Source organism: Bufo bufo, chromosome 2 (assembly GCF_905171765.1).
Source record: "Bufo bufo chromosome 2, aBufBuf1.1, whole genome shotgun sequence".
NCBI lineage: Eukaryota > Metazoa > Chordata > Amphibia > Anura > Bufonidae > Bufo > Bufo bufo.
In genome coordinates this window covers 786,069,073-786,210,855 of record NC_053390.1, presented here as the reverse complement: position 1 = coordinate 786,210,855, position 141,783 = coordinate 786,069,073, and the positions used below count along the sequence as shown (strand labels likewise).

The window sequence follows — 141,783 nt, the reverse complement described above, 5'->3', positions numbered from 1 at the left end:
GTAAGCGATATCTGTTGGAATGAAATTAGTGAACACTAGATCGATTTAGATCTAACAGAAAACTGTTACGTGTATGATCAGTTTAACTTCTTCCCCATGTCTGCCATACATGTCGGGTTCTTTAAAGATGGCGTCCACTTCGGAGCAAGCGGCATAGCCACTAGGCTCCTGCTGTTTCATCCAGCAGACATCCGCGGCTAATGTCCAACTGCTGACATTTAACCCCTCAGATGGCGAGGTTATATGTGACCACTGAGTCTGAGAGGGCTAAAACTTGGAAGTGCTTGTTTTCGGGGAAAGTGTTCTATGCTGGTAATGAGCCTGAGCCTGTACTATTACAGGTCAGGCTCATTACCTGTATATTACAGGTCAGGCCAGCAGGTGGCAGCACTGAACTGTAATATACCTATTCCTAGAATGGAGCAAATTCCATTATTCTATACACCGTGTTCCAAATGATATTTTTCTCATCTGATTTTCCTGAATGTTCAATGCAAATGACAGTATAATTTGCAAGTCATCAACAGTTATAATAAATAATAGAGTAAATCAAATTTTGTTGCACAAACCTCCCAATGATAACAGTATTTTTTTCTGAAATTAAAAAACTCAAAATGCACTGTTTCAAATTATTATGCACAAAAGAGTTTCAAAACATTTTATAGGTTGTAAAGAACTGAAAATGGTCTTTTGTTGAATTTGCAGCATTAAGAGGTCACATTTGCTGAAATCAAAAGTTATTTCACTCAAAAACAGAGGTCTCAGGGCTCTTTCACACGAGCGGATCCCGTGCGTGGAGTCCGCTGCGTGAAAGAGAGCCAAGCCGCGCTCCGGACAGCAGAGACACGGAGCAGTAACATGACTGATAACGCTCTTTGCCTCTCTGTGATCATTTTACTACAAAATCATGGTGACAACTTTATCTCACTGTGATTTTGTAGTAAAAAGGTCACAGAGAGGCACGGAGCGTTATCAGTCATGTTACTGCTCCGTGTCTCTGCTGTCCGGAGCGCGGCTTGGCTCTCATTCACACAGCAGATTACCCGCACGGCATCCGCTCGTGTGAAAGAGCCCTTAACCAGATGAATTTATCTGGCAGAAACCCGTCTGTGCTCTAAATCAGCCACAAATCTCTTCACAGTACGATGATCACGCTTAAGTTTTCGTGAAATGTCTAATGTTTTCATACCCTGCCCAAGGCATTTCATTATTTGATGCTTTTCGGCAGCAGAGAGATCCTTTTTCTTTCCCATATTGCATGAAACCTGTGGCCTGCTTAAAGGAGTTATCCAAGACTACAAAAATGTCCCCCATATGCCAGGCCGCTTACAATGAATATACTTACCTGGCTCCCGCACTGCCGCTTTTCCCCGTGCGCAGATGAAAACATCCGATGTCGGGGGGGGGGGGGGGGGGCGGGGACGGTGACGAGCCTCCCATGTTTTCATCCGTGCGCGGGGAGAAGCTGCAGCGCCGTTTGGGGACCAGGAGCAGCGTGGGGAGCAGGGAGCTAGGTAAGTATATTCATTGTGAGGGGCCCGGCGTATGGGGGACATTTTTATAGTCTTGGATAACCCCTTTAATAATGTAGAACGTTCTTCTTAGGCTGGGTTCACACGAGCGTGTCCGGATTAGTTCCGGATGCGTCCCGGTGTGTTGCGGCAAACCCGCGCGAGTAGGAATGCAATTGCAGTCAGTTTTGACTGCGATTGCGTTCCGATGTTCAGTTTTTATCGTGCGTGTGCAATGTGTTTTGCACGCGCGTGATAAAAAACCGACTGTGGTACCCAGACCCGAACTTCTTCACAGAAGTTCAGGTTTGGGTTCGGTGTTCTGTAGATGTTATTATTTTCCCTTATAACATGGTTATAAGGGAAAATAATAGCATTCTGAAAACAGAATGCATAGTAAGTGATCAGTTGAGGGTTAAAAAAAATAAAAAAAAATTAACTCACCTTCTCCGTTTGTTCGCGTAAGTCCCGGTCTCTTCTTTACTTCTCAAAAGATGACCTATGGGCTAAAGGACCTTTGGTGACGTCAGATCACATGCTCCAATCACAGGGTCCATCACCGCGGTGATGGACCCTGTGATTGGAGCATGTGATCTGACGTCACCAAAGGTCCTTTAGCCCATAGGTCATCTTTTTAAAGAACTAAAGACCGGGAGAACTACGCGAACAAGAGGACAAGGTGAGTTAATTTTTTTTATTTTTTAACCCTCAATTGATCACTTACTATGCATTCTGTATTCAGAATGCTATTATTTTCCCTTATAACCATGTTATAAGGGAAAATAATACAGTGTATAGACAGTCACCTAGCAACCGTGCGTGAAAATCGCACCGCATCCGCACTTGCTTGCGGATGCATGCGATTTTCACGCAACCCCATTCACTTCTATGGGGCCTGCGTTGCGTGAAAAACGCAGAATATAGAGCATGCTGCGATTTTCACGCAACGCATAAGTGATGCGTGAAAATCATCGCTCATCTGAACAGCCCCATTGAAATGAATGGGTCCAGATTCAGTGCGGGTGCAATGCGTTCACCTACCGCATTGCACCCGCGCGGAAATCTCGCCCGTGTGAACGCAGCCTTAAGTAGTTTTCCATTAATTGGGCTCACCTGGCAAACTAATCATCACAGGTGTTTGAGATTGATTTCAGGGATCCAAAGAGCCCTGAGACACACTACCATCCATGAATTTAGCTGAAAACAAAAAGGTTGCATCTTTATGACACTTAAATTCAATTTGCATAATAATTTGGAACACGGTGTACAAATTGCAGTCTGATGATTGCAAGTTGGAGTCCAAAGTTTGCAAAAATATTTAAAAAATATAAAAATTCAAATCACAACCATTTCCCCAAAATCAAAATAATATTTTTTTTTAAATAACATCAAACTCGTTGCGAAAGTGCCCATGCTATTAAAATATTTAAAAAAATATAAATATATGGCCAATTCGCCATTTTTCATCACTGTACTTCCCCAAAAAATGAAAAAAAAGTGATCAAGAAGTCATACACCCCCCAAAATTCTCCAAAGACATAACCATAAAAAAGTTATGGGGGTCAGAATATGGCGATCATTAGAAAAAAATGTATTACATTTTTTTTTCAGCATTAAAACACTTTAAAGAGCTGATCAACAAGGTTGGAGAGGTGGCCCCGCCGATCTGATATTGAGCACAAGAAAAACAGCTGACCCTTTTAACAAGGCAGATTGACAAAACGTTGCTGTCTATATTAGTTTAATTAGAGCCCACTGCGACCTTTTGGCCACATGGTACTCGACCGCACTGTGGCCATGTGGCAACCGCAACATGACCGCACCGTGTGATCGTACCCTATGGGCTGTTTCACACGAGTGAGTCCATTGCGAGACTCGCGCTCCGTGAGTGAGCGTGATCCTCCGTTCTGGAGGATCCTTCCGGGAGCGCGCGGCATTATACTGATTTGTAATGATGTGTGCCTGTGCTTGACCTTATTTCCACAGGATCATAGAGACAGCTTTATGTCACCATGATCCTGTAGAAGTAAGGTCAAGCAGAGACACACAGCATTAAGCCTCTTGCACAGGGCCGTGTGTCCCCCGTGGCCGTATTGCGGACCGCATACGGCGGGTCCGCAATACACGGGGCACTGGCCATTTGCATTCCGCATCACGGATGCGTACCCATTCACTTGAGTGGGTCCGCAAATCCAGAGATGCAGTGCGGAAGCACGGATTGGAAGCCCACGTAAGCGCTATGGAGTGCTTTCGTGGGGTTCCGTTCCGCAAAAAATATAAAACTTGTCCTAACTTTTTGCGGAACGGGCGGATCACGGACCCCATTCAAGGACCGCAATTTGCGGTTCGCAGCCTGGGCACGGCCAGCACACGTTCGTATGCAAGAGACCTTATAAATCAGTATAATGCCGTGTGCTCTTGCAAGTCCAGGCGGACACACAGAGCTTGATTCCTGCAATGGACTCGCTCAAGTGAAACAGCCCTAAGAGCTTTCACCGATCTCATTCACAGTTGCTCACCATGAAATGTGAGTACACATTTTAGACCAATCTGCTATGAGCAGATGCAGAGGCAGCTCCTTAATTACTTATTCTGAAAGGACTCCACAGGAGCAAATGTATTATAAAGGCTTATCCCAATATTTAAAAAAATGTAAATCTGGAGTAATGGACACCATTATTTTAACTATATGACTGGAGCCAGAATGAAGCTGCAGAGAGCTATATTTTAATAGCTACATCACACTATGCAAAGAGTTATCTCCTAGAAAAAGAGAACCCTCTCGCTAGTGATGTCCTATAGGTGCAGGTCCCACCTCTGGGAATCGCTCCTATCTAAACAATGGGGCCCTAAAGTAAATGGAGAGCAAGCTGTGCATGCACGGCCACTCCTCCATTCACTGCTACTGGACTTCTGAAAACAACCAGCTGGCACGTGCAGCTAACTCTCCATTTACTGCTATGAGCCGTTCAAAATTAGCAGAGCATGCTTACTCAGCAATTTTCAGAAGTCCCATAGGAGTGAATGGAGAGGATGCCATGCATGTGTAGCATATTCTCCATTCATGGCTGGACCCTGTTCTTGAGATAGGAGCAGGTGCCAAAGGTGGGACCCACACCTATCGGAAATGTATTGCATATCTGATTGATATGGGACAACCCCTTTAAGGAGAGCTAGTACATCCCCTAAGCTGCTTATCTATTTCAAATTGGTATGAATGTTACTAATGATAAGAGGCAAGATTTACCAACATTCCCTGGAGTCTCTGAGGGCTGCGTTACATGATAGGATAATGGGGCAATCAATTGTCCCTTACTCCAACAATATAAAAGCTTTACTATATGACAGGAATTATTAATATGAGGCAAAGGTGCAGCGGACGAGACTTTGTGTAGCATCACCAGACTTGGGACAACGGGGATAGACTGGTTAGGTAAAGGACTTATCCCCCCCATTTTCACCCAGGCATTTCATGCTCAAATGCTCTCCTTTGCCCTGCTCTGAATCGCGCAGGCTTTTTTAGGAGATCCAGTGAATTACCAGGCTCTCCATGGGGAAAGCTAGGCGGAGGAGGAGATCTCGCAGTGTTGCCGTTGACATCACTGTAAAACGGCTAGGGCAGTGCTAAAGCCCACCCATCAGAGTCGGTGACATCACCGGGAACACTGCTAGGTGGAAGCCTCTGCCTAGTAGTGTTAAAAACATAAAAAAAACAGCCCTTGCCCTGCGTTGTACAGCTCAGGGCAAAGGAGAGCATTGGAACATGAAATGCTCCGATGCTCATATCAGGGGGGGCTGCCTGGGTGAAAATGGGCCTGCCATGTACGGCAGCTTATGAGGCCCAGCATGGGGGCTGGCGATCACAGGCAACTGTCAGTGTGAAACTCAATGCAGTACAATACAGCATGTACTGCACTGTACTGAAACAGGGATCAGACCCTCACAAGTTGAAGATCCATAGAGAGACTAAAATACAAAGTAAAAAAAAAAAAGTGGCTTATAAAAATAAGTAGATAAAAAACTCCAGTGACGTTATACTTGATTAGTGAATTTTAATCGTTATGCGGCTTAGACGCGACGTTTCGGCCAACAAGGCCTTTTTTCAAACTAAAGTACAAACATAGAAAAATATATACAGTGAGTAGCAGTTCAATACATCACAACGGACATGGTGTACAGTAGTTTGGTACGAGGCAAGAGGTATATAATTCAGATCCGTGGCAGAGTCTGCGGAGGTCCAAGCATTTCTAATACATGCGGTTGGTGGTATGTACATAAAATAAGGCAGTTGGTGTAACATGGCGGAGATCAATTACAGCCAAAAAAAGTACATTCATATGGAGGCCGAGGTCCACAGTAAATAAACAATGGGTTGCGTGCTTGCAGTGGAAAGGACGTGACTACAGCTGTCACGAAACAAAATACTGTATAATCATAGTTAAGGTAGCTTAGTAGGGACACCATAGAAGGGCTGGGGCAACAAGGACATTGAAGAAGGGGGAGGGGGAGCAGATCATGTATACCTTGTAGGGGTGAATAACGTAAATAAAGACATATGGACTATTGGCCTACTTGGTGCCGGTCTGTAGGAAGAGTAGAACATAAGATATCTGAGCGATGGCTGAAGCAGGAGGTGTGCTGTTGCACTGCAAGAGGAAGCCATCTGTGCCGGTCTGACCGGCGTCTTATGAAGCGTGTGCGCCAAATTGTAGCCATCATGTGCGCATGCGTCGGGCGTTTGCGTTCCACTATTCGTGTCAAGCCTCGATTTGAGGTCTGTAGTGTGGAGGACATATCGCCGGAGCTGTAGTCTCGCGAGACTACGCTGCATATCAGGCGGTGCAGAATGATCGGGATGGCAATAGTAGGGGAAGATACTAACGGAAACAAGAATAGGACATGTTCTATCTTTTGCGGAGCTGCAGACCTGAAGATCGGGGCCGCGCTCCGCAAATGCGGATGCTGACAGCACACTGTGCGCTGTCCGCATACATTCCGTCCCCATAGAAAATGAATGGGTCCGCACCCGTTCCGCAAAATTGCGGAACGAATGCGGACCCATTTGCGGACGTGTGAATGGAGCATAAGATAGATGAGACAGATGAGACATATTGTCCAGACAGTACAAGAAAGTCAAATAGTGTGCTAATGTAAAAATAAAGAAATTAAATAAAAAGTAAAGAACAAAAAGGAAAAAAACATGCAGGGGGAAAAAAGGAAATGGTAAAAGATATGGAAAAAGGGGTATCAAAAAAATTGGTGGTAGAATTTAAAAAATATGAAAATAATATGATAACAAAGGGGGATGGACACGAAAAAAAGGGAGAGAACAAAAAGGGGGGGAGTAGGTGAGAAGGAAAATTGAAACAAAATGAAAAAATAGAGGAAAATGAAGCACGGATAAATAGTGAAAAAAGGTTGAGGTAAAAAGGAAAAAAAGAAAAAATGGGGGAAAAAAAAAGAAGAAAACGAAGGCGGGGAACTAAAGGTGGCAATGAGGGAAGGGAAGAGGAATACAATGTAGATAAGAGTAAAAGGGAGGGATAGAGGTGATAGTGGAGTAGTACCCAAAGGATACAGGATCTATGGTGGCACCAGGATTACAGCCATTCTACGTTATCTGTAATAGAAAAGAACCAACTAGTATTAGGTGAAGGCAACACTTTCTGACAATAACTACAGCAAAACGGAATCACCAATGTATTAAGTGAGATTCTGGATCTCGTATCCTCTATTCATCCCCTTAGGTCCTAGGCTATCTAATCTATGTATCCAGAATGCCTCCCGACGCATGCGCACATGATGGCTACAATTTGGCGCGCACGCTTTATAAGACGCCGGTCAGACCGGCACAGATGGCTTCCTCTTGTAGTGCAACAGCACACCTCCTGCTTCAGCCATCGCTCAGATATCTCACGTTCTACTCTTCCTACAGAGCGGCACCAGGTAGGCCAATAGTCCATGGGTCTTTATTTACGACAAGGTATACATGATCTGCTCCCCCTATGTCCTTGTTGCCCCAGCCCTTCTATGGTGTCCCTACTAAGCTACCTTAACTATGATTATACAGTATTTTGTTTCGTGACAGCTGTAGTCACGTCCTTTCCACTGCAAGCACGCAACCCATTGTTTATTTACTGTGGACCTCGGCCTCCATATGAATGTAAATTCTTTGGCTGTAATTGATCTCCGCCATGTTACACCAACTGCCTTATTTTATGTACATACCACCAACCGCATGTATTAGAAATACTTGGACCTCCGCAGACTCTGCCACGGATCTGAATTATATACCTCTTGCCTCGTACCAAACTACTGCACACCATGTCCGTTCTGATGTATTGAACTGCTACTCACTGTACACTGCGTGCAGAATTATTAGGCAAATGAGTATTTTGACCACATCATCCTCTTTATGCATGTTGTCTTACTCCAAGCTGTATAGGCTCGAAAGCCTACTACCAATTAAGCATATTAGGTGATGTGCATCTCTGTAATTAGAAGGGGTGTGGTCTAATGACATCAACACCCTATATTAGGTGTGCATAATTATTAGGCAACTTCCTTTCCTTTGGCAAAATGGGTCAAAAGAAGGACTTGACAGGCTCAGAAAAGTCAAAAATAGTGAGATATCTTGCAGAGGGATGCAGCACTCTTAAAATTGCAAAGCTTCTGAAGCGTGATCATCGAACAATCAAGCGTTTCATTCAAAATAGTCAACAGGGTCACAAGAAGCGTGTGGAAAAACCAAGGCGCAAAATAACTGCCCATGAACTGAGAAAAGTCAAGCGTGCAGCTGCCAAGATGCCACTTGCCACCAGTTTGGCCATATTTCAGAGCTGCAACATCACTGGAGTGCCCAAAAGCACAAGGTGTGCAATACTCAGAGACATGGCCAAGGTAAGAAAGGCTGAAAGACGACCACCACTGAACAAGACACACAAGCTGAAACGTCAAGACTGGGCCAAGAAATATCTCAAGACTGATTTTTCTAAGGTTTTATGGACTGATGAAATGAGAGTAAGTCTTGATGGGCCAGATGGATTGGCCCGTGGCTGGATTGGTAAAGGGCAGAGAGCTCCAGTCCGACTCAGAAAGGTGGAGGTGGAGTACTGGTTTGGGCTGGTATCATCAAAGATGAGCTTGTGGGGCCTTTTCGGGTTGAGGATGGAGTCAAGCTCAACTCCCAGTCCTACTGCCAGTTTCTGGAAGACACCTTCTTCAAGCAGTGGTACAGGAAGAAGTCTGCATCCTTCAAGAAAAACATGATTTTCATGCAGGACAATGCTCCATCACACGCGTCCAAGTACTACACAGCGTGGCTGGCAAGAAAGGGTATAAAAGAAGAAAATCTAATGACATGGCCTCCTTGTTCACCTGATCTGAACCCCATTGAGAACCTGTGGTCCATCATCAAATGTGATATTTACAAGGAGGGAAAACAGTACACCTCTCTGAACAGTGTCTGGGAGGCTGTGGTTGCTGCTGCACGCAATGTTGATGGTGAACAGATCAAAACACTGACAGAATCCATGGATGGCAGGCTTTTGAGTGTCCTTGCAAAGAAAGGTGGCTATATTGGTCACTGATTTGTTTTTGTTTTGTTTTTGAATGTCAGAAATGTATATTTGTGAATGTTGAGATGTTATATTGGTTTCACTGGTAAAAATAAATAATTGAAATGGGTATATATTTGTTTTTTGTTAAGTTGCCTAATAATTATGCACAGTAATAGTCACCTGCACACACAGATATCCCCCTAAAATAGCTAAAACTAAAAACAAACTAAAAACTACTTCCAAAAATATTCAGCTTTGATATTAATGAGTTTTTTGGGTTCATTGAGAACATGGTTGTTGTTCAATAATAAAATTAATCCTCAAAAATACAACTTGCCTAATAATTCTGCACTCCCTGTATATATTTCTCTATGTTTGAAAAAAGCCTTGTTGGCCTAAACGTCACGTCTAAGCTGCATAACGATTAAAATTCACTAATCAAGTATAACGTCACTGGAGTTTTTTATCTACATTTGACGGGGTAGGAACCCTACTTCCAGCGACGAAGCTCAGCAAAACTGCTGCCTGCATCCAAGCCATTGTTTACATTATAAAAATAAGTTTCAGGTGTAAACACAAGCAGCACTTCCTTTAACCACTTAAGGACCACAGGTTTATACCCCCCTAGTGACCAGGCCCTTTTTTACAAATCGGCACTCCACAACTTTAACGGTTTATTGCTCGATCATGCAACTTGGCACCCAAATTAATTTTACCTCCTTTTCTTCTCACAAATACAGCTTTCTTTTGGTGGTATTTGATTGCTGCTGAGATTTTTCGTTTTTCAGATTTTAATCAAAAAAGACCGCAATGTTCTAAAAAAAAGTGTTTTTTCAACTTTTTTGGTAAAATTGTTCAAATATAATTACATTTTTATACAAGTTTGTCAGAATTTATTGTGCTACATGTCTTTGATAAAATAAAAAAAATCCAATAAGTGTATATTTATTGGTTTGCGCAAAAGTTATAGCGTTTACAAACTATGGTACAAAAATGTGAATTTCCGCATTTTGAAGCAGCTCTGACTTTCTGAGCACCTGTTATGTTTCTTGAGGTGCTAGAATGCCAGGATAGTATAAATACCCCCCAAATTACCACATTTTAGAAAGAAGACACCCCAAAGTATTCGCGGAGGGGCATGGTGAGTTCATGTATGATTGGATTTTTTTTTCACAAGTTAGCGGAAAATGACACTTTCTGAGGAAAAAAATAAAAAAATTAAGTTTCCATTTCTGCTAACTTCTGGCAAAAAAAAAATCTCCCACGGACTCACTATGCCCCTCAGTGAATACCTTGGGGTGTCTTCTTTCCAAAATGGGTCACTTGTGGGGTATTTATACTGCCCTGGCATTTTAGGGGCCCTAAAGCGTGAGAAGTAGTTTGGAATTCAAATGCGTAAAAATGCCCCTTTTTTGACATTTTGGGCTAACTAAATTTAGGGGGTATTCCTCTGAGACTATCCAGGAAAAAGAGCACACCTGCTTAGTAAAAAGGAGTGCTTGCGAAGTAAAGCTGCGATCGTTAATAAAGATCCAAAAAGCTCAAAAGTGATCTTTATAGCGCCGCAGCGATTTTACTGTGTTTTTGCAGTGATCAGAAAAAAAAAATTCTGTCACTGCGGTGGGGCGGACTGAACGCAAGTGTGCGCACAAGATCAGGCCTGATTGGGCGAACACTCCGTTTTTTGTAGAGCCTAAGGTGACCCTAATGTACTGATATAGATCTGATTGCGATCAGTCTTGATTACTTACAGATACTATATAGTACTAGTGCTGATTAGCGACAGCGATGACGCTAATCAGCGACTAATCAGTGACTGCGGTGCGGTGGGCGCTAACTACCTAACAAGTGGCTAACTAACTGGCGGTGATAAGGGACCCTTACAGGGGAGTGATCAATGACAGGGGGGTGATCAGGGAGTCTATATGGGGTAATCAGGGGTTAGTAAATGACAAGGGGGGTGTGTGTGTAATGTGTGTGTGGTGCTTGGTGCTACTTACAGAGCTGCCTGTGTCCTCTGGTGGTCGATCCAAGCAAAAGGGACCACCAGAGGAGCAGGTATATCAGATGCTATTTACAAAATAGCGTCTGATATACCTATTTGATTGGTTATTTTAAAAATCTACAGCCTGCTAGCCAATGATCAGCGCTGGCAGGCTGTAGTTAAATTTGTATTCTGCGTAATCCTGTGAGCCAATAGGCGTCACTGAGACCTGAGAGCGCTGCCGTCCGGACGCCTATCGGCGTTACCCTGACGGCAAGTGGTTAATCACGCCATTTACAATTGTAAAAAAAAACTAAAACTCAAAACAACATATATATCTAGGTATCACCGTGTCCATAACAGCCTGCCCTATAAAATTGTCACGTGATCTATCTTGTCAAGTAAAATGTCAGAACAGGCACTTTTTGGTCACCTTGCGCCCCCAATAATCCTAATATTAAGCGATCAAAACGGTATTAATAAAAATGTCACTTCATCTTTAAAAAAATGATCCCTCAAACAAGACCCGGCCTGGGCTCATACTCCAACCTCTGCCCAGGTTTGCCTCGTTGGTGCTCCTTGCTCCTCCTGGCCATTAGGGAGGGTAAATCTTGCCCACTAAACCAATTATAATCCTTTTGACATTTCATTTTTTTATATAGACTGAGCAGTTTTTAAATATTTCTGTAATGTTAAATTACCTTCATAATCATAATGGAGATAAAGGCTTTAATATGAGCTAATAACAGTGGTAAATGTCAGATATTTGCTGAGAAAAATGACTAGATTAAAAACTATTTTTAATACTGAAATTGAATGGAAGAGAATATATTGAAAAGAAAAATGATAAGCTGAAAACTATATCTGAGTGAAATAGACATAAAACTGAAATTCCCTTAGGGCTCACGGGCTGATCCGCAAAACACTGATACCGGTCGTGTGCCTTCTGCATTTTGCAGAACAGTCCTATCCTTGTCCATAATATGGACAATAGGACATGTTCTATATGTTTTCGGACAAATGGATGTGGACAGTAGACAATGTGCTCTCCGCAACTTTTGAGGCTCCATTGAAGTGAATGGGTCTGCATCCGACCCGCAAAAAATGCATACACGTCCGTGTGCATGAGCCCTAAATCTGATAATTCAGAAAGTCTGCTAATTTGGTGCTTTTCTTCTAGCACAGAACTGCGATATCTCATGAAAGACTAGACTGAGCAGAGAAAACTGACTTCAAATGTCCTGCTATACAGAGACATATTGGGAGAATTTATCATGAGGGGGCTTTGTGTCGCTTCACAAGGTATATTTCATTTAATGTTTCTGTGTGTCGTTAAAAGATATCGACAGTATCCCCCATAACAGTGACCTCTACAATACCCCGCACCCTTAACAATAAACTCCACAGCCCCTCACCCCTTAACACTGACCCTCCCACAGTGTCCCGCCTTCTTAAAATGGGACCTACACAGCAGCCCATCCCCTTAACTTTGACCTTCACAAGAACCCGCCCCTTTAACAATGAGTTTCACATCACCCCACTCCCTTGACATTAACCTCCTCAGGGGCCCGCCCCCTTAATAGTGACATATACAGCACCCCGCCCCTTAACACTGACCTCCATAGGGGACCATCCCCTTATCTGTGACCTCCACTGTTCCCTGCCCCCTTAACAGAGACCTTCACAGCACCCTTCCCTTTAACAGTGACTGCCACAGTACCCCGTTCCCTTAACAGTGACCTCCACAGTACCCCACTCACTTAACAGTGATCTCACAGTACGCTGCTGACTTAACAGTGACCTCCACAGCAGCTGCCCCTTTAATAGTGGCCCCTGCCCCCTTAACAGTGACCTCCACAGTGCCCGCTCCTTTTAACAGTGACCATCCACAGTGGCCTGCCCCTTTAACAGAAACATCCACAGTGAACGCCCCTTTAATAGTTACCTCCACGGTGCCCACCCGTAAACAGTGACCTCCACAGCAGCTGCCCCTTTAATAGTGGCCCCTGCCCCTTAACAATGACCTCCACATCGCCATGCCCCTTTAAGGCTAGGGTACATGACATGTGTCACGCGACATTTTGTCGTACAAATGTCGCACAACAATTTTTATAATGATCGGCTATGGTGTCGCACTGTGACACGACAGTCGCAAAAAATCCATCCAAGATGGATGCATGTAGTAGTGTATTTGTGCCCTATGTGTCGTGCGATTTATTGTCATCGTGTAGCCCTAGCCTAAAGCTGACTTACAGCAGTGAAGAAAAATGGCTGGTTTGTTATGGAAACATGGAGTAAAACTGTGTGTATGTGGAGACTAAGGGCCTGCGAGCTTCTATTGGCTGATAAGGGACATGTGACCGTGTGCATGGCAGTTGAGATATGAAGAGAAAGACTTGCAGGCTTGTATTGGCTAATGCAGGTCATTTTTTGGGAATATCTCAGGAACGGTAAGTCCTAAAGAGCTGAGACCCAGTTAAAACCTTCCCGGACACCTGATGTACCTGTGTGCCAAATTTGGTGAAGATCGGCCCAGCCGTTTGGTCATGCATAAAGAACAGACAGACAGAAACATATTTATATATATACACTGCTCAAAAAATAAAGGGAACACTTAAACAACACAATGTAACTCCAAGTCAATCACACTTCTGTGAAATCAAACTGTCCACTTAGGAAGCAACACTGAGTGACAATCAATTTCACATGCTGTTGTGCAAATGGGATAGACAACAGGTGGAAATTATAGGCAATTAGCAAGACACCCCCAATAAAGGAGTGGTTCTGCAGGTGGTGACCTCAGACTACTTCTCAGTTCCTATGCTTCCTGGCTGATGTTTTAGTCACTTTTGAATGCTGCCGGTGCTTTCACTCTAGTGGTAGCATGAGACGGAGTCTACAACCCACACAAGTGGCTCAGGTAGTGCAGCTTATCCAGGATGGCACATCAATGCGAGCTGTGGCAAGAAGGTTTGCTGTGTCTGTCAGCGTAGTGTCCAGAGCATGGAGGCGCTACCAGGAGACAGGGCAGTACTACAGGAGACGTGGAGGAGGCCGTAGGAGGGCAAAAACCCAGCAGCAGGACCGCTACCTCTGCCTTTGTGCAAGGAGGAACAGGAGGAGCACTGCCAGAGCCCTGCAAAATGACCTCCAGCAGGCCACAAATGTGCATGTGTCTGCTCAAACGGTCAGAAACAGACTCCATGAGGGTGATATGAGGGCCCGACGTCCACAGGTGGGGGTTGTGCTTACAGCCCAACACCGTGCAGGACGTTTGGCATTTGCCAGAGAACACCAAGATTGGCAAATTCGCCACTGGCGCCCTGTGCTCTTCACAGATGAAAGCAGGTTCACACTGAGCACATGTGACAGACGTGACAGAGTCTTGAGAGGCCATGGAGAACGTTCTGCTGCCTGCAACATCCTCCAGCATGACCGATTTGGCATTGGGTCAGTAATGGTGTGGGGTGCAATTTCTTTGGAGGGCCGCACAGCCCTCCATATGCTCGCCAGAGGTAGCCTGACTGCCATTAGGTACCGAGATGAGATCCTCAGACCCCTTGTGAGACCATATGCTGGTGCGGTTGGCCCTGGGTTCCTCCTAATGCAAGACAATGCTAGACCTCATGTGGCTGGAGTGTGTCAGCAGTTCCTGCAAGACGAAGGCATTGATGCCAATTGAGCACATCTGGGACATCATGTCTCGCTCTATCCACCAACGTGACGTTGCACCACAGACTGTCCAGGAGTTTGCAGGTGCTTTAGTCCAGGTCTGGGAGGAGATCCCTCAGGAAACCGTCCGCCACCTCATCAGGAGCATGCACAGGCGTTGTAGGGAGGTCACACAGGCACGTGGAGGCCACACACACTACTGAGCCTCATTTTGACTTGTTTTAAGGACATTACATCAAAGTTGGATCAGCCTGTAGTGTGTTTTTCCACTTTAATTTTGAGTGTGACTCCAAATCCAGACCTCCATGGGTTGAAAAATTTGATTTCCATTTTTTTATTTTTGTGTGATTTTGTTGTCAGCACATTCAACTATGTAAAGAACAAAGTATTTCAGAAGAATATTTAATTAACTCAGATCTAGGATGTGTTATTTTTGTGTTCCCTTTATTTTTTGAGCAGTGTATATATATATATATATATATATATATATGAGACAAGAGATGTATAACTTATACCAGCTGTACATATATAATTATATACTGGAGATACCTAGGTTATACCAGCATGGTCCATATCACTATACACTCACCTAAAGAATTATTAGGAACACCATACTAATACGGTGTTGGACCCACTTTTGCCTTCAGAACTGCCTTAATTCTACGTGGCATTGATTCAACAAGGTGCTGATAGCATTCTTTAGAAATGTTGGCCCATATTGATAGGATAGCATCTTGCAGTTGATGGAGATTTGAGGGATGCACATCCAGGGCACGAAGCTCCCGTTCCACCACATCCCAAAGATGCTCTATTGGGTTGAGATCTGGTGACTGTGGGGCCATTTTAGTACAGTGAACTCATTGTCATGTTTAAGAAACCAATTTGAAATGATTCGAGCTTTGTGACATGGTGCATTATCCTGCTGGAAGTAGCCATCAGAGGATGAATACATGTTCTCATTCTGTTTACGCCAAATTCGGACTCTACCATTTGAATGTCTCAACAGAAATCGAGACTCATCAGACCAGGCAACATTTTTCCAGTCTTCAACAGTCCAATGTTGGTGAGCTCGTGCAAATTGTAGCCTCTTTTTCCTATTTGTAGTGGAGATGAGTGGTACCCGGTGGGGTCTTCTGCTGTTGTAGCCCATCCGCCTCAAGGTTGTGCATGTTGTGGCTTCACAAATGCTTTGCTGCAGACCTCGGTTGTAACGAGTGGTTATTTCAGTCAACGTTGCTCTTCTATCAGCTTGAATCAGTCGGCCCATTCTCCTCTGACCTCTAGCATCCACAAGGCATTTTTGCCCACAGGACTGCCGCATACTGGATGTTTTTCCCTTTTCACACCATTCTTTGTAAACCCTAGAAATGGTTGTGCGTGAAAATCCCAGTAACTGAGCAGATTGTGAAATACTCAGACAGGCCCGTCTGGCACCAACAACCATGCCACGCTCAAAATTGCTTAAATCACCTTTCTTTCCCATTCTGACATTCAGTTTGGAGTTCAGGAGATTGTCTTGACCAGGAGCACCCCCCTAAATGCATTGAAGCAACTGCCATGTGATTGGTTGACTAGATAATTGCATTAATGAGAAATAGAACAGGTGTTCCTAATAATTCTTTAGGTGAGTGTATATCACTACATATAACTCTGTGTAAACTGAATCTATAGAATATATGAGCGATCACTCTGTGTGTAATGAAACTATAGAATATATGAGATCACTCTGTATAATTAATCTATAGATTATATGAGATCAATCTGTGTATAATAAATGTATAGAATATATGAGATCACTATGTGTAATGATGAATCTATAGAATATATGAGAGATCACTTTGTGTATAATGAATTTAGATTATATGAGAGATCAATCTGTGTATAATAAATGTATAAAATATGAGAGATCACTCTGTGTAATGAATCTATAGAATATATGAGAGATCACTCGGTGTATAATGAATCTATAGAATATATGAGAGATCGCTGTGTGTACTGAATCTACTGTATAGAATATATGAGAGATCACTCTGTGTATAATGAATGTATAGAATTATGTGAGAGATCACTTTGTATAATGAATCTTCAGAATACTATCAGAAGGACCCGACTTACCACTGGTATATTTCATCTATTTCATTTAATGTTTGTGTGTATCGTAAAAAGATATCGACAGTATCCCCCATAACAGTGACCTCCACAGCGCCCTGCCCCTTTCACACGGGTGAGTTTTCCACACGGGTGCAATGCGTGAGGTGAACGCATTGCACCCGCACTGAATCCGGACACATTCATTTCTATGGGGCTGTGCACATGAGCGGTGATTTTCACACATCACTTGTGTGTTGCTTGAAAATCGCAGCATGCTCTATATTGTGAGTTTTTCACGCAACGCAGGCCCCATAGAAGTGAATAGGGGTGCGTGAAAATCGCAAGCAAGTGCGGATGCGGTGCGATTTTCACGCATGGTTGCTAGGATGAAAGTCTATTCACTGTATTATTTTCCCTTATAACATGGTTATAAGGGAAAATAATAGCATTCTTTAACACAGAATGCTTAGTAGAAGGTTAAGGGTTAAAAAAATAAAATAAAAATGAACTCACCTCCTCCAATTGATCGCGTAGCTGTTGGTCTCCTGTTCATTCTTCAGGACCTGTGGTGACATCATGGTGATGGACTATATGATGAACTCAGTGACATCACCACAGGTCCTTTGACAGGTCCTGAAGAATGAACAGCATACCGGCAGCTACGCGATCAATTGGAGGAGGTGAGTTCATTTTTTTTTAACCCTTAATTAACCTTCTACTAAGCATTCTGTATTAAAGAATGCTATTATTTTCCCTTATAACCATGTTATAATGGAAAATAATAAAATTTACAGAATACTGAACCCAAACCCGAACTTCTGTGAAGTAGTCCGGGTTCGGGTACCAAACATGCCGATTTTTCTCACGCGCACTTTGCACTCGCGGGTAAAAAGCCCACATGTTCCCGCAATGCACCCACATCTTTTCCCGCAATGTCCATGTGAACCCAGCCTAACAGTGACCTCCACAGCGCTGCCTCTTTAACAGTGACCTCCACAGTGCCCTGCCCCTTTAATGCTAGGGCTACACGACGACATGTCGCGCAACATTTTGTCTCAACAATTTTTATAATGATAGGCTATGGTGTCGCACTGCGACATGTGACATACTGCGACAGTATGTCACAGAGAAAGACTTGCAGGCTTGTATTGGCTATATTCAAATTTTTTTTTGCGAATATCTCAGGAACGGTACGTCCTAGAGAGCCGAGACCCGGTCTAAAACCTTTCCGGACACCTGATGTACCTATGTGCTAAATTTGGTAAAGATCGGTCCAGTTGTTTGGTCGCGCATAAAGAACAGACAGATGTCCAGACAGACAGAAACTCATTTTTATATATCTAAGAGACTAGCAGAAGGACGGGTATATTTCATTTACTGTTAAAGATATCAACAGTATCCCCGATAACAGTAACCTCTACAGCACCCAGCCCCACTGTCTGCTGAGCTATGTATCTAATCCTATCCTGTGTGATACTGTCCGCTGAGCTGTGTATCTAATTCTATCCTGTGTGATACTGTCTGTTGAGCTTTGTATCTAATCCTATACTGTGTGATACTGTCTGCTGAGCTTTGTATCGAATCCTATCCTGTGTGATACTGTCTGCTGAGCTGTGTATCTAATCCTTTACTGTGTGATACTGTCTGCTGAGCTGTGTATCTAATCCTATCCTGTGTGATACTGTCTGCTGAGCTGTGTATCTAATCCTATCCTGTGTGATACTGTCTGCTGAGCTGTGTATTTAATCCTATCCTGTGTGGTACTGTCTGATGAGCTGTGTATCTAATCCTATCCTGTGTGATACTGTCTGCTGAGCTGTGTATCTAATCCTATCCTGTGTGATACTGTCTGCTGAGCTGTGTATCTAATCCTATCCTGTGTGATACTGTCCGCTGAGCTGTGTATCTAATCCTATCCTGTGTGATACTGTCTGTTGAGCTTTGTATCTAACCCTATACTGTGTGATACTGTCTGCTGAGCTTTGTATCTAATCCTATACTGTGTGATACTGTCTGCTGAGCTTTGTATCTAATCCTATCCTGTGTGATACTGTCTGCTGAGCTGTGTATCTAATCCTTTACTGTGTGATACTGTCTGCTGAGCTGTGTATCTAATCCTATCCTGTGTGATACTGTCTGCTGAGCTGTGTATCTAATCCTATCCTGTGTGATACTGTCTGCTGAGCTGTGTATTTAATCCTATCCTGTGTGATACTGTCTGATGAGCTGTGTATCTAATCCTATCCTGTGTGATACTGTCTGCTGAGCTGTGTATCTAATCCTATCCTGTGTGATACTGTCTGCTGAGCTGTGTATCTAATCCTATCCTGTGTGATACTGTCCGCTGAGCTGTGTATCTAATCCTATCCTGTGTGATACTGTCTGTTGAGCTTTGTATCTAACCCTATACTGTGTGATACTGTCTGCTGAGCTTTGTATCTAATCCTATACTGTGTGATACTGTCTGCTGAGCTTTGTATCTAATCCTATCCTGTGTGATACTGTCTGCTGAGCTGTGTATCTAATCCTTTACTGTGTGATACTGTCTGCTGAGCTGTGTATCTAATCCTATCCTGTGTGATACTGTCTGCTGAGCTGTGTATCTAATCCTATCCTGTGTGATACTGTCTGCTGAGCTGTGTATTTAATCCTATCCTGTGTGATACTGTCTGATGAGCTGTGTATCTAATCCTATCCTGTGTGATACTGTCTGCTGAGCTGTGTATCTAATCCTATCCTGTGTGATACTGTCTGCTGAGCTGTGTATCTAATCCTATCCTGTGTGATACTGTCTGTTGAGCTGTGTATCTAATCCTATCCTGTGTGATACTGTCTGTTGAGCTTTGTATCTAATCCTATACTGTGTGATACTGTCTGCTGAGCTGTGTATCTAATCCTATCCTGTGTGATACTGTCTGCTGAGCTTTGTATGTAATCCTATCCTGTGTGATACTGTCTGCTGAGCTGTGTATCTAATCCTATCCTGTGTGATACTGTCTGTTGAGCTTTGTATCTAACCCTATACTGTGTGATACTGTCTGCTGAGCTTTGTATCTAATCCTATACTGTGTGATACTGTCTGCTGAGCTGTGTATCTAATCCTATCCTGTGTGATACTGTCTGCTGAGCTGTGTATCTAATCCTATCCTGTGTGATACTGTCTGATGAGCTGTGTATCTAATCCTATCCTGTGTGATACTGTCTGCTGAGCTGTGTATCTAATCCTATCCTGTGTGATACTGTCTGCTGAGCTGTGTATCTAATCCTATCCTGTGTGATACTGTCTGTTGAGCTGTGTATCTAATCCTATCCTGTGTGATACTGTCTGTTGAGCTGTGTATCTAATCCTATCCTGTGTGATACTGTCTGTTGAGCTTTGTATCTAATCCTATACTGTGTGATACTGTCTGCTGAGTTTTGTATATAATCCTATCCTGTGTGATACTGTCTGCTGAGCGGTGTATCTAATCCTATCCTGTGTGATACTGTCTGCTGAGCTGTGTATTTAATCCTATCCTTTGTGATACTGTCTGCCAAGCTGTGTATCTAATCCTATCCTGTGTGATACTGTCTGCTGAGCTGTGTATCAAATCCTATCCTTTGTGATACTGTCTGCTGTGTATCTAAATCTATTGTGTGATATTGTCTGCTGAGCTGTGTATCTAATCCTATCCTGTGTGATACTGTCTGCTGTGTATCTAAATCTATTGTGTGATATTGTCTGCTGAGCTGTGCAGGTCGTCGTGTAGCCCTAGCCTAAGGCCTCTTTCACACTGGCGTGTGCGGCCCGCAATGCACGAGCACAGTCCGTGGGCCAGCCGCAGCGGACCCATTCACTTGAATGGGTCTGCGATCCGGCCGTTGCGCAAAAAGATAGGACATGTTCTATCTTTTTGCGGAACGGAAGTACGGGACGAAACCCCACGGAAGCACTCCGTAGTGCTTCTGTAGGGTTCCGTTCCGCATCTCCGGACCCATTCAAGTGAATGGGTCCACATCCGTGATGCAGAATGCCCACGGAACGGCGCCCAGTATATTGCGGCCCGCATTTTGCGGGATGCAATACGGCAACAGGTCGCACACGCCAGTGTGAAAGAGGCCTAAAGCTGACTTACTGCAGTGGAGAAAAATGGCTGGGTTGTCATGGAAACCTGGAGTAAAACTGTGTGTATGTGGAGACCAAGAGCCTGCGAGCTTCTATTGGCTGATAAAGGACATGTGACCGTGTGTATGGCAGTTGGGGACTTGTATTGGCTAATGCTAATGCAATTTTTTGGGAATATCTCAGGAACAGTACGTCCTAGAGAGCGGAGACCCGGTCTAAAACCTTTCCAGACACTTGATGTACCTGGGTGCCAAATTTGGTTAAAGATTGGTCTAGTCGTTTGGTTGCGTATAAAGAACAGATATAAAGATTAGTTTCTGTCTAATATAAGAGATAATCTTGTACTTGCACTACTCACAAAAAGTTAGGGATATTTGGGTTTCGGGTGAAATTTATGGAAAAGGTAAAAAGTTCCCACTCCAGTGATATTATATCATGAGAGTCAGGCATTTAAGTAGAAATGGTGATTTCCTCATCTCAAACAATTTATTGAAACAAAAGCCAACCCCAGTGCTGGGTATACCCCCACAAAAATGTCAGTGTCTCAAGAACTTGTCACGTGGCCTTCAGCATAAATTACAGCTTGACAACGACGTCTCCTGCTGTTCACAAGTCGACTTATAGTCTGCTGAGGCATGGCATCCCACTCTTCTTGAAGGGCGGCCCACAGGTCATTGAGGTTCTGGGGTACAGAGTTATGAGCCTCTACACGGCGACTCAGCTGATCCCATAGGTTATCAATTGGAACCAGGTCAGAAGAAAGTGCAGGCCCCTCCATTTGAGGTACCCCAGTCTCCAGCAGCCATTCCCTAATGACATGACCCTGATGAGCTGGAGCATTGTCGTCCATGAAGAAGAAATTAGGCCTGCGTTGTTCTTGCAGAGGCACAATGACTGGATTAATGATGTTATTTAATTAGTATGGGCTTGTCCCATAAATTAAATTGCCAAAGTTTTAAAAGGAATATCAGGAAGTATTACTTTACTGAGAGAGTTGTGGATGCATGGAATAGCCTTCCTGCAGAAGTGGTAGCTGCAAATACAGTGAAGGAGTTTAAGCATGCATGGGATAGGCATAAGGCCATCCTTCATATAAGATAGGGCCAGGGGCTATTCATAGTATTCAGTATATTGGACAGACTAGATGGGCCAAATGGTTCTCATCTGCCAACCTATTCTATGTCACTGCACCATTCACAAAGTGTAGGGTAGTTCTGTATTGACTAGACACACCTGCCCACACTGTACCACCACCAAAGGCTCGTCTGGTGACAACAGTGGCTCATGCATAGCTCTCTCCTTGACGTCTCCAACATCATTGGCACCATCATTTCTGCTAAGCATGAATTGATTTTCATCAGTGAACGGCACTGAGGACCAATAATCCCTCATTCAGCGTCGACACTCCCTGGCCCATCCAAGATGATGACGCCTGTGCCTGGTGGTGTGGTCAAGTACCCTTGCAGGTCGTCTACCAGGCAGACCATGCTGATGTAAATGGTTTCAAACACTTGTGAATTTTGCCGTTAAGCTCCTTGTTAGAGAACAGCAAGTTGTGCAAAAAGTACTGAAGCACTTAACAGTTGGACGTGTGCATTCTAAAGTTTAGAGAAGGTCACATCAAAGGGGTTATCCAATTTCTCAAACAGCCATGTACCAGGCCCCTCACAGGTAATATACTTACCCCGCTCCTGGTCCCTGCACTGCTGCTGCTACTTCTCCTTGTACCTGTGAGGGGCCCGAAGCATGGCTGTTTGAGAAATTGGATAACCCCTTTAAGTTCACCTGGAAAGGTTAAAGTGCATTTTAGGCCTCATGCACACGACAGTTGTTTGGGTCCGCAAAAGATGCGGACAGCACTGAGTGTGCTGTCTGCATCCGTGGCTCCGTTCCGCGGCCCCGCTAAAAAAATATAACATGTCCTATTCTTGTCCGCGCTTTGCAGACAATAATAAGCATTTATATTGCAGTCGCCCGTTCCGTTCCACAAATTGCGGAAGGCAACATGGTCGGCTTCCGTTTTTTGCGGATCTGCGCTTTGCGGACCGCAAAAAACAGCACGGTCGTGTGCATGAGGGCTTAGGCTGATCCTGAAATTTCATCACAAGCCAAATATCCTTAACTTTTTATGAGTAGTGTATGCTTTATGCACTTCATTGTGTGAATAAATCACAAACTTTGCATTCTGAACTATACTGAGTGTGGAATCTATCGCTAAGGGGATCCACCCCAATACCTACAGTACCTTACACATACCAGGAGTGCTCATGATGGTACATTCGCATCTGTAGCATGCCTGATCCGGCACAAATGCCAACTGTTACTTGGACAAAAACAATCACACGCAAGTTTTTTTTTCAGGCTGAAACCCGGAATTTATACCAGAAACAAGCCAGATCACTAATGGATCCCATTACTTAAAGGGGTTATCCCATCTTAGACAATGGGGGCATATCGCTCGGATAGGCCCTTATTGTCTGATAGGTGCGGGTCCCACCTCTGGGATCCGCACCTACAAGGAGAACGTAGCTGAGAAAGTTGGAGGGCGCACTATGCATGCGCAGCCACCCTCCATTCATTTCTCTACAGCCGCCGAAAATAGCGAGAGCGCTGGCTCGGCTTATCCGTCGGCCCCGTAGAAATGAATGGGAGCGTGGCCACGCTTGCGCGGTGCACTCCTATTCACTCCAATGGGAGAGACAGGGAGCTACTCCTGGTGGTGGACGGACCCCAGGGTCCTCCAGCCACAACTCTCCCCGGCTCCGTTCTCCTTGTAAGTGCGGGTACCAGTAACCATGTTATAAGGGAAAATAATAATGATCGGGTCCCGATCATCTCCCAGCAACCATGCGTGAAAATCGCACCGCATCCGCACTTGCTTGCGATTTTCACGCAGCCCCATTTACTTCTATGGGGCCTGCGTTGCGTGAAAAACGCACAAAATAGAGCATGCTGCGATTTTCACGCAACGCACAAGTGATGCGTGAAAATTACCGCTCATGTGCACAGCCCCATAAAAATAAACGGGTCCGGATTCAGTGCGGGTGCATGCGGAAATCTCGCCCGTGTGAAAGGGGCCTAAAGCTACTTTCACACTAGCGTTTTTTGCTGGATCCGGCAGGTTTCAGCAAAAACGCTTCCATTACTGATAATACAACCATCTGCATCCGTTATGAACGGATCTGGTTCTATCATCTGTAGATGGATCCATCATGAGCTCCATTGAAAGTCAATGTATGCGTTTTCTATTGTGTCAGAGAAAACGGATCCATCCCCATTGACTTGCATTGCGGGTCATGCCGCATCCGTCTTGCTCCGCATCCCATGATGGAAAGTAAACCACAGCATGCTGCGGTTTGCTCTCCGGTATGGGAACGCAACCAAACGGAACTGAATCAATTTTGGAACATTCCGTTCTGTTCATTTTTTCCCCCATTGTCAATGAATGGGGACAAAACGGAAGCGTTTTTTTCCGGTAGTCAGCCCCTATGAAGCATCTCAATACCGGAAAACTTACCAGTAAAATCTATTTCTCGCTCTTCATTGGGGGACACAGAAACCATGGGTATAGCTATGTCCTCTAGGAGGCGTCGACATTAGGCAGAAGTTGTTAGCCCCTCCCACTGCAGCTATACCCCCTCCAGCCCGGAGAAGAGCTTCAGTTTGTCTACAAGCAGTAGGAGAAGCAAGTTAGCATTGAAATAAACGTGGAACACCAACAATGCCAAAAGGACCCAACGGGGTTCTAACAAGCAACTGCCGCCGAATAACAACACTGGGTGGGTGCTGTGTCCCCCAATGAAGAGCGAGAAAGATTTTACTGGTAAGTTTTACAAAAATCTTGTTTTCTCGCCCATATTCACTGGGGGACACAAACAGTGGGACGTCCAAAGCAGTCCACAGGGAGGGAAAAACCACAGACCCATGGAAGCAAGCGTCCCTGCAGGCATCTAAGAAACTGCCGCCTGCAAGATCATGCGGCCCAAGGCAGCGTCCGCTGATGCATAAGTATGCACCTGGTAAAATTTTGTGAATGTGTGTAAGGAGGACCAAGTAGCTGCCTTGCACAACTGCGTGGCCGAAGCGCGATTCCTCCGAGCCCAAGATGCGCCCACCGCTCTGGTGGAGCGAGCCATGATACCAAAGGGCGGAACCCTGCCCCGGGCGTGGTATGCTTCAGCAATTGCAGACCAAATCGAAAGTGCGATTGCCACCTTGGAGGCCGCCAATCCCTTGCAAATACCCTCAGGGATGACAAAAAGGGAGTCTGTACGCCGGAAGGAACTGGAGGCTGCTAAATAAATCTTCAGAGCCCTGACAACATCCAAATGGTGTAACTCCCTTTCCTTAGGGTGTGAAGGAGAGGGACACAGTGAGGGAAGGACAATTTCTTGATGATATGGAAGTCAGAGACCATCTACGGGAGAAAGGAAGGAATGGGCCGGAGAACCGCTTTATCCTTATGAAGAACCAGGAAGGGTTCTCTACAAGAGAGCGCCGCCAACTCAGACACCCGTCTGATGGATGTGATAGCCACAAGAAAAACTACCTTCCAGGACAGGATTCGGAGTAAAATCTCCCGCAAGGGCTCAAAGGGAGAAGCCTGGAGAGCTGAGAGGACTAAATTCAAATCCCAAGGCGGTAAAGGAGGACAGTACAGAGGAACCGTATGTGCCACTCCCTGAAGGAACGTTTCTATGGGCCCCAGAGGGCGCTGGAAAAAGCTAGAAAGCGCCGACACCTGCCCCTTTAAAAAACTAAGGGCTAGACCAAGGTCCAACCCCGATTGTAGAAAGGATAGGACCGTGGGGAGAGAAAAATGAAGTGGGGGGTATGTTCCGGCTTTCACAGAAGCCCAGGAAGGACCTCCAGGTCCTGTAATAAATCCTGGACGACGCAGGCTTCCTGGCCTGAATCATAGTGAGGATGACATCCGCCGAAAACCCTTTTTGCGTCAGAATGGCGGTTTCAATAGCCACGCCGTCAAATGAAGAGACCTTAAATGCAGAAGGAAGACCGGACCCTGCAAAAGAAGGTCGTCTCCGAGTGGCAGTGACCAAGGGACGTCTCCTAGAAGGAGAACGAGGTCAGCGTACTACGCGCGACAGGGCCAATCTGAGGCAACTAGGATTCTCGGAATGCCCTCCATCCTGATCTTCCGTAGAACCCTGGGTAGGAGGGGACAACACGTAAAGGAGGGAGAACCCCTGCTAAGGAGAGATCAGGGCGTCCATGCCACAAGCTTCCGGATCTCTTGCTCAGGAGAGAAAGGTGGGAAGCTTCTGATTGAGTCTCGAGGCCATCAAGTCCATGTCCGGGTGACCCCAACGCAGACCGATCGCCTCGAACACCTCCGGCTGCAGGGACCACTCGCCTGGATCTATTGTCATCCTGATGAGAAAGTCCGCAGTCCAGTTCTCCACACCCGGGATGTAGATTGCTGAAAATGCCAGTACGTGGGCCTCCGCCCACCGCAAGATCTTGGCAGATTCCTGCATCACCGCAAAGCTGTGCGTTCCCCCCCTGGTGGTTGATGTACGCCACCGCCGTTGTCGGACTGAACTCTGACCGGACCGACCCCTTAGGAGATGGGTCCAGTGCCGGAGGGATAGAAGAATCGCCCTGAGCTCCAGGACATTGATCGGAAGCTTGGACCCCGACCGACACCATGTGCCTTGGACTGTCCTGGGAGGGAAAACTCCTCCCCAACCTTGCAGACTGGCTTTGGTGGTAACAACTGTTGTAGAAATATTATCTGTTGTAGAAATATTAATATTAGAAATCTGCTCTCCAATGTCTGTGTAGGGAAAGCTAAAAATCTCAACCGCAGTCAGCCAAAGGTGCTCAGTCTGTTCACTTTTATTTACTCACAAAAAGGTGTAAAAGGGGCTGGTCCATAACAAGGATGCAGGAAGTGATGACATACAGGAAGTGATGACATAGGAAGACAAGACAGCATCCTTTAGAATACCCTAGCCAACAAACACATGTATGCAATAATCTACCATTACCACTGGAGCTAATTTTATCCAGCCTTGCTCAGTGATCAATGCCAGATAAAATTACTATGATCCTCATGCATGTTTATTTACAGGACAACGTCATTATCTCCAGCGGCTGATCAGGCACACTAGAGACAACAAACGCACGTTCCTTTCATATATTGTTCTCTTAACAAATGCATCCACGCCAAGCCAATAAATCTGCATCTTGCGCGGGGGCCCTAGCCAGCGTCCATACATCAGCCAACAAAACACTGCTCTGCTGAACACATCAGTCTCCCCCGGCCCACAGTCCAGTGCTTAGCACATGGACCATTCGCCGACGGAGACCTCTGCGACCAGCAGCTGTGACAGGACATACACGGGAAGATATCCACTCCAATGGTTTACCCTGACACAGAGACATGGTGACAATACACAATATATTAAATACACATCCTAATAAAATTTCCACAACACAACCGTCCAGGACATTGGAAGGAAGGACCTTTCCAGAACTGTAACCGACAGCCACCAACATAGGGACGACCTCACCTGAGGAGAGGGGCGGATGGGACAGTCCAGACTCTCGGACGATTTGTCACAGGAGGACAGGATCGCTCTCTGGAACGTGAGAGAGTGGAACTAGGCAAAGGGAATCGCCACGAGACAGATGACCATCTTCCCTAAGGTCTTCATGCAGAGGCGAACGGATGGGAGCCTGCAGTTGAGAAGAAATCTCACTGAGCGGTGTAAAGCCAGGCGCTTGTCCGGGGGAAGGCAAACCTGTGCCACTTCCGTGTCCAGAAGCACGCCCAGAAACACAAGTTGTCTGGAGGAAGTCAGACGATTTCTGAGGATTGACCAGCCATCCGAAGCGTGCAAGGGTTTCCAGCGTGATCTTCACGCTGCTCGATGCTTGGGCGAAGGAGGGAGCCTTGATGAGGATGTCGTCCAGATAAGGCATAAAGGAAGATGCCTCTGGAACAGAGCAGGGCGAGAAGGGGGGCCAGTATCTTTGTGAAGACCCGAGGCGCAGTCGCCAGTCCGAATGGAAGGGCGACAAATTGGTAATGACAGTCTCCAATTGCAAACCTCAGGAAGCGCTGGCGGCTCCGCGCGATAGGGACGTGAAGATATGCGCCCTGGATATCTACAGCCAAAAGGATTTCTCCCCCCCGTTCCAGAGAAGCAATTACGGAATGAAGGAATTCCATCCGAAACCGCTGGAGGCGGAGGAACCTGTTGAGCAGTTTGGGGTCCAGGATTGGGCACAAAGAGCCCTCCTTTTTGGGGACCACAAAAAGGTTTGAGTAGAACCCCTTGAACCTCTCTGCTGGGGGAACAGGAGAGATGACTCCTTGGTCCAGGAGGGACTGAACGGCCTGGGAGAAGGCGGCCGCCCACTCAGGGTCCCGTGGAGGACGGATTGGAAAAACCTGTCTGGGGGGAGGGACGAGAATTTTGAGTGCCCAAGCGTCGGAGACGTGGGTCTGCCAGACGTCCTGGAAGAGGAGGAGGCGGCCCCCCACCCTGTTGGGTGGGGGCGCACCTTCAGGCTGAGGATTGCTTAGCCGCGGAAGGTCGAGCAGCCTGAGCTCTAGGACACCAGGATGGCTACGCCCGAAAAGACGGCTTCTTGCGCCGATCCTGGGAAGTAAAACTGCCCCCCCCCTGCGGAAGAGCTCGCCGTAGGGCGGGAACTAGCAAATCGATGAAAGGGCCTACCACAGGAGGAACCTGACGTGTGAAGCACGCTTCGCTCTAGGTTGTGGGAGATGGGTGCTCTTACCTCCCGTGGCCTCGGAAATCATTTTGTCCAGCCGGGTCCCAAAGAGACAGGCCCCGGCGAAGGGAAGTCTGGTTAGGGAACGCTTGGAAGTCGCGTCTGCTGCCCACACCTTTAGCCAGAGCTCACGGCGTAAGGTGACTGCAAGCGCTGAAGAGCGCGCAATGAGGGCTCCTGCGTCCAAGGACGCCTCGCAGAGGAACTTCTCCGCCTGGGTGATCAGCTGTGCCAAGGACCAGAGGTCCTGACCAGGGACTTCAGATACCAGGTCCTGGTCCAGCTGGTTGCCCCACTCAGAGATCGCCTTTGCCACCCATGCGGAGGCGAAAACGGGCCTAAGGGCTGACCCTGTAGTTGCAAAGAGGGATTTCGTCAAGGATTCCATCCGACGGTCTTCAGGGAGGATCCATCGGTTACAGGAATAGCCGTATTTTTGGCTAGCCGTGCCACTGGTGGGTTGACCTTGGGAGGGGATGCCCACGTGGACACACAATCCGCTGGGAATGGATATAATACATCCAGCTTCTTAGGGGTGGAAAAGCGCATGTCTGGGTGATCCCAAGCCTTAGAAACCACCGCAGAAAAATCATTAGGGCGAGGAAACACCTTTGAGGCCTGTTTTGGACAGAAAAAAATATACTCCCTGTTGGTCAGTGAAGGGGATGGGGGGGGGGGGGGAATCATCCTGCATCTGGAAGGTGTCACAGATGGCAGTAATGAGGCTATCTACAGTGGAGGCCAATTTGGAAGGCTGCTCCGTATTCATGTCCAAATCAGAATTCTCTACCTCCCCCTCAGACGGCAGGTCCCCAGGGGAAGAAAAACCTGAGTGAGATCTTACACGGGGTGGAGGGAGATGCGTCTGAGGAGGAAACATGTCCTGCTCTAGGAGGTTTTCCACCACCTGAGAGAGGGTTCTGGCCCAATCCGGGAACTTAGATACCAGAGGGGAAGGCAGAAGTACGGGCTGAAGGGAGGGCCCCTGCCTGGATGCCTGACAAGCAGTGCAGACAGAATCTGGTTGCCCGCAAGGGAATTTCGCCTGACACATGGAGCAGGCATAATGGACAGCTATTGGCAGCTTAGGATGAGCACCCGTGGGATCAGACATGATGGTTAACCCAGGGTAAAATCACACCTCGAGGCTGGAGAGGGTACGGTGACCTAAGGAGAGAGGGGACAAGAGTTCCTACCAGAGCCAGGAAAACGAGCGCCGCCGGAGGATGCCCACCTAGGAAGAGTTTCCTGTAGCGGGAAGGCCCTGCGATAATCCGGCTCCACCTCAGGCCTTCTCACTGCTGCCTCAGCGCGCGCACCCGTCCTGTAACCCCCGCAGCGCCGGCTGTCATCATTCTCCACCGGAGATTGCGACGACACCCCGCCAGCTGGCTGCCCTCTGGAGGGCCGATGTGGTAAATGGGGGGACCAGGGCGCCCAGAATGCCTCTCATAAAAACCACCCCCCACCGGCCGAGTCACGCAGGAGACCGGAGGATAATTGGCCGGGAGCAGACATTACTTATCTGTCCTGCTGACATCTTCACCCTTCTCATGCTCCTGCAGGGTCACCTCTTCAGTTACTGGCACCGTAGTGGCAGAACACTGGAAGAGGGACTTGAATAGTTGACCCTTCCACTGACACCCCAGAAATGAGCTCGACACCCAACCGCCAGTCAAGGACACCCCAGAAATGAGTTTCACATTCAACCAATAGAGTGCACCCCAGAAATGAGCTCATCCAAACGCCAGTCCAGAGCACCCCAGAAATGAGCTTCACATCTAAACAATGGAGTGCATCCAGAAATAAGCTTGACACCCAACCGCCAGTTGGGTGCACCCCAGAAATGAACTTCACATTCAACCACCAGTCAAGTGCAACCCAGAAATGAGCTGTCATTGCCAGCAATGCTCAGAACTCCAGACCGTAGGAATTGACTATTACAATTATTCTCCCATTTTGAAGACCCTCTCTCCTCACCGCCAACAAACAAGTATGAATTGTAATTTTAACGGAGCCGCCTTAAAGGGTTTCTATCACTTCGTATGACATAATTAGCTGTCAGACACTAGCGATCCGCTAGTGTCTGCTCTGGCCAACCATCCTAATATAACAGCTTTTGGGGCAGCCGTTTTGCTAAAAAAAGAACTTTTATAAATATGCTAATGAGCCTCTAGGTGCTATGGGGGCGTCATTAGCACCTAGAGGCTCCGTCTACCTTCATAAACAGCCACCGCCCAGCGCGTCCCTCCAGCCCGCCCATGTCCTCCGGAATGCGATCCTCCGTGTGACGCAGCAGACGAATTCTCGCGCATGCGCCGTGCGCGGCTGTATTCGGCGCATGCGCAGTGAATGTCTGACCGCTTCCCTGCTCAGACATCTCCACTGCGCCTGTTCCTTGGAGCACTATGACGTCATCGGCGCAGGCGCAGTGGAGATGTCTGAGCGGGGAAGCGGTCAGACATTCACTGCGCATGCGCCGAATACAGCCGCGCACGGCGCATGCGCGAGAATTCGTCCGCTGCGTCACACGGAGGATCGCATTCAGCAGGAGATGGGCGGGCTGGAGGGACGCGCTGGGCGGTGGCTGTGTATGAAGGTAGACGGAGCCTCTAGGTGCTAATGACGCCCCCATAGCACCTAGAGGCTCATTAGCATATAGATATAAGTTCTTTTTTTAGCAAAACGGCTGCCCCAAAAGCTCTTATATTAGGATGGTTGGCCAGAGCAGACACTAGCGGATCGCTAGTGTCTGACAGCTAATTATGTCATACGAAGTGATAGAAACCCTTTAAGGCTGCGTCACATCTCATCCCATTTTCCCGCCTTCTCCTCCCAACCAATCAGAAGACAGTATAGAAGCTCGGCTCGCTGCAGCCAATAAGATTGATCGGTTTTAGACCCTGCAAAACCGCACCCGTCTCACCGCTAAAGGGAGGGAGGCGGTCTGGACGGCAGGGGGCGCTGCGGGTTGGCTCTGCCGATTGCTATGACACGCAGAAGTAAATAGAGGAAGGAGCCGCCCCGTACAGGAGAGCGGTGTCCGGTGACAGCACACGGAGGAGGGGCCGGGGAGGCGTCCATGCGCAGAGCCTCATACAATCCCGTCTGAGGGGGAAGAGGCGCCGACATATTATTTGTCCTGAGAGGGAGGGGAGAGGCTGTAATAAACATCACACGGAGGGGCTTGCGCTTCTCCTCCAGGGACACGGAGCTCATCCGCAGGGGACACTCGGCACGGTGAGTAGTTGCCTTATCGCCGGGCAGACTGACGAGGGCTGCAGCTTTGAATGGAGGCTGCGGCGGCGCCTGAGATGCTGCTGATGTGTGCGGCCAGACTGGGGGTCGCGGGGGCTTCCTGGTAGGGAAGTGTGCTCATGGGGGAGGCTGAGCTCTGCAGGGCCCAGGCATGTAGATGCAGGTCACAGAGGGTGAGGGTGGCATAGGTGCCCTGTGCAGAGGTATGCCTGTTGCCATAGAGGGGTGTGTGAGCAATTCGGGGAGGTGGGTGCAGAGGGGCATTACTAGCCTTATGGAGGGAGAAGACTGCAGGGTGGCATGGAGAGGCTGAGCTGCAGGAGAAGTGGACGGTGGCATGCGGGGGCTTTACGGCAGGATGGGTGGCATGCAGGGGCTGCACTACTATCTGGGTGCAGGGTGGTATACTGGGGGTGCCTGGAGATGTGTGCAGGGTGGTATACTGGGGATGCCTGGCGATGGATGCAGGGGCTGCACTACTAGATGGGTGCAGGGTGGCATAGTGAGGGTGCCTGGAGATGGATGCATGCAGGGGCTGTACTACTAGATGGGTGCAGGGTGGCATAGTGAGGGTGCCTGGAGATGGATGCATGCAGGGGCTGTACTACTAGATGGGTGCAGGGTGGCATAGTGAGGGTGCCTGGAGATGGATGCATGCAGGGGCTGTACTACTAGATGGGTGCAGGGTGGCATAGTGAGGGTGCCTGGAGATGGATGCATGCAGGGGCTGTACTACTAGATGGGTGCAGGGTGGCATAGTGAGGGTGCCTGGAGATGGATGCATGCAGGGGCTGTACTACTAGATGGGTGCAGGGTGGCATAGTGAGGGTGCCTGGAGATGGATGCATGCAGGGGCTGTACTACTAGATGGGTGCAGGGTGGCATAGTGAGGGTGCCTGGAGATGGATGCATGCAGGGGCTGCACTACTAGATGGGTGCAGAGTAGTATAGAAATGCTGTCCTAGGAGGGGTGCATGGTGGCTTGCAGGGGCTGCACTACAAGATGGACGTAGGTTGGCATGCATAGCCTGCCCTGGTAGATGGATGCATCTCTGCCCCCAGAAGGCTGGTACAGGGCGGCATGCAGGGACTAACTTTACAAATGGATGCTCAGTAGACTAGAGGAGGTTTACTGAGCGATGCTCCATGGCAGGGGTACTTTTTGTAAAGTCTCCTTCACTTTTTGGTGTCTGTTTCATCCGTGTTTGGGCCGTGTGTCGTCCATATTCCATAGACGCTGCTCGAGCATCTCCTACTAGTGCTGAATGAAAACTGACAGAACATGGGCACCATCAGTGATGTCAGTGGTTTTTCACAGACCCATAGACTACACAGTACAATGTCGCCTTAAATGCCCCCTAAGTGGCTTCCATCCTGTATGATGCTTTCTTAAATGACCCCCACACATTGATGCCACCCCCCTCCCCTCATAAAATTATGCCCCCATAGATGGCTCCTGGCACAATTATGGCCCTCCTCAGAGTTATGGCCTCTTTGATGGCACCCACACAGTTATGCCCCTTAAGGTGGACTTACACCTGCAGATTATCGGGAACGAACAGACACTTGTTCCTGACAATCTGTCTGTCTAAGGCCTCTTGCACACGAACGTTATTTTTTTACCGCTTCCGTTCTGTATACGGTCCATATACGGAACCATTCATTTCAATGGGTCCGCAAAAAAAACCCCAGGATTTACGCCTTCGTTTTACGGATTTATGCCTTCCTTTTTTCCGTTCGGTTCAAAGATAGAATATGTCCTATTGTCCGCATAACAGACAAGGATAGTGCTGTTCTATCAGGGGCCAGCTGTTCCGTTCTGCAAAAAACGGAATGCACACGGACGTCATCCGTATTTTTTGCGGGTTGCAAAATACTGAAAAAGCCATGCGGTCGTGTGCAAGAGGCCTAAAGGTGCTGCAGTAGCGACCACTCGTCCTCATACTGTGGAGGTGATCGCTGCATGTAAATACAGAGCTTCACTGACTGTTGGGAAGGAACGTTCTTGTGGTTGCTCCCATGTATATTGCTACTATATGTTCCATATGTTATTAATACAGCATTTTTAAGTTTTATTTTTGGCCCTTGGGATTGGTTCAGTCTGACAGTGTGGCCCCCAACCAGACAAGGTTGAGCACCCCTGCAGAGTTGTGCCTCCAGGTTAAATACTCCTCTATCCCACCCCACCCCCCCAATGAACACAGTGGAGCGCGTCTGTCCCGCTCAGCAGCGCTGCCTGTGGCTCAGCACCCGGGTGTGATGGCGTCAATGCGGCATGCCTCCTTACGACGAACTACAGGCAGCAGGAAAATGGTGAACCAGGGAGGTGACGGCTCCCTGCTTCACCATCGCATTCAACCATATCTGCACCCTGAGGACCCAGATACAGTTGGAAGAGGCACATGCAGAGGACCCCTGCTCTATGGTGTAGATTCATTGAACTATGTGAAAGGACTTGCCACTGAACGGGTGGTCGTGGGCTGTGGGGCCTCCAGATGTATACAGTTAGAGCCCTGGCGTATTTCTTGATGCCATGGTTGTTTGATAGTTTATCCACATTGTGACTGACCTGTAATGTGTATGACGGCTTACAGCTTTATAGTGGAATATCCCCAGTCCTATAAAACCAGTAGCTCAGAATAGTCTAAAATAACAGCCTGAGGAATACTCCCAGTATGGATCCCCTGCTGGTTCCAGGGTGCAGATTCTTGGGTCCCCTTCCATTCCCTGCATCCTGTCGCCCAATGGGTGTGCTCTGTCCGCTGCAGCCGTTACGTATCTGTGTCGAAACATCATCACTGGAGACCAGGGTACAGAGGGCGGCAGCGGGGTCAGTAAGGTGAGTATTGTCTGAGCTACAGATATCGTTCGGATAGGTCATCAGTATCAGATCGGTGGGGTCGGACTCCCCGCACACCCAACAATCAGCTGTTTGAACGGGTGTGCACTTGTATGAGGGCCGTGTCCGCCTTGGTGTTTACCTGCCCGGCGTCTCCATTGTAGTGGCGGGTGCGGTGTAATCGCCACTGTTTGCCCTTCTGATCTGATATTGATGACCTATCCTTAGGTTAGGCTATCAATATCCATAGCCCAGACAACCCCTTCAAAGGAGGAGTTCAAGAATGGGGCAGGTTCTGCAAATCCCCTCCCCCGCCGCCCCAACCACCACTTTACTGGACCTGTAAAGGGAACATTACTTACCTGGTGCCGGATCCCCCCAGGACTGCGGTGCTCCACTGGATTACCTCAATGTAAACATCTGGTTTAACATCGCCACAGCCAATCACTGGCCGCGGTGGTCACATGACGCAAGGTGATCTGATCACTGCTGCAGCCAGTGCACAGCCTATTTAAAGGTCCCCACACACGGGTGTGTTGTCAGCCAAAACCCTGTGTGTATAGGGGCCTCCCAACTCTCCCACGACAGATATTAGTTGTCACCCAGCTTTCCCAGAAATGGCCTTGTAGGATTTGTAAGGTGACGTTTACCGATGCCCGGCCAGCAGCACAGCAGCACTAGGATAGAAGTAAATGGGGCCGTGGCCATTGCTTCTGATCCGGCAGGGACATCGCACTTTAGCTGACTTGTGTGACCCGCCCGTGGCTCTGGGCTGTACATGTAAAGTGTCTCTTTCCCTTGGCAGACTTGTGTGGCATGTGCAGGGTGTTTCGCGCTGCTGGTATAAATATAGGTGTGGTGTAACGTGTCTTACTGACCTGTAAGCAGCCATTAATAGCGTGCCAAGATATCCCGCAGCCACACAAAGTGTGAGCTCGTTCTGCTGTGAGAGTGTGGGTGAACCTGCCGGAGGAGCGCGATTTAGGCTCCCTACAGAAGTGACGTGGATCTGCGATTCATCTCTGCTGATTTCAGAGGGTGGCATACTCGGTGAATAAGTGATCGGCTTGTGTGGGAGGAGAAGATGAGCAGAGGCTTCAGGAGACGCTGGAAGCGTTCACAGCTTATATCCCTGAGAAATACGTAAAACGCTGCCATTACTGCCCCTAATCGTGGATGGAGTAAAAGCTGCAATGACTCTTAGAAATAGGGGATCTTCTGTCCCTGAGGAACCCAGTCCGATAACAGTCCATCAGTCAGGCTCTGTGTACTGGGGGGACATGAGGTCCTGCGGGAATGTCCCTGTTTTCCTGCTCGATTTGACAGCATCGGCAGTGAAGTCTCTTAATGACAGTGTCTCTGTAGTACACGAGCTTGACGGTGTATATCACTTCTGTATAAGTGAAAAGTACTGTCGAGCATCTTGCTATAAAGTCAACTAAGGGCATGTTCACACATAGGAAATTTCACAACGCCTTCCGCACCGATTTTCAGTCGGAATCCTCCTTGCTGTTTATATGGCTGTGGATTTGCAACCTGCATCTGGAAATGATGTGGATTATACATGTTTCTTTTTTCTCTTCCCTTTTCGTTCTGTATACTGTTGTAGTATATGGAAATTTAACATAAAAACCTTGTACAGAGTAGCACCAGGGATGAGTGTCGGAAACCGGGGGTCAGCTTTAGGGGGGTAGGTTCACACTAGGGCTGCACGATATGGGAATTTTGTGCGAGTGCGATTAGGGCCCTAAAAATTGCGATAACGATATGAGATGCGATATTTTAAGGGAATTGTGCTAGAGGTCTATTTGCTTGGATTTTCCCATATGAGCCGCTGACGCGGCTGGGTGTGACATAGTTATGGGGGATCTGTGGAGGATGCTGTGTTGTGGGGGATCTGCGGAGGACGCTGTGTTGTGGGGGATCTGCGGAGGACGCTGTGTTGTGGGGGATCTGCGGAGGACGCTGTGTTGTGGGGGATCTGCGGAGGACGCTGTGTTGTGGGGGATCTGCGGAGGACGCTGTGTTGTGGGGGATCTGCGGAGGACGCTGTGTTGTGGGGGATCTGCGGAGGACGCTGTGTTGTGGGGGATCTGCGGAGGACGCTGTGTTGTGGGGGATCTGCGGAGGACGCTGTGTTGTGGGGGATCTGTGCTATGACACATGGGGCCATGAGGGGGGCCAGCATAAGACACACACATATAGCATCTTATGCTGGTCCCCCTCATGGCTCTATGTGTCCCCTTATGTGTCCTAAACTGCGCACATAACTCCTATTCATAAAATGGCCAGCCTCTGTACTTTCACTATGAATGCACTCACACTGCAGAGAGCGGCAGCGAGCCGGCCGGCGCGTGACTGACGTCACTGTTACGCTCCTCCCACTTAGTCACGCTCCTGCTTCCTGAATTAAGTCGGCCGGCTGGCCGCCTCGCTCGCTCCCGCTCTCTGCAGTGCATTCATCGTGAAAGTGAGTACAGAGGCTGGCCATTTTATCAATTGGACAGAGGACATTTTATCAATAGGGGCCCCTTCATATATAATCGCGGCATTTTTGGGTCGGCCGAATTGCCATATCGCATTTGCCGCTTATCGCGATTCGATTATTTTTGCGATATATCGTGCAGCCCTAGTTCACAGATATTGTAAGTTTTCAGTGGAAAAAAATCCACAGTACCTACAGTACAAGCAAAGTCTCATCCACATGCAGCAGCAGCATAAACCATCTTGCATGACAGTGGCTGCTGTGGATTTTGACCCATGGGTGCAGTAGGTAACGCTCTGAGATGCCCAGGGAATACCAGCCCATTTTGGGCAGTTTTTACAGTGGTAATTTTCCACAGTAAACTCTCCACTTGGGGACAGACCCCATGGAAACTTTTCCCTCATTTTTGAAGCAAGGTTACCTATAGTGTATTAAAATAAATATATGCTTTTATCTTGGTCCTTGACGGATGGTCCATTGGGGGGGTCGTGAAATTTTTGTCCCCCCAGGGTCCCGACCAATGATCAGGCATATTATTGGGAAAGAAGCGGATGCTCCCGATAATTGCCTGATTTACATGCTCTGTGGGGAAAGAGATTAATACAGTGATCGCTTGTCCCCACAGGAGATCATTGTTCCTGTAGACCAGGGGATGCCCAACCTGCCGCCCTCCAGCTGTTGCAAAACTACAACTCCCAGCATGCCTGGACAGCCTACAGTAGGGCTTGGTGGGAGTTGTAGTTTATTTTTTACCACCACTGGAGGTCTGCAGTGGTTTAGACAGAATATTCTGCTGGACAGGAGGGATGCTTTATACAGGTCCCCAATAATCTGCCTGATCATCGATCCGTGTAAAAGGGCCCTCAGTTTGTTTGGACATTGCATACTTTGATTGGGAACCCCACTAATCATAGATGGCCTATCCAAATGCAAATCGTAACGAGAAATCAGATCTATGCATACAAAAAAAATCTTTAGGGTAAGGCCAAAGAGTGTGCTGCAAATGCGTCAAAATCGTGCGGCCGTCGCCTACCGCAGGTGGGTGTGGTCTGCCACGTGCGCCATTCGCTCTATTTGGCCTTTCCCATACAGGTACGTGGTTTTGAAAGCTGCACATGCCAAGAAGAGTACATAACATGATGGTCGCCTATAGGTTATTTGGGGGCAGCGTAGGAGAAGTGATTACCCTAGAAACCATCAGACCAGCTTTTCATCCTTTTACACTATAGCCTGCCATACATAGGAGATTGATCTGCTGCGTTGTGGCCGCTGAGTCGTCTGATCCCACCAAAATTTTCCGACCTAGCCTATTACATTTTCCACAGACGGGAGCCTGCCGTCGGCCATTCTGAACCATCATTCACACAAATTTTTATCCAGTGATCATCGGCCACAATTTTAGACGACTTTATAGCAATCTTACAGCGGTTGTCTCACTTCAGCAAGCAACATTTTCATGTAGAGAAAGTTAATACAAGGCCCTTACTAATGTATTGGGATTGTCCATATTGCCTCCTGCTGGCTTCTTTCATTTTTCCATCACGTTATACGCTGCTCGTATCCAAACTTACGACCACCCTGCAATCCATCAGCAGTGGTGGTCGTGCTTGCACATTATAGGAACAAATGTCGGACACTCTGGTGCTTTTTATTTTTTTATTTTTTCTATATAGTGCAAGTATGGGTACTTTCCCACTAGCGTTATTTTTTTCCGGTATTGAGTTATGTCCTAGGAGGGGCTCAATACGGGTAAAAAAAAAACAGTTTTTTCAGTTTTATCCTAATGAATTCTGAATGAAAAGCAATCTGTTCATTATGCATCAGGATGTCTTCCGTTCAGTCCCTCTTACGGTATTTGGCCAGAGAAAATACTGCAGCATGCTGCGGTATTTTCTCTGGCCAAAATTCCGGAACGCTGGATCCGGCATTAATTTCCATTGAAATGTATTAATGCCGGGTCCGCCACCTAGTGTTCTGGCAAAACTGATCCCGTTTCCCGGTCCGCAGACCTTAAAAAATAAGTACCGGATCCGTTTTTCTGGATGACACCAGAGAGAATCCGGAATTTCAATTCATTTGTCAGACGGAGCCGCCTACAAATGATACCCATTTGCATACGGATTTCGGGATCCAGCAGGCAGTTCCGGCAATAGAACTGCCTGCCGGATCCTCACAGCGCAAGTGTGAAAGTACCCTATGGCCACCACTGATGGATTGCAGGGTGGTCTGTAACCATGGAAACGAGCCGTGTATAATGTGATGGAAAAATTAATCCAGCCAGCAAAGGAAGCAATATGGACAATCGCAATACATTAGTAAGTGCCTTGTATTAACTTTCTCTACATGATGCATGCCATTTGTTGAAGTGAGACAAAATATCACGGAGGAAAAGCCGCACGCCGCCTAACCTTGTTCCATGACGGACTGAACTTGGCAGTCAGGAAGCTGAAGACGAGAGAAAGGAGGTAACGCAGCCCCCCTCCCCCACGGCTTCATCATTACAATATGGGTTTGAGTGAAGAAAGCAAACAGGAATTAGGTTCTGTACCCTATAGTAAAGGGAAAGCGCATGACGGCGTATGGTATGGAATGTGGGAAAGGAGGGGGAGGATGATGGGAGTGGGAGAACTGCGAAACTAACAAAAGCTGCCCGTCATAATACCGTGGTCAGATTCTCACTTGTACTGAGCGGGAGTACCTTTCCTGACGACCCTCTATCTGATATCTCTTCACTCATGGTATTGGCTGGTATACACTGTATTACACTGCCGATTTTCGGCATATGTGCATATACCCTCACACTAGCGTTAGACGTCTCCGACAGGGACATGTCCGGATTCAGCATTGCTGGACGCTACCTGACACCTGCCGCCCCCATTCACTATAATGGGCACCTGCGGTGTTACCCAACCCCCCGCCCACACAGCGATTTTCGTCCGGCCAAATCTCGGCAGGATCTGGATGTATGAGATCAGTACTAGGTAGCCAATGGACAAGAGTGGCGCTGTTGCTGGGGGACAATAATAAGAGTATTTCTTTTAGGACGTGTCCACATGGAACAGATATGCTGCAGATTGTAATAAATAAAGTATCAGCAAAGTGGATCAGGTTGCTACATGTCCATTTATGATGCATATTTCACCCATTGCAATTTGCTGCAGATTATTGGTGATTTTTGCTGTGGAAATGCAGTAAAAATCCACAGCGGAAACTCCTCTCCTATGTGGCCGTACCCTTATACGAGTTATCAAAAGTGAAAAAAATCATACGCCTTTCTGCTTTCTCCCGGTCCTTGGTCTGTAAACTCCCGGACAGGGTCACGTACTCTGCTGCAACCAATGACTGGCCTCAGCGATAACATGTTCCCAGGTGGCACGTCACTGCTGAGGCCAGTGATTGTCTGCAACGGCGGAGGTGGCCCTGTCTGGAAGTTTATAGGCCGGGGACTGGATGATTACTCAAAGGGGTATTCCAATTGGTTAAAGTTATCCCCTATGCACAGGATAGGGGATAACTATTTGATCAGTGAGGGTCCCGTACCCCCTGCAGCCCCCCTGAAATGTCCGGAGCAGCCGGACACACATTAGTGCTGCTGCTCCATTCATTGCCATTCTATGGCAGTTCCAGAGATGAGAGTACAGCGCTCACCTGTCTCCAGAATTCCCATAGAAATGTATGGAGCGGCTGCACTCATGCCTGATTCTTTTGAGGGGGTCTGGGGCCCCTGTACTTGTGATCAGTCGGGGTCCTAGAGGCAGAACCCCCACCAATCTAATAGTTATCCCCTATCCTGTTAATAGGGGAAAACTTTAACCTACCGGAATACCCTTTTAATGGAGCCCGAGAGCTGGAATGTTGTGGTGGGGAGCAAGTATGTAGAATTTATTTGGTTGTTCCCCCTCCCCCCTGGGAATAGTGGTATGTTTCTCCATTCAGGACCTCTGTCAATTAGGGCTCATGCCCACTGGCATAATGGATCAGTGTCCGTGCTGCGGACAGCAAATGGCAGTCTGCAATGCACGGGCATCTGTGGATGCAGACCCATTGACTTGACTGGGTCCACGATCCGCAAGTTACGGCCTAAGATAGAACATGTTCTATCTCTTTCCAATGTTGAGGCACTGACCTGAAGGCCGACGGCAGTGCTTCTTGCTGCTCCCGATCCGTGGTCCGTACCACTTGGTGCACGCAGCCAGTGTCCGTATATTGCTGACCGGCCATATATGGTCCACAATACGGGCACTGAGCCATTCTGCTAGTGGGCATGAGCCTTAGGCACACCAGAGAGAAGCTACAGAGGGCATTTTTAGGTCTGGAGGACCTGGCACGACGTTGCACAGACAGTATGTAATGCTCGGTTTCTCCTGCAGTGGCCCTTCCTTTGGGCTCCCCCACAGATTACAGCTGATCAGTCTCGGCACACCCTGTAATCAGGCTATTTTCAGAGAACCATTCTTACAAATAGGGATTGTCAAAAGCTGTGTGACTCGTATCTGTCTGTATGGGAACGGTGCGTACACCACTGCTGGCTCTTCTCTGGTTTGTAATGCTTTCATGGGTTGGAAAATTCCTCTGCTGTTGTTTTTTGTAAATTTAACTCACATTTGTCCTGAAAGTGTTTACACAGCAGTGTTAAGTGTGCGCTGCGGTATGTCATGTGTGCATCTGTCCGGGACCGTCATGATGATCATCCCCACTGTGCTGATTTGTTTCAATCCATAGCTTTGTGTAGGGTGTGTGTGTATATGTGTATATATATATATATATATATATATATATATATATATATATATATATATATATATATAATTTATATTATATACACACCCTACACAAAGCTATGTTGGTAGTAGAGCCAGAATATGACTTTATTCTCTGGCACACGGACTGCCAGAACATGCACCAGACTAGGGCTGCAGTAAACAATTATTTCAGTAATCGAGTAGTCTATCGATTTATTTTTTACGATTAATCGAGTAATCTAATAAGAAAAAATAAATTGACTGTTTTTCTTTATAAAAACTCATCAGACCCCCTGCCATTAGTCCCCAACACTCTTCATTCCCCCTGTGCGATCAGCCCAAGTGCATCAGTTCCCCCAGTGCCTTCAGCTCCACTATCCCATCCAGTGCCTTCAGCTCCACTATCCCATCCAGTGCCCCTCCATGCCATCCATTGCCAGCTGTCCCCCTTCAGTGCCATGCCCCCACTCCCATTTGCCCCTCCATGCCATCCATTGCCAGCTGTCCCCCTTCAGTGCCATGTCCCCAGCGCCAGTGAAAAATACTTTCCTGTAGGGGCGCCGGTCCACAGCTCTTCCTCTTCTCCGCGCGCTGCACTGGATCCTGACGTCACACAGCGTCAGGTCATAGTGCGTGCTTACGTGCACTATGACCTGACTGTGTCAGGATCCAGTGCAGTGTGGTGTGGGCCGGCGGGTGACCACGGAGCGGTAAGTTAATAGCAAACACTTCACTCCCGCTCCGTGGTCACATGACACAAACGATTCCTCGATGCAACAAATTTTGAATGCCGGATCCGGCATTCAGGCAAGTCTTCTGTTTTTTTTTTGCCAGAGATAAAACTGTAGCATGCTGCGGTATTATCTCCGTCCTGAACAGTCAAAAAGACTGAACTAAAGACATCCTGATGCATCCTGAACGGATTGCTCTCCATTCAGAATGCATGGGGATATACCTGATCAGTTCTTTTCCGGTATAGAGCCCTTGTGGCTGAACTCAGTGCCGGAAAAGAAAAACGCTAGTGTGAAAGTACCCTTATGAAACGTCGTTCTTAAAGGCCATCTGTCAGATTTGTCCCCATGACACTGGCTGACCTGTTACATGTGCTCTTGGAAGCTGAAGACATCTGTGTTGGTCCCATGTTCACATGTGTCCGCATTGCTGAGAAAAATGTTTTATTATATGCAAATGAGCATCTAGGAGCAACGGGGGCGTTACCATTACACCTAGAGGCTCAGCACATTGATTGACAAGGCGCAGCAGTGAAAGTGTCAAGACCCAGTCTCTATAACTGCATGCTGGGTTTTGCAGCAATTCAACATTTCTATCAATGACTGTGTACAGTATATGGAGGATTTTTACTTTTTACCACATACCTACCAATACAACATGGGTCCATGTTCACATCTATGGATTGTGCAGGCTTCACGTATTGTGCCATTTGTACGTTTTATCTGTGAGTGATAATGCTGTAGGTAAACTGATCATAAGACACTTTGGGGGAGATTTATCAAGACCAGCGCTTTCTGTGCACGCCTCGTCATAAATTACGCGCAGCCTCTGGCAGTTCGTGCGCTTAAAGGGGTTCTCCAGGAATTAAGAAAATGAAAATACTTAAATATTTACTTCATTATACAGGGAGTGCAGAATTATTAGGCAAGTTGTATTTTTGAGGATTCATTTTATTATTGAACAACAACCATGTTCTCAATGAACCCAAAAAACTCATGAATATCAAAGCTGAATATTTTTGGAAGTAGTTTTTAGTTTGTTTTTAGTTTTAGCTATTTTAGGGGGATATCTGTGTGTGCAGGTGACTATTACTGTGCATAATTATTAGGCAACTTAACAAAAACAAATATATACCCATTTCAATTATTTATTTTTACCAGTGAAACCAATATAACATCTCAACATTCACAAATATACATTTCTGACATTCAAAAACAAATCAGTGACCAATATAGCCACCTTTCTTTGCAAGGACACTCAAAAGCCTGCCATCCATGGATTCTGTCAGTGTTTTGATCTGTTCACCATTAACATTGCGTGCAGCAACAACCACAGCCTCCCAGACACTGTTCAGAGAGGTGTACTGTTTTCCCTCCTTGTAAATCTCACATTTAATGATGGATCACAGGTTCTCAATGGGGTTTAGATCAGGTGAACAAGGAGGCCATGTCATTAGATTTTCTTCTTTTATACCCTTTCTTGCCAGCCACGCTGTGGAGTACTTGGACGCGTGTGATGGAGCATTGTCCTGCATGAAAATCATGTTTTTCTTGAAGGATGCAGACTTCTTCCTGTACCACTGCTTGAAGAAGGTGTCTTCCAGAAACTGGCAGTAGGACTGGGAGTTGAGCTTGACTCCATCCTCAACCCGAAAAGGCCCCACAAGCTCATCTTTGATGATACCAGCCCAAACCAGTACTCCACCTCCACCTTGCTGGCGTCTGAGTCGGACTGGAGCTCTCTGCCCTTTACCAATCCAGCCACGGGCCCATCCATCTGGCCCATCAAGACCCATCAGTCCATAAAACCTTAGAAAAATCAGTCTTGAGATATTTCTTGGCCCAGTCTTGACGTTTCAGCTTGTGTGTCTTGTTCAGTGGTGGTCGTCTTTCAGCCTTTCTTACCTTGGCCATGTCTCTGAGTATTGCACACCTTGTGCTTTTGGGCACTCCAGTGATGTTGCAGCTCTGAAATATGGCCAAACTGGTGGCAAGTGGCATCTTGGCAGCTGCACGCTTGACTTTTCTCAGTTCATGGGCAGTTATTTTGCGCCTTGGTTTTTCCACACGCTTCTTGCGACCCTGTTGACTATTTTGAATGAAACGCTTGATTGTTTGATGATCACGCTTCAGAAGCTTTGCAATTTTAAGAGTGCTGCATCCCTCTGCAAGATATCTCACTATTTTTGACTTTTCTGAGCCTGTCAAGTCCTTCTTTTGACCCATTTTGCCAAAGGAAAGGAAGTTGCCTAATAATTATGCACACCTAATATAGGGTGTTGATGTCATTAGACCACACCCCTTCTCATTACAGAGATGCACATCACCTAATATGCTTAATTGGTAGTAGGCTTTCGAGCCTATACAGCTTGGAGTAAGACAACATGCATAAAGAGGATGATGTGGTCAAAATACTCATTTGCCTAATAATTCTGCACGCAGTGTAAATATATTCCCAAATACCTTTCATTAGTTATAATGGCTCGTTTTACTTCACAACACTGAGGTAAAGAGCTGCCTCATCCATCTCTCTGCTTGTCAGGGATTATGATCCTGAATATAGATAAGATCTTTAGCTGAATCTCTGCTGAAATTGAGTTCATGAGCAGATGTGGCTAATAAGCAGCAGCTCTTGTATGCAGTCTCCATTACCACAGTCTATCCTGTCTATTCTTTCTGTACTTCATGTCTCCTCATGAACTCCATTCCCACAAAGATTCAGCTAAGTATCATATTAAACTGTATTCAGGATCATAATCCCTGACGAGCAGAGAGGAGGAGGAGGCAGCACTGTGGCTAATTCTGGTGAAGTAACTTGTCCTGCTGTGTGATTAGGACAGGTTCTGTGTGTTCTAATAGGACAGCGGACTTTTTGTTCTAATCATTTCTCCCTAGACAAAACGAGCCATTATAACTAATGAAAGGTATTTGGGAATATATTTATAATAAAGTATTATTTAAGTATTTTCATTTTCTTAATTTCCGGAGAACCCCTTTAAGCAGAAATCTATTTGACAGCTCAGAGCAGGTGTGTATTTCTGGCTTCATTGGCAACAGAAAGCTGGTGTAAAGGAAGATAATTTTTTTTGGGGAGGCTGGTCACGCCACCCTTGCCATGTCTCATTTAAGGAAAGTGGCGAGGGCGGCGAAAAAGCTGAGTGGCGACTTTTCAGGCGCAAGGGAGACGATAAATTTCCCCCTTAGTTGTAAGCTTTGATTGGTATTTGGAGTGTCTATTTAACACAACTGACCTCTCCCAGTTTTAGCTCATTGTCCAAATCCCGTTCTTTGAGGGGTACTACGACCCTTTGTAAAACGCAGTCCACAAATTGTTTTTTTTTTTTTCCCTGTCCGTTTTTTTGCAGCCTGTATGCGGAACCATTCACTTCATTGGGGCCGCAAAAAAATGGAAATTACTGTGTCTACATGGCCGTTCTGGAAAAAAAATATTAATGTCCACATTATGGACAGTGATAGGACTGTTCTATTAGGGACTGGCCCTTCCGTTCCGCAAAATGTGGAAGGCACGCAGCCACTATCCGTGTTTTGTGGATCTGCAGTTTGCGGACCGCAAAGCGCCCACCAGTCTTGTGCATGAGCCCTAATACAGCTGCTTCGAGTCTGCCCAAACAGTAGACCCTCGTACGGAGTCTCTAAAAAGGGCAGGGGGGGTGCAGCTTCTATGGCGTGCACATGTCCTAATTGAGCATATGGGCCAGGGGTCGTCTTCATGGGACACCCCCTTTTTATTGTAGCACTGCTGGCTGAATGTGCCAGCGGTGGGTATAAATGGTGCTGGTATGCACCGAGGGGAGAGGGCACACGTTCAGCATTCTTGTATTATTATGTGTGAATTTGTCCAGAAAATTTCTTCAGTCGAATGCTACAAAAATCTCCAAGGGCAAACCCATTAAACTAAAACACATGCAGGTCCAGAGTTAATGGTTTACTTCCAATAAAAGGCACAGGACACATTACTGTTTTTTATTAAGGGCCTATCTGAGCTCATAAGTGAATGTGCTTGCCTTTAGGCCACGGGAAATGTGTCGATAAAATCAGAATAATGTGCGCGGCCATTTACTGTGCAGCATTAGGGTCCATTCACATGTCCGCAAAACGGTCACAGGCCATGTGCGTTCTGCATTTTGCGGAACGCACATGGCCGACACTTTAAATAGAAATGCGGAACAGATCCGGACCCATTTTGCGGACGTGTGAATGGACCCTTAAGGTGCAGAAACGGGCACCATGGATACGGGTATAGCTTTGTAAAAGTTTTTGCTGTGGTCTTTCCTCGCTTTGACAAAAAAAAAAAGACCCAAAACTGGGCTGTGTGACCGTCGGTCTAGTGGAAGCCTGTACTCGAGACACCGCATAGACCCTTCTCGCTAGGGGATACATTTGGTTTTGGGTGGCAGCCTACATGCAGTAGATGCCTCCAGACCAGTTTGTGCAACCAAAAATAATGTACTGGTACATTGTGTTATCTGAGGTGCAAAGGCGGGGGATGCAACACACTGCCATGATGTAGCTGATATGATTTGTGGTACAGCGTGATTACAACTGTCTAAAGGCACACGACGTACAGGGGATTTTCCAGAGGATAGGTCATCAGTATCTGATCGGTGAGGGTCCGACATCTGGGACCCCCACCGATCAGCTGTTTAGGCTACTTTCACACTAGCGGCACGGACCTCCGGCAGGCTGCTCCGTCGGGTGAACAGCCTGTCGGATCCGTCCTGCCGCTAGTGACGTGTGCCCCCAGACTGCCGCTCCGTCCCCATTGACTATAATAGGGGCGGAGGCACTTTTTCCGGAATAAAAGCCTCTCGCCGGGAACTCCGCCCCCGCCCCCATTATAGTCAATGGGGACGGAGCGGCAGTCAGGGGGCACGCGGTCACTAGTGGCAGTACGGATCCGTCAGGCTGTTCACCCGACGGAGCAGCCTGCCGGAGGTCCGTGCCGCTAGTGTGAAAGTAGCCTTAAGAAGGCACTGGCGCTTTTGTGAGCACCACGGCCTTCTCCCTGCTTTTCCCAGGCTGAGTGACGACACTATCGAGTGTCACGTGGCCTAGGAGCAACTCCACCCCATTCAAGTGAATGAGGCTGAACGCAATACTAGGCACAGGCGCTATATAATGTACGGCTCTGTGCTTGGTGAGGAGTAGGCAGCCAGATGATGGGTCATCAAAATAAACAAACGCCCTTTTAAAGGGATACTCCAGGATTTTACTGTTGATTGCCTAGGCTTAGGATAGGTCATCAATACCTGATCGAGGTCTGACACCTCACACCCCTGAAAATCAACTGTTCCGGTCAGATGTGGCAATAATGGAGTGCCACTTTAAGGATCCTCTTACACAGACCGATGCCAGGCCAATAATAAGCACTGAAGATATAAGTCGATTCACCTCCCAACGTGACCAACCTGCAGTGGTGATCGTACTTACCTGATCCCCGCTGCTGGAATTAGACTCCAATCGCTCCATGGGTATGGGGGGGGGGGGGGGGGAGGAGAGTGCACGTGACCGCTGCAGCCAATCGCTGGCCATAACCAGATGTGGCCATTGCTGTGGTCACGTTATCTCTCTGATATTTTGTTGGTGTCCCAGCAGAAAAGTTACTCCTGGAGTGGAGGACCAGGCTGCTAGTTTAGGGACGTTTGTCCATTCTTGCATATGAACATGGCTGAGCTCCTCCTGTGTTCTGCTGCAGGCAGTGGTCCGAGAATAGGATATGGCGTAACGATTGCACTTTTTAGTGTTGTGCCCTGTGACCATTGTATGTTGTCCATCCACTTATTGCCTTCCTTTATAGTTTCACTGGGAAGGAAATGGAGCGGTGAGATTACCTCAGAAGAGGACGTGGCTGACTGGATGCCGACCGCTTCCTTCCTATTGCAGAAACAACCAGTTCATTTCCAGTACTGGTTGATCATGGATAACAGACTGGGTATCTTTTTACAGGGCATCTGTCAGCAGATTTGTACCTATGACACTGGCTGACCTGTTCCATGTGCGCTTGGCAGCTGAAGACATCTGTGTTGGTCCCATGTTCATATGTGCCCGCATTGCTGAGAAAAGTGATGTTTTATTATATGTAAATGAGCCTCTAGGAGCAACGGGGGCGTTACCATTACACCTAGAGGCTCTGCTCTCTCTGCCCTCTGCTCTGACAGGGTACTTTCTCCCCTGCTGGTAACCATGCAGCAGAAACCACTGGGTGTAAATGGGATTTTGTAGCCTTCCCCTGCGGTGAAGTTATTTACTGCCATGTCTGAATACCGCCTAGAAGTGGCCGTCAGTGGATAGTTTTTGCCGTGGTTTTGTAAACTACTTGCCTACCCTCCATACTGAGATTACATGTCCGTGTTGGCTTATTTCCTTTTGATACTGAGTGATTTTAAAGGGGTTCTCTGTGTTACAGACATTGACTTATCCTCGGGATAGGTCACCAATATCAGATCGATGGGGGTCCATGCAGCCAGAGCGCCGAAACGTTTACCGTGTACGCAGCACAACTCCGTACAGGGCGTAGTGGCCGTGCTGGGGTACTGCAGCTCAAGTGACTGGGAAGTAAACTGCAATGGGCTGGAAACGACAGTGTACAGAACCTCCTGCTCACACTCTGTTCCCAGTATTGTTTCTGGCTGCCTGTAACAGCCGATCATTGAGAGTGCGGGGTATTGGACCCCCTAAATATCTGATATTGATTATCGGTCATCAATATCTGTAGCCCGGACAAAGCACAGCGATGCCCTGTGATCCTTCCGTCACTGCATTGTCCGTTAGAAGTCTGTGGTAGTTAGAAAATCCATCGCTGTTCTAAGCAAGGCTCGCTTTGCTGTTAAACCCCTTCCCTCATACTTTACACTGCAGCCAGTGTGGATTTGACAGACCTTTACTAAAGCCTGGCCATAGTAAGATTTGCCAAATTCACACACTGGAATCTGTGCCCGCAATGAGCTCATGTAGATGTCGGCTATAGTTTTGACAGTTTTTGGGTGTAAATTATTGTAATTATCGCCGGCTGAGTTGGCACGCCCCTTCCGCTAAGCTCCCTCCAAGAACGGTGGAGAATTGTGACTTTTGATACATGTGCCCCAAAATGTTTATATGCTACATTTTTTGTAAAGCACTGATTTCATTGAGGTGCACAACTTTGAGGTTTGTGTGATGTTTTGTGCCGTCTCCGCAGGTGAATAGAGCGCGGCGTCGGGCAGTACCGTACCCACGTATGTGCTGCACAGATAAACACGCAGGGTTATTACCCTGTCACCTCCGCTGACACGTGATCTATACTTTCCTTTTCATCCTGTTATTTTGTGCTTTTCACAGCTGTTGTGTGGGAGGAGGACATAAGTGGTACAGTATCACTGCTAGTGTTATTACTGTGATATTAAAGGGGAAGTGTACTGAATACTGGTGTTCTGACATAACGTACAGACGTGTCGGTAGATCATACGTGTATTACCGCAGCTCCTGGCCACTGCTCTCTTCACTTGCTCTGGTCTTCTGTGTCTCGACAGCTTGGACCCGCTTTCCCCTTCTTCCCAGCAGGCCCAACCCACGGGGTTGCTCTATCCCGCCACACAGGCTGTGATCTGCTTGCAGGCAACGTTGTAAGGCACGTCCATGCGCTCGCTCCGTCTAGAGCGTGAACACCCTAATTTACACAAGCCAGTGGCTGCCCACCTTTGGGTACTCTAGGCATATTCCCCTGTGTGATGGTGCCTGACCAATAGGTTCCTAGTCCTGCTAGGTGTGCTGTTTTACTTTCGTCTGCCTGTTTACTGGCTTCTGCCTGTTTTCTGGATTTGACCCTTTGCTAGCTGATCTCCGTACTGGCCGATCTGCCCTTGGACTGTTTATTGGATTGTGTGTACTCTGCCTGCGCTGACTTTGACCTGTCTCTGACTAAGGCTTTGCCTAATTCCCTGGTGCTCTGCATCCCCTTGGGTCAGGTGTCAACCAAACAGAGGTCGATTCTCCTGCAGCAAAGTCCAAATCCCTGTATTGTTAAAGGGCAAAAGCAGGGCACTGCCTAGATAACGTCCTTAGGAGTCGCCGCAAGACAAATGTTTGGTTGGCCCAGTAATTCCACACCCACTGTCAAACAATATGGTCCACAAACTCGGACATTCACTAATTTCTAAAACCACTTTCTCCTCAATTACTGAAAATTAGACTACAGCAAAATGTGCAATTTGAAAGGCACAATTTTTAACCACCTCCCGACCGCCTAACGCAGGGATGCGTCCTGCGGGCGGCCGGGTTATTCCTCCTGGACGCATCGGCGCGTCTTGACGCGAGATTTCCTGTGAACGGGCGTTCACAGGATTGCAAGGTAAGCAAGTTGATCTACAGCCTGCCAGCGGCAATCATTCGCTGGCAGGCTGTAGATGCGATTTTTTATTTTTTTTATTTATTTATTTATTTATTTATTTATTTTTTAACATCAGAAAGGTATATTAGACGCTGTTTTGTTAACCTGCTACCTGGTCCTCTGGTGGTCCCTTTTGCTTGGATCCACCACCAGAGGACACAGGCAGCTCTGTAAGTAGCACCAAGCACCACTACACTACACCACACCCCCTCCCCCCCCCTGTCACTTATTAACCTCTGATCACCCCATATAGACTCCCTGATCACCCCCCTGTAAGGCTCCATTCAGACGTCCGTATGTGTTTTGCGGATCCGCAAAACACAGACACCGGCAATGTATTTTGCGGATCCGCACATTGCCAGAACTATATAGAAAATGCCTTTTCTTGTCCGCAATTGCGGACAAGAATAGGACATGTTCTATATTTTTGCGGAATGGGAGTGCGAACCCGGAAGTGCAGATCCGCAATTCCGGATCAGAGCGGGACAAAGTCTGTCCTCATAGAAATGAATGGGTCCGCAATTATGTTCCGCAAAATGCGGAACAGAATTGCGGACGTGTGAATAGGGCCTAAGGGTCCCTTATCACCGCCAGTTAGTTAGCCACTTGTTAGGTCGTTAGTGCCCACCGCAGTCACTGATTAGCGTCATCGTTGTCGCTAATCAGCACTAGTACTATATAGTATCTGTAAGTGATCAAGACTGATCGCAATCAGATCTATATCAGTACATTAGCAGTGCTCCAGCCTAAAAAAAATACCTAGTAGCCATTGGCTTCTGAACTGAAAAATTTAGGAGCCAAATCAAATTTTTAGTCGCCAAATCGAAACTGAATCAAAATTTTGGTATTGTGACAACGCTACGCCGATCAGATCGGCGTAGGGTTGTTTTGAAACCAAAATTTTGATTCGCTTTCGTCACCATAAAGTATTGCGATACTCAATACCGCGCAAAAAAAAACAAAAAAGCCACGTGCATTTTGCATTTTATGAAACATTCGGCCCATAATAGAACAGTCCTATCCTATTTTTTGGGGTGACAAGTTGACTAAAAAATGGTGAATGCTCACCACATAGGAGATATTTTTGAATAATTTAATAGTTTGGACAGCGCTGTGTAATATGTTTATTTATTTATTGTTTATATATTTTATATGTAAAATTGGGAAAGGGGGGATTTAAACGTAATATTTTAGGGTACTTTCACACTAGCGTTATTCTTTTCCGGCATAGAGTTCCGTCCTAGGGGCTCTATACCAGAAAAGAACTGATCAGGCATATCCCCATGCATTCTGAATGGAGAGTAATCCGTTCAGGATGCATCAGGATGTCTTCAGTTCAGTCATTTTGACTGATCAGGCAAAAGATAAAACCGCAGCATGCTATGGTTTTATCTCCGGCGAAAAAAAAAATGAAGATTTGCCTGAATGCCGGATCCAGCATTTTTCCCCATAGGAATGTATTAGTGCCAGATCCGGCATTCAAAATACCGGAATGCACCCGCACTAAATCCGGACCCATTCACTTCTATGGGGCTGTGCACATGAGCGGTGATTTTCACACATCACTTGTGCGTTGCGTGAAAATCGCAGCATGCTCTGTTGTGCGTTTTTCACGCAACGCAGGCCCCATAGAAGTTAATGGGCCTGTGTGAAAATCGCAAGCAAGTGCGGATGCGGTGCGATTTTCACGCATGGTTCCTAGGATGAAAGTCTATTCACTGTATTATTTTCCCTTTATAACATGGTTATAAGGGAAAGTAATAGCATTCTGAATACAGAATGTACAGTAGAAGGTCAATATAATAAACATTGGTGGCGCAGTGCGCCCCCCCATCACCCCAGCATAATAAACATTGGTGGCGCAGTGCGCCCCCCCATCACCCCAGCATAATAAACATTGGTGGCGCAGTGCGCCCCCCCAACACCCCAGTATAATAAACATTGGTGGCGCAGTGCGCCCCCCCATTAACCCAATATAATAAACATTGGTGGCGCAGTGCGCCCCCCCATTAACCCAATATAATAAACATTGGTGGCGCAGTGTGCCCCCCCCCAATATAATAAACATTGGTGGCGCAGTGGGCAGTGCCAATGAGGGTTAAAAAATAAAAAAATAATTTACTCAACCCTAACCCGCCTCCTGTATTTGGGGGGGGTGCACTGTGCCACCGACGTTTCTTATACAAATACAGGAGGCGGGTGCCGGAATCAAATAGCCGGCACCCGACCTTTGTGACAGGGAGCTGCGATCAGCTACAATTAACCCCTCAGGTACCGCACCTGAAGGGTTAACTCAACTGCAGCTGATCGCAGCCCCCTGTCACAGAGGTCGGGTGCCGGCTATTTGATTCCAGCACCCGCCTCCTGTATTTGTATTACAGCTCAGTTTTCTTCATTGGTGGCGCAGTGGCCACAGCCCCTCCTCCTCCTGCCTCTTCTTATTGGCAGCGGCGGGGGCAGCAGCACAGGGGGGAGGGAGAGACTCCTCCTGCGCTGCTGAGAACGGATCATCACCGCTGTATTGAGCAGAGCTGCGGCGGCGGGTCTAGTCGCAAATGGCGACAAGACTAAAAAGTCTTGTCACCATTTGTAAATTCTAAGTCGCATTGGCGACCATTTTGGTCGCCATCTGGAGCCCTGATTAGGGTCACCTTAGGCTCTACAAAAAACGCAGTGTTCGCCCGATCAGGCCTGATCTTGTGCGCACACTTGCGTTTAGTCCGCCCCACCGCAGTGACCAGAAATGTTTTTTTTTTCTGATCACTGCAAAAACACTGTAAAATCGCTGCGGCTCTATAAAGATCACTTTTGAGCTTTTTGGATCTTTATTAGCGATCGCAGCTTTTTTTTTTTTTTTGCACATTTTTTGGCAGAGATTTTTTCATCCACATTGATCGATGCGAATGAAGAAATCTGTGCGGTTCATTTTTTCTTTCAGCCCAGAGGCTGAACGGGAAAAAAAAATCTCATTACCCGTATGCTCAATATAAGGCCTCGTGCACACGACCGTGCCGTTTTTTGCGCAAAAAACGGAAGGCGCCCGTGTTGACTTCTGCAATTTGCGGAACGGGTGCCGGCAATATAAATGCCTATTCTTGTCCACAAAGCGCGGAGAAGAATAGGACATGTTATATATTTTTTTTAGCGGGGCTGCGGAACGGAGCCACGGATGCGGACAGCACACGGAGTGCTGTCCGCATCTTTTGCGGCCTTATTGAAATGAATGGGTCCGCATCCGAGCCGCCAAAACGGTGGCTCGGATGCGGACCCAAACAACGGTCGTGTGCATGAGGCCTAAGGAGAATAGCAGAAACTCCTAATGCTGGCCATACATGTAATGATTGCGGAGACCCTCAAATGCCAGGGCAGTACAAACACCCCACAAATGACCCCATTTTGGAAAGAAGACTTTCGCTGAGGGGGATATTGAGTCCATGAAAGATTGAACTTTTTGTCACAAGTTAGCGGAAAGGGAGACTTTGTGGGAATTTCTGCTAACTTGTGCCAAAAAAATTATCTTCTATGAACTCGCCATGCCCCTCACGGAATACCTTGGGGTGTCTTCTTTCCAAAATGGAGTCACGTGTTTATTCCAAACTACTTCTCACGCTTTAGGGCCCCTAAAATACCAGGGCAGTATAAATACCCCACAAGTGACCCCATTTTGGAAAGACACCCCAAGGTATTTCGTGAGGGGCATGGCGAGTTCATGTAAAATTTTATTTTTTGTCACAAGTTATTTATACTGCCCTGGTTTTTAGGGGCCCTAATGCGTGAGAAGTAGTTTGGAATCCAAATGCGTAAAAAATGCCCTGTGAAATCCTAAAGGTACTCATGGGAATTTGGGATCCTTTGTGCACCTAGGCTGCAAAAAAGTGTCACATGTGATATCGCCGTACTCAGGAGAAGTAGGGCAATGTGTTTTGGGGTGTATTTTTACATATACCCATACTGTGTGAGAGAAATATCTCTGACCTGCTCCTTGATTAGGTGGTACATATAGGTGTGCTTGCTCCTCCTCCCATTGGTTGCTTGATGCACATGGAGGTGACTAGGAGCAGCACACCATATGTGCGGCGTCTGCGCTCCTGAACATAGAAGCCCAATGGCTTAGGTAGGTTTAGCGTAGGACCCGCCTGACCTGAGACCACCTTGGCGCTTGGTAGGCAGGCTTAGATGTGTTTTGATCAAAATACATTGACTGTGTCTCAGATATTATCATATCAGAGTGAGGACTTTGTCCATATATAATGCTTGCATCTACTTTACTAAGTGCATTATTATCTTATTTCTGTGGTTTCCTTCAAGTCATCATTGTAGCATAAAATCCTCCGGTACTCCACTCATAGGGGCTGAAGGGGTTATGTCCGGGTTCAGCTCTGAAACTAGACAACCCCTTTAACCCAGCATGCTTTGCTCTGTGAAATTTCACAGGACTTGCTCCGTCTAGACTACTTGAGAGGGAACAGTTTAGCAGGAAGAGCAAATTTTGAAAAACAAAGCTTGCTGGGATTGGTTAGAAAACCCAGCAGGAAGAGGCTGAAAACAGGAAGTTCTGCATGTAAACATCTTGCCAGGATGCAGTGATGCCAAGAAGAAGGGAAGGAAAGTGCTGACATGAAGAGATATATTCGGCAACAATATTCAGTGTTTGGGGTACTCTGGGCAGATTAAAAATATTGTAATTATGAAACCAGGGCACCTCTTTTAAATATAAATCACAAGAGCAAAATGGCAGGAACTGCAAACAGTTGTCGCTCTGTCCCCTGTTCTCTTAGACAATGAGTCGCACTCATTCATGAATGCTCTTCATACACAAATCTTGGTGTAGACTTCGTGCAGTTATATTTAAATCCTGTGAGGGGGAAACCTGACCTATGAAAGGTGCTCAGGGATTAAGGAGCTTTTGCAAAAGTATGTAATGTGATAGACATAATCTGTTGTTCTCTGAGGTCACCAGGAGCACCGGTACTACCACTCTGCATCGTTTAAGTGTCATGTTGTGGCTTTTCAAAGGGCGTACCAGGCCCAGCTAAGAAGGAGTTTCCTTTCTGCTAGAAAACTATATCCTATAATTAGCAGTTTTCTGTTCCTCCTGCCTTTCATATACATCTACATGGTGTCTTTCCATATCTGTATAGCACTGCTGGTGCTTATGGTTTGCTTGGCACAGTGGCTCGCACACATGCATGTAGTAGTTTCCTATACCAGTATGTAGCAGATGAGATGCCCTTGCTAGAATTTCACTGAAAGCTCAATATTGCTAGTCAGCAAAGTGTTAGGTCCAAGCCACAAGCAATCCAAGTGTTTATAGACTAGCACGAGGAACCCTTATGAGTTTTACGATGTGTTCCTTGAAGTTCTTCCATGCAATTATCACTTGCTGCATGCTTCCACTATCAAAAAGGTCTGAAAACCACAGTTACTGGCCACACTGTGTAAGGCCAGTGTGGCGACTCGCTCTGGTAGACCGGATTAGCAGACGCAGTATAGAAGCAACAACAAGTTCTTTGGATCAAACAGTTCAGTGTTTTATTCACACTTTAGGCAAGTGACAAAACAAGCAGTCCTATTCAAACAAAAAGTTACCTTGCGGTGTTGGTAATTCACACCATGTGGAAATTCTGCCTCAGAGTCCTTGCTGATAGCAGCACCAACCTGTTTTCACACCAAACGGGTAGCAAGCCTTCATCCAGACACAAGGCTCCCAGATCCCAACACAGAGACATGGCTTCTGAGCCCAGCTGCCTATTTAAGGACAGCCAGGTGCTGCCAAAACCCAGACCAGCATTTAATATCCAGTCCGGTATTTGACCTCACCTGGCTGTAAATCAGCACATGCTGGGAGGAAAATACCTGTTTTCCCAGACCAAACCTCTCACTGTCACATACCTTTGTTCATCCCTGAGCGGGTCAACACACGCCAGACAGTTTACCCGGGACACGGCATCCGCGTTTCCCTGTAACCGGCCTGCCCTGTGTTCCACCGAAAACTTCGTCTTGTAGGTAGAAAAACCATCTGGTTCCCCGGGCATTTCTGTCCTTGGCCAGGCTCATCCACTTGAGAGGGGAGTGGTCAGTCATTTTCTCCCCAATAAATAATAGCGGAGAGATTCTAGTGCCCACTTGATAGCCAGGCACTCTTTCTCCACTATACTATACCGGGTCTCAGCTGGGGTGAGCTTACGGCTGAGGAAGACAACGGGATGCTCCTGCTCGTTGATTTCCTGAGACCGTATAGCACCGAGGCCTACTTCGGAGGCATCGGTCTGTACTATAAACTCCCTTTTGAAGTCGGGCGTCACCAAAACCGGGGACCCGCACAGGGTCAACTTCAAAGCGGAGAAAGCCTCTTCCACCCGATCATCCCAGCGAACCATCATTGACTCGTGTCCCTTCAAGAGCCCTGTCAAGGGCGCTGCTAGAGTAGCAAAGCGGGTAACAAACCTCATGTAATAGCCAACCATTCCCAGGAGTGACTTTATTTGCCTAGTGGTGACAGGTCGGGGCCAATTCCGTATTGCCTCTATTTTGTTCACTTGGGGTTTGATGTCTCCGCGCCCAATGACAAACCCCAGGTACTTAGTCTCTTCTTACCCTATTGCACAATTTTTTTGGGTTGGCGGTTAGTCCAGCCTTCCGAAGGGAGTCCACTACAGTCTGCACTTTGGGTAGGTGACTTTTCCAGTTGGTACTGTGCATGACAATATCGTCCAGGTAAGCCGAAGCGTACCGACGATGTGGACGAAGCACAAAGTCCATTAGTCGCAAAAAAGTGGCGGGGGCGCCATGCAGACCAAAGGGTAAGACCTTATACTGATACAGCCCCTCAGACGTGATGAAGGCAGTTTTTCTCTTTGGCAGCCTCCGCTAAGGGCACCTGCCAGTACCCTTTTGTGAGGTCCAAAATAGAAAAATACCAGGCTTGTCCTAACCTCTCGAGGAGCTCATCCACCCGGGGCATGGGATACGCATCGAATTTGGAAACATTGTTAAGTTTTCGAAAGTCGTTACAAAACCGCAACGTCCTGCCTGGCTTGGGTATCAATACTATAGGACTGGCCCACTCACTTTTTGACTCCTCAATGACATCTAGCTGTAACATTAGCTGCACCTCCTCCGAGATGGCTCGTTGCCGATCTTCGTGTACCCGGTATGGTTTTAATCAGACTTTTGCCTGAGGCTCAGTGACAATGTCATGCTGGACCATGGAAGTGCGTCCAGGGAGGTCTGAGAACAATTCAGGACCCGGCGGCAAGTCCTCCACGTCTCCCACCATCACACTTAGCGGGGTTGTCTCCCCCTCTTCCACCGAAGTGGCGGTCACCCCTACCGCTGGCCCTTCGGTCTCAGGTTCCCAGGGTTCTGGTTTTCCCCCCTGAACCGGGCCATTCTGGTTTCTCCTGTCTCATGGGCATCAGTCACTCTCATAGCAGGCCACAGTGCCGGGAAGTCTCTCCCTATTATGAGTTCATAATGCAGATTTGTGGCAACAGCCACCTCGTGGATTCATCTGCCAGTCCCTGTGGTTAGAGACACCAGCACGGTGGGGTAGTCTTTTAAGTCTCCGTGGATGCACATCACCCCGACTTTCCGGCCAGTATACTCGGTGGACCGCACCAGGGTAGCCCTTACTAGGGTCACCAGGCTCCCTGAGTCCAGCAGAGCCTCCGCCGGAGTGTCTCCCACTTCCACCTGGCACAAGTGATCTAGAGACTCTGAGGTGCCTGTTGCACACAGTTTCCTGGCATATAGCGACTTACGGTAGCCATAGTTGGTGTCCATGGGCTCAACTGGATGGGGACAGTCAGCCCTTACATGGCCAGGCTCCTGACACCGCCAGCAGACTATCGGAGCCAAGTCCGTCGTGGGTACATCCCGGGCGGGTTTTATTGGCTCAAATCTCCCGGCCTGTGGTTGAGATTTCCGGGTTTTGCTGAGTCCCCCCTCCCTCCCGACTGATCTCTCAGAATCCTGGTAGCTTCATAGCGTTCCACCAGGTCCACCATCTCAAAGGCATCGCCAGGAGACACCTGACCGATCCAGTGCTGGAGAGGTTATGGCAAAGCCATCCAGAACATATCAGCTAATAGTCTATCCAGCATAGCCGGGGACTCGGCACATCCGGCTGTAGCCACTTTTGCAAGAGGTAGATTAAGCCATAATACTGGGTCCTCGCAGGCTCAGCCAGCTTAAACCCCCACTGATGTTCCCGCTGGGCCCGGACCAACACATTCACGCCCAGTCTTGCCTAAATCAGCAACTGGTCTCCTGCTGCATCTTATTAGCCTCATGTTTCTGCAGGTTTGTCTCTCGCTGCTGCAGATTAGCCTCCATGAGGGCCTTCACAACGGCCTCCATTTTGTCGTGGGGCACTGGTTGTAATACAGCTGGTTTAATGTACGACATACAACCGTGCCTGAAAAATGCAGAAACCAAAAATATCGGCGTTCATGCCAACCTCACTGCTCTTTCCCGCATCCTCCACCAATTGTGGGGACTCGCTTTGGTAGACAGGATTAGCGGACGCAGTATAGAGGCAACAACAAGTTCTTTGGATCAAACAGTTCAGTGTTTTATTCACACTTTAGGCAAGTGACAAAACAAGCAGTCATATTCAAACACAAATTCACCTTGTGGTGTTGGTGGTAATTTACACCGAGTTTTTGCTCATAGCAGCACCAACCTGTTTTCACGCCAAACAGGTAGCAAGCCCAGACACAAGGCTCCCAGATCCCAACGCAGAGACCTGGCTTCTGAACCTAGCTACTTATTTAAGGACAGCCAGGTGCTGCTAAAACCCGGAACGGCATTTAAAATCCCGTCCGGTATTTGACCTCACCTGGCTGTAAATCAGCTCAGCACTACATGCTGGGAGGAAAATACCTGTTTTCCCAGACCAAACCTCTCTCTGTGTCACACCAGCTTCACACAAGTGTCTTGGGTACAAGAAACTCGCTACATGTTGTAACCAGATTTCCTGGGCCAAACGCTGTTCCTCTGACATCGTAATGACTTATGGGTCTACTGTACACATGAAATGCCATGAGTACAGGGCAGTGGGCCTGTGGTGATGCAGGAACTCACAGCACCATAAGCCTTGATGAGGCTTTGAGTTCATGTCAGAAGAGCAGTGTTCGGTCCGGGAAATATAGCCGTCAGCCGTCGTGTGAGACTGACCTAAACCGGACTGAAAAATGAACTCCCTAAAATTAGGTCGTCCGCCTTCATATAAAGCAGGCTGCCTTGTCCGGTCATGTACTTCCAAATGAACTATTCATTACTTTCTGGATAAAATAAAGGTATGAATATTTCATTGCCTGTACACATATACCACCCCAACCCCTCGGTTCTACAGAATAGCGGATGTCCCTTGTGTTTTTCAGGTAGTGAATGGAATCCCCATTTCAGCAAAAAAGTGTGTTTTAATTTAATAACTTTTATAGATAACTGTCCCAGTTAGCTATTCATAACAATCTATACTGAGACTGCTTTTTAGTGACCCTCCAGTTCACAGTCAAAATCTCACAATAGATGGGGGAATATATAGGTAACGAGCAGAGATCTATACCTGTGAGGGGGGTGTCCCCTCTGCTGTAGATACTTGATTGACAGGGCTGGACAACTCGGCTGGCCCTGACAATTTTGCAACGCAAAGGCTCTCGTTTTCGGAAGCACCAACTGTCCATGCGCTGCTACCCGAAAGTGTATTGGCACATGCACTGCCACCACTCCAGTAGCGGTAACAGAGACTCTGTGCTTGCGCCGCTACTCGGAACTCTCTGAGGCACGAGATTTTCAGGGTCGGCGCTCATGTGACAGTGTCCTCTACTGGTATATGGACCAGGGAAGATACAGAAAGGACACACTGATGACATCATCAGTACCGGTCAACCTGAGAGTGCTTGTTTTCCCTCAAAATAACAATGCTGACATATATTTTCTTAGATCTCTGTGGTCCTCTGTTATTCTTCCTGGAATGGGTTTAATGGAAAGCTGCAGTAATGTAGGTGTTTAAAGAGGATCGTTCAGCTCTCCTGACCTGTCTATATATTTTTTTCCGTTTGCGTTCCATATATGAACAAAAACGGATCAGCCAGCACACACCCTGTGCACGCCGCTCGGGGTAGGAGCAATCTCCACTAATACTATAGAAGAAATCCCAGCCGTCGTGTCTTGATAGTATGATGTTTTTTTAATGCACCAAATCAAATCGATATGTCCTACACCCAGGACTCGTTTCGGCAAGCGTGCCTTCATCAACAGAGAAGAATGAACAAGCAATTAGGATAAATGAGATGACTACCAGGTTTGAGGAGATGGGAGGATACCCTTCCTCCACTTTGAGGGAAACGAGAAAAGAATTGGATAAATCAAATAAAACCGCGGTCATAAAACCATCTAGATTGGCACTTGTGCACAAGCATCATCCCTATAATCAGAGGTTTGATAATATCATACGCAAGCATTGGCACTTACTGGGAAAGGCATACCCCATGATTGAGGAATTCAAAAATTCACCTCTGATATGCAGCAAAAGAAACCCCAATTATAGGGATAAACTTGTGCACGCTGTTATAGGGAAAAACATCATACTATCAAGACACGACTGCTGGGATTTCTTCGATGCGTTCCATATATGGACTGTATATGGAACCATTCATTTTAATGGATCCGCAAAAAAAAACGGACGTCATCCTTATTTTTTGCGGACCGCAAAATACTGAAAAAGCCATACGGTTGTGTGCAAGAGGCCAAAAGCTCATGAAGACCTCAACTAGGAAATGTGTTACTGGTACAGAGGTGTGTTGTAGTACCGCTGTGGCCCCTTCAGTTAGTAAATCTACGTTTTCCAAGATTTCCGTACAAATCTATTTGAAATTTCCGTGCTTACATCTCCGGTGACATGTGAAGCAGTTTTGGTGATTTTGCTTTGCTGAATGTCTTTGTTCATTCACGACAACGAGGAGCGCTCTCTGATGTTTTCCAGCTGCACAGACTGTAGAAAGTAGGGCAAGGCGGGGAAGGCTTTTTTTTTAGGAGTGATCCGCTGTATCTGCCAGCCTTAGGAGAATAGCGGGCCATGAAACCCGCCAGACCGCTCAACATGTGGTTCCCAGCATTAGAATGGAGATGAGCCTGGTCTGCTTGTCTGGAAGGATTTACTGCTTGATGTCTAGTCTTGCATTTCTTCGCTGGCCTCGTTGGTTGCCTGGCGTACTTTTTTTTGCTCGCCTTTCTGTGCAAGTATTCATATACTGATCTAACTGGAGATGCTCATTCCAACTGGATGGATATAGAGGGACAGTGTCTGGAAATCTCTAAGCTTTAAAGGCTAGCCTCTGGATAGGTTAGCATCAGATTAGCTGGAGTCCGAATCCTGACACCCCCTACAGATCAGAGTCTAAAGGGAATCTGTTACTAGTTTTAGGGCTCATGCACACGAACGTGTGCCACCCATGCTGTGCATTGGGTAATGCAAATTGTGGTCCCCAATGCATGGGCGCAGTTCGTGTGGCCGGCACTGACGGATGCACACTCGTTCAGATTGAATGGGTCTGCAATCCTTCTGCACCGCAAAAAATTTAGCATGTTCTGTTTTTATTTTATTTTTTTCATTGGTTGCATGGGCTATGGCTCAGTCCTATTTAAGTGAATAAGCCTCAGCTGTAATTCAAAGTGCAGCCACTATACAATGTATGGCGCTGTGGTAAGCTGCGACCCTTTCAAACCACTAATCGGGGGGACGGGAGGTACCAGACCTGAGGGTAAATAATCATTATTGTACTCCCAGAAACCCTCTTTAAAAGAGATGCCCATTTTCTAGTCAATTTTCTGAACTGCTGACAAAGGTAATTTTAAATACCCCCATTGCATACTGCTGCGCTGCATTTCATGTCCCCCTGCCACTTCTGGACCTTCTGGGTGAACAATGGACGGCAGCAGGAGGGACCCAGTCCACAGCACTCATGGTGGTAGTTGTAAGGTGATTCACCCATGACGCCACCTCTTTGCCCGCCCTTAGACCGTCCGGTACCTGTGCATGTGCTGAACTCTTTGGGGCACTGTCGGCATCTGTGCAGAAAAGCCGGCTGCCAGAGATGCGTTCATATTGGTTCATGACTGCCACCTTCATGAGCGATGTGGACGGGATCACCTCCAATGCAGGGACAGCTCAGGTGACGCAGTGAGTGTATTTAGAGGGCGTGTACGGTAAGTATTACTATAAAGAAGTATTTATATGTGGCCGCTTTGATGCAGTTTTTACAAATCGAGCCGCCATGCTACGTTCTCCCAGACTGCTGTTTTGTTAGATGCAATTTTGCAAATATAGTGTCAAAACTGGTTCCAATTCATTTCCCACTGTGGGGAAACACACTCCGTGTGGGAGCATGATTTCCCAGACTGGACACTATAATGCGCACAGCATTATAATGATCTACAATGCTGCGTGTTGCTGACGTACCTCGGCTATACTGAATTGTACTCCCATAGTGCTGTCAGTACAATTCATTACAGCTTATGCCTGGCAGAGACACACAGCCTTATAAATCATTATAATGCCGGGCAGTCCGGTCACAGGAGCAGCGTTCACAAAGGGAAATCGCACTCGTCTGGAATTGGCCTTATACCAACCCTATGCCTAAACCTCAATAGTTTAGCAGGATAAAAGGTGGTACTGTGCAAACTAGGCATAAAAGGAGGGTCCGTATGAGCTTACGGTCTATGAGGGTATATACCAGGGCTGGCCAACCTGCGGCTCTCCAGCTGTTGCAAAACTACAACTCCCAGACAGCCTACAGCAGGGCATGGTGGGAATTGTAGTTTTGCAACAGCTGGAGGGCCGCAGGTTGGCCAGCCCCGGTATATACAATAGATAGGAGTTATACCGTTGTTGTGATGCTGGGGGCAGCAGAGCCGGAACCGCAGTTGAGGCCAAGTTGCAAGCTTGTGGATGGAGCGCTCGGGTTTCAAGTGGAGAGCAGAGGTTCTGGAGGCCACAATGAAGGGAATTTAATTTCAGAGACCTTTTTATAGTAGTACAGAGAAGGCCAGGGGCAGATGAGTGATGACGTAGGTGTGGTGTGTGGATATTGGTGAAGAGCCAGGGTTACGTGTTGTATAGTATTCAGTAAATGAATGGACTGATATTTGAGGTTGGTGGGTTGGAGAGGTGCCTCTTCATTAGTAGGCTCACAGAAGGCTTTTGAAACCCTCTAGTCCCTATTAAGGCCTCATGCACACGACCACGTTGCTGTCCACCCCACACCCGTGTGCTGTCCACGTTTTTCTGCGGTTTACCCATTCATTTCTATGGGGCCATGCACATGGTTATTTTTTGTGGATCCGTTTGGCTGTTCCGCAAATTATAGAACATGTTCTATCCCGGACAAGAATAGTTTTTATTGATAGGAGTGAAAAAAATAATTGCAGATTGCACATGAAAGGTATCTATTTTGTGGGTCCATGGTTTGTGGACCAAAATACATACCGTGTGCATGAGGCCTTAGGGGTAGGTTCACGTCAGCCTCTGGTTACGAACTTTGCATGCGTAAGATTATAGCGCTTCAAGTATGTGACGTCGGGGGAGTTGGAGGATGCGGGGCGCTGCTGGGCTACTTCTGAATGGTTAAATAAAAAAACTTCAGAATGGGCAGTGCTGGGCTTCTAAAACTCTGGTAACAGCCACTTGGGTGCCTTACTGACCTAATTAGCATATTTACACTAGTTTTAACTTTTTTCTAACTAAACAAAAGCATCCCTAGCTATGGCACATGTGCATTAAGGACATGCTAGTGGAGATCTAACAGCACAAGTAAAGGGCTCTATATGCTAAAAATAGGGTAAAAAATTAAAATATAGCACATGACAATCTTTCAAACAAAGCTAGAATCGGCCCTGGACCTCACATGGATCCAGAGATCTCCCCATTCATTGCTCTGCTAGATTTATATCAAGCTGACAGCTCAGGGGAGTGTCTTTCTGCTGCAGCTCAGGGGGCGTGTCTCAGCTCTCCCGATCACAGCTCAGGGGGCGTGTCTCAGCTCTCCCGATCACAGCTCAGGGGGCGTGTCTCAGCTCTCCCGATCACAGCTCAGGGGGCGTGTCCATGCTCTCCTGATCACAGCTCAGGGGGCGTGTCTCAGCTCTCCCTATCACAGCTCAGGAGGCAGTTGAAAGATGAAACTGAGCATGTGCGGCCTTCTCAGTGAGCAGGACAAAGAAATAAGAAAAAGAACAAACAGCAGGTGGCGCTATACAGATACAATTTATTGAATAACTCAGTGGCGCTGTTTTTGGAAGAAAGCAGCCATCTTTTTGTAGTCCTGGAGAGCCCATTTAAATGCACCTCAGCTGTCCATTGGATAGTGGCTGTGCTCTGTATTGCAGCACAGCCCCATTGACTTGAATGGTACTGAGCTGCGTCTAGGCCACGTGACCAATGAACGTGACGTCACATACCCTTAAACTGAGCAGCATATTATATTAAATCCACCTGCCTAATACCAAAAAAAAAATAATCACGCTTGTCAAGACGAGGACTCGCAAGACCTCTGAAGCTGTCCTATGGTATCTGGCACCAAGGAATTGGCCGCAGATCCTTTTTTTCCTGTAAGTTGTTGAGGGGTGGTCTCCATTTTCCAGCATGTCCTACAGATCCATCAGATTGAGATCTGGGACATTTTGAACTTTCTTATTCCTCAAACCATTGCTGTGGTCTGTACAAAGCAAAGCTTAGGTAGGTGGTAGGCATCAAAGTAACTTCTGATCCTATTGCTGGTTCACTGGTTGTTCTATCTTGGACCACTGCATACTGGGAGCACTGGGATTGTGCATGCATAGTGTTCCTAAATAACTTGTCCTCAAGACGAGGCGTTGTGGACGTCTGACTTTTCTAGTAGTATTTAGAGGGTCAGAGTTCAGAGCTTACAGTCCGTGGCAGTAAGTACACATGAGAAGATTACGGGAGAAGGCTCGGAGCATCTGTCAGGACGAGTAGCTGTGATACTGTATAACACATGTACGAGTGCCTCTCTGTGATTGACTGCTGAGCTTGGACATATGTGCCATCAAGGTCCCAGGCCTCATGCACGCAACCATGTCCATATTTCAGTCTGCAGATGTGCAGAATATGGATAACTTCTTACCCCCATCAATAGAAAGGGCTTTTCTGATCTACAAAAACAGACCCAAATAGAATGAGCTGACTATTTGGGCGCACACAGAAAAAAAAAAAAAAAGATGTGTGCATGACCATGTAGAAATGAATGGGCCAGTGTGCTATTCGTGAAAAAAAAAAAGATTGTACACTGAAGAAATATATGGGTATGTGCATGAGCCCTAATAATGAAGAGACAGTGGGGTCTAGCTTCTGACACACGAAGGCTACACCGCCGAGGATCGCAGTGCAGCCACAGAAATGAATGGGGTCGAATCGCAAGTTCCTTGGGTTGCACGACGGCTGTCACACCCAAGCTCCTCGTGTAGCCCCAGCCGTATTTTCTACAAGTAGGGGAGACTTTATTACCAGTCGTCATCAGAAATTCACCGGTGTGGTCTGGGTAGGGAGTGGAGGTGCGTTGCCGGGCCTCTCTGGCCCCACACATCTACAGTGCTCCCTTCCTGGTGTAGCTTTCAGATCTGGCGCATGGACCTGCACAGATGCAGCAAAATTGAGATGTGCACCTCCTTAAAGGGGCTGTCCAGGTTATCCTCAGGATAGGTCATCAGTATCTGGTGTGGGTCTGACACCCGGGACCCCCTCCGATCAGCTTTTTGAGAATGCTGTGGCACCCTGTCCATTGTATAGCAGCTATGCTTTGTATCACAGCTCAGCCCCCTTCACTTGAACGGGACTGAGCTGTCCCTAGGCCAAGTGATCGATGAGCAGGACATCCCTGGTCTAGGGTGATTGGTGCTGAAGGGATGGCCTCAGATTTTAGCAGTGCATTGTCAGTAAGAATCCATCTCAGAACTGCGACTGGCGAAAAAGTTGAAACCTGCACAGACGACCCTCGGGCGGTGGATTTCAAAATCTGCACCGCAGGTCAATTTCCATGTAGAAAAAAAAAATGCACTACCTACATAAGATTTTGGAAAATCTCATTACCTTTGCTGGTACTGTATCCTTGCTGCAGATTTTGCACGCGGAAAAGAGAGTGGAAAAAATGCGTGTAACGCAGGATACGACCACGAAGCTGGATCTCCCTACATTTGTGCATATAGGGCACATTTTTAGGAATATTCTGAATGTTTCACCGCTGTCTCCAGAACATCTGTTTTCTCTCTCTTCTAATCATTTACACCTGCGGATCCTGAAAAATCAAAAAAAGGGAAAAGTGCTGGTTTAATTGCTTTGCAGAGGAATCCTTCATGTACACAGATTGCATAATTGCTGAGAAATATTTCCTTTGTTTGCTTTTGTCTGCAGAAACCCGTAAAGCTCCTTGTCATGTGAATGCAGTCTTCCAGAGTCCATCAAATACATGCCCAACTTTTTTTTTTTTCTGCTTTGTAGAATGAGCCCTTTACCTGATCGATGGCCGTTATCGCTACAGATGCTCAGTCCCCTCACAGCGGTAGTTGCTGGAGTGATGTAATACACAACGCCAATTGACATGAATGGACCGCCGTGTATTAGTCTACTTTCACACTCGCGTTTTGGCTTTCCGTTTCTGAGATCCGTTCAGGGCTCTCACAAGCGGTCCAAAACTGATCAGTTTTGCCCTAATGCATTCTGAATGGCAAAGGATCCGCTCCGAATGCATCAGTTTGCCTCCGTTCCGTTCCTATTCACCTCTGGAGGCGGACACCAAAACTCTGCCTGCAGCGGTTTTCTTTCTGCCATGTGCGGAGCAAGATGGATCCGTCCTGACACACAATGTGTGTTTCTCTGACACAATAGAAAACGGCTATAGAAGACATAATACAACCGGATCCGTTCATGACTGATGCCTGCGGTTGTATTATTGTAACGGAAGCGTTTTTGCAGATCCATGACGGATCTGCAAAAAACGCTAGTGTGAAAGTAGTCTTACAATGTCACACGGTCACTTTGAGTCTGCCAGAGTTGCAATCGCTCTTTTGCTGTAGGTTCTGGCTCTGTCCATACCCGCCAGATATGCAGCAGGTTTCCCACTGTGTAAAATCTGCAGCGTATTACAGCGCCAGCAAAATAGATTTTTACAGTGGAAATTTTACATTTTTCACTGATGGATTTTTACGGTGCAGATTTCAAGTCTTCCCCCATTTGAATTCATGCTGCGGGTTTTTCACAACTTGCAATGTATCGGGTAAAACCACGGCAAAATACACATGTAACGCGCTGATTTGGTAAGGAGTTACGGGAAAATACACCCCATAGATCCACTTTATTTATTTTTCCTGCATTGCAAGAATATGGATCACAAAAACTTTGAAATTTGCGAAGATGGATCTTCGTAGGTTATTGACTTCTTCTTGCCGTGACAGGTTAAACGTTACATATCGTGAAAATGGCTCATTTCACCCATAAGGGCTCATGCACACGACTTCACGATCAGATACAAACTGACTGTAACATGAATTACTATGATACAGTCGGGTCAGGCTGTCGCGGTCGGCCCGGGAGACTCTGATCACCATCGTGTGCACGAGCCCTAAGGATCCTTAGTTGGGTGAAGTTTAACAAGGTACAATCCATATAGCAGACTGTGAGGAGAAGCGGCCATGTTGGAAGTGTTCATCTGATAGCTGGATAAAAGATATTTCTGTAACGTTCTTTCAAGGAGTAAACCTCCGTCCTTCACTAGATGCATGGTCAGTGTCCACTAGAAATGTGCGTGGCCGTATTCATACATCTCTGTGTATGGTTGAGAACTTTATAGCCCCTTGCACACTTTATAGCCGTAGCATATAAAGGCATCTGCGGGTTGGGAGCCCCCCATAATTAGCTTATTGCTTGCTATTTTTCCAATACGCTGTTTAGGTATGAGAGTCGGGGATTCAGCTTCAGGTTTGATTTGACCTTTTTTTTTGTCGCTGTCGCCATGCAATTTTCCTGATAATTTCACTACAGCGTGTTTTCTGCATGAGAAAACCCTTTTAATTGCATCAATTTATATTTAATAAAATTCCATTGTAATTGAGTACAATCATCCCTTCAAGGTACCGTGGCCTCTGTGCTTTACTCTGCATTCATGTATTAAAGGGCATCTGTCAGCAGTTTTGTACCTAGAACACTGGCTGACTACATTGGCTACATCTGTGTTGGTCCCATGTTCATATGTGCCGGCATGTTTTATTATATGCAAATGAGCCTCTAGGAGCAACAGGGGCGTTACCGTTACACCTAGAGGCTCTGCTCTCTCTGCTTATTCAAAATAACAATCAATATGGCTGCCCATCCCATTGACCCTTTAACTGAATTTGAGGCCACAAGCTATAGATGGCCAGATCTTTAACTTAAAGGGTTATTTCCATCTGGTACATCTATGGCAGATGCACAGGATAAGCCATAAATGTTCGATAGGTGCAGCCCTACCTCTCTCCAAAACAGGGCCCTGCCATGAATGGAGAGCATGAATAGCGCCTGCTCAGCTATTTTTGGCCGCCACACCATTCCTGTCCAGGCCCAATGTGCCCCTGTTTTCTAGATAGTAGTGGGGACCCTCGCCTATCAGACATTTTATGGTATGTTATGTGGTCCCAGATGGGACAGTCCCTTTAATTGCCAAAACGAGAGAGTTTTGAGTGGTGTTGGGGCATGCTTGCTGTCTCTTCCTAGAAAGACTATGGGATTGGTGGAGGTTGGCCATCTCTGCTCCATAGATAGAGGGAAATGATAGGACATATACCCTACAGATTTGCGTGATAAGAAATTTCATCCACATGCTGCCAAAAAAATAAAAAATGTATTATTCACATGACTTTGGCACCCATCTGATCCATATATTTAAAAATTTTTTTATTTATTTTTTTCAGACCCATTCCTTTCAACAGGGCTGCAAAAAATGCGGCCAGTACACTGTTCGCTGTCCGCGTCCATATGTCTTTTCCGCCGCCCGACAAAAATAACTGTTTTGCGGGCAAGAATAGGCGTTAGGTCCGCAAGGACGTCATATGTATTTTGCGAGCTACAAAATACAGTACATACAGTCATGTGCATGGCCACCCCATTAATTTCTGTGGGACTTCTGGAGATAGGTGAGCGCTGCACTCGGCTATCTGTAGGACTCCCATAGAAATGAATGGAGCGGCTGCGCGCATCTGCAACTGCCTGTTCTGTTCTTTTCAGGGGGGTAGGGAGCCCCCATTCTCATGATTGGATAAGGGATAACTTGTAAAAATCGGAGTACAACTTTAATCATACCCAAAACGTGATCTTATGCAAGTCATGAAATCGTATGAAGCATTTTCAAGGTTTTGAACCAGTAATAAAATGGTATTTCTTCTGTGTCTTTCACCAGAGCAAAATAAGGTTGTACTATGAACGGTGACTCAAACGCTGGGGTGGTGACTTCACCACCCCCAACAAACGCTCCCCATAAAGAGAAGTATTTTGACCGCGTGGACGAGAACAACCCAGAATACTTAAGAGAGCGAAACATGGCACCTGACCTTCGCCAGGACTTCAACATGATGGAGCAGAAAAAGAGAGTCTCCATGATCCTACAGAGTCCGGTGAGTAACACCTGTTGTGAGATGTGAACAGACTGAGGGACTGAAGAGGCTTATTATAACTTTAGTTATTACATTGTATGTTGCTCTTATGGAACTAACCACTGCCATAAGCTGCTCCCTCCACCATTGAATCTCATTATTTCATAGACGAAAGGGTGAATTTAATTGACCTTAAGATTACAAATCCGGGATGTAGACTGGACACTGTTTATGGCTGGGAAATAAATCTGGAATCCAAGGCATTTTAATGAAGGCGATTGATCTCCTGCAGGCCGCCCCGTCTGTAGTGTGACTTTTAGTTTTCACATTAAGTTGCTCTCATTAAATGTTGATGCATAAAGGCCAAACCGATCTCAACAGAAAACAGGTCTCTAAAGCAGGGGGTGAGCTCTGCTCTCTGTGTACTCGATGGAATATGCACCAAGTTTTACTGGTTTTCAAATGACAAGAATGTTTAAAAGGAAAGAGAACCACACTGTGCAAGCTCCTGCGGCGTGAGAACCTGAATTACTGGAATTCATATTGTAGGTTTGTACAGCACTGCGTGTGAAAGCTAAAGGGGGATCGTTTACCAACTGATATACGCCAGTTTTCTGGCGTATATCTTTTGCAATCAACGGCTTTTCCCCGTTCGCGTCAGGCCGAAAAAAAAGTCAAGCCCATCTCATTTATCATTTTCTACTCCTGTTTTAGGCATAGAAAATATTCTAACTCTACACCAGCTTGCGCCACTACATAACTTCGGCAGATCCAGCACAGGGGTTATTTAGACGCCGTTTTAGACACCGGTCTTAATAAATGACCTCCAAAGTTCTGTCTGCCCGATACATTTGGTGTATTCTGTCGCTGGTTTATAATCTTAGCCTTTTTTTATCGACCCTTTCCCGATCGCCTACTGACTCTATACGTCTGGCCTGTCTTCTTTCATCTTTGTACAGATGTTTTAAAATGGCAATGCAGAGATGGCAGCTGCATACTAATCAGGTGAGTGCAGGGAGCAGACTGTCAGTGGCTCCACATAGAGAAGGCCTTCCCTCATCACTCCATACACAGCGCTGAATGAGAGCTGTCTATAGAGATCAGGAAGCACAATGCCGTTTTCTGCTACAGTCCCAGTGGTCAAGTGATGACTGTGGACTGAGTCTGCACAAGCTGCTGGGTCTTGGCATACCCAGATCAGCTATACAGTCCTGTACAACCTGTCTGGGGGCTCTATTTCCCCTATAACTGGGGCTACTAAAGCAGCAATAAATTTTTTTTAAATAAAATCTAAAGTATAGGGGTTGTCCTGTCATTCATATTGATGACCTATCGTCAGGATAGGTCATCAATATCTGACCAGCGGGAGTCTGACATCCAATACCCCTGCTGATCAGCTGTTTGATGAGGTGCTCCATGCCAGCACTGCTTTGTTCATTAGACTACCCTTTGTCTCGAAGTTTCGGCGGCGCAGTGTAATGACATTCACTTGAATGGAGCAAGTGCTTCTAATTACGCCGCCACATATTGAACAGGAAGCAGCGCTCCCAGCTGGCAAAAGAGAGCTATTGCTGCCGTTTATTGCTAACCTAGAACCTTTTTGTATTGTAGTTGTGGCCGGTATTTGTGTGAAAAAGGGATTCCAGATCCCTGATTTGCGCAGGCTATTTACAGTAATGACCATATGTCTTTTTATTAGTGAAATTGCAGGGAAGCTCACTGCTTTCTCTCTCATCACCCGAAAATATTAGGTTTTTCTCCCTCTTTCAGTTTTTAGTTTTTTTTCACTGACTTAATATTATTTTTTTTCAGGCATTTTGTGATGAACTGGAAACAATGATCCAAGACCAACTCAAAAAAGGAAAAAACCCGACTGGCTTGTTGGCACTGCAACAGATAGCAGACTTCATGACCACAACTGTCCCAAGTGTTTACCCACCAGCTCCTCAAGGCGGAATGGCATCATTAAACTTAAGTATGTATGCATTACAGTGTGCCTGATAAAGTGATTGACAAATATATACGTATATAAAAACCGCCTGTACAAAAGAACAGCACACTTTTTGGGTTTTTGCAATACAGCAATTAGCGCCTTTCACACATCAGTGTTTAGTCGTGGGTCCGTATTTTGTCCTGTTAGGCCTCATGCACACGACCGTATTTTGTTTCCTTGTTTGATCCATTTTTTTTTTTTTGCGGATAGGATGCGGACCTATTCATTTCAATGGGTCCGCAAAAAACGCGGACAGAACACAGTGTGCTTTCCGCATCAGTATGTCCGTTCCTTTGCTCCGCAAAAAAAAAAAGTGCATGTCCTATTTTTTTTCTAGTTTGCGGAGAAGGATAGGCATTATTACAATGGATCCGCAAAAAAAAAGGATGCCATACGGAACGTCATCAGTTTTTTTTTTTGCGGATCCGCAATTTGCGGACTGCAAAACACATATGGTCGTGTACATGTAGCCTTATCATCCGTATTCCATGTACACTGCTATGCTGAAAACGAAGTTCCAGAGCATATCCTAGAACCGATCTGTGAAAACCACAGACCAAACAGATGGCATCTATTTTGTGCCATGATTTTCACAGACTCATAGAATTTAATGTGCGTGAGGTATCCCTAAAGGGGTTTATCTGGGAACTACTACTGATGACCTATCCTCTGGAGATCAGCGACCCCAAGGAGCGCTGCAGCATCCTCCTAGGCCATGTGATGTCACTGTACATTGGTCACTTGGCCTAGTTACAGCTAGGTTGAGGATAGGTTACATTATCTTTACCCGATAAGCCTTTTAATCTTGGACAAAAATACGGCATGCCTCCATGAGGTCACACGGTCCGTGGAAAAGCACTGATGTGTGAAAACACACATTAAAGACAATGGATATGTGATCAGTCAGTGGAGACCACAGACGTCCGCGATTCACTGACACGTAAAAACTAGATTTTTGTACTTGCCGTAAAATCAGTTTCTCTGGGGGACACAGGCTTGACCATAGTATAGCTGCTGCCACTAGGAGGCGGACGCTAAGTACAAAAGGGCGAGCTCCTCCCTTCAGCTATACCCTTCCTACATGGACTAAGCTAAAACAGTTAGTGCAAAAGCAGTAGGAGAAGCAAGACAAAAACAGAATCCAGAACCTCGTAGGCCATAAGAGGCCTGTAAAAAGAGAGAACGGGTGGGAGCCGTTTCCCACAATGAACAGAAGAGAAACAGATTTTACGGTAAGTACAAAATCTAGTTTTCTCATCCGTATCTTTGGGGGACACAGGCTTGACCATGGGACGTTACAGAGCAGTCCCAAGAGTGGGCCATAACAAAGGAACCCTCCGGTCAATCAGAGAACCTCCATCTGCAAAACTCTACGCCCCAGAGAAGCTTCAGAAGACGCAAAGGTGTGTAAGTGTGCAAAGACGACCAAGTAGCCGCCTTGCATACCTGAAGGGCCGAAGCCCCGTGATGCACTGCCCAAGAGGCCCCCACTGCAGAATGAGCAGTCACCCGGAAGGGTGGGGCCTGGTCACTGATGTGGTACGCTTCCACAATGGCTAAACGAATCCATCGGGAAATGGAAGCATTGGACGCAGCCAACCCTCGTCTCTGCCCCTCTGGAATGACAAACAGCGAATCCCTCCGTCGGAAAGATGACGTCTGGGACAGATAGATGCGAATGGCTCATACCAAATCCAGAGTGTGAAGTGACTGCTCGCGAGGATGAGACTGGTCAGGACAAAAGGAAGGTAGAATGATCTCTTCTTAGAGATGGAATGCTGACACAACCTTCAGAAGTAAGGACTGAACAGGACGAAGTACTACTTTGTCCTGATGGAGGATCAGGAAGGGCGACCGTCAGGAAAGAGCCGCGAGTTCTGACACCCTACGGATGGAAGTGATTGACACTAAAAAGGCCACCTTGTAGGACAGGAAGCGAAGGGACACCTGCTGCAAAGGCTCAAACGGTGAAGACTGGAGAGCGCTAAGCACCAGATTAAGGTCCCAAGGATTCAACGGATAGAGGTGCGCAACCCCCTGCAGAAAAGGTCCGAACCGCAGAAAGCAAAGCCAAGTTCCGCTAAAATGGAATGGAATGAGCCGAAACTTGCCCTTTGAGGGAACTGAGAGCCAGCCCCAAAACCATGCCGACTGCAGGAAGGACAAGAGTCGCGGCAGCGAGAAATGAATTGGGGACAGCTGGTGGCGTTCGCACCAACTAAAGTAGTACTTCCAGGTCCGGTGATAGATCCGGGAGGAAGACTGTTCCTGGCACGAATCATGGTCTGGACAACAGCATCTCGAGCCCTTAGTATGGCGGCTTCTACAGCCATGCCGTTAAATATACCCAAAATTTGGGTGAAAGATCGGTCCCTGCGACAAAAGGTCCTCCCGGGAGACGCCAGGGTTTGTCGGCCAGGAGAGAGACTAGGTATGCGTGCCATACTCTGAGTGGCCAATCCGGGGCCACGAGAATGACTGACTGACTGACTGACTGACTGACTGACTGGCAGACCTTCGGACCTGATTTTCCGGAGAAGACTCGAAATAAGAAGAAGAAGAGGGAACACGTAAGGAAACGCGAACTGACTCCATGGAATCACAAGGGCGTCGTACGTCAGGGGATCCTTGGACCGCGCGACGAAGTTCTCGACCTTGTGGTTAAAGTGTGAGGCCATGAGATTCACATCCGGCCGACCCCACGGCTCGCAGATCCAATTGTCGGTGCCAGGGATGTGAACTGCCGACAGTGTCGGGACATAGTTCTCAGCCCATCTGAGAATCGGCTCTGTTTCTGCTATGGCTGCCGTGCTCCGGGTTCCGCCCTGGTGGTTGAGGTAGGCCACCGCCGTGGAATTGTTGAACTGAACCCGAACTGGAGGTGTTCGGTCCAATGAAGCAGAGAGAGACTAATTGCCCTCAATTCCAGAATGTTGATGGGCAGGGAGCGTTCCTCGCGCGTCCACGTGCCCGTTCTGTGGTAAATGAGTGCTCTTACCACCTGTAGCTTCAAAGATGATTTCATCCAGGTATTTGCCAAAAAGTCTACCTCCGGCAAAAGGGAGGGCGTCAAGGCTCGTTTTGAGGCATCTGCCGCCCAGCAGGGGAGCCAAAGGGTATGGCGAATAGCCACCAAGAGAGTTGACAAGCGGGCCATAAGTCTGGCCGTGTCTAGAGAGGCTTCATAAACCTAAGAACTGGCCTGGGAGAGCTGCAGGGCAATATCAGAAAGTTCCTACGAGTGGTCCCCATAGGAGAGCCCCTGGTGTAGTTTGTTTGCCCATTCGCCCATAGCTTTACTTGCCCATATAGAGGCAAAAACTGGACGCAGTGCTGTGCCCACTGCTTCAAAGGATGACTTCAGAAAAGGAAGCCCCGTCCACCATACGCCCCGATCACATGGGGAGGAATTGCTCCCCCCGGATATAAACACTTCAGTGTTTGGGTTTTTTGAGCATTTCCTCCCATTTAGGCCATTTTATTTCAGTTATTTAACTTGTCCAGAGCGCCTTAAGGAGAGGATGAGTATCGGAGTCCTGCAGATGTCCTTCTGAAGCAGGACCTGCCCCGCCCCCATGAATGAATGTCGGCCTGGCGATCACGTGTGGATGCGGCAGGCTCGCTCCATCCTGTCCCCGAAGGGAGAGAAGGGACACACTGCCACCCTAAGGAAATCCTTCCCCTTCCAAGATAGCGGAGGCGCAGCGACATGCCCCGGCCGAACGGAGAAGCCGGCCGTGTACTGGGGATCTGTCGTGGGGAGCCAGATGGGGAGTAGGCCGAAGAGAAGCCAGGGCCTCGATCACCAGTGGCCCCGGCGGACAGGACTGGAAAGAGTGAAAGGTGGCCCCAGGGGAGAATCCTGTAGAAACGTGCCCTTCTATGAAGCCCCCAAACGCCCCCCAGGGGGAGGGACGCCTGCAGAAACTGAGGCCTCAGGTGAAGGTAAGCAGGCCTCAGTGGGGGACATTCACACATGGAGTAACCTAGGGAGGGAGGAGGAAGGGGGCCTTGGGGACCGAGAAAATACTCACCCGTCTGGCGTTTTCTGCCCATACCCTTCCCTCCCCCTGGCTCCAGCCGGGTCACTACCTTTGGTGTGCTTCCCCTTTGGGGAGGGTTGCTACATCGGTAACAGAGCGGACTTAGCGTGGGCCAGACCTGGTGACCTGAAAGCTGGCGGGGTACAGAGGCTTTCGGAACCTCTGGTCCTCCTTGTCTTCTGGAGACCGGGAATGAGCAGCGCGCTTAGGGGCCGCCTAGACTCCCCTCTCCTGGGTGGGAACGCAGGCAGCGAAGCTAAAAGAAAGGAAAGAAAAGGAAAAAAAAATAAAAAAATCAGCAAAGCTAAAACTGTTTTAGCTTAGTCCCTGTAGGAAGGGTATAGCTGGAGGGAAGAGCTCACACCTTGTGCTTAGTGTCCGCCTCCTAGTGGCAACCACTATACCCATGGTCAAGCCTGTGTCCCCCAATGATACGGATGAGAGAGTCCTTATATTTGAAATACACTTTTACTTGCCTTCCAAGCTTTTTGCATGCCATGTTTTAATGTATTGTGAACTTGATTTGTCTGTGTCCAGACAACGTGGATTTGCAGTGTGGATTGCAAGGAGAGTGGATGGGGTTTTCTAGAATTTCAGGCAAAATTCTGAGCATGATGCGGATTGGAAAATCCACAGCATGCTTATTCTGTTGTGAAAATATTGTGTGCTTTCAGATTTCACCATTTGTAATGCAGTAGGGTGAAATCTGCATGCAACACAAAGCAGATTTTGCACCCATCCTAAATTATAAAAGAAACTGCACTGCTGTACCATGTTAGTGACTGCATGGACATCCATTGACTACTGGGTGTACTTTATTATTTGAAGTATTGGTACACTTTGCCCATGCTGTCATACATTTAGTTGGACGGTATTTTTGCTCTGAATTTGCCTCGTATATACTAATCGTGGCTCTAACATTCTTTTAACGAGTAGCAATTAGACCAGGGTCAGGTTTTTTTCCCCCAGACTTTTCAGTTCCATTTCCTGCATAAGACATTTTTCATTATGCAGTATTGACAGACGTAGCTAAAGCAAGGTCATAAAATCCATAACTGTGGGTTATTAGAAGCTGAGGCTATAAATTATGCAGTTCTGTCCATTTTGTAGAAGGAAGAATTACGAGACAAGGTTATAGACATGAAAGCTGTTGCAGTCACAGGCTGACTTCTGTTTTCTATGGTATAAGGCTACTTTCACACTTGCGTTCGGGGCTCCACTTGCGAGCTCCGTTTGAAGGCTCTCACAAGCGGCCCCGAACGCATCCGTCCAGCCCCAATGCATTCTGAGTGGATGCGGATCCGCTCAGAATGCCTGTCTGGCTCCGCTTGGCCTCCGTTCCGCTCAGCAGGCGGACACCAGAACGCAGCTTGCAGCGTTTGGGTGTCCGCCTGGCCGTGCGGAGCCAAACGGATCCGTCCAGACTTACAATGTAAGTCAATGGGGACGGATCCGTTTGAAGTTGACACCATATGGTGCAATTTTCAAACGCATCCGTCCCCCCTTGACTTTCAATGCAAAGTCTGGACGGATCCGTCTGACTAACTTTCACACTTAGAATTTTTTCTGAAATATAATGCAGACGGATCCGTTCTGAACGGATACCATCGTTTGCATTATAGGAGCGGATCTGTCTGTGCAGACACCAGACGGATCCGCTCCGAACGCAAGTGTGAAAGTAGCCTTACTTGGATGCTTTACATAGAGTCCAGTGTTTGACCCCCATGTTCTTTATTCCAGGCTTAGGAATGGTAACTCCTGTGAACGATCTTAGAGGATCCGATTCCATCGCCTACGAAAAGGGCGAGAAATTGCTTCGATGTAAGCTGGCAGCGTTCTATCGATTGGCCGATTTGTTTGGGTGGTCTCAACTGATCTACAATCACATTACTGTAAGTATCCGAATATTAGTGCGCGTGGATACTGACTGTCTCCTTTCAAGCAAGTTATGGAGACTTCTAATAATTTCTGCTATAAAATGTCACAAGAGTTTATACTCCTTTTCGTTGACCTTGCCGCACCCATATACTTCGGCTTTCAATAACTGAATAAATTGATAGTAATAGATCCAGAAACGCCTGAGTTATATAACATGGAGGGCTGCCAACATCGCTTTTAATGCTGTAAAGCAAAGTCCTCGTTGCAATCCGGAGAGAGAGTCAAATGGAATGAAAGACATTCAGCTCTTTGTAAATGGTCTGTCAAGTTCATTCTGCAGTCACACAAGGGTCGTGATGACTTTTCCTCCCTGTGCTGTGTATGCATGGTATTAGCTCGCTAACACGAGCTGCCGAATTTCCGTTGTTCTGTTCCAGAGCGGAAAAACCGAATAGCTGGATCCAGTATACTGTATGCCTGACAATTCCAGTTGGCTGTAATGGAGTCTTTCAGATTTCCATTATGGATTCCAGTAGTATTTTTGTTGGATTCTGTGATGAACAAAACACACATTAAGTATTCTTACGGAGTGAAAAAACTGAAAAACTCCTATATTAACCTCCCTACATAAAAAAAAAAATAAATAAATATATATATATATTACATATATATTACCTTTGTATTAGTTACTTTTACAATTAATGAACAACCCCCTTAAATGATGCAATATTCAATTGTATGCAATCATAAAATACACCATTTACCGTATATTTAGAGGTGGGACGTAAAGTGTTCTTCTTACTCAGTTAGTAGATACAGGATACGATAAGGGAGCGCTGTCATACATGTCTTACATACTCGTGATGTGATCTTATTCCAGTCAGCTCTCCAGATCCAGGTTTTTCGAGAATAACATGTCTATCCCTATTTTATCCCTGGATCTCACCCTGCCTACAGGCAGAGGCCCCCCCCCCCCCCCCCCGCCCCGAAGGGGCGACTCCCACCTCTCGGTGGCTAAACCCTTTAAGGTCCCTGCCCTTGCCCTTAAGATTAGAGGTTGTTCCCAAAAAATAATCATAAGGAAGATAAGTCCAATATACTTGTAGATAAGTCGGCTCCAAATAAAGGAACTTTTAATACAATAGTCCCAAATCCCAACGCTGCGTTTCCCCAGTATTACTGCTGGTTCTTCAGGGGATACTATGGTACTACAGGAGACAAACCGGTGGTGATGCAGTGATTCCAGTTTCATGTCCCCCTCCAATGTGAATTCCTGAAGTTAGGAAGTAGGCCCCAGGTATGGGCTCCAGATCTGTGGGGTCCATGTGCTATTTAAAACTCAGCGCTTTATAAAGGGGATATCCCCCTTAAACGCCCCGCCCCCCCATTTCCTGTCCATTACTCCCCATCCCCTAGTGAAGATCATACAATAACCCTATTATTTCGATGGACATATATGCGCCCCATTTAAAAGTGCTGCCTTGATAAGGCAAGACCTTCCTCTATATTCTAAACCATATCTAATGTCTCCAATCAATAATGCACGCCACCGTGGAAAGCAAATGCGTTCCACAGAGTGGCTGAAACCAGATATGACATCGCCGATTTGCCGGAAATTGCCTGTGGGACGCATGATGTGCTCCACAGAGCGGGGAAGAAGACCAATTCCTGAAAGCAAACCGTGGAATGCAGGATGCGCCCCCCAATCTATATCGCTTGTGGAACGCTTTATGGTCTCCCCAGAGGAGGCGAGTACAATCACTCATTTCAATTACCTGAAATTTAAGGTCGCGTGGATTACCATCATGGACCTGTGAAACATGGTTGGCTATTGGTGTTTCTCTCTTATGTTTGATATCACCTAAATGGTCTCCAATTCTTCTCCTTGGTTCACGTTTTGTTTTTCCCACATAGTTTAGTGGCCAGCTACACTTAATAAGATATATAACCCCAGATGTTTTACAATTGGCATAATTCCACATTTTATGTATCCTTCCTGTTACACTCGTGAACATTTCTGAGACATTTATAGAAGGGCAGGCTATACAGCCTCCACATTTGATGTCCCCAAAGGTTTGCGATCAAGCCATGTTCCATCAGGTTGTGGTTTTGTATACATACTATGTACTAAGCGGTCCCAAAGAGATTTCCCTCTCTGGAACATAACTGATGGATCTGCAGTCAGAATGTTTATCAAATCCTGATCTGTGCGGAGAATATTCCAAGGATTCTGTCCTGTGCGTTGTCAAATGTTCCTATTTTTCTTATGGGATTCTTGGGGCTCGTCTCTTTTTTTTTTTTGGGGGGTTGAGCAGCTCCTTCCTATGCATCCTCAGTGTTTGAAAGCTTCTCTTAATGTATTCTCAGGGGACCCCCTTTCAAGGAATCTGTTTTTAAGGTCCCTAGATTGTTGAATGAAAGTTGGAATATCAGAACAATTCCTTCTAATGCAAATGTATTGCCCCTTTTAATATCCCCCTTTAAAGGGGTTGGGTTGGGGTGATGACTTTCCCAGTGGAGCAAGCTATGATTTTTCGATACGTTTCAGTATGTAACGTGCCTCCTTCTTTTATTTTTTTTTCCCTCAATCCTTAGATCCAGGAAACATATCACATCTTTTCTTTCCTTCCCATGCAAAACGTAGACCTATAGGATTACTGTTAAGGGTCCACTGGACCGTCCCACAATACCAGGATGTCATCGATCTATCTTCCCCAGAAAAGGATGTGGTTGGTCCAGTGATCCTCCTCTTCAGCAATCACAATCCTGTCTCTTTCAATCTGTTGCGTCACCAACTTACAGAATATATCAATAGCAGAGGTATGCTGCGGTGGAGGCATTCTTTTACTCTTCGTAAAGGGGCCCTGTCCAACAGCTACATCTTCCTCCCTCTAAAGTGACTTTAAAATTCTAGTAGCCTCCGAACATTCGAACGGGATACCCAATTTTTCACATTGTTCTTTCTCATTGTTCCTATAGAACTTGTACCACTTTAACCTGCATGTAAATAGATTGATGTCTTTCACCCAGGAAAAAGGATCAAAGTTAGTTGTTGAGACAAAAGATAGTCCCCGAGAGAGTACTTGTAATTCGATAGATGAGTTTTTCTTGAGATTTACCACTTGATTTTCATTTTGTGTTTGGATTCTGCGATGGCGGTTCCTGCCGGAACCTCTGCTGCAGATGTTCATCTAGCCTAACTTATGGCGCTTTCTTTTACATTAGCCCCATTGTCTTTCCTATGATTAATATAATCTATTGATCTTGAGTAGAAGCCAGGTTTTCATGTTTATTACATTTCTAATATGACTAATTGAGAGCAGACATTCATACACAGTTGAGTCCCATTTATTCTGACCACCAGCTAATATCCAGAGGAACCATTGTGTGCAGCACGGACAGCAGCTAGACAGGCTGGGGTGACTCAGGTCCTGGTAGGTTGTCACAGGTATCTGGAGCCATGCTGACTGTAGTGCATCCCACAGATCAAAGCAGTCCCACAGATGCTCCATTTGGGTTCAAGTCTGGGGAATTGGGGGGCCAGGGTAGTGCATGGAAGTCTCGGACGTGCTCCACAAACCAATGTCGGACATTTCTAGACATGTGACATGACGCATGGTCTTGCTGGATAATCACATCCACCCCACGGAAGACCATCAGCATGTATGGGTGTACTTGATCTACAAGGATGGATTCATATCCAAATCGGTTGAGAGTGCCACCCACATGGATGAGTGGGCCCCGAGAATGACACGAAAATATCAGCAATCGTTGCAGGGTGTTTGTTCTCTGTTTCTTGCCTGACACACCGACGTCCATCCATTCGATAAAGCAGAAAACGTGACTCATGGGAGGTCTAATTCCGATACTGCCACGAAAATTGAAGCCTTTTCTGCCGAAGCAACTTGGTTAGCAGAGGGGCAGCGACCATTCTTCTGCCTCGGAGCCCCATAAGCAGTAGGGTTCACTGAACTGTTGTCAGACACACATCTGGTAGCCCCTGGTTCATTTTGGCGGTGAGCTGCTCCACTGTAGGCTGTCCGTCCACCCTTGTGCACCTTGTGCACCTTCGTAGCCACGTTCACAATGGCTCGTGGTGCTCCGTAGTTTCCACGTCTCTTATTCACAATGATACCGTTTGTCCGCTCACCATACACTTTCACCACAGCAGCACGAGAACAGTTCACACTACTCCGTTGCAGAACTACTGCCACCCTCGCCAAAAAGCCAATAATCATCCCTTCTTCCAACTCTGATAAATCGCCCCTTTTACCCATGAGGGATATGTGAGCAGACAGCCTATCACACACCTTATATACCCACCAAGCCAGCTCACCACACGTGACCTCCTTCATCAGCTACGCGCTGCCAACATCGAAAAACGGCTTATCAGCTTTTACTTCAAATGCCTAAAGTGGCCGTGCACATCACGTACATGTTGGTCCAACACTTGTTCATCTAAGAACTTTCTGATCTCTCCTCTGTTCAGCTGAGCATCCATGTGTTTTCAGTGGGGCGCGGGGACAAAGCTGATGCCAGACTCTTCATGCAGCGGCATATTTTCCTATGAACAGAAGACTCTGGTTTGTGAGTTGGATGCCCCCCATTCACGTTGCATGGATGGGAAGTCCTGTTAAAAATCAACGGATTTGGCTGATGTGCATCTAATGCAGTGTTTATCTTTTCACCTTTTCATTAAACGTAGTCCCTAGTTACAAGGAGTCTGAAGAAAACCGTGCTAATTGTTTAAAAAAAAAAGGCTATTTTCATGCCAGTCATAAGCTTTAATCTTATAATCAAAATGACAGACCTCACATTAGGACCCATAATGGATGATTATTACTTTTCAAATTACGTTCCGCACTGCCAAACATTCCTCTTACATCCAATGACGTCTACTCTAAAAATAGATGTTCTCTTTTTTTTCACCTCCATTCGGAACCAGACCGCCATGATGATTTCTTTCAGCCATGTTTCATCTCTGCATTTTGACACACACTTATCTTAGTTTCCTACTTTGCCATCATCCTCCCCAACTTCTGAACACCCCATCATGCCAACCCCTTTGCCTTCTCTGCTCTCCTATACTATACTGCAGAAACAGATAGTCAAAATACTAGTAACCGTCAGATAGTGCTCCATAAATTTAATTATTGCCAGACAGTGCCTCAAATAATTGCACCCAGCAAATAGTGCCACAAACTGTGTCCCCCAAAATAATTGTGCTAAGCTGATTCTGCAAGGACCCCCCAAATGTCCCGACAATATTAATTCTCTTCCAGAGTGACCGTAGTGTTAACAGTGCTCCCAACAGTCCCCATTGTCCCCCAGAAGTAGTGATGCCCATAGTAGTCATTATGTTCCCTATAGTTTTCTAGTAGTAATAAAGCCCACAATAATGCCCCCAGTAGTTATAATGTCCCCATAGTGTGCCCTAGTAGTAATCACTACTGGAGGCACTATTAGGGAGTACTTATGTCTCCATAGTGCCCTCCAGTAAAAATAATAATGACTCTCTTTTAATGGCCCAATAGTATGCTGCCCCAGGGTGGCAAAGGAATATAACAAACTCAAGTACTCTCCTCACTCCGATTCCACGGTGCAGGACAGAAGCCTCTTGTGCCCTAAGCTGCATGCAGCTCCGCTCAGCCATTCATCATGATGATGATGTCATTACACCGCCAATGCAGTCCTCTGATAGGCTTCAGGCACAGTGGGCTTTAAGAGTCAATAGCAGAGCAGAGAGAAAGCGGCTCCCTTGCACCGCTGCGGTATTCAACTGTATTGCCGTCCTAAGGATGGCGATTCAGTTGAATGTGGAGAGACCCTAGCAGCCAGCAATGAAACCTTACTGGATGCTAGGGCAGTCCCAGTACCCCCTTACCCTGTGGCATAAGTGAACTGCAGGTTGATATAGTGGTCTAATGTGTGTGGACAACTTTGCACAGTTTAAAATTTAAGGTGCTGTTCTTCTCAGTTCTGGAAATCACAAAAAGCTATTATAATAGCATTGTTTGGTAGAGCAGACACTAGCGGATCGCTAGTGTCTGACAGCTAAATTTCTCAAAACGAGGTGGTAGAAACCCTTTAATAAGATTTCAAAGTTAAAGCGACACAAAAGGCACCCAGACCACTTCAGCTCATTGATGTGGTCTGGGTACAGTGTCCCTTTTGCCAATCGAGCTGCAATGTTCTAGAGAAACTGCATTGTTTACGTTCCAGCAATAAGTCAGCCTCTAGTGGCTGGCAGCCACCTGAGGGCTTCCTGGAGTAAAACAGACCTTTGGTCTGGTATCTGACGCTGGACGTCCTCACACCCTGCATGATGACCTCCAGGGTCAGATTTTTCCCCATAGGAAAGCATTGATTCAATGCTTTCATATGGGGTGATCTAATCTCAGCGTCCATTAGTGAGCCTCTGTTAGAAGCAGTCCCCTCCACCTTGTACTTGTTCCACTGATCTGCTACTTGCGGATATCGTGGGCATGAGTTCAGTCACTTCGGCGCATGATCCCGTGACCTACAGCGGCGGGATCACGCGCTGCAGGACGGGATTGCGCACCGAACTGACTGAACTCATGCCCGCGCAGCCCACAAGTAGCGGAACAATTAGATGAGGGGTGGGGAATAGCCAAATTTAAAAAATATTTTGAACCAAAAGGTGCGCTTTTGGTGGGTTTTGAACTAATGGTGGTCTGTGGGTGGCACTGTCGTGGGGGCTCTGTGGATGGCACGGTCGTGGGGGCTCTGTGGATGGCACGGTCGTGGGGGCTCTGTGGATGGCACGGTCGTGGGGGCTCTGTGGATGGCACGGTCGTGGGGGCTCTGTGGATGGCACTGTCGGTGACACATATATAGCACCTTATGGTATATATGTGTCCTCCACAGATCCCCCCCCCCCCCCCCCATAACAGTGTCCCTGTGAGTGAATGACCCCCAATACAGGGTCTGGGGGCCGCATCTGGTGTTGAAATGGCAGCGGGGCCCGGTGCAGTCACTGTATTCTATCGCACCGGGCCCCGCTCACTGTAATACTAATTTTCATATGTGAACAAGAAGATAAATCCTCTCCCTCTCTGTACTCACAAACTCAGTAACAGCCTGGCAGGCCGGGCGGCAGCGCAACTCACTGACGTCACGCGCCTGCTCCTCCCACTTTATGAATGAAGCAGGCAGAGCAGGCGCGTGACGTCAGTGAGTTGCGCTGCTGCCTGGCCTGCCAGGCTGTTACTGAGTTTGTGAGTTCAGCGAGGGAGAGGATTTATCTTCTTGTTCACATATGAAAATTAGTATTACAGTGAGCGGGGCCCGGTGCGATAGAATACAGTGAGTGCACCGGGCCCCGCTGCCATTACCACATTATTCTGCGGCGGACCCCCATCCCGGCCGGGCCCTCGGACCATGTCCGAAGTGCCCGACCGGTCAGTCCACCCCTGACACCAACTGATATTCACCATTGTTGTTGTACAATGAGTTGTGGTGATTTGACTGGAATTTCACTTTTATGAAAAAAGTGGTTTACTGTACTTTCAAAATACGTTGCATAACAACACAATAGTTCATGGGAAAATAACAAACTTTGTAATAAATCTTTTCTCCTTTTAGCAGCCATTCCTCCTCCTTCTGTCCTCTCCACAGACTTCTGTTGGCAGCTGTAATCTGATCCCTCAGTGAGCTGACAGTCTGTCTCGTCTCTCTCTCTAAAAGAACTTAGCAGCGAATATTACCTTCGTTTATGAGCGGGAGGATGAGACCTTTTTTCTCGAATAAGATATATTACAAATTTTCTTTTATTTACTTGTACTGTCATTTATGCAAAGTTTGTTTAAAGTACAGAGACTATTTAAAGGAAAACTATTTTGAACACATGATAAAATGCCATTGGATTGCCGCTGAAGTTAAATGCATGTGACCTAATGCCCTATGTCTAATGCAGGTCAGAGTGAGTTCAGAGCAAGAACACTTCCTCATTGTTCCCTTCGGACTCCTCTACAGTGAAGTTACTGCCTCTAGTTTGGTAAGTGTTGTTTTTGAACTCTATTAACTTGCTAGAAGCCCTCCAAACCTAGATGGGATATATTGCGAGGACTAAAACACCAGGTCTCCTGCACGAAAAAGATTGTAATTCACTTTGTGTTGATTGTTGCATGGGGAAATGGTACAAATGTCGCAATGTATTTTATTTTAGGATACAGTTATGCATTATACTGCCTCTTTTAAGTTTAAAAAAATGCAAAACTATTTCACATTGTAAAGATTTGAATTTTCTATATGTTGAATGTTTTAGGTGAAAATCAATCTTCAAGGTGACATGGTGGACCGTGGCAGTACAAACCTAGGAGTGAATAAAGCCGGCTTCGTATTGCATTCCGCTATTTATGCAGCCCGACCTGATGTGAAGTGCATTGTTCATATCCATACCCCTGCTGGGGCTGCAGTGAGTATAAAGGGCATGCTTCCTTTACAGTGTCTCTAACTTGCCTCCATTGTAGCAGTGTTTTATACTAGTGTAATATGAACCTGAGGGAACTCTAGTCTGCTGGTTGACCACCAGGCTTCCATTCCGTGTGATTTCTTTAAAATCATAAAAACTTAGAATTTTTAGTATGAGGATTTTACTTAAAGGGGTATTCCCATCATAATGATCACTGTTATCTGTTAATCATCATCTACTTGACAGTGATCATTTTTGTAAATATATTTGATTAACCAATTCCCACCCTTTAGGAGAAAATTCATCCCCACTTACCTCATTGTTGTCATTCGGTCTCCCCTGGTCCCTGGTTACGGCAACCGCTCTTCTCCAGAATCCCTGTGGCCGCACTTGCGCAGAAGGGACTCCTTCTTTTCTCCCGGCCGGGGCGCTCGCTGTCCTGAACGCTCACGCCGCTGCGCATGCTCCATGGTGACTTCTTCCTGGCCAGAATAGTACAGAGCAGCGACCGCGCACGCCAGCTCTGTACTATACTGGCCAGGGAGAAGTCACAATGGCGCATGCGCATTCATTCCAGCGAGCGGCCCAGCCGGGAGAAGATATTAATCAAGAGTAAGACCGCCCCCAGCCAGAATCCAGGAAGTGAACGGCGCGCTGGCAGCAGGTAAATATGAAAAGGCACCATGGGAATACCCCTTTAAAGGGGACCTGTCTATTGTCCCCCAACCACTCACCGTACCTTAAAGGTCAAGTCATCTTGTCTCCAATGCTGTCTTATTGGATCTGAATTTGCAGCAAAACAACTTTATCCGTTCCCATTGATTGCTTATTCCGAGCTTATAAAGTGATCATTTTGCCATCACTTCAGGATTGGTAATGGTCTGACTTCAGGGTCTCCCTAAAAGGGAGCGCAGTGCTAATTTTGAGCTACAGCTCTGGCATTCTTAGGATTGGGTGGGGGTCAGAGGTCAGACGTCCATCAATCATAAACTGATGCCATCCTAGTGATATGCCATCACTTACTAATGTATTTTGATTCTCCATGTTGCATCCTTTGCTGGATTAATTTTTCCGTCACATTATACACTGCTTGTTTCCATGGTTATGACCACCCTGCAATCTAGGAGTGGTGGTCATGCTTACACACTATAGGAAAAAGCACTAGCCTATGTGAGCTCCCATTGTCCTGGCCACCAGAGCGCTTTTTCCTACAGTGTGCAAGCATGACCACTCCTGGATTGCAGGGTGGTCATAACCATGGAAACGAGCAGTGTATAATGTGATGGAGAAATGAATCCAGCCAGCAAACGAAGCAATATGGACAATCACAATACATTAGTAAGTGCCTTGTATCAACTTCTACTTTGATAAATGTTATTTGCTGAAGCAAGACAACCCCTTTAAGTCAGCTCTTGTACTAATTTGGAGCCATCACTCTTGAGTCTTCAATATTTTAGTCCTCCGGAAACATGAGGCTCTTTTTAATGCAGTTTTTAACAATGAAATCTTGTCATACAGCTGCTTATGTGGGCTCTTCCGGGACATCCATTTGCTTCCAATTTCATTCTGTTCAAATCCTACAAAAAGAAGCCATGGCATGCCGCATCAGGTTCCTATTTGGGGAGAACATCTTGATATTGCTGTACAGCTCCACGCACTTAACACCTCTCAATGAAATTGTGAATACCTGCAATTTTTTTTTACTTCTGGGCCAGATATTGAAGCAGTTAACTTTCTCTACAAGGTATCCGCCATGAAATGCGGCTTACTGCCACTTTCGCCAGAAGCCCTGTGTCTAGGAGAGGTGGCGTATCACGATTATCACGGCATACTGGTTGATGAAGAGGAGAAAACACTAATACAGAAAAACTTGGGTCCAAGAAGTAAAGTGAGTGTTGGTTTTAGACTCTTAGACTCCTTGTAAACACACTAGTCAGTACTATAGAATCGCTCTCATCCCTTGCAATTTTTTTATTTATTTTTTCTAAGGTGCTCATTCTCCGAAATCATGGGCTTGTAACTATGGGCGAAACTGTTGAAGAGGCTTTTTATTATATTCACAGTCTTGTGTCTGCCTGTGAGATTCAGGTAAGTGCCCAGTACATTGGCTAGATAATGAAATATTCTGCCATCCATTTGAAAGAGTCTAGCGCAGCAGTGGCGAACCTATGGCACGGGCGCCAGAGCCCTCTCTGTGGGCACCCACACCCTCGAAATAGTCTGTGGTGTACCAATATGGCTTAGACTTTTCCTGCCATTCATCAGCGCAGGGCGCACTATGAACGGCACAGGCAGCGATCTGAATGTAGGCAGGATGTTATAGCTAAATGATAAAGTACACGGAAGATATACTATATTGGTATTCAGGGTAAATTGCCTGTGGGCACTTTGAGATAAATAAGTTGGTTTTGGGTTGCAGTTTGGTCCCTCTGTCTGTACAAGGTTCTAGAGTTATCTATACCAGGTGTATAGTGAAGTAAGATGGAGAACATATTGTATTGCATCCTAACACAATGTTTTCTTGCTTTAGGTACGCACCCTTGCAAGTTCAGGGGGACCAGACAACTTGGTACTATTAGATCCTGGGAAATACAAAAAGTCTCGTTTACCTGAGTCACCATCTGGCGACACTGTTGCACATCCGAAGTGGCTTCTTGGGGAGCAAGAATTTGAAGCCCTCATGCGAATGCTGGATAACCTAGTAAGTAACATCTTGTTGCTGGTAGGTTACTAAGGATCTTTCTCATGCAGGGTTTTCTGTGGCATTATAAAATGTATAAATGTAAAATAAAAATAAAAAAATTCATCAATATTTAATCTGCGGGATGCCGACTCCCGGCACCCTCGCTGTTTGAAGAGAAAGCAGGGCTGTTTACCTGGTCACCTTCCCAACTGCAGCAGCGAGCAGTGTAAATACAACTATGGCGTCCCATTCACTTCTAGGGGATGGCTCCTTCTGTTCAAGGGAATAGGTCGGAGCCATCCCATAGAAGTGAATGCCCATTTTCCACACACAGATGTGTTATTGCAAAACGCAACTTGCCCCAGAAAACTGGTTTACAAGCTTGAAACATTCCTTCTTGAGAGAGGGGTTTGTGGCTGTATCAAAAAACGCAAAATGGCTTTTAATGCTGCTACCCATTCTAAGAGTTTTCTACACTCCCTGATACAGCAATATTCTGATGGGTCCACCCAACCAAAGATTCCCCACTTGGGGTTAAATGTCTTAAAAGTAGTAAGAAGATTTAGGGTAAAGGTCTTAACCAGGGTCCAGAATCTTTGGAAACCTAAAGACCACAAACAATGGTATATGCATCTCTCGGACTGCCTGACCACATTGGTAGGGTGCATTGACATGACCGTGCATATTTTGCGTTCCACAAAACACAGATCCACAATAAAATATGGATGTTGTACGTGTTGCATCCGTTGTTTTTGCGGACCTTTTGCAACAGTGCCTATTTTTGTCTGCAAAATGGATGCGAATAGGACATGTGATACAAATCCGTAGTCGTCGTAAAATCCACATGCTGGAATTACTAAAATACAGATTATAATCTGAATAAATGGCAAATGACTTAGAGGACCTGTCACCGCTCCTGACATTCCTGTTTTAATAGCTACACACACTCTCCATGTAATAACCATTCTGGAGCATCTATTCTGAAGTCTCTATGTTCTGCCATTCCTTTATTATTCCTCCTAGAAGTTATCAATGAATTGCTAGCAGTCTGCAGTAAGGGTACAGAGGGGCGGTAACCAGTCGGGAAGGGGGGGGGGGGGGCCTGCACAGTGTCACTGTCCAATCAGTGCTGCCGTTGTCAGTCTGTGCAGGGACACACCCCCAACTGGTTCCCTCCCCTCTGTACCCTTACTCAAGGCTAATAGCAATTCATTCATAACTTATAGTGCAAATAATAAAGGAACGGCACAACATGGAGCCATAAGAATAGAGGCTCCAGAATTGGTATCACATGGGAAGTGCATGGAGATATTAAAACGGCCATGTCAGGAGCGGGGACAGGTCCTCTTTCATAAGAAAGGCAACAAGTTATTAAAGGTTCCATCCTACTTGCTGTTATTCTGGTAGCATGTTTCTCTACCCTGCGTATGTCATTCATTTTTTTTTTACATCCTTCTGTCTCGATTCTTCCATAGGGATACAGAACCGGTTACCCCTATAGATGTCCTGCCCTGCGAGACAAGGCCAAGAAGTACAGTGACGTTGAGATCCCTGCCAGCGTAACTGGCTATTCCTTTGCCAGTGATGGTGACTCAGGCACATGTTCTCCTCTCAGACACAGTTTTATGAAACAGCAACGTGAGAAGACAAAGTGGCTGAACTCTGGTAGAGCAGATGAAGCCTCAGATGAAGGGCAGAACGGAGGCAGCCCCAAGTCGAAGACTAAGGTGTGGACGAACATTACACACGATCACGTGAAACCCTTGCTGCAGTCTCTCTCGTCCGGTGTCTGCGTGCCAAGCTGTATAACCAACTGCTTGGTCTGTGCCTACCTTACTGTTCATAGTTGATATAGAGCAACCCGAGGTGACTGGCACTTGGAAGCTTTGGGAATGCAGTAGTGGGTTTCCTCCTTACCACGGGCATTTCTTTAACCTCTTAGTTCCTTGTCATTTTTCCTGCAGTGAAGTAGTTGGTATTAAAATGTATATTGTAGTCTGCTTGAAACTGCTTAAGACTGTAGATCACAATCTACTCTCCCCTCTCTATCCTGATCTTAATATAATTAACGGAATATAAAATCCTGCTAATATAAAGCAGCATTAACTCTTTCCTGTGCCTTTTTATATTTGGTTAATCTCTTAAGCAGTTTACCTTGCTAGCCTGCATTACCGGTCGTCTAAGATCTTCCTCACTTTCCCTTCTCCCTTTCTGCTGTGTGCATTTTCCCAAAGCTTTCAAGTCCCTCACGCCAGCCTCCTTGTGCATGAAACGTTGCATGTCGGTAGATGGCTGTAAATGACGATTGACAGTAAAAGTCGGGTGCGGCATAACTAAAGTGCAGCTCCGGCCCTCAGTCAACACTTAAAACACTTCTTTTTTTTTTTTACCCCCCGGAATGAGCACCACATCGGTTAACAGGTTTTGTGCGGTATTGCAGTTCTGCCCCAATAATTTCAATGCGATAAGCTACAGTACCAGGCAAAAACCTTGTACAAATGTGGTGGTACTGTGGTAAAGGTGCGATACGTTTTGAGTCTTAGACGACCCCTTTTATAGATAGTCCCGGAAAATTCATACATAGGAATTTAGATAGTGGATTGATCATCAGTGGCGGTCCAGCACCCAGCTAATCAGAAGGCTCCATCCACTGAGTACTGGCCTTGCTGGGGTACTGCAGCTCAGCTCCCACTCAAGTTAATGGGGGCCGAGCTGTAATATGCTGGTGCTGGGAGCAGAGCTTTCTGTCCATTGGCTAGTTTCCAATTTTGGCAGGTACCGTAACTGCTGATCCAGTGGGGGTTCTATGTGTTGGACCTCCACGATCGGCTATTTATGACCCAAGTTCTGGAAACCCCTTTAATATCGGAAAGCTAGTGCCAGTTTCACCTGAAGACCTGACTAATCAAAGACTAACTAGTTGCTAGGAATACATTGCTTAGTGACCCCATTGTATACCAAGCAACTAGCCTGTCTGACAGCAGAGAAGGGGGAATCCACTTGTGATGGTTATCTGCTTTTTACTTCCATTAAATTTCGGCAGTGAAGAGGTTCTTATCATTTCTTTTGCGGTCCAGTTTCCCTTAACAGAAACTCACCCATAAAACGCGTTGCTCACAGAGCAGGCGGGTTTAACGCCGTCACTGCAGCGTGGTTTAGAGCTGTTTCTAATACGCATATGGCAGCTATGACTTTCTGTCTGTCACCAGTCAGTATGTGACGGGTACAGTAGATTTATGTGGGAACCTAAGAATATTCCCTGGACTTGGCCACTCGCTGTTCTTTTCAGTTGGCTATGTACATAGACTTCGGGGTGTTTTTCTTATTTTATTATTTTTTTAGCTAGTGTATTTTAATGTGTTTCAGAAGTGGACTTCCATGCATATGTCTGTTCAGAGACTTGTAAATGTTTCTGATGAGATCTAGATTCCATTTTTTAGTGCATTTGCTTTCAGTTAATTCTGGATTTCTTTGGAATACACCCGGCTGGCACCCCCAATTGCGGACAAGAATAGTACATGTTCTATTTTTTTTCCAGTGCTGTGGACCGGAAGATCAGGGGCCGCGCTCCGGAAATGCAGATGCAGAGAGAACGCTGTGTGCTCCCCACATCCATTCCTGCTCCATTGAGAATGAATGGGTCCGCCCCCATTCCGCAGAATTGCAGAACGGGTGCGGACAACACTTGCGGATGTGTGAATGGAGCCTTAATGATTTTTAGGCTAAGAGGCCAATCTTTACTTCGTATTGGACGTAAAATGTCACTTTCTGGCGATGTATTTACCACCTTTCACATTCTATGTGTATTTTGCGGTCTGCAAATTCCAGATGGCATTTTTTATTTTTGTGTGTTCACATTGACTTCAATGGGTTCATGGACCACATTTGCAGGCATGAATGGGACAGGTTCTGTTTTTGTGAAGTGCACATACGGGTGCGGAAAATACACGGAAAGACATTTAGATGACAATTAGAAGACAATGACTACCTTAGTCAGTGGCGTCATAGTACTGCGGAGATTGGGATCTATCTCACCCAGCATCTCTCTTCTTTTTTGGCTGCAGTACTACACAAGAGGCCAGGGGACTTGTAAAAAAAAAATTTTTTGTTTTTTTGCACCATCTAAATGGGTTCTGCAGAATGAAATATTAACCGTTTTTAGTAAAAATAAAAATGGTGACTGATGCCATTTAGTTTGTTATAATTTTTACTTTTTCAGGATTTTGATATGGTAGAAAAGTGTATAAAACCTTGTTTAAAAAAAAAACATTGCTCAAAATCTAAGCGTAAGCATGTAAACGAATTCCCTACCTGGTATTTTAGGCGCTCTATAACGTGGTACATGTAATGGCTCCTCTTTCCCTGCTATTTATGTTCTTTTCAGCCGGAAATTTTTTGTACAACGGAGACTATCACTCTTCTGTCTGTCACATGGGGCTGTTTTCAGTCTTACTGAGCTTCTGTCTTGTGTCCCGTGTCAAAATTTGTCCAAAAGTAGCTTTTTCTCTACTGTAATGAAAGGGGATGTCCATTCAAGGATAGCTCAATGTCCAGCCTACAATAGTGGATGCCTAGGGGCGTCCTCATCAAAATGTACATAACCTGGAGTAGTAGAAACCAGTAGCAAGCAGATATTTTACTTTTTTACTTTTTTTTTTATTTTTTTAATTTTTTTTATTTGAAACAAAAATGTAAAATGTTTATTTAAAGGGGTTGACCGAGACCCATTAAAAATTGGAACTTGAATGGACATCTTCCGGTCTAGTTGTCCTATTCATGTCTGGAGCGGCGCGCTCAGCGGAGCTAGTGATCAGATTGTGCCATTTCTTTATCGGCTCATTTATGTGTTTACCATTTTATGAGAAAATTAAGTAAGGCGCAGTAATGGTTTATGAAGATATGAAAGTGAGTATGACCTGACTCCATTATTCATAACTTAATTTTTTATTACTGAAATTTTGCAGTTTTTTATTATTTCCCCACCTTCTTCCCCTGTATCATTTTTCCATTTATTATTTTTATTTTTTTGGCTCAGTACATGGTTATAGAATTGTACCTTATGCACAGAATAGTTCTGGTTACAACCAGATTTGTAACTAAATTCAAAGGGCCCCGACGTATTTTTCAAGGAGCCCTGAGCCTTATGTAGTCATCCCAAAATCTTACTAGTACAGCATGCACCCGTATGACTAGCTGGACCTATAGACTGAGCAGGCAGACAAGGTTATGGTGGAAGTCGGGTGCCTATTACTGGTATAAGCAGATGTTTCCTCCTAGAGTTAATTATTTATCTCCTTTAAATAATATTGTTTTTAGTTAAATCCAGCCCATAATTATAGTTTTTTTTATACTTCCTAAAATAATGGTTACTGGTATATCCCCAGATATTCCAGAAATATAGCGCCACCTGCTTTTTCTATTCAACAGCCTGTGTCCATCTTAGTAAATGTGCTGAGGTGGACGCACATGCTCAGTCCTGCTTCTCTGTGCTCTTTCAGGTATGTGGCGGGATCCCTGGCGCAGTGAGTTGGTGGCTGTCTTATCACTCGGCGTCTCCCCGAGAAGTAGAAAAGACGCTGCAGCTTCAGAAGAAGCTGGCCATACCAGGGATCCTTCATATATCTGAAGGAACGGAGCACGTGGTGAGGTGGACACAGAAGGACCGTTCAGTAGAAACAGGTGGCACTATACGAACACTCCTGGAATATCTAGGGATAGAAGCACTTTTTTTCTTTTCTTTAGGAAATAAATCCTAATTATGGCTGGATTTAAATGTAAACCTTATTCTTTGTTGGACAATCCCTTTAACTGTATATATGTGCCTAAAATTATTCTACCAGATATAACTGGTACCCTTCAAAGAGGACCTGTCGTCTCTCCTGACCAGTCTGGTTTATTAACTATTTGAATTTCCTATTTAAAAGGGTTTTCTGAGCTCTTGATACTGATGACCTACCCTCTGGATTAGCAATGAAAGATGGTAGTCACAGCAGCATATCCAGTGCGTCATTTATTGGAAGCCTTGAGTGCGCACACAAACAAAGTAAGACGTTTCGGCTTCGCGGTAGCCTTTGCGTAGCCGAAACTTCGTACTTTGTGTGTGCACTCAAGGCTTCCAATAAATGATGCACTGGATATGCTGCTGTGACTACCATCTTTCATTGCTGTTCCTGGACTGCTGTGGATCTGCGGTCCCATCGCGGCTGTTGCATTCCGGTTTTGGTCTAAAAGGTCCGGTTGTGCTGCTCTTCCACTTTTTTTGTTTGTGCTACCCCTCTGGATTAGGTCCTCAGTATCTGATTGGTGGGAGTCTGACACCTGGGACCCCCCCGCGATCGCCTGTTTGAGAAGACCCCAATGCTCTCCGCTTCACCTAGGCCAGTGATGACCCGTTCATCGGTCATATCTGCCACCTAGAAGTGAATGGGGCCGAGAGCGATACCAAGAACAACCACTATACAATGTACAGCGCTGTGCTTGGTAAGGTGCGAGAAGGCATCGGCGCGCATACAGGAGCGCCGGCACCTTCTCAGACAGCTGATCAGCGGAGGTCACAGGTGTCGGACCCCACTGAGGGGGATAGGTCATCAGTATCAGAATCTCGGAAAACCCTCAGAACACTTCACTGCTCCATTCCTCTGTTGTTCCTCCTGAATAAATTGACAATTTGGTGTTCCCATTCTCCTTGTTAAAGGTGTGTGTCCCAACAGAGTGGGCACTGATTGGGCAGTATAAGTATATGGGCACTCCCCTTTGACAAAGGAAATGGCGACATTGTACTTTCACTTTATTTATAAATAGGAGGCATAACAGAGGAACAGCCCCAGAATGGGTGTCGCTGTTTAATACACAGAGGTACATGCCGGGAGAGTATACTGGCCCATTTTAAATGCAATACAGTGGCTCTTGAAACTACAACCATACGAAGCCAGTGTTTTCCCAGGCCCGGCTGCTGCTCATCTTGCACGAAGTCAAAAATGATAGATCTAATAGACTATTTGTGCACTAGTCTGTAATTGTAGTCCTTCTCAGAGCCATGTAATCCCACTGGCACAGAAGTGTCGGTGTCCACCATTGTGTATGGGAGGACAGACTTCCCTCTTAGCCTGCGCCTGGTTTTACAAGTGTGCCTTCTTCCATGGCTGCCTTTTTATTTTGGACTCTTCCTTCTAAATTCTTCTTTCCTTCCATCCGCTCTTTATTTCATTCTTAAGCAACTATTTAAATGGCTTTTTAGTTGCTCTGATTTGGCTGTTTTCCCGTGGAAAATGAAAAGTCCCCCCGTCCCCCCTTGCTGTTTTGTAGCTTCTTTGGTTTTGATCTTTGTTTTCTATGCAAACTTTGGTCATGCCCACTCGCTAAACACAATCATAGTGAATATCCCGTTTTGCACTAAGGGGTCCTATGAGATGCACTGGGTTCAGGTATCTCTCAGGACGGTCTGTGCAAAAGGATTGAACCCGGTGAGTGACTTGTATTGTGTTCCGCAGTCTTTTTATTTTATATATTTTTTTCTATTTTCTGCTTCCCACATTGCTTTAATATTTTTGTCGGGGAATTGAGTCAATGATATGTTGGCCTTTTACTTCCACAAACCATCATTGGTTGCAGTTCAGGCCTTAATCGCCTGCCATGCACGGTGATGGGGATAACACATGAAAAAAATAAATTTTGCAAATCCTTGGCAGGAAACATCAGGTTTCATTGTCTCCTCTCTTCTATAATTGGCAATAAAAGAAATTCTCTTGCAATTCTTTCTATTAGTTTTCCAGGAAGTAAGGAAACTGCACCGGTTAAAGGGAGTTGTCTAGGTCAGCCGCCCTTTTAGTTCACGCCAAGCTGTCGAGTCTCCCTTAACTGGCTGTAGCCGTGGACTGCAGACATCGGTCGGATAACCGTGGATCTCCATAGACTTTATTAGGGACTTTGCAACGCAAAACGTCTGCCCAGGTTATGCAGATTGTCAGGGTACCAAACCGCAAGAGCTGGCACTTCTCACCATATGGGAAGTGCAGACTCTGGTCCCTTAATTACAAGTTTCCAAAGTGCTTAAAGGGGTTGTCTTAACAGTACAGTATGGAGATCGAAAGAAAGCTTTCAGTGTTTATGTACACTGTGCCTGGAGGGGGCGTCTGAGAAGGAAGTCCGTGTGGTGAAGCTTCAGCCAATCACTGCAGAGCAGGAAGTGATGTCATAGCAGAGCAGGAAGTGATGTCATACCGCCGTCACCTGTGCATTCCAGTATCATGCAGGCTATTTCCTGTCCAAATCCTTTAATTTAGAGATCATCTTGGAAACTTGCATCCGAAGGGTCAGATGGGGCGATATGTTACATTATCCTAGTAGATCCATTACTAGTCTCAGTTTTGGCAGTTCACCTGTACAGATTGCCCAATAGTAAAATGTAAATATCTGTCCAAAGTGAGGTTTTAAAGTCCCCACCCAGTGCTCCGAGGTAATCGCTCAGAGCTGCCCGGGGTGAATCTCCTTTCTCTGTTTTTTTTTCTGCCCACGCGAGATTTCAGTGGCGGCAGCATAATCATTGGCTCAGTTTCCTACCTGACTTGTGACACGCATGACTAAACTATGTACATGTATGGATGTGATCTGCTTCATCTGACCATGTCACTGTTCTTCATCTTGCAGTGGACTAAAGAGGAAGGGCTTAGAACTGCCACCTCTGCCGTCCCTAACCTGTTTGTCCCTCTGAACACAGACCCCAAAGAAGTGCAAGAAATGAGGAACAAGGTAACGGTCACATTGTATTTTGGCCATGATGACATTGTACTTTATTGCATTGTGGTTTAGCCTGAACATATTACACACAGATTTTCCAGCATTGCAGGAATCAGTCATATCAAACCCTGACACGTCATTCAGCTTCGTCACTGAGCCGGCCTTTGGTCCCAGTAATCCTAGTAAAAACTCTTTCAGCCATCCTTTTACCCACTTGTTTTTTTAGGGAAAAAAAGCAGCATAATATTCAGTCAGAATCCATTTTCTTTTTTTTTTTTTCTTCATCGATCTAGAACGGGTAGGCAACCTCCGGCACTCCAGATGTTGTAAAACTACAACTCCCAGCATGCATACTTCCTCTGCTCTTCTCAGAACTCTCACAGAAATGAATGGAGCATGCTGGGAATTGTAGTTTTGCAACAGCTGGAGTGCCGAAGATTGCTGACCCCTGAATAGAATATGAAAGCTGAACTCAACTTTAGTGCTTTTCCACTTAGGGCCCATGCACACGACTTTGATCGGCCCAGGAAACCTGGTCTGTGTGTCTGCCGCATCTCCCGAGCCGACCACAGCTCTCCTGAAACAAACTGTCTGATTTTATAGCCCCATTATGAGTATCATAAATTACTATATCAGTGTACTCCCATCATCTTGCAATAGCCCTGCAATCAGATTACAAACTGATTATATCATAACTAAGATAGTCATTTCAGGTCAGGGGAGCCGTTGTCTGTTCAGCAGATATAAGAATCTTTTTATTTTATTTTTTCCTTCCTGCTACATGTGTTGCGCTGTGTTTTGCAGCAAATGCACCACATCTGAACTCCCCTTAGGCAGTTTTGATACACCAGTTCCAAAATATCTTCCTTACTATACAGACACATGGCTTCTAAGGATGAGCGAAGCGAGCTTTCGGATCCTAGTGCCGAAGTCGCTTTGCTCAAAACTTCACCTTAATGCTGTAGATCCGGAGATCCGTCTCCGTGCAGCATTTAAAATGTACGGCCTCCGACGAGGCAAAGTCTGTTATTCTCAAAGTCTCTCGAGACTTCGAATAACTTCGGTATTAGATTATTTTTTTTTAAACTGGAAAGTAGGGATGAGCGAATTTCTGTTTTCAAGTTCGGGTTATCTAAGAATGCCGTTATGGATTCCGCCACCACGGATCATGAGTTATGGTCCATGGTAGCGGAATCCATAACGGAATTCTTAGATAAGCATGTCCCACGTTTATATTGTGAGCAACGATAAAGTGCAAATGGACTTGTCTGTTCTCCTGTGTAATGGTAATGATGATAAAAGCGGCCTTTATGCCGATCAGTCTCTTTCTTGTAAGACTTTCGACAAGTGCCACATTTCCTGTAGTGTACTAATCAATGTATTGGTTATTCCTCTCCTTTTTCTTTTGTGTCTCAGATCAGAGATCAGAATTTACAAGACATTAAAACCGCCGGCCCTCAGTCCCAGGTCCTCTGTGGCGGCATGATGGACAGAAGTGTAGCACAGGTCAGTTTCCGTCCCTGCAGTATTTCCGATGCAGCGAGTCTTTTCTTCCATCACTCTAACCATATTCTTTAATTAACAGAGACTATCTGTGTACAAGGTAAGTGCTCGAGGCCGCTTTCTTTACTTTGCAAACCTGCGTAGTGTATAATATTAGACACAAGTGGCTTTGGTGTGTGGGGTACAAGCATGGCCGTCACAGACGCTTCTGGCGCCATCGCTCAATGCCATGCATGATAGAGCTTCTTAATGACCCCCCCAAGACAGACACTCTTCTCCTCCTAATGTTCAGGATACTAAACCTCTCCAGTGGAGGAAAGGTTTAAAATGGGGGAAAAAGGGAGAAATCTAAGTGCTTCACAGCTCCAGTTCTCAAATAGCCCAAGATGACACAATATGAGGAGAACCCGTATAGAAGAACATCTGTGGTAATGACTTGTGCGTGATTCAATTCACATGTGCTGACATGACCTGGGGGTTCTTGGACTTGAGAAGCACATGGGCCTTCTGATACAACATTTCAAGCAAGGCTTCATTGGTTTAGACCCTTTGTCAGACTTCCGGGAATGGAGATCACTACCTCTAAAGAGGTTTGGGCGAGTTAGTGTTGCAAAATGGCGGCAGCTTGTGGATTCCACAATTCACATCTGAAAAGATGTGGATTTCCCTTTTATTGATATTTTTCTTTATATATTTTCTCTTTTCCGTGGGTTTCATGCTTGTAAATGAACATGGTGCATGTTTGCCAGCAGTAGTTTGCACCTGAGATGGCAGATCTGCAGCATATACATCTGCTGTTGGCACTTCTGCTGTAAATACATGGGCGGTACTGGCCAATAATATGTAGACCAGACAGTGCGTTAGATCCCTGCAAACTTGTGCCTAAAGCCGGCCATACACACGAGTGCGATCTCTCCCGGCCCTCCCACACACATGCATGCATATACAGTGTATTGAATGAGGAGAGGGATCAGGCATTTAAATGCAACGTGGTGACGTCAGCTGGGCGAGAGTCAGGAGGCCACCATACACATGAAGGGGCATTTACACCACGTCGACGAGCACGCGATTATCGGAAAAGGAAGTGTCTCTTGTTCAGTGGAGGTGAAGAGCTGTATTTACAAGCCGTGATCTCCTCCACTGTATGAGATTGAGAGATGGCTACTGCTATCACTCGTCTTCACTACGTCATTGTTTCTGGGCAGCAGATCCCTGTTTCACACCGCGCGATCTGATGACTGTGTTTGCACCAAAGATCATTTCACCCTCTGAACGAGCCTTTTGCTTGTTCATCTGGTGATCTGCTGCACCCTTAGGCAAGGGCTACACGGCGACACCTGTCACGGCCAGGATCGCCGAGTAGCGGTGATCCCATAGAAATGGATCGGAACTCCGCGGCAGTCGCAAGAAATCCAGCCTTGTTGGTATCATGTGACTGCCGCAGCGATCCCATGCATCAGTGATCCTGGCCATGACAGGTGTCGCGTGACCAGTGTCGCCCTTGCCTTATTCTGGGCAGATTATCGGGAACAAACATTTGTATGAGCGCTCGTGTGCGACAATTGGGCAGTGTAAATGGGCCATTCGATGTTTCTACCTAGCTACTCCCTTGTCACGTTTCAGACTTTGACCCATTGGTTCTCTTTTCCTGGGAGATACCTCTTTGCATGCCTAACTACTGTAATGTATATGGCCAGGCGTAACCACAAAGGACAATCTTCTGTTGTGTCCCTTATCTCTTCTGTCTCCTGACTATCTGTGATTTAAAAAGTTAATTTTGTGCAGACTGCAGCCAGATAAGCTGTAATGACTGCAGTGATGACATTTATTGCAGCTACAGAGATATCTGCAATAAAGCGCGGTCACGGCGGCGTTGGCTTGTCTAGAAATGTATTCTGCTTGTCGCCTAGTTCTGTGTGTGATCACATACATAACTAGGACTCATGTCTCCTTGTAGCGATGGGTGCACTCCATTCCCATCACCCAATTCTTCTTCACCAAGTCTGAGCCTTTTGCAGTCATTGTCACGTTTCTGTTGCTGCGCGCATGCTCCGGCCTCATTGCTGCCCTGTCCACTTGCATGTTGGCTCCCATCTGTAGTGTTATGTGGTGTATATGAGGTCTGGTCTGCTGTGTTTACTCCATTTACTGTTTCAGGACGCGCCTCTTTCAGACTGTTCGGAAACTATTGACGGGTTCGATCTGTCAGAGCAGGCCTTTAGTCCAGCTAAAATCTACTCAGTTAGAAAGGTATATACAGCCCTGTTCTTATTTTGGGACTATGGGGAGCGGACTTGTACACCCATTTATATCGTATATATTTACATGGCTGGGGTAAATTATTTTTTTTTTTGTGCCTGTTAGCAAATTTAATGGTTTACTATACCTAAAGGGTGACGACATTTCATCATGGTAGACGGGGCTTGTGGCATAGCAGCGCCACTACTGTGTGGTTTCCCCCCCCCCCCAGCCACACTAAACTGTTAAATTGCATCTCAGTCCAACTGGTTGCATATGACAGTCCGGACGACCTCAGAATCGTTCCCCTCCTAGACAGTAGAGTTGTATATAAGATTGGGGCCATCTGGCAGGATAAGGTCACTTCACGTGTGAGCCTTAGCTGATGCACTGCCTCATATTTTATAGGCTACATGTATGTAGACTTCTCATGTTACAGGACATTTGTTGGGATTATCCATAACAATTAGCCTCTGCCACAAGATGTTGTAATATAACTTTAGCTTTTTTATTTGTAGCTTTTTTTTGTAGTTTTGCTGTCTGTGTTGCTCTTTGTCTTCATTTTTTACCCTAAAAGGGAATCTGTCATGTCATTTTCACCTATATAACTAGCAGCATTGCCCCCAAAAAGATTGCAAACTCTGTGTCTTAATTCCAAGTCCAGAAAAAGTGCATTTATTCTGCTGGGAAACGGCTCCCAAGTGCCCAGCTGGGTGGGGTTAGCTGTTCTCTGTGTGCCCACAGCAAACCAGACTTTTATAAAGAGAGGAGGGCTCTCATAGCTGCTCCTATCCTGGGATGGGTAGCAGCTAAAGTTGTGGTCTTGTTTGAAAAATGGCATTTCAAGTTTTCAGATAGTACCAGAATCACAGCAGTATATCTATTACATCTGAAGATATAGCTGTTAGAAATTAAGTCAGGAATAAAATCTGTGAAACTTGTCAACTGCATTCTCTGCCATACGGCTTTCTAACAGCTATATCTTCCGATGTAGTGGATATAATGTTGTGATGCTGGTATTGTTTGAAAACTTGGGATGCTCATCTCTAGCTGCTACCAGTCCCAAGATATGAGCAGCTAAAGCAGCCCTCCTCTCTTCTTAAGTCTGGTTTTGGGCACAGGGAACAGCTAACCCCAGCCGGACACTTGGAAGCTGTTTTCCAGCAGAATAAGGGTCCATTCACACGTCCGCAACAGTTTTGCGGTCTGAAAATTGCAGATCTGCAAAACACGGACACCGGACTGCACATGGTCGGCACTATAATTGAAATGCCTTTTCTTGTCCGTGGCTGCGGACAAGAATAGGACACGTTCTATTTTTTTGCTGGGCCGCGGAACGGGAGTGTGGATGCGGACAGCACACTGTGCGGTGTCCGCATCTTTTGCGGCCTGATTGAAAATGAATCAATCAATTTTGCGGAACAGATGCCGACCCATTTTGCGGACGTGTGAATGGACCCTAAAAGCACTTTTCCTGGACGTGGATTAAAGACACAAAATGCACACCGGTATGTTTGGGGTGTGTTTGCAATCTTCTGTGGGGCAATGCTTTTAGTTATATAGGCGAAAATGATGTGACAGATTACACTTTATACCAAGAGGAAATATCCGCAGGGGTCACATTAGAAATCTTCCTGCACGCTGCATCACGGGCCTACATTTGTCATATATGCCAGAAAAAGCTCCTTGCATAAATGTCAGAGTGTCAGCATATCTTTCTCAGTACAGAGACGAAGAACAAAAAATTCTGCACAGTATTTTATTTTATTTTTTTAACTTTTTAAATTATTTTATTTTTAAATTTCTGCATTTAGGAGAAATAGGTGTTTTTCAAAGTTATGCAAATCAGGTCTTAAGTGCACTGTAGGTGGGTCCTAGGCACTTGGAGAATTTTAGCTCCTCCCCTTCACTCGATTTGACAGGACCAGGTGGTTTGGGGGGTGAGGTGTCCAGGGAAGCAGAGAGGAGAAGCTAACGTGCACATAGCAGAGAGAGGGCCTGTCCTTGTTGCACTTAAAGGGGTTGGCCACTCTCTGGTTACTGTTGACCAGTGTGTTAGTAAGATAATAGTACGGCACTTACTAATATAGACGTTTTTGATGTCCTGCACCATTTCATAAGCCGCGCTTATGCAAATCTTCTGGGCTGTCTGCCGAGAGGTCTTGCCCATAGGATGGTCCCGGATGGAGGATCAATTGACCAGACTCCTCCATTCAAACACAGTACATGGGCAGATTCAATGTATTTGAGTGATGTCCGGTCACATGACAAGAACTCTGAGGACAGCTCAAGACATGGCCAACGAGGGAGCATACCTTATGAAATATAGAAAATCGTGCAGCTTGTCAGCAAAGTTTATATTAGTAAGAGCAATATAATCATCCTACAAACTCATCGGTCAACAGTAGCCAGAAAGTGGCCAACCCCTTTAAGCCAGAATTTACATGTTGTTTTTAAAAATACTTATTTCTTCTAGACGCAGCACTGGATGGGGAAGAAAGGTATATTTTAATCAGCAGGGTCAGCTCTACCAGGCATTATGGATGGTTTAATAGGGTTGATGCTGCTCACAGATGCCCTTTTAAATAAAATGGGACCATATGGATAACGTGTGCCAATACAATGGCATATGTCAGAACCTTCCGCCAGGCAGTCCTTCCAAAGTACTGTATACCACCTCCGCACCGCAAAAAAAAAAAAAAAAGAACATGTTCTATTTTTTTTTTTGAGGTGCGGACGGATCACGGATCCATTCAAAATGAATGGGTCTGCATCCGTCTGCGGAAACCGTATGGACAGTGCCCATGCATTGGGGACCGCCAATCGCACGGCCGTGTGCATGAGCCCTAAGGGTGTATTTACACACAAGTATTTTACAGCTATATCTGGCTGCACATTTGTTAACTTGCCACAAACTATCATTGACCCAATACCGAGCTTTCTTGGGATTATAAATTGTGAAGAATCTGAAGACTGGTTTTCTGTAAAGAACAGATTTTCTGTAGTAGTACTCTCTATATTGGATCATTTAAACATGCAATAGGTGGATGCAGGACGGACGACCCTCCATATTGAATTGGCTCTTGGAGTTCTAATTAGTTCAGACAGCAATTTGCTCAACTAACACGTAAAGCATATGTAGATTTATCCCAAATTTTGGGTAAAAGGGCTGCCACTACATGACAGCACGTGTTCAGAGTTGATGTGATAGTTACATATGGAAGATAATGGCCTTAGCATTTGTCAGGATGTAAGTAAGTGACAATGTCACAGATGTCACATCATCCTCTTTACATTCACGACCGGTCATTTCTGCTTTTGGTAAGCATGATGGCAGTGTGCGCCATCCAAAATGCAACATCCCGCATGGAAGTTTAGCTGCCTCCTTTATGGTTGCATGCATCTAAACATGCCCTGTTCTAGTGTAATGCTGATCTGCTCTTGCATGGCACTTGGAGCCTTCCGTTCATCGATTTTAGTGTTATAACACTTTTTATACTTCAGTTTTTTGTATGGGAAATACAAGAACATTTTGTAGTGTTCTCACTAGGGCTGAGCGATTTTACGAAAATCAAAATCATGATTGATTGAAAATTTTACCTTGATTATGATAACTACTATGGTGTTTTTTTTTCTTTTCTTTTTTTTCCTCTAATAGTCCACTGTCAACAGTTTGAGCAGTGGGGGGATGAGGGTATGGTTAGAGCGGTAGGGGGAGACAGATGCGGTTGGAGCGGTGGCGGGGGGCGGGCAATGCAGGGTGCAGATGCAGTTGGAGCTGTGAAGAGAGGCAAGTACAGTTGGAGCGGTGGGGGTCAGATGCGGTTGGATCGGTTGGCTGAGGCAGGTACGGTTGGGTCGGTGGGGGGAGGCGGGTACGGTTGGGTCGGTGGGGGGAGGCGGGTACGGTTGGGTCGGTGGGGGGAGGCGGGTACGGTTGGGTCGGTGGGGGGAGGCGGGTACGGTTGGGTCGGTGGGGGGAGGCAGGTAGGGTTTGGGTCGGTGGGGGGAGGCAGGTAGGGTTTGGGTCGGTGGGGGGAGGCAGGTAGGGTTTGGGTCGGTGGGGGGAGGCAGGTAGGGTTTGGGTCGGTGGGGGGAGGCGGGTAGGGTTTGGGTCGGTGGGGGGAGGCAGGTAGGGTTTGGGTCGGTGGGGGGAGGCAGGTAGGGTTTGGGTCGGTGGGGGGAGGCAGGTAGGGTTTGGGTCGGTGGGGGGAGGCAGGTAGGGTTGGGTCGGTGGGGGGAGGAGCCTGACAACCATCTAAAGAGCAGAGGAAGGGAAACTCTGAGTAGAGCAGCGCCGGCTGTAACCAGAATAATTGAAATAATTGACATGGTCAATTTAATGTTGACTTAACCAAAATTTAAATGCAGTCTGATTTATTTTTCAATGAACCACCCAGCCCTAGTTCTCACCTACATGCAGTGATGAAGTACACTTCTCCTTTACCTGCATTCTCAGAGTATAATCTTGACAACGTTGCGGCTACCACTCAGAAGGTGGACCTATAACAGTTTGCTAAAATACTGTTCAGACTAAACAGTCAGACGCATCCACGTGAATACTGACTGACTGATAAAGGGATGTTTTATGTTAATCGCTAATGGACCTTTCTGGGTTCTAGATAGTGATGAACCATCTTCATCTGAATCATATGCCGGGTTACAGCAGTTTGGCTCCCATTCACAGCTGATCGGCGGGGTGCCTGGTATCAGACCCCATCAATATATAGCCTTAGGATGGCTCATAAATATCTAGAACCTAGACAACTCCTTTTAACGCATTGCCTTCTTTTTTACTGTTTTCTTTTCCTTTTCACCCATTGTGGAACAGTCAGAAGGATACTAAATGTCCTGGGCCAAACATACTATATGTGCAGCTTATACATGTTAGGGTACACGTAAAGGGTTAAACTAATTAATTGCATGGCTTACAATTACTGGTGGATTGCAAGCCCAAGAGAAATTTGATTATATGTGGTAGATTTGCTAGACGCATACAAGGATGATGGCTCTGATAGGGCTTTGGATACCATTGCACCAATATTATTATTTGTCTTTTCCATTGGTCATTTGCTTCTTAAATGCAAAATTAAAGGGGTATTCCAGTTGTTACAAGTTAGGCCAGCCGCTCTTTTCATTTCAGGGGGCTCTGAGGAGTATGGGGGGGCCCCCATTCTCATGATCATTGTGGGTCCAGGCAGTAGAACCCCACTGATCTAATAGTTATCTCCTATCCCGTGGATAGGGGATAACATAACCACTGGAATATTCCTTTAGGCAATCTGCACAGAACTGGCCTAGTATTTTGCTGGTGTAGAGTGTGTGTAACTCCTTCACCTAGTTAATAGTACTGCTGCTTTTGACATAGATCTGGCATCAAGCTGCTTCTGGCTCTGTAAGTGCTCTCTGCTGTAGCCCTCCCTTCTCTCAGTGTAAGGGTTCATGCACATGACCGTTGGATGTTTTGTGGTCTGCAAATTGCGGATCCGCAAAACACGGATACCAGCCGTCTGCATTCCACATTTTGAGGAACGGAACAGCCGGCCCCTAATAGAACAGTCCTATCATTGTCTGTAATGCGGACAAGAATAGGACATGTTCTGTTTTGTGTTGTTTTTGTTTTTTTTGCAGAACTGCAATGGACACAGAATGCCACAGAGTCATTTCCTTATTTTTGCTGCCTCATTAAAGTGAATGATTCTGCATGGTGGCCGCAAAAAAGAAAACGGAACAGACACAGTGAAATAAATATGTTCATGTGCCTTTGATGCTTTCAGCAGCGAGGGGCAGGAGGTTGTACACAACTGATCAGAGTGTGGGGAACTCATTGAGGGGTAGATCACATGGCTTGTATTGCATCACAGTATAGATTGGGAGGAAAGCACAATAATGGCAGTTTGCAGGGGATTTAATCGCATACAGTAGTCTATCAGTTTGGGGAAGAGGAGAGCATTCACAACAGCAGGGAGAAAGGAATCGCGCACTCCGCAGCTTCAGTGACGGTCAGTATATGAGAGAGCAGATCTCTCTCATGATATGTAGAAAGAGAAATCAGTCCAGGAATGAAGCTGTGCTGGTACATGAGAGCTAGTGACGGCAGCAGCATCCTGGACACACAGGCTTTACATGCAGTTCTGTTTTAAATTATATATTGATTGACGGTTACGCTGATTATTATTTCTATCGCCTAATTTGTATGCAGTGATTTTAAACACGTTACTCTCCTTTAAAACTTTTCCAGGGAGAGCTGATTACAGCTTCAAAAGCAATTATTGAGAAAGAGTACCAGCCAAGGGTCATAATCAGCACAGCCGGGCCAAATCCCTTCAACAAACTGACGGACCGAGAGCTGGAAGAGTATCGGCAGGAAGTGGAGCGCAAGCAGAAAGATGCTGAAGGTTTGTTTCTGAATGATGCACATAAATGTGGCGGCATTGTACAAGATAAAATGACGTGTGCTGTGTAAAGGAAACAAAGTACACGTACAGGCATTTCCTATACTGGGGGGGGGTTAATACTTTTTTTTGTAGCGCAGGCTTCTTTTGATTCATCAGTGGGACGAATGAGAACAAAACTTCAGATATTGTGCATAATATTTAAGCAATTACATGCAATATTCTGTTATCTCAGTGCATCAAAGACATTGGGGTGTTCTTGTCTACATAGAAGGCAATGATGCATCCAGTGAATGGCACAGGAGCTCTGATACACAGCCATTATATCGCTGCAGCGGCTAGAACCAGAGTTGTCTCTGCCAGCTCATCTGTGCCCTGCAACGGTGGTTAAAGGCCCCCGTTCTGCCATCAGTATCTGCCTGTAAGGGCTCATGCACACAAACGTACTTTCATTCTGCTTCCATTCCTTTTTTTTTTTTTTTTTTTTTTTTTTTTTTTTTTTGGCGGACCGTATGCGGAATCATTCACTTCAATGGGTCCACAAAAACAACGGAAGGTACTCCGTGTGCATTCCGTTTCCGTATTTCCATTCCGCTAAGAAGTAGTGCTTGTCCTATTATTGTCTGCAAATCACGGTCTGATTCTTCAAGTCAATGATTCCGCAGAAAATATGGAACGTACACAGAACACATCCGTATTTCGCGGATCCATACTGTAGAAATGCTATGCTCAGCCCATATTGCTCATGTGTTTGGTGATTAATAAGTTACTGTTTCCGATCCGCAAAAAACGGATCGCATGCGAAAACCATACGGATATGTTTTGTGGAATAACGGAAAGGAAGAGGACCTAAATCGGAGAAAAAAAACTAAAAAAACTCGGATACGGAACAACGGATCCGTGAAAAACGGACTTAACACTGATAAATACTTAGTATTCCAGATCATTATATAAGCCACCAAAGGATTTCTGTTTCTAGAAGTGAGGAGAAGCACTTTAACATTTAATAGAACCGAAAATGTCTCCCAAACAAATAAGAAAACAAAAAAAATTATATCGCCATAGAAAAAAAGATAGCACTTTACTTAAGGCTACTTTCACATCTGCGCTTTCTCTTTCCGCTATTGAGATCCGTCATAGGATCTCAATAGGGGGGGGGGAAACGCTTCCGTTTTGTCCCCATTCATTGTCAATGGGGACAAAACTGAACTGAATGAAACTGGCTGCACCAGAATGCATTCCCTTCCCTTTGGTTGCGTCCCCATCGCGGACAGAATGACGCTGCAAGTAGCTTTTCTGTCCGCGATGTGGTGCAGAGCAAGATGGATCCGTCCTGACACACAATGTAAGTGAATGGGGACAGATCCGTTTTCTCTGACTTTCAGTGGTGTTCATGACGGATCCGTTTTGGCTATGTTACAGATAACACAACCGGATCCGTTCATAACGGATGCAGATGGTTGTATTATTATGATGGAAGCATTTTTGCTGATTCAGCAAAAAATGCTGGTGTGAAAGTAGCCTAAAACATCATGTATGGTGTCAAAAGTTTAGCCAAAAAAAAACTTGCAACCCCTCCCACAAAAAAAGCCCCCATGACTTTTTTGATGGAAAAATGACAATAATGGGGGCTATTTACTTAAACTCCATTGCTCCTGCATTTAGACACGAGGCATTTCTATGCCGTCCTTGCCCTTTTTTTATGTATTTATTTTGTAAAAATGACAGTTACGAGCTGAAGTGGATTTCAATCTAGGTGCATGGACTGCCTGAAGATGCACCTAATTTATGGTGAGGCCTGTGCTGGCCCCTCTAGATGTCTATTTATTTTATGCACTTATATAGCGCCACTATATTCTGCAGTGCTTTACAGACATTAGCATCCAACTGTCCTCAATGGGGCTCACAATCTAAGGTTCCCATCAGTATGTCTGTCTTTGGAGTGTGTCATATGTGTATGTATGTGTCTCACCTAAAGAATTATTAGTGCCCCCATACTAATACGGTGTTGGACCCCCTTTTGCCTTCAGAACTCCCTTAATTCTACGTGGCATTGATTCCACAAGGTGCTGATAGCATTCTTTAGAAATGTTGGCCCATATTGATAGGATAGCATCTTGCAGTTGATGGAGATTTGAGGGATGCACATCCAGGGCACGAAGCTCCCGTTCCACCACATCCCAAAGATGCTCTATTGGGTTGAGATCTGGTGACTGTGGGGGCCATTTTAGTACAGTGAACTCATTGTCATGTTCAAGAAACCAATTTGATATGATTCGAGCTTTGTGACATGGTGCATTATCCTGCTGGAAGTAGCCATCAGAGGATGGATACATGTTCTCATTCTGTTTACGCCAAATTCGGACTCTACCATTTGAATGTCTCAACAGAAATCGAGACTCATCAGACCAGGCAACATTTTTCCAGTTTTCAACAGTCTAATTTTGGTGAGCTCGTGCAAATTGTAGCCTCTCTTTCCTATTTGTAGTGGAGATGAGTGGTACCCGGTGGGGTCTTCTGCTGTTGTAGCCCATCCGCCTCGAGGTTGTGCGTGTTGTGGCTTCACAAATGCTTTGCTGCATACCTCGGTTGTAACGAGTGGTTATTTCAGTCAACGTTGCTCTTCTATCAGCTTGAATCAGTCGGCCCATTCTCCTCTGACCTCTAGCATCCACAAGGCATATTCGCCCACAGGACGGCCGCATACTGGATGTTTTTCCCTTTTCACACCATTCTTTGTAAACCCTAGAAATGGTTGTGCGTGAAAATCCCAGTAACTGAGCAGATTGTGAAATACTCAGACCGGCCCGTCTGGCACCAACAACCATGCCACGCTCAAAATTGCTTAAATCACCTTTCTTTCCCTTTCTGACATTCAGTTTGGAGTTCAGGAGATTGTCTTGACCAGGACCACCCCCCTAAATGCATTGAAGCAACTGCCATGTGATTGGTTGACTAGATAATTGCATTAATGAGAAATAGAACAGGTGTTCCTAATATTTCTTTAGATGTGTGTGTGTGTGTGTATATATATATATATAATATTATTGCTGTAATCCTATCGACTTTTAAAATGTTAAAAATTCTCTGCTCTTCTGCCCTAGTAATGGGCTTGGTGAAGTGTTCTCTCCAGAGAAATATTCCTTGTTCATTACTGCTCAGATTACAGTAAATAGTTTTGATGATATTGTGTAATTGGTGTGTCAATAGCGTTTACCCTATTTATATAAATCCTAGCTGCCTCCATCCCAAGTAGTGGAGTCATGGAGGATCAATCGCTGTGTACCGACCTGAAAAGTCCCGGTAGAAGTTCTGCACATGATGCTCAAGTAGAGTTGGTCAAAGTTCAGGATCCATCGGGTCAGGCCAAGGTTCTGCCAACAGATGTATCCGAAGAAGTGACAAATGTGATCAAAAAATGTGACCGTTTACCAGTGATTGAGGTGTCTACTCCAAAGTTAGAGGAGGACATGGATGGTTCTATAGGAAAGACAAACGAAACGGAGTCTCCCCACATAGAGTTTCACACGGCTGTCATCCGAGCTCTCAACATCAGCCCGATTCTTGTGCCTGGTTCTGCAGGTATATCCACCAGGAGCTCTGGGGAATCTGGTGTGGGGAATCTCTCGGTGACGTTAACAGCAGTTTCCAAAATCTTTACTAAATCACCTTCAATAAAAGTGAACTGATTTTTTTCCTTGGTGATCTACAATATTAATCACAAAGTGTCCCACACAAGGTCGATTCTGGCTCAGCCATACTTTTTTTTTTTTTTTTCTTCTTCTAATCTTGGTGATGGTTAATTAAGTAATTTGTCATGTTGTTCAATCTTGTTATATTCTTCTAGACACCAAAAAATTCCACGTGAAAACAAAAAACTGGTCACTACTGTGAATGTCAGTATGTATGTTGGAAAGTTTTCCCTTTTTACTAAAATTAGTACATGTTTGACCGTTTCTGTAAGTGCTCAAATCCTGGGAAGACAAAAACTTTTACAAAATGACACAATTGTCTACAAGAAGATACAGATCCGAGGCCTGTACTTCATTTCGGGACTACCCTTCCTAGGCATTGGGCTGTTAGGTGGATCCAAATCATCCTTCATTTCCAAGTTGGTTTGAATCCTTGCCATTAGGCATAATTTTATGCACATTTTGATTTAGAAGATGATTTGGATCCACACAATGTCCCCAAGAAGAAGCTGAACGAGCCTGGAGCACAGGTTTGGCTACATCCACATCTGCGGTTGTAATTTTCTAATTCTGTTCTGGCATGGGAACAGAATACTGGAATTGCCGTATCCAATATATAACATATGCCAGACACCGCCAGATACTATTCACTATAATGAATACTGTCTTTCTTCTGGAAAATACTGTATTTATGGTGGAAACCCAGCCGACCCCATTATAGTAAATGGGATCCAGCGTATGCTGGGCACATTAATTCCAGTATTCTGTTCCTATGCCAGAAGAGAATACGGGAATTACAACCACAGATGTGGACGTAGCCCAAGAAGTGTCAGAGGGGTGGAACTGCCGAGGAGGTACCGGCACTGGGCCTGTAATAATTAAGCACCGAGCACTAAACCACTTTTACATGTTTTGTACTTTCATGATAGTCTTAGTAATGAAATTTGCTTTAAAAAAAAAAAAAAAAAAGTTCCTGGAGATTTTTGGTGTCTGGAAGTTGTCAGTCAATGATGTGCAGATTTTTTATTTTATTTTACAAATAGAGATTATATATATATATATATATATATATATATATATATATATATATATATATATATATATATATATATATAATCTATATCTTCCATAATAAATATTCTTATGTCCTTAGGACCCCCAGAAGAATTGACAGAACAGAAGGATATCCCCCCTGAACATTCTCAAACCCGCACACCCCCTAGCACTCCTATTAAGCAAGAGGAAGGTATGTCTGCCGCAGCTCCTAGTATATGATCGGTCACCATGCCGCGTTACCCAGACCGCCGCTGCTATTAATATTAGGGAAGCAGAATACGAAGTAGTAAAAATGTTCTGTTATCAAATGTGTATTTGTCAAAGTTCCGTTTTTTTATGTCTGGCATTCAGGAGAATGCACAATGTCGTTCTAATCTGTAATGTGTGTAAATCTGTAATTTTGGGTAAAGACACATCCTCCGGAAGTGTCAGTGCCAGGTGCATCTGCTCTTCCTACATTACATAGGGCTGCAGAATCCATGAGAACCTAAAGCTTGTAACCTACACGGCTTCTAGTGCATCAGTCATATGTCAATTAAAAAAAAAAAAAATCATCTTTCTGGGAATCCAAATATAATGATACATTGGAGAATAATTTCATAGGTAGCTGCACTGTAACCTCTCCTTCTGCCCACACTTGCCCCAACCCCGTGAGATTCTGCCCCATCAGGTTGTTCCAGAGTTAATGGCTGTAAACGACTGTTGTCAGTGTCCTGGCTATTAGGCCCCTTTCACACGGGCGAGTATTTCTGCGCAGATGCGATGCGTGAGGTGAACGCATTGCACCCGCACTGAATACCGACCCATTCATTTCTCTGGGGCTGTTCACATGAGCGGTGATTTTCACGCATCACTTGTGCGTTGCGTGAAAATCGCAGCATGCTCTATATTCTGCGTTTTTCACGCAACACAGGCCCCATAGAAGTGAATGGGGCTGCGTGAAAATCGCAAGCATCCGCAAGCAAGTGCGGATGCGGTGCGATTTTCACGCACGGTTGCTAGGAGACGATCGGGATGGAGACCCGATCATTATTATTTTCCCTTATAACATAGTTATAAGGGAAAATAATAGCATTCTGAATACAGAATGCATAGTAAAACACAGCGCTGGAGGGGTTAAATTTTTTAAAAAATTTTTTAACTCTCCTTAGTCCACTTGATCGCATAGCCCGGCATCTCCTTCTGTCTCCTTTGCTGAACAGGACCTGTGGTGAGCATTCATTACAGGTAAAGGACCTTTGGTGACGTCACTCCGGTCATCACATGATTCATCACCATGGTAAAAGATCATGTGATGGATCATGTGATGACCGGAGTGACGTCACCAAAGGTCCTTTACCTGTAATTAATGCTCACCACAGGTCCTGTTCAGCAAAGGAGACAGAAGGAGATGCCGGGCCGCGATCAAGTGGACTAAGGAGAGTTAAATTTATTTATTTATTTTAACCCCTCCAGTGCTAGTTTACTATGCATTCTGTATTCAGAATGCTATTATTTTCCCTTATAACTATGTTATAAGGGGAAATAATACAATCTACACAACACCGATCCCAAGCCTGAACTTCTGTGAAGAAGTTCGGGTTTGGGTACCAAACATGCACGATTTTTCTCACGCGAGTGCAAAACGCATTACAATGTTTTGCACTCGCGCAGAAAAATCGCGGGTGTTCCCGCTACTTACCCGCACATTTTCCCGCAACGCCCGTGTGAACCCAGCCTTAAAGGGGTATTCCAGCTTTAAGGAACTTCTTAATATGTTGCTGTTCCCAAACCGAGAAATCCACTCGCCTGCTCAGTTCCAGCACAGATGCTCCCAGTTCCAGGCCTACACATGTGCAAGGGGTCACGCACGTTGCTGTGGCCAATCGCTGGCCTCAGCAGTGAATTGCCGCTTGCGGACACATCACTGCTAAGACTTGGCTGCAACGGCTCACGTGACTCCAGCCAGATGTGTACAGTCCTGATGTGAGCATCTGAACTGTGGAACCAAGCGGTGAAAAAGTAAGTGGCCATTTGTAAAAAGGTCTGTAAATTGGAATACCCCTTCAAGTTAATTTCTGTTGGTTACCTTGTAAATCTAGGTTCCTTTTTGTAGTGTTTTATTGCATATACTGGTAATTAAGGCTAATTTCACACTTTACTTTTTGCCACTGCGATGGGTGTATATGCTGGGAAATCCTCCCAATTTACACATCTGATATTACCCGTAGGCTCTCTAGCCAGACTTATCCCGAAAGAAATCCAAAGTGGAAAAAATATACTGCATGGGAGTATGTCCAAGTCATAAGTCCTATGTCCTAAGAGAAGTGCCATATATGTAGACATTGAAGAGCTTCATCCTCTCGGGCTGCCCTTCTGTCCGCACTGTTGTGTGTGCCCCCCTGCCCCCTTCATGTTGAGGTCATTCGTCTGTGAGTACGCTGCGTTCACCTCTGCACTTCCCGCCTATATCATCTCAAGATTGTTGCCAGCTATTCATTTGACTATAAAACATCTTCAATGAATGCATTAGACTTTTTTTTCCACTTGTGCTTTTTTTTTTTTTTCTTGTGGCTGCCAAACAAACAGGAGATGGATATGCTAAAGAATACCTGTTACCATAGTAAGTATCATCTCATTCTTTCAACCCTATTCCCTTTCTCCTTGACTTCTTTCTCAGATCCTTGTGTGCTTTGCTTCATTCTATCGCATCTCTGTTTTAATTTTTTAATTAACTACCTGCAAAGAAACCAAGGATTTAGATGTGAATAAGGGCAAAGTCCTGATCTAGTTTATGGTGTTAGAGGTTAGCCAGTCAACCTTTTTGGGCTCATTCAGACAAATAATTTTCCCGCCTGGGTGCCATTGGAGTTTAGAATCGGACTGAGCACTGACTTGTGGGTCAGTACACACAAGCGATTTTCTCCAGGCACCATTGGCCCCGCGCAGAAAATCGCAGCATCCGGCTCCGATTTTTCCGCCAGACTCATTCACTCAAGTGAATGGGTTTGTGCAAAAATGGGGCCGCCATCCGTATGTGGTCTGTTTTTAAAGACGTTGTCCAGGCTTTTTCTATTGATGACCTATCCTCGGGATAGGTCATCAATATCATATCAGCGGGGGACCCTCGCCGATCAGCTGTTTGAGGAGATGGCTCGTGCCTTCTCTCTTCCTGCTTGCCGCTGTATGTCTGTGGGCCAGGAAGAGAGAAGGGAGACTGCACATGCGCACAGTCTTCCCATACAGCTGATTGGCAGGTATCGGACCCCTGCCGCTCTGATATTGATAACCTATCCTGAGGATAGATCATTAATGGGAAAAAGCCTGGACAACCCCTTTTATACTCATCCGTGTCTCCCAGAACATGGATGAGTTTAACTTTGCTCATCTGAATCCAGCCTTAGAGAAGAGTTCTCGACAGGGGGAGTAGTTTGTGTGCGGCAGTGACAGGTATATAGACCCATAGGGAATTATTGGGGGCATGCAGCACCGCCCTCGCCTCAGTAGAGGGACGTGCACCACAGTCCCTTTATTAGTGTGACCTGCCGTAGTTTTGTAGGCCGTGACTCTGCTTTTACAGCAACCGTTCCATCCCACCCAGTATAGTAACAACTGCACTCGTGGTCATGCAAATTTATATTGACGACCACAACAGAACAGGAAAGATGACCTGCCGAATCACTGGCCTCAGCGATGTAATCGGAGACCCGCGGGGGACCACTGCAGCATTAGAAGGATTGGGTAGAGAGACGAACCTGCTTTATTGACCATGTAGTGACTGGAATTACTTTGAGGACCAAATTCTTTTGTTAGTGGGTATGTGTTATTTGTTTAGCCTCCAAGGCGCATGATGTGCCAGTCTCGATGGAATGTTCTTGGTTTCGGTCGCTCTTAAAGGGAATGTGTTATCAGAAAATTACCTATTGTTTTTATGCTAAACAGATTTTTTTTTTAGAATTTTTGAGGTGTTGCTTGTCATTGTAATTCTTCCTGTGGTGATAAATGAGATGGCTACTGAAAATCATGATCTGTTAGGCCTAGTGCCCAGTGTGAAAACTGCAGGATTATGGGAAAAAAATGTGTTTAACATAAAAACATGACTTAATCAATAGGACATTTTTTTGATAACACATCCCATTTAAAAGAACCATTGGGTGAACGCCATAGGCTAGCAGGATCCTACATCTGCTCTCATACCATAATGCTAATGTCAGATCTGGCGATTCCGGTATTAAGTTCCTAGGCCAGAGAAGAATACTGGAATTTTAAAGCAGTAACCTAGCCTTAGGACTATACATACAGTAATTGACCGGTTTGGGTGCTCTCACTTCTAAAGCCATGTCAGCCACCGTTATTCATTAGCTTAAAGGGAACTTCTCAGCCCAAAATTGGCCTCCAAACTACCTGGAGCACTTTTAACAGTTGGCTCATGTTGTCCCTGATGGTGTTATGTCTTCCGAGAGCAGTGAGAATCCTCTTTATTCACCGCTCCTGAAGTCCAGGCTGGCATCGGATTGGCTGAAGTCATGGTTGCCGTGACCAAATCCTGCCCCTTTTTTTTTTTATTGATGTTTCCTAGCACCGGCCACGTCCACCCCTGGGCTCTTCTTGCCTGTGCTATAAAACAAGACCACTTTTCTCGCCCAATTTCCTTGGGGGACACAGAAGACCTTGGGTATAGCTCTGCTCCCTAGGAGGCGTGACACTAAGTGAAGACTGTTAAGCCCCTCCTCCACAGCTATACCCTCAGCCTGGAGAGAGAGACTGCCAGTTTTTTGCTTAGTGTCCAAGGAGGCAAGACACTCCCTGCTCTGCAGGGCTGGTTTCTCCTTGTTTCAATTTTAGATTTTTACTTTGTTTTATTTTCTTTTTGTTCCAGATCATCAGGGATAACAGAGACGCACTAGTCCTCTCTGTTCTCCCGGGGTTGAGCTGCGCCAGTGCCGGTCACCCGCACTGCTGCCTCCCCCACAGAAGGCAAGGTGGACCAGGGCAGCCCAGCTCCCCTGCATCCCGCCAGCGCAAGGGTCGCCCGCACGCCAAGTCCCTCCCCCGGCGTCCTGCCACTTCGGTGCCAGTAGCTGAAGGGGCGACCCTGCTGGAACGGACCGAGGGTGAAGACGGCTATGGTGAGAGATTGGCTTCTCCAGCCCTACGTCTCCCCCCCTCGGTCTCCTGCGTGCCTGACCCTTACCTGGGCCTATGGACCCTTCTGTCCCTGCTAGACCTAGGCTGGCCCTGGGCTGCCGCAGGGCGACATCTGCTCCCTCTCTCCTGGCCTCCAGGACATTGGCACCCTTGTTCCTACAAGAGGAATGCCTAGGGAGCTGCGGAGGTCCGCACCTAGCTGCCCCTGACGGAGGGGTCATGCAGGCGTCCCACCCTCACAGACCCGGTCTCGGGGTCCCCCTCCCTCTTACCGGCCACTACTTCAGGGCCAGAGGGCCCGCGCCTTGCTGCCACTGACCCTCCCTGCTCTCACGGGCACCGGTCCAGGGGAAAGGTGGTTGTAGCTGCCGGCAGGGGTGAAATCATATGGAGCGCTGTTCTAGGCTCCCGCTCCAGGGGTAAAATGGCTGCCGGGTGCAGGGTCCTGACTTCCGGACACCTGGGTGGGCACCGCGGCCTGCAAAGGAGCGCTTCAACAGCCCCGGCCGACCGTCGGAACCTTCCGGTCGGCCGGGCGCCGAAGTCTTGTGTTCCACTTCAAGACGATCCCGCTCTATCCGGGTCCCCGGCTCGCGGGGTGGGCACCCGCGGCCGGTATGTGCCGCTCCGTAGGCCCGGCTGGTACTTTAAATACTGTGCGGCCCCGGTCAGCCGGGCGCCGCTAAAAATTTAGGACCCGGCTCTTCCGGCCCGCGGGGTGGGCACCCGCGGCCGGTATGTGCCGCTCCGTAGGCCCGGCCGCTACTTTAAATACTGTGCGGCCCCGGTTCGCCGGGCGCCGCTAAAAATTTAGGCCCCAGCTTCACGGCCTACTAGGCCGCAAAAATTCAGGCCTCTGTTGGAGGGGGCTGGAACTTCTCCAGGCGCGAATTTTTCCCGCCTGGAGGTTCCCCCGCCCACAGAGGATGGGCCTGTATGGGTGGATCTGTGCCCTGTAGGTGGCATCTGCCTCAGTGAGGCTGTGTGTTAAAAAAAAAAAAAAAAGAAAATATTTATTATATATATGACTTGTGGGCTGCGCAGGACGCTGCAGCCTCATCTCAGAGTGCTGCCTGTATACATGCCCCCCTTCCATAGGCGGCATGGTGTCGCGCTCCCCGGCTGCGGCGCTGCCAGGTTCTTTTTTCCCCTTCTGGGGTTTTTTTTTTTTGCCCTCTCCGCGCTACGGCGCTGGTCAAGGTGCATGCCTTTTTCTGTAGGCAACATTCGTCACCCTCTCCAGTTATGGTGCCTGCCATGTGCAGGACCCCCCTCCTGGGCGGGATACTGCACTCTCCCTAAGTGCGGGTTGGCCTTGTGCATGATCCCCCTTTCTTTGGCGGCCTACTGCAGTTTCTCCGGATACAATGCTGGCCATGTGCACGACCCCCTTACATAGGTGGAACACGGCACTCTCACTGGATTCGCTGCTGGCCATGTGCGTGCCCCCCTTCCATAGGCGGAACGCTACACTCTCACTGGATTCGTTGCCGATCATGTGCATGACCCCCTTTTTTAGGCGGAATACTGCACTTTCACCGGATACGGTGCTGGCCATGTGCACGACCCCCTTCCTTAGGCGGAACTCTGCACTCTCACTGGATTAGCTGCCGGCCATGTGCGTGCCCCCCTTCCATAGGCGGAACGCTACACTCTCACTGGATTCGTTGCCGATCATGTGCGTGACCCCCCTTTTTTAGGCGGAATACTGCACTTTCACCGGATACGGTGCTGGCCATGTGCACGACCCCCTTCCTTAGGCGGAACGCTGCACTCTCTCTGGATTCGCTGCCTGCCATAGGCATGACTCCCTTCTGTGGACGGCATTCGGCACTCTCACTGGATTCACTGTCAGCCATGTGCATGACCACCTTCCATAGGCGATATGATGTACTCTCATTGGATTCACTACCGGCCTTGGGCATGCCTCCTTCCCGGGTGGCGGCATACATACACTCCCTCGGTCGGTGGTTGTTCTCTCGCCTGTACATTGTTGGCCATGTGCATGACCCCTATACATGCACTCTCTCTGGATCCACCGTCGGCCACATCATGACCCCCCTTCCGTGGGCGGTGTACGCACTCTCACTGGATTCGCTGCCGGCCATGGGCATGCCTCCTTCAGGTGGCATACACACATTCTCACCGACTGCTCGCATTCTCCCTGAATGCGATGCTGGCCTTGTGCATGATTCCCCCCCCCCCCCCCCCCTTCCTTTTCTGGGCGGCATACTACGCTCACCAGATACGTTGCTGGCCTTGAGCATGGCCTCTAACATGGGTGGAACGCTTGCGCTCCCCTTGGATACGGTGCTGGCCTTGTGCGTGACCACCCCTCATTCCATGGGTGGAATTTTGCACGCTCACAAGATTCAAGGCTGTCCTTGTATGTGCTGTACTGGACTTGCACATGTTCCCCTTCATTGGCGGAGTAGTTACACTCTCACGAAATTTCGGTGTTGGGTGAATTGTTGCACACTCACTTAATGCTAGGATAGCCCTATGCATGTCCCCCTTTTCCCTAGGTGGACCTCCTGCGTTTCCGCTGGATACTGTGTGGCCATGTGCATGGCGCCTTTCTGGGCGAAGTATGGTATGCCCTACTTCTCTGACGTAGGTACGGCCTTGGGCATCTCCCCCTTTTTGGGGCAGGCCTTTGCATTCTTGCCCACTGCAGTTTGCCAGGTACATTTCCTCCCTTTCGGGGCGGTCAGTTTGCGTTCCATCGCATTCCATATTAGTCTTGTGCATAACTCCTTTCAGTTTGCACTCCCATAGATACTGTGGCACTCTGTGGCTGGCCCTCTTCGCGGTGTTATATTTTTGCAGTGAGCGGACGTTCTTGTGCGTTGTTTGGGCCGTGTATGCCTTCTCGTCCTGTAGGTGGGTTGGCCTTCTCACTGCTTACGGGGCTACTCGTACGTAGCCTCCTTCCTCCTGCGACATTCTTTTTCTCTTGGGATACGATGATTGCCGCAAGCCTTGCACTATTCTCTAAGGAGATCATTCTGGTGCAGTGTGGTATGATTCTTTCCGGATTGGCGCCCTCGGTGCTTCAGTCTGATCTGCTACCAGGTTCGGGCCGCTCTTCTTGGGAAGGTCACCCAACTTCTCTTGGGTGCTCGCTTATACAGGTCCGGGGGACCTCCACCTTGGGTTCTTCAGGGTATTCGCCTTCTGCGTGGCGGTGAACCGGGCGTCTCTGTGTAGCGGTGTTCTGCTTTTGAGCTGTCCTATGGCCTCTCTGTTGCCCACTCCCCCTTTTTTGGTTGGAGGGTGTTATGTCTCGCCTGCCTTTTCTCGCCGGCTCTGTTTGACTCCCACTCGGTACAGATCATTCCGATGTGGCGTCTGTTCCGGCCACGCTTCAGAGGCTGTTCCTTCACTGCCCTTCCCTCTGGGGAGAGCATGTTTGTTCATTTGGATGGTTATGGTGTTCCTTTTCAGTCTCCCTTGTCCACACTGGCTGTACTAGCTGTGTGCCTAGTTACCGGGTCTACCGCTTTCTGGATTGCGTTTTTTTCCATTCTAGGCAATGTTTCGGCTTTGGATTCACCTTCTCGGTAACTTGGGAGGACTACCATTTGGTCAGGATTGTCTTTTGATCTCCCACACCGGAACTGTAGTCTGTCTTCCTGTGGTGGCTACATTGGCTTCGGCTTTAGCCTGTCTTGTCCTGGCGGTTGCTGGGCGGACCCTTCGGTTCCTGTCCGTTTGTCCTTCTGCTTCCCCACTCTGGGGGAATACGGGACAACCTTGCTCGGGGGCCGACGGGACCAGTTCTACCGACTGTTCTACCCTTGTTACTGGTCCGCGCCTGATCATTGGGTTTTCACCCGCTTGCCCAGGCGACTAGTGGGCTCGCTAGTGTTCGCTTCTAGCCGAGTTTTCGTCCAGGATCTGTGGTAGGACTTAGGGCTTTACCTGGGGTTCTGTGGGAAGCTGGGCGTTCCCCCACTCTGCCTTTCTCCATGGTTCTGTCTTTCTCCAGTCCGGCCTGGACCTGGGGCTGGGACTCTGTTGCTTGAAGTATCAAGTGTCATTCCTGTCCTTCCTCTTTCAGCGTTCCCCGTCCCTCTGGGCCTGTCAGGAACTTCTTCCATGGAGCGGCTCTTGGGTTCCTTTGTACTGCCCTCCGGTACCGTCCTGGGAACTACATACTGGGCTCTTGGCGCTCCAATTTTTCCTTGGAGCCGTTACAGAAGTTCTCTCTACTCCTTCTGTCCTGTACGGTTGGGTTTCTGTAGCCATCGTGTCTCTGACGGGTGCCTGAGTGGCGGCCCTTCTTGTTCCGAGCCTTCTGTCTTCCCCCAGGACAGGACTGTTCTCCATTCCGTCTCTTCCTTCCTTCTGAAGGTGGTATTTGTCCTTCATTTCATTGAGGCAGTCGTCCTCCCCTTCCCCCCCCCCCCCCCGGGAACGGACACTTCACCGATTTGGACGTTGTTTGGGCCTTGCAGTTTTTACTTGGAGATCTCCGACTCTTGTCGACGTTCGGTCTCTTATGTTTCCAGGAGGTCCGAGCAAAGGGTTGACGGCCTCCAGGGTGGCTTTCTTCCGCTTTCTCAGAGTGGCTCTTGTTGTGGTTGCCCCACCAAGGGCAGGGTCCTGCTTTTGGTGTCACCATTCATTTGGCCAGGGCCGTCGGGTTTTTTTTTTTTCCTGGGCCGGAGGCTTTAGGCTTCGGCCATCCATTTGTGCAAGGCGGTCACTGGTCTTCCTTGCACACCTTACCGAGTTCTACAGGGTGCATACTCGGGCTTCGGCGTATGCTGCCTTGGGCCGCCTGGTCTGCAGGCGGCGGGTTTTTTTGATGCCTTCGGGTGCTTCGCCTTGGTGCTGTGGTCCCTCCCCCTTTGGACTGCTTTTGAACGTCCCAAGGTCTTCTGTGTCCCCCAAGGAAATTGGGCGAGAAAACGAGATTTTTGTATAACTTACCAGTAAAATCTCTTTCTCGCTCTTTCCTTGGGGGACACAGCACCCACCCATTCTTTGTTCTTCTCTGACTGTTTCCGAGTTTGTTTTACCCTTAGGGTAGTTGGCTTGTTGGTTCCAATTTTTTGGACTTTGCCTTTTCTCACTACTTGGACACGCAACTGGCAGTCTCTCTCTCCAGGCTGAGGGTATAGCTGTGGAGGAGGGGCTTAACAGTCCTAACTTAGTGTCACGCTTCCTAGGGAGATGAGCTATACCCAAGGTCTTCTGTGTCCCCCAAGGAAAGAGCGAGAAAGAGATTTTACTGGTAAGTTATACAAAAATCTCGTTTTTAAACAGCCATGGGACAAAGTATGGTCCTTGCCTCTTGAGAGTGTGATGGGGCCAGGACATCAGCGACAGCAAGTTTACTAACATTTACTCCTGGAAACAGGCATAAGGCTACTTTCACACTAGCGTTAATGGTTTCCGGTATTGACATCCGTCATCGGGTCTCGATACAAGAAAACAAACGCTTCAGTTTTGTCCCAATTCATTGTCAATGGGGACAAAGTGTAACTGAACAGAACGGAGCGCTCCAAAATGCATTCCGTTCCGTTCTCATACCGGAGAGAGAAAACCGCAGCATGCTTGCATCCAGAGAGTGAAAACCTTTCCTGTCCGGGTGCCCGGTCAGTTGGATAGGTCTACACGGAGACAGCTGCTGTCCAGAAGATGTCCTACAACTCTTTGTATTCTTTTGTACTGTAGCTAGAAAAAGTCTCCATGGAGCCCTAGCCTTCCTGTTCCAATTCAGTGACAGCACTTGTACTTGAAAATAGTACGGAGTGCATATTAAGTAATCTGTCCGTTTCATTATACAATAAGTATGGGTTATTTATGGCCCTCCAGTACGATCCATCTGCGTTGGACGGGGGGGGGGGGGGGGGGGGGGGCTCTTATTGGAGCCAGATGAGTGAACTTGCTGCGTTTCAGTGGAGTCAGCATCTCTGCAGTCTTGCGTTGATACCATTTCTATACACTAGGCTCCTACAGACTTCAGTAATTACTAGTAACCCTTTCCAGCAGCCCACTCAAGTGGAAGAGTGCTTTAACGAGGTTCACTGTATAGGCAGAGCTGGAATATGCGACCCATCCCATTATGTGAATATGCTTTCAAAGTGCCTAGAAACGTGACGTACCGCTCCAAGAACCATATAGCCATGCCATTTCGCAGATGCTGTCTTTAGTCTACCTTCAGTTGTTTTAGGGCTCATGCACACGAACGTATGCCGGCTGGGCCCGTATTGCGGGCCGCAAACAGTGGGTCCACAAAATACGGGCCCTGGACGTTTTTGCACCGCATCACTGATGCGGACTCATTCACTTGAATAGGTCCGCAATCCGGAAGGTGTGGTGCGTAACGGAGGCATGGAACCCACTTCTGTGGGGTTTATGTCCGTCCCGCCGCACCGCAAAAAAGTAGTGCATGCACTACTTTTTTGCAGTGCGCATTGTAGAATCTATTCATCTGCATACGGCGACCCTACGATTGGTGCCCGTGCATTGTGGACTGCAATTTGCGGTCTGCAGCACGGGCCCGACCATCAAGCGTTCATGTGCATGAGCCCTTATGTTGGGAGCCAGACACAACTGATGTGTGTGCTGCGTGTCGGTGCACAGATCCAGAGTCTGGACATTGATGGCGCCAGACAGAAAAACTGAGCATGCAGCGTTTTTTCCTATCTGGCGCCATTTGCCTTCCAGCATCACAGCTGATGCACCAGATGTATATACACAATCTCCGAAAACTAAGGGATCAGTTCTGTCTCCGTTCCCCTCAGGCGCTTTCTGTTTCACACCTGAGGGGAACTGAGCTGGATAGTCAGACATATGTGTAAGGGGGCCACAGTGGTTACTGGAAGCCCTGTTGAGGAGGCATCAGTTCCTGAGTGCGTTAGATCATGGTACACCGAGAACCCAATGTGAGCGCTCATTTGGCCACAGTCTGATCAGTCTACTTGTGAGTGGCCAACCATTCTGCTGTCTCAGTACGCCCCAGTGTCTCCTATGATTTCTAATGCTCCCCATATTCTCCCTAACTGAGGGGGGGACAAGGAACTAACGTAATCCAACATCCATGATTCAGTCCTATCATGTGTCCAATTATTAGTCATTCCTAACAAGTCTCTAATATCAAATTAGTAATCCTAAAACCCGTCCAAATGATTCTCTTTCTGTATTTGACAACATTTAACTGGCTTTTAACACACACACCGGGTGGGAGTTGTCGGCTTCTTCCTTTTTTATAGTGAATGTATTACACACTTCCTGACAAATTTAGATAAAACGGCTTCCTTTTTCCTCTTGTGCGCGGTTTATAAGAAGAACATGTAGTTTCCTCCTGATGATGACTACCCTGGTAATAAGTCATCATTGACGGGGTCATTAAATGTGCACAAGTGTGTAATAGCATTCCAGAGCTTCTCGCCTATCCTATACTGAATCTAGAAAGCGGCGGCCATTACTGATCTGTATACGTTTTTTTGCTCCTTCTCCAGAGTCTCAGCACGAGCAGACTTACAGAGATGACAGTGACGCCGCCACCTTTAAGCAGACTCTCCCCGACCTTACTCCAGACGAGCCATCCGAATCCCTCTGCTTCCCAGCGCCTGCAAAACCAAATGAAGAAGAAAAGGCTCCCGCGGAGGAACCCCCGCAGATCGACACACAGACCGCCGCCTCTCCTGAAGGACCTAAAGAACCCGAACCTCAGAACATTGAGCCTCCGCCCGCAGCGGAGGACGCAGCGCAGGCAGACGCTGCCCAGCCAGCAGATACTGCGCAGGCAGAGGCGGGCAGCGACGAGTCTCCAGGAAAATCCCCCTCCAAAAAGAAGAAGAAATTCCGCACTCCTTCCTTCCTGAAGAAGAACAAAAAGAAGAGCGAGTCCTAAAGAGCTGCGGGGACACTGTCATGTTTCTGAGAGTCAGTTCAGTAACCACTAGAATGTACGCATCGTATAGTTTTTTTTTTTTTCTTTACATAAAGGAATGCCAGAACCCACTGAACCTGCTAGTTGTAGCTTGACTGTGAAAAGGTTAACCCAGGCAAATGTCTCCTTCCATGTAAGGTGCTAACCTGTGTGTTCAGCAGCTGGTCACTCCAAGCTGTTCACTAGATGTTCCTCCACCAGACGTCAGTCCTTTTTAACTTTTCAGTTTTTTTGTTTTTTTTTTTACTTTTTTTTATTTCATTTTAGCTTGTATATTACTTACTGCACTCCAACCACCCCTGAAGATGGCTTCCCCTAGCATGTCTCTTGTAAATATCAGGCTTCTGCTTTCACTACCAAGGGGGGGAATGACCTAAACCCCGCACCACAGCTTTCCCTTAAAGCAACATGATCCTTTTTATCTGGCAGCCCCTGCATTCATCCCATCCCTGTGCACCGAGCTGCTTCCAGTGTTACCAATAACCCTTTCCTAGCCAGCCCGCTCACATTTCAGTGCATTCAGAGACGACTCTGTTCTCGCTCACTAATTATAGCTGATAACGGCTATTTGCAAGCGTCATTGTGTTCTTTTTATATCACTAGGAACTGCTGCTGCCTTAAAGACATGGAATGAATTACCTAGACCACTTTTCTTTCGCCCCCGTCCATCTGTCTGCAGCTTTTTTTTTTTTTTTTTCATTCCCTGTTCTAATGGATAAATATTATTATTATTTTTTTAGTTGAAGGTGTATTCACTGCATACACATAGGAGTCCCTGACATATGTCGTTACCATCAAACATGGCGGGCTTTCATCCTAAATTCTGCTTTGCATTAGGAGTACCACGGTATATTGGTGGACAAGTTGCATCCCTGAGCATAGTAGCTGTTCACACTGACTGTAGGTAGCTGCCCTTTCCTATTTGGGGCTCAGTAGTCACTTCTGTAACTATAGGCCAATTCTTGCTCCATATAGCAAACCATATACATTAACATACATACATTCCTGTTGGAAGTATAGCAGCTACCATAGGAAGATGGCTGCGTGGCATTGTCTTAATAACCAAAATGTGAATGCACCTTCGGTCTGCCATTTCTACACGATCCATATCGATGCTGAGCGTTAAACCATTGCATTTACTAATGACCAGTTTCATTTAAAGAGGTTGTGAAAGAATGGGGAGGAGGGGGGGGGGGGGGGGGTTTGGCCGGACCTGTAAAGGAAACATTACTTACCGGTTTCCCTGCTTCTTCTCCTGCAATGGACACCCGCATCATCTGGTTGGACATTGCCTCAGCCGATCTCTGGCTGCGGTGGTGACTGGCTCCCCTTACATCATGGCCTACTGTCACGTGACACAGGGGGACACGGCCAGTGATTGGCTGAGGTGATGTCAAACCATACATTGACATCGAGGGTCGCCCAGTGGAGCATCACCGGCCTGGAGGAGGTGGTGCGTGGAAGCGGGGAACTAATCTTTCCTTTACAGGTCCAGCTAAATGGGGGGGGAAGGTTTGCCAAAACCCCTCCGTTCTCACACAACCCCTTTAAGGTTTGTTCCTGTCACCTACACTTTCACTAAAGGCAGCCATATTGTGGGCCAGACCGCTCTTCCTGAGACTATACCGATCAGCCGGTGGTCTGCCAGCATGTTGGGAGTTCCGTTTCCCAAAGTCTGGGTTGTAGACCACTTTGCTAGTGCCATCACTGAGCACCTTTTCCTGGCGAGTTCCTAGCACTCTGATAGGCTGCAGGAATTAACCCCCCACAGACTGGATTGCTTAGGCTATATGTAGGCCACAGGTACACGTTTTGGTATAATCTCTGTTTCAGAGTTGATGGATGTAGTCCTTGTATCTTTTAATTTTTTATTTTGCTTTTGATAACCTGGAATGTTCTTTGATTTACAAAGGTGAGATTTCCTTGTTTCCTACATGAAGGATCGCACAGCGCGGCTGAGGCCTGCTTGCATGTTTGCAAGCCTTGAGTCTTCCATGATTGAATTCATCTCTGTTTTATTGGAAATCTGATGTCTCCTGATTGTCATCTCTTTTTAGCCTTGAAAAACTGTGAATTAGACAAAGTGCAGGGATTGTACGGCCACATATATCAATTTATAAAAGTGCACTAGTTATCGAGCAATGTACCATGCCCCTGATATTTAATGGGTGCTGTATTTATAGATTAACTGTTACACTCAGTTATTATGTAGCTTTTTTTTATTATAATATTTAGGATGAAAAGAGTATTAAAGAGGATTTCTCCCCTCTGTTTTAGTAACTACTTGCATCCTCCTTTTATGGGGCATCTGTCAGCAGTTTTGTACCTATGACACCGGCTGACCTGTTACATGTGTACTTGGCAGCTGAAGACGTCTGTGTTGGTCCCATGTTCATATGTGTCTGCATTGCTGAGAAAAATGATGTTTTAATATATGCAAATGAGCATCTAGGAGCAACGGGGGCGTTACCATTACACCTAGAGGCTCAGCTCTCTCTGCATCTGCTGCGCCCTCTGCACTTTGACGGGCCAGGTGTGATCACTTTTTCACTGCCTGGTCCTGTCAATCAAAGAGAGGGTGCAGCAGTTGCTGAGAGAGTAACGACAACGCCCCCATTGCTCCTAATATAATAAAACCTCAGTAATACAGACACATATGAACATGGGACCAACACAGATGTCTTCAGCTGCCAAGTGCACATGTAACAGCTCAGCCAGTGTCATAGGGACAAAACTGCTGACAGATGCACTTTAACAATTCTGAAGCGTTTATTCCCAAGACTCTCTGTTCTGCCGTTCCTTTATTATTCCTGCTAGAAGTTTTGAATTGCTAGCAGTTTGCAAATGAAGAGTCAGACGGGTGTTACCCTTCACACTGCATATCATGTGGCACGGTTGGAACAATCTGGCAAAAAGTAGTCTCTGCTGCAGCTAAATCCACTCCAGTCACTCCCAGCAGTGCAGGAAGCCGAGATGTGAGGAGTTGAGTTTGAGAGCTGCACGCTTTGGGTCAGATTGTGCCATCTATGTCAGAGGGGTACAGTGCACGCCAGTGCCACACAACAGCTCCTCCTATCTCAGCTTCTTGATTGAGATGGGACGAGAGTAGGATATTGGGGTAATGGGCTGTCGCTCCTGTATGGTCAGGTTTTAGGCTTTGAACACAATACTCTAAACGCATCAACTGGATCCTTATAGGTAACTGTTGTATTACTCTCCAAATAAAAAACCTATGTGAAGAATATTGCACTTTGATGAAACCATTATTACTAGATAAATACACAAGACATCACAAACGATCAGTTTCTCTGAGCACGATTGACCACATGACTATTAATCCTTAGGACCCTCTGAAGTCCATTCTCATTTAAATATTCTGGTTTGACAAATAACTTTTAAATACATTTTTTATTTTTTATTCCAATGATTTGAATTCCAGGTCTTTATATCACCGTTTAGAATGGTAATGTGTTAAAACTTTTCAAGGGTCATGTATTATTTTTCTTCTTCTTCTTTCCTTGTATTGTTTATTTTACTCACAAATAAATTTGTTTAAACTCCTGTTTTACAGTCTAATGTGAAGTTATTGCTGGTGATCAACTTTACCTCCAGTGCTCCATGCACCCCTTTTTACAGGGGCCGACGGTCGGCTAAGAAAGCGCCCGTTCTAGATCATTGCCCCGTCGAGCCAACAAACACTTCTGCAATCTAGTTTCTAATTGGTTTCAATGAAGGCGAAGAGGGAAGTGGTTTATAACTGCTCCTGTCTTCTCTTTTCCAGCAGAAATGGCGCTTTTATGACCTCTCAGGGAACATATTATGTAACAGAAATATATACAAAAAAAGTATAATATACACACACTAATAAAAGTGAACAAAATCACGCACACCGTCACCATAGCCTCCTCATTTATGTCATACTATATACCTATTATATATCGAAATGGCCGGCAACAGAGAAGGGCAGCTGTTTTTTTTATTTATTTTGCAGTAAGTTTGCAAATCTAAAGAATAGAGGTATCCTGAAAAAAAAAAAACTTTTGGGAGAGTTTACCTTACATAAAAGTGGGAAAAAAGCAAAAATCATTTTGGTAGCCCAACAATTAAAGTTAGGTCTGATTAACTACCACATTGCACAGAAAAAAAGGCTGATCATAAGATAAATAGCCGCAATCATCTTCACTAGGTACTGACATGTCTATCATTTCAGAGCTCCAAACTGGGCAATTACTTTGTTATTAATCAGAAATTTACACCCCACAATGTTATGGCTGATAGGAGGGAAGCGTTCTTTCCCGACAGTCAGCTGCTCCTTCAGTATAGGAGGCCGATCTCCTTCACTGTGTGAGGACGAGGGATCGCTATTCCTCGTCCTCATACAGAATCATTGTTTCTGGGCAGCAGATCGCTGCTTACACGGCATGATCTGCTGCCCGGGAACGACGATTAATGTGCCTGCACGAATGACCGGATCACCTGATTAATGAGTTTCGCTTGTTCGGTGGCAGATTGTCAGGAACGAACGTGCGAAGGAACAATTGCTCCCTAAAACCAGGCAATGTATATCCACCTTACATTATTCATGGGATAACCCCTTTAACTTCTCCCATCCACTACATCACTCATTAATTGCTAAGAGAACCCACCTTTCCTTGGGTGCATGTGCACACAGCAAGCTCCCAACTACAACATGTACAAATATACAGTGAGGAAAAGAAGTATTAGATACAAAGGTGATTTTGCAAGTTTTCCCACCTACAAAGAATGGAGAGGTCTGTCATTTTTATTGTATCTACACTTCAACTGTGAGACAGAATCTAAAAAAAAAATCATTAATTTGCATTTTATTGCATGAAATAAGTGTTTGATACAATAGAAAAACAGAACTTAATATTTGCAATTACAGAGGTCAGACGTTTCCTGTAGTTCTTGACCAGGTTACCACACACTGCTGCAGGGGTTTTGGCCCACTCCTCCACACAGATCTTCTCCAGATATTTCAGGTTTTTGGGCTGTCGCTGGGCTACACTGAGTTTCAGCTCCCTTTAAAGATTTTCGATTGGGTTCAGGTCTGGAGATTGGCTAGGCCACACCAGGACCTTGAAATGCTTCTCACGGAGCCCGTCCTTAGTTGCCCTGGCTGTGAGTTTTAGGTCATTGTCATGCTGGAATACCCAGCTACGACCCATCTTCAATTCTCTTACTGAGGGAAGGTGGTTGTTGGCCAAATTCTCACGATACATAGCCCCATCCATCCTCCTTTCAATCCAGGGCAGTCGTCCTGTCCCCTTTGCAGAAAAGCACCCCCAAAGAATGTTTTCACCCCCCCATGCTTCACGATTGGGACGGTGTTCTTGGGGTTGTACTCATCCTTCTTCCTCCAAACACGGTGACTGGAGTTGATTCCAAAAAGTTCTATTTTGGCCTCATCTGGATCATCCAGATGGTCATTGGCGAACTTTAAACGGGCCTGAACATGTGCTGACGTGAGCAGGGGGAAATTGTGTGCCCTGCAGGATTTTAATCCATGACGGCGTAGTGTGTTACTAACGGTAATCTTTGAGACTGTGGTCCCAGCTCTCTTCAGGTCATTGATCAGGTCCTCCCATGTAGTTCTGGGCTGATTCCTGACGTCTCTCAGAATCCTCCTTACCCCACGAGGCGAGATCTGACATGGAGCCCCAGACTGAGGAAGATTGACAGTCATCTTGTGTTTCTTCCATTTTCTAATAATTGCGCCAACAGTTGGTGCCGTCTCACCAAACTGCTTGCCTGTTGGACTGTAGCCCATCCAAGCCTTGTGCAGGTCTACAATTTTGTCCCTGGTGTCCTTAGACAGCTTTTTGGTCCTGACCATGGTGGAGAGGTTGTAATGTGATTGAGTGTGTGGACAGGTGTCTTTTATACAGGTAATGAGTTCAAACAGGTGCAGTTAATACAGGTAATGAGTGAAGAATAGGAGGGCTTCTTAAAGAAAAACTAACAGGTCTGTGAGAGACAGAGTTCTTGCTGGTTGGTAGGTGATCAAATACCTATTTCATGCAATAAAATGCGAATTAATTATTTAAAAACCATACAATGTGATTTTTTTTTTTTTAAGATTCTCTCTCACAGTTGGAGTGTACCTACGATAAAAATTACAGACCTCTCCATTCTTTGTAGGTGGGGGAACTTGCAAAATTACCAGTGTATCAAATACTATTTTCCCCACTGCTCAGGCAGTTCTGAAGGGAAAGGTGTGGGGAGGGGTTTTTAGCAGCATAAGACCTCGTGCACACGGCCGTTGTTTTGGTCCGCATACAAGCCACAGTTTTGGGGGCTCGGATGCGGACCCATTCGCTTCAATGGGGCCGCAAAAGATGCGGACAGCACTCTGTGTGCTGTCCGCATCCGTTGCTCCGTTCCGTGGTCCGCAAAAAAAATAAAATAACCCGTCCTATTCTTGTCCGTGCTTTGCGGACAAGAATAGGCAGTTATATTAAAGGCTGTTGGTGCCGTTCTGCAAATTGCGGAACTCCAACGGACGCCATCCGTGTTTTGCGGACTGCAAAACAACGGTCGTGTGCATGTAGCCTAATAGTCAAGAAAGTAACAGATATGTCAAAGATGACAACCTCACGTGGAGCTGCAATTGCTCCGATGGCTGCTTTCACTTTTTGAACCTTTCTAGAATTTTCCCCTCAAAGCCAGTATTCTGATATCGGTCACAGATGGTAGACCAACCATGTTACCTTCTTGAATTATCCTCCTATTGATGTGATTTTTCTTCAGGCTTATTTATCATTACCATCACCCCACCTTTGACGTTTTTTAAAAGTTATAGACTGAAACCAGACAGCAACTGACATCCAGGTAACAAAAAGAGGTATAATCAGTATGGAGACAAGTCCTATATGGTTTAATCAAAATAAATGTTTATTGGTAGTAAAACCCATGTAATGCCAAAAATTTAACTGCTAAAAAAACAATATAAAAATAAGAGACTGTACAAAATAGAAGAGAAAAAAAACTACAGAAGACAGAATAACAATATGAACAGTATTTGTAGTTATGTAACTTCCTCAGAATGAATACAACGGAGAACACGTTCACACATTTCCCCTAAGTTCCATCTACTGAAATAAAGGTTGTAATCTACATGTAGAGTCCTGGACGGGCTCTGCAGAAGATGCACTAGTCCTGCCCAGCTTTTTCTACAGGGCTTCACAGAGCAGGAAGAAACCTTATGATTATGTGTTAAGATCTGTGAATGTTTGAGGGAGAGGGTTGTTGGCCAAATCTGGTGTTTCTTTTATTCTAAGGCTAGGGCTACAAGGAGACATATAGGGTACAACTATATTGCAACATGGGTGCTACATGCTGCTACTGAGTCACGAAAATCCACCCTGGATGGATTCTTTGCGATGTGTCACATTCGCAGTGCAACACCATAGACTAGCATTACAAAATATGTTGTGCGTGTTGCCCTATCCTTATGCTGCCAACATTCCACCTACATGGTTAGACTGACTGACCTACCAGGGTAGCCGTCACAAGCTTTGAAAATAAATGTTTTCAAGACAGATCAGATCCAGAATATAACCCGTATAGTACACAGGACAATTCTAAATATATTTGCTAAAACAATATTTCCATTATTTGTTTTGGTAAGGTCTGTAGGTCCCATCATGTTCTATCGGGGAGATGACCTTGGTTCCACAGCTGTTATCTAATGTCACCACTATTGTTCTTCTCTGTCGCCTCTGATAAGAGTTTCCACTGCTGTCTCTGGAAATATAAATACGAAGTCTCTTCCTAGTACTCTATGGGTTTCCTAAATTATGGTGTTATGGGGACTGGAATCTGGCGGGAAACCAACAACTACATGGAGAGAGATCAGAATAAATGAAAGTGACCTAGAGGTCTCGCTTCTGACCAACCATAGACCTAAGGCTACTTTCACACTCTCGTTTGGTGCGGATCCGTTCGGCAACATTCTTCAAAGGGAAGTCCAAAAACAACCCTGGTCCCACAATCAGAAATCAGCTGTAATTTAGGATTCGTGCCCCTTTAAATGTAGTCGTCATGTAAAGTTATCATCTAAAAAAATAATACAAGCCCCCAACATGTGGTACAGGCACCTGGCACCATATATACCGTAGATATGTATAACATATACTCTGTCACATCAGTAGGTAATGTGAATGCCACACATTATGTATAAAACGCCAACACCCCTATGTACAAAATTCCCTCACCTTGCTGATTCAAGAAAAAAAAATTCAATTTAATTGGGGAGCGAACAAAAAAAAAAAAATTACCTAGTGCCCTTCTTTTTAGCTAATTACTTTTCTCTTCTGCCCGCGCCTCTTCTCAGACTACTTGGTAGTCCAAGACACTTCCTTCTTGTCTAGCCCTGCCCTCTGATTGGCCAGCACTGTGCACACGTGCAGTGCTGGCCAATCAGAGGGCAGCAGGAAGTATATTGGACTATTAAATGCGCAGTGTGCACCAGGAAGTCTGAGAAGCAGTGCCGCCATTTCGGGTAGCAGAAGCGGAGTCTGAGAATTGGTGGATCTGCAGCTGAAAAGTAGGGCGTCAGGTAAGTGTTTTATTCATTCCCCAATTATGATTTTTTTTTCTACAACTGGAGGGTGATTTTAAGTTTATATATAAATGTATGTATATATACACATATATAGTGCTAACTCCTAGCCCCACTCCTGGAAGGTATATCATGAAATGCCTATATACAGTACATAATTTCGCTGTATAATAAAACAGATACCCTACTGCTCTGATGTAAGGGGCTAATGAAACATATGATGCCAAGGCTTGTACCATCATGAAGGTAAATTCTGTACAACACGTAAAAGCATGACTGCTCTGTAGAGAACTTGTTCCTCAGTCATCTGAGGTAAATAGCCACCAGTGTAGCCCATGATCCTGTGCCCCCGATCAGCCGGTAGGGACCAGGAAGCCAGAATGTTTATGGTCAAGGCACTTCATCCATGTCTGTGATCATACATGATGCCCATAGCTTTAAATGAGCAAAATGTTCCAGTGATGGGAATACAGATCACTGCTCTAAGTTATAGCTAATACTGGGGGAACGGGATCTTCAGAAAGTGACCCCATATTAGCTCTATATACTCTGTAGGGGTTAGGAACAATCAAGTATTTGGTCAAGGACATAGTCATCCTGAATAGTGCAGTAGTCTTCAGAGTTTTCTCCTTCCCTGGATCTTCTTATTCTTCCTTTCTAGTCACTTTCACACGTCTGAGGTAAACGAGAGGGATCAGGAATGAGATGGCACAGAGGGTGAAGCAGGCTTCAGCGCCGATCAGCCAGTATACTGCCGGGAAAATGTATATGTTACACAAGTGATTACTGCCGTACAACTGTGTAGTGACCTACCCAAGTATATCTACTTATCCCATCATAATGATCACTGTTAAATCTGTTAATGATTTGACAGTGATCATTTTTGTAAATATACTTTATTAACAAATTCCCACCGATTAGGAGAAAATTCATCCCCACTTACCTTATTGTTGTGACTCGGTCTCCCCTGGTTACGACCATCGCTCTTCCGCAAGATCCCGATGGTCGCGCTTGCCCAGAAGACTTCTTCTTTTCTCCCGGCCGGGCCACTCGCTGTCCTGAACGCGCACGCTGCCGCGCATGCGCGACGGTGACTTCTTCCCGGCCAGAATAGTACAGAGCTGCGAACGCGCACGCCGGCTCTGTACTATACTGGCCAGAAATAAGTCACATTGCGCATGCGCGGCAGCGTGCGCGTTCAGTCCAGCGCGCGGCCCGGCCGGGAGAAGACTTCAATCAAGATGAAGCCCGCCCCCAGCCAGAATCCAGGAAGTGAACGCGCGGTGGCAGCAGGTAAGTATGAAACTGCTAAGTGGGATAACCCCTTTAACTGACAGTAATATGTATCCCTCTACACACATTTTAAAGGTCCTTAAAGAGGCTGCATCAAGAAGGCAATCTCTGTCTATATGCCCCATTAGGCCATATGGATGTGAAGGGGGGGGGGGGGGGGGGGAAATCAGGGTTGTTTACTAAAAATGTATAGCTTCCACTCTGGTGGACTAGGCCGTATATTACATGGTTGGTCATTCATTTGAATGGGCATCATGCAGTCATACATTCTTCTGATAGTAGCTGCTCAAGTGGAAAAATATAGTGGACTACAAATTCATCAGTCGATCTTTGGGAGACTTCTTTAAAAAGAAAAAGAGGTTAAAGGGGTTTTCTAAAGACTTTTTAGCTGATTATCCTTCCTCTGGATAGGTCATTAGTATCTGCTTGGTGGGGGTCCAACACCTGGGACCAGGGGTGCACCACCAATGAGGCCAGGTGAGGCGATCGCCTCAGGCAGCACCAGGTAGGGGCAGCCGAAGGGCTATGGGCTGAAGGGAAGGGGTTAGGTTAAGAAATTGGCATTGGGGATGGAGCCATTTCAGTTTTTGCCTCAGAAAGGCTGGGCCCCCCATCGATCAACTGTTTTGAGAAAACCCCAGCACTCTTGTAAGCACTGCGGCCTTCTCTTATCTTACCAAGCACCGTATAGTGGCTGTGCTTTGTATCGGAGGTCAACCCAGTTCATTTGAATAGGACTTTGCTGCTCCTAGGCCATGTGACTAATGAACGTGAAGTCATTGGCCTAGGCAAAGCTGAAAGAAGGCCACTCTGCTACTGCAAGCGCCAGTGCCTTCTCCAACAACTGATCGTGGGGGGCCCGGGTGTTGGACCCCCACCAATTAGATACTGATGACCTATCTAGAGGATAGGTCACATGCTTCCCAAGTGTCCCTCTTTTTGACCCAAGTCCCTCTGTCCCTCTTTGATCTTTAAATGTCCCTCTTTTTGACCTGGGGAATTAGTGCATAAATGTGCATTAATAAATTTACTAAATTGCTCCTTACCAAACTATCTGTATGGTTTCTACCTGTATATTACACCATAACTTCATTATTTGATGCAATTTGGACCTTAAAATATCTATAATCTGATGATTTATGTGCTAATATTTAAATGGATATTAAAGTACAATAAAAAATAAAAATAAATAGTCCCAGGGGCTCCACATGCTGTAAAAAAAACTAAAGGAACTTGCACTAACCTAACCGATCCCCAGCTGCTGCAGTTCTGACAGAGTCAGTAATTATGCTTTGGGCGGAGTTAGAGGCGTGGCCTAGTATAAAATAAATTGCCGCGATGCACGCCGCACATATTGTTCCTCTTTGCGATTTTCAAACATTGGGAGGTATGAGGTCATCATTAAAAAGCTTTGGAAAATCCCTTTAAAATCGCGCTGAGTGGGTGGAGCACGGCAAAAGGATGCTAGAGACCAGGAGTGTTGACATAAGGGGTATAGAGGCTGCACCTAGGTCCAAAGACCTCTCTTTCATATAAGAATACACCAGTATTATAAATGGCTGATGGTAGGTCGTAGCCCCATTTACACTGCTAATTAAAACTTACAAGAGTGAATCCTTGTGTCATGCACTCAGGCCCCACCTGAACGAAGTGTCTCAGTTTCGCACTGTGTTCAAGATTTCAAAAGACTAGTGCAGAGGTAAAGTACAGCAGTTGCCCATATCAATTAATGAGTATGTGTCGTTATTTCTTTTGAAAAAGAGATCTGGGGTCTGATTGGTTAGTTAAAGCAACTGACTACCAGCGATCATTTGTAATCAATAGAAAAACCTGGCAGCAAGGGCTCAGTTTCCCTGCAGCGCCACCACAGGCGAAGTGAAGCATTACACAGTGAACAAACTGAATATAATGCACAGAAGTGCTAGGCCTCCAGAGATGCTCTTTGTGAAGGCTCCTGCTAATTGATGAGGGTCCTAAATAAGGGGCCCCACTGTATTCACTCAGAATACCCTAAACTGTAGTGCTGTATGTCATACGGCTCAGAAGTGAAGGCTTCTTCTTCCTATCCATGATGGAAGGTGAATGTGGAACTCATTGGGTGGAGACCTCCCATGAGAAATGTATGTTGTCAAAACAGCCATTAACGTGTAACCGGTGATTTACTCCTGGGCTGATGTTTCGCTGTAACGGTTCAGATTTGCTCTGACTGATGGTTTCCTGTTTTATGTTCTCCATAAACGCTCTGAAATCCTGGCTTCCCTCCAGAGTGGACACACCCGGCCCACCAGTGACATGAGAAGCGCAGAAGATGTTTCTCCCAACAACAGCACAATTCGGCCGGACACAGAGGTCTAATCTAATCACCCTGAGCTAAGTATAGAGAGCGGACACTCACGAGTAGCTGATAAGATAGGCCCCAAAGCTCTGGCGAGAGCCCCCAGACTTCGAAGGATTCCCATCACTGTGCCTTTCTGACTGGCGGAGCCTGAGGAAAGCAAGAGATACATGATATCACATACAGCGCAGTATACTTGGCAATATTATTTATAGCACTGTTGTCTCACTGTATGGTTGTATTCACACTGTATTGCGGTATTTATTTAAAACATATGCCAATATTATTTGCTCGCTGAATTTTTCAGCACGGTAATATTTTAGTAGTGCATGGTTGTATTATTGTGATTCAAGCAAACGTATGGTGCTATCGTTTGACCACTATATGGCACTGGTAAATTGGACCTTTATTGTACAGTAGGTCGCTACGAGGGAGGGGGTGATCTGAAAGCATGCGGGAATTGTCCAACTTCAGTCTAATTTGCAAGTTGCTAATGAAGCCAGTCATCAGCTTGTTGAGAGACATAGCAGATGTCCTAAAAATGTATTCCTCATGGCAAAGAGTATGCATATACTACCCAGAAAGCAAGCAGTTTAGAGACACTGAACAAGCAGGGCATTTACTATAAGGCTAGGGCTACACGGTGACATTTGTCGCAGAAAAGTCACACAACATTTGTAATGATAGTCAATGGTTTCACACTGACAAAAAATGTCATGCGACACATATAATGTAGTTGTACCCTTTTTGTTCCCTCTGTACCCTCATTGGTTATGGCTACACAGTGACATGTGTCAAGAGACACAGAGGGAACAAAAAGGGTACAAGTACATTACATGTGTCGCGTGACATTTTTTGTAATGATAGTGTGAAAGCATGCGGGAAGATTAGCTCTGGCTGTAGCAGACATTACAGATGAGCTCTGGCTGTAGCAGACATTACAGGTGAGCTCTGGCTGTAGCAGACATTACAGATGAGCTCTGGCTGTAGCAGACATTACAGATGAGCTCTGGCTGTAGCAGACATTACAGATGAGCTCTGGCTGTAGCAGACATTACAGATGAGCTCTGGCTGTAGCAGACATTACAGATGAGCTCTGGCTGTAGCAGACATTACAGATGAGCTCTGGCTGTAGCAGACGTTACAGGTGAGCTCTGGCTGTAGCAGACGTTACAGATGAGCTCTGGCTGTAGCAGACGTTACAGATGAGCTCGGGCTGTAGCAGACATTACAGATGAGCTCGGGCTGTAGCAGACATTACAGATGAGCTCTGGCTGTAGCAGACGTTACAGATGAGCTCTGGCTGTAGCAGACGTTACAGATGAGCTCTGGCTGTAGCAGACATTACAGATGAGCTCTGGCTGTAGCAGACATTACAGGTGAGCTCTGGCTGTAGCAGACATTACAGATGAGCTCTGGCTGTAGCAGACATTACAGATGAGCTCTGGCTGTAGCAGACATTACAGGTGAGCTCTGGCTGTAGCAGACATTACAGGTGAGCTCTGGCTGTAGCAGACATTACAGGTGAGCTCTGGCTGTAGCAGACATTACAGGTGAGCTCTGGCTGTAGCAGACATTACAGGTGAGCTCTGGCTGTAGCAGACATTACAGATGAGCTCTGGCTGTAGCAGACGTTACAGATGAGCTCTGGCTGTAGCAGACGTTACAGATGAGCTCTGGCTGTAGCAGACATTACAGGTGAGCTCTGGCTGTAGCAGACATTACAGATGAGCTCTGGCTGTAGCAGACATTACAGGTGAGCTCTGGCTGTAGCAGACATTACAGGTGAGCTCTGGCTGTAGCAGACATTACAGATGAGCTCTGGCTGTAGCAGACATTACAGATGAGCTCTGGCTGTAGCAGACGTTACAGATGAGCTCTGGCTGTAGCAGACGTTACAGGTGAGCTCTGGCTGTAGCAGACGTTACAGGTGAGCTCTGGCTGTAGCAGACGTTACAGGTGAGCTCTGGCTGTAGCAGACATTACAGATGAGCTCTGGCTGTAGCAGACATTACAGATGAGCTCTGGCTGTAGCAGACATTACAGATTAGTTTTGACTGTAGCAGACATTACAGATGAGCTCTGGCTGTAGCAGACATTACAGGTGAGCTCTGGCTGTAGCAGACATTACAGGTGAGCTCTGGCTGTAGCAGACATTACAGGTGAGCTCTGGCTGTAGCAGACATTACAGGTGAGCTCTGGCTGTAGCAGACATTACAGGTGAGCTCTGGCTGTAGCAGACATTACAGGTGAGCTCTGGCTGTAGCAGACATTACAGGTGAGCTCTGGCTGTAGCAGACATTACAGGTGAGCTCTGGCTGTAGCAGACATTACAGGTGAGCTCTGGCTGTAGCAGACATTACAGGTGAGCTCTGGCTGTAGCAGACATTACAGGTGAGCTCTGGCTGTAGCAGACATTACAGGTGAGCTCTGGCTGTAGCAGACATTACAGGTGAGCTCTGGCTGTAGCAGACATTACAGGTGAGCTCTGGCTGTAGCAGACATTACAGATGAGCTCTGGCTGTAGCAGACATTACAGGTGAGCTCTGGCTGTAGCAGACATTACAGGTGAGCTCTGGCTGTAGCAGACATTACAGGTGAGCTCTGGCTGTAGCAGACATTACAGATTAGTTTTGACTGTAGCAGAATAATGAATGCTGCTCTGGACTATAAGATTCTGTTCCCTTGGGGTGGAAAATCCACAGAGTTCAGCAGCAAAGCGGATGAGAAAAAAAATCAGGGCAAAAAGGCAGAAATTGACTTGTGGTACAGAAATTAAGTTTACCCTGAGGATTTCCACTTTGGATTGCATAGGGTGAAATCCGCAGAAAAATCCATGGCAAATCCACATGTAACTCTGCTGCAGTTCACGTTCCAGGATCAAGTCATTTCTTGTATCATGTACTGTAGGGTAGTGACCCAACTTTTCATATAGATCCAGTCTCTGTGTAAACTGTAAAGTGGTGCCTACAGGTGATTTATTGTGCCCTGTGTAAATAACAGGTATAGAGAATAGTGCAAGGGCCGGTCCAATAAATCAATATGTGTCTCCCTGTTCAGACTATAAGATATGTATGGTCTTGTAGACTTTGATCGGTAACTGCTTTCAGATA

General features: G+C 46.4%; 2 protein-coding genes across 14 annotated transcripts in view; one reads left to right on the top strand and one right to left on the bottom strand.

The window, feature by feature from the left end:
* The first annotated feature begins 31,765 nt into the window (after positions 1-31,765).
* ADD1 (adducin 1) lies at positions 31,766-127,881 on the top strand. Of its 8 annotated transcripts, XM_040419192.1 has the most exons (19): positions 31,766-31,929; positions 70,579-70,792; positions 72,584-72,746; positions 78,548-78,699; positions 86,622-86,702; positions 86,973-87,122; positions 88,864-89,007; positions 89,109-89,207; positions 89,650-89,820; positions 91,278-91,529; positions 98,449-98,550; positions 99,955-100,044; positions 100,124-100,141; positions 102,199-102,291; positions 108,521-108,677; positions 111,912-112,256; positions 113,520-113,612; positions 115,991-116,024; positions 126,025-126,165. In XM_040419192.1, coding segments are annotated over exons 2-19 (2,340 nt in total). In that variant the 5' UTR covers positions 31,766-31,929; positions 70,579-70,597; the 3' UTR covers positions 126,026-126,165. The 8 variants fall into 8 exon arrangements, with proteins under 8 accessions (XP_040275126.1, XP_040275121.1, XP_040275127.1 ...); XM_040419187.1 differs by lacking the exon at positions 115,991-116,024 and having other exon boundaries at positions 126,025-127,881; XM_040419193.1 differs by lacking the exon at positions 126,025-126,165 and having other exon boundaries at positions 115,991-116,025.
* Positions 127,882-133,059: 5,178 nt separating this feature from the next.
* MFSD10 (major facilitator superfamily domain containing 10) overlaps positions 133,060-141,783 on the bottom strand; it is a 61,231-nt gene continuing 52,507 nt past the window's right edge. For 5 of the 6 annotated variants that reach the window (XM_040419183.1, XM_040419186.1, XM_040419184.1 and 2 more), the window contains 2 exons: positions 138,731-138,820; positions 133,061-135,793 (listed from right to left, as the gene is read on the bottom strand). In XM_040419183.1, coding sequence (XP_040275117.1) covers positions 135,687-135,793; positions 138,731-138,820 — 197 coding nt within the window. In that variant the 3' untranslated portion in view covers positions 133,061-135,686. Of the gene's footprint in view, positions 135,794-138,730; positions 138,821-141,783 lie in introns of all 6 variants that reach the window. The other variant, XM_040419185.1, reaches the window with a different exon arrangement.

Coding starts and splice junctions, on each gene's coding strand:
- ADD1 (XM_040419187.1), top strand. CDS start 70,598: ATGAACGGTGACTCAAACGCTGGGGTGGTGACTTCACCACCCCCAACA. Junction 86,703..86,972: donor AAGTTACTGCCTCTAGTTTG/GTAAGTGTTGTT, acceptor TGAATGTTTTAG/GTGAAAATCAATCTTCAAGG. Junction 112,257..113,519: donor TCTTGTGCCTGGTTCTGCAG/GTATATCCACCA, acceptor TTATGTCCTTAG/GACCCCCAGAAGAATTGACA.